Raw genomic sequence first — 116,903 nt, 5'->3', positions numbered from 1 at the left:
CAAGCACTGCATTCTTGGCAAAGTTTGTACACATTGTCTGGGTGCTGATTGTGAAAACATTGCCTAAACCAAAGTTTTGTATGTGATTTCTTTTAAAGTTTCTCTTATTTCCTGTTCTGAGTTTTATACACAATAGACCCAAATAGAGTTTGAATAATTGAAGGGTTTATGAAATCCAGAGGATATCACCAGCTGCTGCTTTGCACATACCAAGAACATGAACATTTTCCAAAGGAGAATTTCCCTAGCTTAATAAGAAAAAGTCCAAGAGCAGGTCACAGGATTAACATTCAGTGGGAGTGCAGTGAGAATTGGGTTTAACCTCTGGCATCTCTGGGATTGTGGCTTGTGGTTGATTTTTTATTTACTTTGCAAAAGTTTCTGATAGGCGGAGCATCTAGTTTCAACTTCCTTTTGCAGCAAGTTCTTTCCTGCACTAATCACAATTCTTGGAAGAGGAGAACTGGACGTTGTGAACAGAGTTAGCTGATAAATGTCCTCATAAAAGATCCAAAAAATGAGACTTCTAGCAAAGATTATTTGCCTTATGTTATGGGCTATTTGTGTAGCAGAAGGTAAGATTCAAAGAGACTCTTTTCCAAAAACTGTATTATGAAACATTTGCTAATGATACTTTTCACAGGAGTAATAAAAATTTGATTTAGAAAATGTGCTTAAGTATTCTGTAGCTTGACAATTGAGTGGCTGTTGACATTGTTGAGTTTAAAAAATATAAGTACCTTATTTGAATGGTATGTCTAAATATTCATCATAATTGTATTTAATATAAAATAGAATAAAATGTTTTAATAATCATTTCTGAAAAAATATGATCTGGAATAATCATTTCCCTTGTAATTATCATAAAATGTAATTTACTTTTTTGCTTAGAAGTATAACCAAAATGTATCATGTGAAAGCATTAAGAAGGATGTAAATATACATAGTCAATAAAAGCCATCAAATCATGATTAGATTTATTTCCAATATGATTTTAACTCTTCCTAAATAAAAATTCATTTATCATTTACAACTGATGTTGTCATGACCTTAGAATTATTGTAGACAAGTATTACTTGTATTATCAGAATAAAAATATTATATAAATTTGAAACCCAGTTGAATATACAATATTTGTAACAGTTAAGTTGTTCAATAGAGATTTTTTTCCTGTAGTTATATATAACATATATTCTTAAAGAGCAGTCTTTTGGAGTAGTGAATATGAGTGTAGGAGTTTTTTTCTGACCTCAGTAAGACAATTTCTGGATTCATAATAAAATTTAATTATATCACTGCTTCTTGATAGATTAAAAAGCTTATTCTTGGAGGAGGTTTGCTTTCCTAGTTTTTGATAGGTAACCAATTATGTGATAGATATTTGGTCAACATTTTTAAACCGAATGAATTACATATTATTCATAATTTCTAAAATCTTTTCACTTAGTAAAGAAATTTTGATTGAGTGACCATTACATAACCTCTAGGAAATGAAGAATATTAGCAAATAATACAAAATCTCTGTTTGAGTCTTCCAATCTAGAAAATAAAGGCAGATATGTTTTTATAGTTATATACTTCAGTAATTTAAAAAATATTCAAATATTTTTAATACCTTTTGAAAGGTTGAACTTTTTTCAGTTATATTTTCTAATGTTATTGCTTGTTCTTTGGCTTGTAAACTTTATATGTAGCCACTTTTTAAATGAAGAAGACAATTATTTCCTTGTACATATACATATTATAATTAGTATTTTAAAATGAAATCTTTTGTATTTACAAACAGTTCCAGAACAATGTTAATATTACCTATCGTTAACAGACATCTTTTTCTGTTTCTTTGTGTAAATATTTCTGTCTTTTCTTACTAAATTTACGGGAATGTTTCTAATGTTTCATACTTACATACTGTTTGCTCAGGCTTTACACAGATACCATTTGTCATATAAGGGAGATTTGTTTTATTTCTAATCTTTAAAATCAAGAATCAATGGCAAGTTTAATAAACAGTTTAAGTTATTAAAAAGTTGAATTCGAAATATTATTAAAATAGAGTACATCAAAGTATATGTGATAATTAAACAATAGTGATTTAAACATCTTATTTACATAATTGATTATTGCTGACTTGTTTCACTTTTATTTTATTTTTCTTCAATGTGTGTTTAAATGTGGTATCAGTTTCTACTGGTGAATTGAACGTCGGCACTATATATGTTATGGTGAAAATGATATAAATCTGATTATTTCCTAAAAGATAAAGTACAACTTTGTATTTAAAGCAATGCTTAGGCCAGCCTCATAATTTTCATAAAAGCACATGTAATGCAAAAGCCAATGGAGAAAAACTACATGAATTTTCAGTGGATATCAGACTCCTAATTTATTCCTTGTTTTCCAAATACTCTTTGAAACTAAACTAGTTCGAGATGTCAATCAGTTCTATTAATCTACCATATCTAACAAATTTTTACTTAACAAAGTAGCCTTGATCATGAAAAATACTCACATATATTTCAATATTTGCTTCTGTTTATATTTTCCACATTGAATACTGAATACCAAATTGAGAAAAGATAGTTTGAATACTATCACAATCTGCTTTACTCAACTGCATAACATTTTAGCATTACTTCTGCTCTGTTAAGAGTGAACTTTCTTCAAAAAAACACTATTCATTACTGAGAAAGAATTACAGCTAGCAGGAATAATTTGTAATTTCAGCTTTCTATTTGTTTTCTTTTTTTTAATATATTGGGTACTACATAGAACCTTTCTAATGCAATATATTGTCTACAGTAACATTTCCAATTGTGTAGGAACGTTAATTGCCTCCTTGTTTTAACAGTCTATGGCTCAGGGAGTCACTGCAGGCTACTAAGAATTGGGTCAGATTTACAGGACAAAGTTTAAAGTAACAGTTTCTCAATGGTACCACCTAATTTCACCTTTTTGAAATATAGTATGACCAAGCTTTTGAATATATTATGACCAAGCAGATTTTTTAGATTTAGGGTCTAACAATTGTGTACTATATGAAATTAGGCCACAGCCCAGAAATTCCAAGATGATTAAAGTGAATAAATTAAAACTCTACTGAAACATGTCCAAGTAAATACTAGCTGTGATGTTTGGGAGACATGTTTTTTAGTCCTGGAGATTTAGAGTGCAGAAACGTTATTTCAGGTCCCAGAAGACATTATAGATCAAAGATTGATGGATTCCATTACAATCAGAGAAAGAATAGTGGTCTAAAATCCTAAATTGTATGTTTGAATTTCAGTGTGATAAATAAGAATTCCCCTTTGCTCCCCCAAACCCCCACATTTTCAGAGATAGTAGTATGTGTAGTTACCTATATGGTGTGATTTAAATTGTGCGATGGCCCAATTGGCTTCAATATCTCATCTCCTCCTAAAATACTTTACGTGTTGATATTAATATTACTATGAACTCAACCAATCTGTCATTTACACGGAATGACAAATACACTGAATACATATTTTAGGATAGTTAAATTTAGCATTATTCATAATTTACTTTGAATTATTATCATCTGACAACTTCCCTGAAACAATTTCAGTGGGCGGGGGAGGGTAGAAATGGATGTTGATGAGGATAAGAATAGAACGAAGTGATTCTGCAAGATGGGGTTTTCCCAGGTAGGACAGATCTGCTGGTTGAAGTGCTATAGTGAGTGCTATAAGAGAAGGGGTAGAGAAAATGCCCACAGAAATGGCACGAGCCTGAGACGTCTGCCAAGGCAAGCTTTGCTTATTTTAAATTTAGGCATATCCTGGGAATGCATATGCTACTCTTTTGCCTACATATAATTTAAACTAAAAATGAAATATCTAAGTATTGCTAACTAAAATTATTCTTAGGTAGAAGTAAGTTCCCAAATATAAGTTCAAAAGCAGATTGGTAAATGTTCTTCATGTGTGGCCTTTGGTTTCTAAGATCTGAGCCAGTCTACATTGACCCACTTTTATTTGCTTAATCCTCAATTGTTTATTCTGCAGTCTTTTGCCACTTTTCATTCTTCCCAGTTATGCCGTCTCCTCCTCCCCACACACACCATCCCCCACCTGCCTAGGCCTTTGAGATTCTGCCACCCAATCTATCCCATGCTCAGTTAACTAATGTGTACTTTACCCATTTCTTCACAAAACCATAGTACATGGAAAGGGGATGATGTAATTGACAAAAAAGTATTGCATTTTAGCTTAAAATTGTAAGGAGTCATAAAAAGATAGCTCAGAGGAAATAAAGTAACTGAACATCAAAAAATGAAACAATAAAAAGGAAAGAAAAAACATTTGACAGAACACTTTTATTTCTTCTGACATTTAAACTTAGCCAAGTTTTTCATAAACCTTGTTAACTGGAAATGTAATAGATAGAAAAGTGATTACAGAAATATACTTTCAGGCCAGGCGCGGTGGCTCACACCTGTAATCCCAACACTTTGGGAGGCCAAGGTGGGTGGATCACCATGTCAGGAGTTCGAGACCAGCCTGACCAAAATGGTGAAACCCCATCTCTACTAAAAATACAAAAATTAGCCAGGCGTGGTGGCGCGTGCCTGTAATCTCAGCTACTCAGGAGGCTGAGGCAGGAGAATTGCTTGAACCCGGGAGGCGGAGGTTGCAGTGAGCTGATATCATGCCATTGCACTCCAGCTTGGGCGACAGAGGGAGATTCCATCTCAAAAAGAAAAAAAGAAAGAAAGAAAGAAAGAGAAAGAGAGAGAGAGAGAAAAAGAAAGAAAGAAAGAAAGAAAGAAAGAAAGAAAGAAAGAAAGAAAGAAAGAAAGAAAGAAAGAAAGAAAGAAAAGAAAAGAAAAAAGAAATATTCTTTCAGAAACTCCTGAACAGTAACATAAATTTAAGCTTAGGACACATAGGTCAGATGTACAATGGAATTACAAATGTTAGAGTTTCCTGGGTTCTTGCAACAGAGTTTTAAGTGCACTAAACAGTTATCACCTTTTCTTCTCTTATATTTTCTAGTCACTACTGTCTACTACACTTTTTCCACAGGCTGTCCATAATCTACAGATATAATGGAAAGGCTTCCAGATAGTTTCATTGTTACTCATCTGTTCTTTCACTCATGCATTTTTCCATCACTTTAACTTCCACAACTACTGCTTAGTAATACTTGGTATAATGTGTGTTGTGGTTTTTTTTTTTTGCTCTCTATTTTCCGGGTCCTAATTGTACTGTCTCTTTGTGGCTGAGTTCCTTTTTTGTGACTGGAACAATAACCGGCATTAGTTATTAGAAATTAGCTATTCAAATACTACACATTTCAAGAAAGTTGTGGAATTTCAACCCATGTTCTGATAGTATCTTGTTTTATCTCTAATTATGACATACTTGTTATTCTATCCAACTTCATGTGACTATCGTCTATTCTTCCATCTGCTTTTTATGATTCTGGAATTTTCTTCTTGCTCTTTTCACTGTTAAGTTGTTTGTTTGTTTGTTTGTTTTGAGACAGGATTTCGCTTTGTTGCCTGAGGCTGGAGTGCCCACACTGGAGTGCAGTGGTGCGATCATAGTTCACTGCAGCTTCCAACACCTGGGCTCAAGCAATCCTCCTGCCTCAGCCTCCCACACCTAGCTAAATTTTTTTCTTTTCTTTTTTCTTTTTCTTTCTCAAATGCCTATTAAGTGTGACATAATCTCTATTCTGCTTGTCTCTAGAGTTTGTTTCTTTAAACAATTCTTTACTCTCTTTACAAAGGTATATATGTTACTTCTGAAATGATCTTTAGTTATTCTCATGTTATTTATAAAATAATTTGAATATTTCTTATTTTGAAAAGCTAATTAGATCATATCATATATATGTATATAGAATTGACCCTTGACCAATATGTGCTTGAACTTCAGGGGTCTGCTTACTATGTGAATTTGTTTCAACTAAACCTGGGTCAAAAATACAGTATTGGTGGGTTGCAAAACTTATGCATAGGAAAAACTGACTTTTCGTACATGCGGTTTCCACAGAGCCAAATGTAGAATTTAAGTATGTGCAGATTTTGGCCTGTGTGGGAGTCCTGGAATATATATCCCCTGTGTACACCAAAGGATGATTGAATAAATAGTATTAATATCGATCAGTGAGAAGATAAGAAAGAAATTTAATGCAAAATACCTATTATTGCTATTTCTGTTTTGTTCATTTGCTTTATTTTTTTCCAAATTGATTTTGTAACTTTGCTTTATAATATATTCTGATACCTACTAAGTTTAGAAGTAGGCTATTTAAAAAATAATATCTCGTGTTTTTTTCCACAAAATAATTTTAGAAAAATAGAATAATTGAACAAAGAGACCAACTTTAGTCTACCAAAACAATCTGGAACACATTAGATTAAGGATTTCCCAAATATATAATTTTATCATGATTTATTTCATTTGAATAAAAACACTTTTCAACTAACAGTTAAAAGATATATTGACATTGAAAATAAGTAATTAGTTCTATGTTTGTATGTCAATAATAAGTAATTAGCTTGGTGTTTGTATGTCAATAATGCCCCCTTAAAATTTGAAAGTGAAAAAATTAGGTAAATTAAGATTATTAAAATATTAAGTAACATTGATTTTTAGCTTTGACCAAAATTATATAACTATTTTCCTCAAATTATAGTAAAAAGATTCCTACTCTTTACCAGTAGTTAAACATATTCACACTCCTAATTCATGGGCTAAAAAAAACTTGATTTTGTTTAGTATTATTCTTATTTTTTTGAGACAGGGAATCACTTTGTCACCCAGGCTGCAGCGTAGTGGTGCAATCATGGCTCACTGCAGCCTCGATCTCCTGGGCTCAAGCAGTCCTCCCACCTAAGCATCCCAAGTAGCAGGGATTACAGCCACCTTGCTCAGGTAATTTTTTTTTTTTTTTTTTTTTTTTGAGACGAAGTCTTGCTCTGTCGCCCAGGCTGAAGTGCAGTGGCGCGATCTCGGCTCACTGCAAGCTCCGCCTCCCGGGTTCACGCCATTCTCCTGCCTCAGCCTCCCGAGTAGCTGGGACTACAGGCACCCACGACCAAGCCCGGCTATTTTTTTGTATTTGTAGTAGAGACGGCGTTTCACCGTGTTAGCCAGGATGGTCTGGATCTCCTGACCTCGTAATCTGCCGGCCTCAGCCTCCCAAGGTGCTGGGATTACAGGCATGAGCCACCATGCCCGGCCTGCCCAGGTAATTTTTAAAATTTTAAATTTTAAAATTTTTTGTAGAGACAGGGTTTTGTAGAGACACGTTGTCCAGGCTGGTCTTGAACTCCTGGAGTCTATTGATCCTCTTGACTTGGCATGTCAAAGTTCTGGGATTATAAGCATGACCTACTGCATCCAGACTAAAACTAATTTTAAATTGTAAAATAAAGCCAAATGAATTAAAGCTTCATCAATGTAGTGTTTTGTAAACAAAATTAACTGGCAATTAAATGACTGTAAACGTAAGATGAAGTATTCGTTGTTTAAACTCAAATACTTAGATATGATGGCTTAGTCTACTCATTAATCTAGAATGAGAAAAATGAGACGGCAATTTTTTTTAAAGTTTTAAGGTAAACCACATCTCAAAAAATATTTCTGTGCCTTTGAATTTGTATGCATCCTATTTAATAAGCCCATGCCCTATTTCCTTCAAGAATTGCCAATTTAAGTCAAGCAAATGTGGCCGTTGCACATACATGCTGAGAGTTTGACTACTTGGGCCAAAATAACCATTTGTTGTCTAATTGGAAGTCTTTGAGAAGGTGGTTTAACTGAGCTTGAACATTTGATTGTTAGTCAATTCAGGCAAATAAAAGTTATGTCACAAGATATACCTAATTATTATTAGAACTCAGTGTAGTGAATCATTACCTTAAATACTTTTGCTATGGCATGAGTTGATAATGATGTAGGACAGCAAGCCCCCACATTGGGTCTTAGCCTGGGAAGGTTCTTGGTTTTCTCCAGTAAAGAATTCAAGGGTGAGCCTGTGTTGTTAAACAGCAATTTTTGTTGAAGTGGCAGTGTATAGCAGCCTCAGAGGTACCACTCCTTGCTAAGCAGGGCTACCCATAGGCAGTGTGCCCACAGTAGCAGCTCAGAGGCAGTTCTGCACTCATATTTATATGCACTTTTAATTATATGGAAATTAAGAGGTAGTTAATGCTGAAATTGCCAGGAGGAGGATGGTAACTTCCGGTTGTTGGGTCATTGCTGTGGAAAGGGCCTGTAACTTCTGGGTGTTGCCATAGTAATGGTAAACTGGCATAGCACACTGGTCTGTGTGTCTTACAGGGAGGGGTTTCCACTTAGACCTGTTTTGGATAATCCTCAATTTGGTCCAGTGTCCAAGTCCCATCTCCTATCTCAATAATACTCAATATAATAATGGTTAGAACAAAAGCAGACAGGAAAGTGTATTTGAAGTGAGAAGACCTAGACATTAATGAAAATTCTTCCACTACCTATGAAAAACATTGTTCTTCAATTGTGGGGAGCTTACATTTTGATGTGGAGAGATAGATAGAAAACCTAATGAACAAAAATAGTTATAGCATCGTGAACAATGTTGTGAAGGAGGTAAAGTAGGGCCTAAGAGAAAATAGAGATGGGGATGGTAGTATGTAGAGACATCAGGTGGGCTGGTCTTGGGGACTAGAATGAGTGGATCACTTTGAGGACAGAACATTTGAGTAGAGGCCTGAAAGATGAGACAAAGCCAGTCATCAGAAATCTGTCGTAAAATTATTCTAAGAGGAGGAAATAACCTGTGTAAAGGATCTAAGAGAAAAAATAAGTTTGAAATGCTCAACAAAATATAAACAAATAAATCAGCGTGACTTTGCACAGTAAATACATGGGAGATTTAACATGATGAGATCCGAGAAAGTGGCAAGAGCCAGATAAGGGGTTCCTAAACCAAGAGAAGGAGATAGCAATGCTGGATAAGTAAAAAGTGAAGTCATAGAAGAATTTTAATCACAGGAATGACATGACCAGATTTTCAAGAATCACTTGTCACTCTGTGAATAGACTGAAATAACAGGAGAGTAGAGGACTGGAGGCTAGTTAGCAGGCAAGTTTCATGACCAAAGTGACAGATGATGATCTGAACTAAGATTCTGAAGATGGTAGTAGGAGCAAGGGAAAATAGAACAGGGGCGGTCATATCTTTTTCTTACAAGCAGAATCAAAAGATGCCATTTAACATTGATGGAAAAAGCACCAGAATTTTAAGTACTATTTGAAGAAAAAAGGTAATCAATATGAGAATTCTTTATATAGAGCAAACATATTCACAGAGTAAATATTGTGAGAAGTTGGTAGGAAGATTTTGTGGAAGAGATGTATCATTGTTTTCTACATCTGATTGTTAAAAGCAATGAACTATATTTGGAAATCAAGAATTAGGGGCACAAAAGTATCATCTGGAAATATAATAACAACCAGAAGGGAAAGCATTTACTTCTCACTAGGAAGTGAGCGGTCTAAACTTTTTTTGTTTGGATGGATTACTTTACTTATTTATTTTTTCCAATAACCTGAACATCATCAAGTGGGTCTAAATTTTGAAAGTGAAAAACACACATATCAGCTTGTAATTAATCAGTTTTCTTTTTACGCAGAAGGGGCCGGGGATTGTGTTGTTATGATAGAGTATTAGCACCATCTAGTGGAGTAGAATATGTTTACTTAAATTATAAACATCGAAACAGTGCAATGTGGAATCACGTATTACATGAGTTCACTAATACAAATTTGCAAAAAGTTCAAGGGAAAATTAGTGCCCATAAAAACTTTCACAAGCTTTTTTTTATTTTGTAAAATAGAATTTTATATGATGTTTTCTTTCTTATGAAATATTGCAAAATGTTTTCACATGGATTTGTTCCACCATGTTAATGGGCACTTCTAAAACTTTTTTCATTGGGCTGCTACAAGAAAATATTATTAACTGCATAGCTTATAAACAACAGAAATGTATTTCTCACACTTCTGAATGCTGGAAAGTCTAAGAGCAAGATAGTACCAGCAGATTCAGTGTTTGGTGAGGGTCTGCTTTCTGGTTCATAGATAGTGCCTTTTGGCTGTGTCCTCCAATGATGAAAGGGACAAGGCAGCTCTGTGGTGCCTCTTCTATAAAGGCACACATCCCAAATCATGACAGCTCCACCTTCACGACCTAATCACTTCCCAATGTCTCCACCTCCTAATACTATCACATTGGTAATTAGGTTTAAACATGTAAATTGGGGGTTGTGGGGAGGTTGCATATATTCAGAGCATAGCATATGCCTTCTTAACTTACTAAAGTGTAATAACAATTTATCACTCAGGATTCAATGTGGGAAGCTTAAGTAGAAGTAGAAGATTACCTATCTATCAGTCAACTAATTGATTGACATACCAATCTCCTATCTAGCTACTTAAAAAGAGGTTTTTGTTTGTTTGTTTGTTTGTTTGTTTAAATAAATTGCCTCATGGAATTGTGAGCATGAGATAAGCAAGTCTGAGAGCCACAGGGCAGGTAGTCAGAAAAGGAAGATTACAGACAGGATGGAACTCACAAGAAAGGAAGCTGCTTTCCACAGCATTCCCTCTCTTTTTCAGAGGAGCCTCAGCCCTGTGTTTCAGACCTTTCAAATGATTTGATCTGGCCTATCTAGATTACCAAGAATGATCAGCTTGTTTAAAGTCAACTGATTGGGAGTATATCTGGCAACATATTTTCCCACCAACATTTAGATTAGTTTGACTCAATAACTGGGAATGCTGACTTAAGCAAGATGACATTAAAACTGTCACAGCTCATTAATATCTTTCTGTTTTTCTGGACACTGTGAAGAACTTAAAAGGCATTAATTTTATTAATCCTTCTCACAGTTTACATGCTATTGTCATGTGTTTTATGTATATGGGTGTATACATATACATGTTTGTATTTAAAACCATATAAGGTAATATTTTTAATTATTTTATAGTCACTATTCATTTATATTTACTTGAACATTTACCATCTCCTTTGTTTTTCATTTCTTCTTTCATCCTAAGACCTTATATTTAGGATCAGTTTCAGTTTTCTGAAATATATCTTTTCTCTCTCCTCAATGTGTATTTATAGTGGCAAATTCTCTCAAATTTTATTAATCAGCCCGGGCACGGTGGCTCACTCCTGCAATCCCAGCATTTTGGGAGGCCAAGGTGGGTGGATTGTTTGAGCCCAGGAGTTTGAGACCAGCCTGGGCAAAACGGCAAAACCTCGTCTCTACAAAAAATACAAAAATTAGCTGGGAGAGGTAGTTTGTGACTGTAGGCACAGCTACTTGGGGGGCTGAGGCAGGGGACCACCTGAGCCCAGGGGGTCAGGGTCGCAGAGAGCTAAGATCACACCACTGCACTCCAGCCTGGGCAATAGAGATCTTGTCAAAAAAATAAAATAAATAAATTTTATGAATCAAAACTTTATTCTTGAAAAATTATTTCTGTATTTAGAATTCTATACAGATAGTTATTTCTTCCTGAAAATGAAAGTGATTAATACCTGCTGGCGTCTGCTATTGCTATTGAGAAGTCTTTGTAAATCTAACCATTACTGCTTTTAAATTAATATTTTTCTCTAACAAGGTTAAGATATTTTCTCTTTGGTTTTCTGCATATTCCTTATGATGCATATAGGTGTATTTTTTTACTGCTTGGAATTTTTTAATTCTTGGATTTATTAATTGGTATGTTCCATTCATTTTTTAAAATTCTCTTCTAACATTGCTCTGGCTTTTCTATCCTCATGGACTCTTAGCTCATTTTGTGTATTTTCCACACATGTGTGTCTCCATGTTGCATCCTGTATTATTTCTTTTGACCTGCCCTCCTGTCCACGAATTCTTTTTACAGCTGTGTTATCTGCTAATAAGCTGTCCATTGATGATGAAAATGGGTTTTTTCATTTTTAGAAATTATATTTTGTTCTTTTTAAAATCTGCTACTACTTTGTTATAATTTCTTCCCTCAGATATCATTAGTCAAACTTTTCTCTTACATTTAAACAATACAATTAGTATTGTTGATTATAGTCCATATATATTTATTCCAATATCAAATATCTATTTTGTTCCTTATGAAGTTTATAGTAACTAGGTGCTTTTCCCCCCATAATGTCTCTGACATTTGTAATAATAATTTGGTGCTTGAGAAAAAATCTTCCTCACATTAAAGTTACAACTTATCTTTTCTGGGTGGCTAGGAGAACTTTCAGTGTGAGACTACCTTAAGCCAAATTTGTGCTTTACAATTCCTTGGTCGTCTAAGCAATTCAAAGCTGGGTTCCTGTTAAGAAGAGTGTGGTTTACTTCCAGTTCTCCTTTATCCTGTGGGTGAATTCATTTAGGTTTCCAACTTTGAATTTTGTTGCTTTAGCCTAATAAGGCTATCAAAAAGCAAGCTCGTGTCTTCCCCAAATGGTGAATGCCCTCAGTGCAGAAAAAAATCGGCTGCCTGTTTTCCTCTCTGGGTTCAGATTTTACCAAGACTTGTTATGGTAATTCTTTACTGTCTTGTCAGCTTTCTAAATGCCTCTATGAAAGTATTTATTTCAAAACATATGTTTTCCTGTTTTTTTCCCCTTTTGTGACAGGATCTCACCCTGTCTCTCAGGCTGAAGTGTGGTGACATGATCATAGCTCACTGCATCCTTAAACTCCTGGGCTCAAGAGACCCTCCTGTCCCAGCCTCTCGCATAGCTGGGACAAGTGTGTGCCACCATGCATAATTAATTTGTTTCTTTAATTTTTTGTAGAGATGGGATCTTGCTATATTGCCCAGGGTGGTCTCAAACTCCTGGGCTCAAGGGGATTCTCCCACCTCAGCCTCCCAAAATGTTGGGATTACAGGTGTGAGCCACCATGGCTGGCCACCTGGTTTTATTGTGAAGGTGTCCTAAGTGATAAGATTAATCTGAAATAATGCATCCCAAGGCACTCAAATTTTTTGTGAAATAGCCAGACAATAAATATTTTAGACTTTGTGTGCCATAATGTCTCGCTATTCAGCTCTTCTGTTGTAACACAAAAGGAGCCATTGACAATATATAACTACATGAATATAGCTGTGTTCTACTAAAATTTTATTTACAAAACAAGCAGCGATTGGATTTGGCCCACAGGTTAGTTTTCTGGCCCCTGACCTAATGTATCTCACTATAACAGAAAATATATGCTGACTTTCCTTCTTACTATTATAAATTTTATGCACATAATTAAATATTACCCAAACCACAATTTTTAATTCAGATGGGTGTAGCATAATTTGACAATTTTCATAAATATTCTAATTATATCCATTATTAAAAATGTTGGAATAAACACTCTGTACCTAAATATTTCACAAAATCTTTAATTATTATTTGTTACTTTTAAAAAATTGAAATTGTCAACTTACATATGAGTACTTTTAAGATTCTTTATTGCTAAGTTGCTTTTTAGTGAAGTAATAGTCATTTATACTTCAGTTTTATTTAATAATAATATTTCTATTACCTAATTTTCCAGCAAAATTGAATATCATCTCCTTTATATTTTTGTCTTAAAATGGGTCAAAAAATAATTTTCTTTTAATTTTTATCTCTTTCAATTATTGGTAATGGTCATGTTAATGCCTGTTCTTAAGTAAATGATCTATCCTACTCTAACATTTTTCTTTAGATAGTGTTTAGTGCTTTTGTTACTGCAAGAAGTGTTTGTGTTAAGAATAATTTTTCAGTTAAATTTTCTCTAAATTTTGTATATATGATTTTTTCACAAATAAAATTTTTAATTAAAAGTTTTAATGTGTATATGTTCTGTTTGCAAATTGCTTTATGCATTAAGCCTTACATTTTTTATATTTACTCATACTTTTTAATAAATATATTTATAAAATAAATATGATTATAGGTAGATGGCACTAAGATAATAGTAAGTTAAAAATGACATATCATCATATATAGCAGATAATTAAAAAATTATAAAAGAATGAAACATATATGTATTTATTTTAAATTTGTTTAAACCTAACTCTTTAATCTACCTGGCATTTGTGTGCATGTGTCTGTGCAAATAAAGTAAGGATTCAAATTTATTCCATTTCATTTCCAGTGGGTTTTATTTTTTATTTATTATTATTATTATTTTTTGAGACAGAGCTTCACTCTTGTTGCCCAGGCTGGATTGCAATGGCGCGATCTTGGGTTACTGCAATCTCTGCCTCTCAGGTTCAAGAGATTCTCCTGCCTCAGGCACCCACGTAGCTGGGATTACAGGCATGTGCCACAACAGCTGGCTAATTTTGTATTTTTAGTAGAGACAGGGTTTCGACATGTTTGTTGGGCTGGTCTCGAACTCCTGACCTCAGGTGATCCACCCATCTCAGCCTCCCAAAGTGCTGGAAATAGAGGCGTGAGCCACCGCACCCGGCCCCAGCGGGTTTTAATTGCAAGACTGCCATAGTGAGTTTCAATTTGAGATAGTCCAAGTTTACACAGTACAATAGACTTACCCATTGCCAAGGTTACTTGGCTTCAAGGAAAATACAGAATAAGGATAAAGGCAGTATGCACAAGAACAGCTTGATGGAGATTTCAGGCACTCAAACTCAGCTTCTGATATCTTAACCCCCCCAGGATAATTTTGCTGATGAAGGATGAAAGTTGATGCCAGTATAAGTCACATCCATGTCCGGTAACAACAGAATTGGGTATCCTTAGTTTAAATACTTTAGTTGTCACCTTGAACTTGGAGGGTGATTTATGTGATCATCACTATTATTTGCTGTTTTCTATATTCTTTCGATTTCATTTAATGTTTTACTAGTTTCTTGAATTAGAAATTTGGATAATTGATTTCCAACAGTTTTTTATTTCTAATTCATTGGAGTTATATTTTTTTCTCTCTAATCACTGCTTCAGCATCAGCCCACAAATTTTAACATATATTTCCATTATTGTTTATTTCAAATCATATTCTAATTTGTATTATATTTTTCTTTAACTCATGAGTTATTTATAAGTGTTGCTTGCCAGGTGCGGTGGCTCATGCCTGTAATCTCAGCACTTTGGGAGGCCGAGGTGGGCAGATCACTTTTGGGAGGCCGAGGTCAGGAGATCGAGACCATCCTGGCTAACATGGTGAAACCCCATCTCTACTAAAAATACAAAAAAAAAAAAAAATAGCCGGGCATGGTGGCAGGTGCCTGTAGTCCCAGCTACTCAGGAGGCTGAGGCAGGAGAATGGCGTGAACCCAGGAGTGGAGGTTGTGGTGAGCTGAGATTGGGCCACTGCATTCCAGCATGGGGGACAGAGTGAGACTCCATCTCAAAAAAAAAAAAAAAAAAAGGATTGCTTAACTTCAAAACTTTTGTGAATTTTCCACTTATTTGCTGTTAGCAATGTCTAGTGGTCAGGGAGTATACTTAGAGTGACTTTAATTTTTTGAAATTGGTAGAGATTTGTTTGGAATGAATATGCATCTTGCAATTGTTGAAGACAGTGTTTTATTATATAAAAACTTAATTTGGTTAATAATGTTGCTCATATCTTGTATATCCTTATTTTTCTATTTCTTTTCTATTGGATGTTGGAAACAGTGTGCTTAAATCTCAAACTGTGATGGTGGATTGCTTACTTCTTTCATTTCTGTTATATTTTGAAGATATATTAATAGTTTTATGCAAAGAGGCATGCTGGTAAATGTAAAACAACCAACTATTTTTTAAAAGGAAAGGGAACAACCATGATTTGTAAAATTTGCTGAGTTTCATGGTGTAAATTCTCACAATATGGTCAATTTCAAGTTACCAACATGTCATCAGTAGACATTGTATTAGCAAAAGACGTGTATAATTGGCTCCTATGAGTCAGTATGAGCCAGCTCCAGCAAACATTGTTCAGACACATTTACAATTATTACATCTTTCTGTTAAAGTAGCCTTTTTATTAATATGAAATGACTCTCTTTATCCAGTAATACTTTCTAACTTAAATTATCATTTGCTTGATATTAATACATTAATATCATTCTTACTTTGGTTGATACTTTTCTAGCATATTGGTTTTTATCATTTACTCTCAATTTATATGTACAATTTTATTTTTTTTTATTATCTTTCCATTTATTGGCGTGCTGTTGCTACTGATGTTGCAGCTGCTTTTTCTTTTTCTTTTATTATTATTATTATTATTATTATTATACTTTAGGTTTTATGGTACATGTGCGCAATGTGCAGGTAAGTTACATATGTATACGTGTGCCATGCTGGTGCGCTGCACCCACTAACTCGTCATCTAGCATTAGGTATATCTCCCAGTGCTATCCCTCCCCCCTCCCCGCTCCCCACAACAGTCCCCGAAGTGTGATGTTCCCCTTCCTGTGTCCATGTGTTCTCATTCTTCAATTCCCACCTGTGAGTGAGAATATGCGGTGTTTGGTTTTTTGTTCTTGCGATAGTTTACTGAGAATGATGATTTCCAATTTCATCCATGTCCCTACAAAGGACATGAACTCATCATTTTTTATGGCTGCATAGTATTCCATGATGTATATGTGCCACATTTTCTTAATCCAGTCTATCAGTGTTGGACATTTGGGTTGGTTCCAAGTCTTTGCTATTGTGAATAATGCCACAACAAACATACGTGTGCATGTGTGTTTATAGCAGCATGATTTATAGTCCTTTGGGTATATACCCAGTAATGGGATGGCTGGGTCAAATGGAATTTCTAGTTCTAGATCCCTGAGGAATCGCCACACTGACTTCCACAAGGGTTGAACTAGTTTACAGTCCCACCAACAGTGTAAAAGTGTTCCTATTTCTCCACATCCTCTCCAGCACCTGTTGTTTCCTGACTTTTTAATGATTGCCATTCTAACTGGTGTGAGATGGTATCTCATTGTGGTTTTGATTTGCATTTCTCTGATGGCCAGTGATGGTGAGCATTTTTTCATGTGTTTCTTGGCTGCATAAATGTCTTCTTTTGAGAAGTGTCTGTTCATGTCCTTCGCCCACTTTTTGATGGGGTTGTTTGTTTTTTCTTGTAAATTTGTTGGAGTTCATTGTAGATTCTGGATATTAGCCCTTTGTCAGATGAGTAGGTTGCGAAAATTTTCTCCCATTTTGTAGGTTGCCTGTTCACTCTGATGGTAGTTTCTTTTGCTGTGCAGAAGCTCTTGAATTTAATTAGATCCCATTTGTCAATTTTGGCTTCTGTTGCCATTGCTTTTGGTGTTTTAGACATGAAGTCCTTGCCGATGCCTATGTCCTGAATGGTAATGCCTAGGTTTTCTTCTAGGGTTTTTATGGTTTTAGGTCTAACATTTAAGTCTTTAATCAATCTTGAATTGATTTTTGTATAAGGTGTAAGGAAGGGATCCAGTTTCAGCTTTCTACATATGGCTAGCCAGTTTTCCCAGCACCATGTATTAAATAGGGAATCCTTTCCCCATTTCTTGTTTTTGTCAGGTTCGTCAAAGATCAGATAGTTGTAGATATGTGGCATTATTTCTGAGGGCTCTGTTCTGTTCCATCGATCTATATCTCTGTTTTGGTACCAGTACCATGCTGTTTTGGTTACTGTAGCCTTGTAGTATAGTTTGAAATCAGGTAGTGTGATGCCTCCAGCTTTGTTCTTTTGGCTTAGGATTGACTTGGCGATGCGGGCTCTTTTTTGGTTCCATATGAACTTTAAAGTAGTTTTTTCCAATTCTGTGAAGAAAGTCATTGGTAGCTTGATGGGGATGGCATTGAATCTGTAAATTACCTTGGGAAGGATGGCCATTTTCATGATATTGATTCTTCCTACCCATGAGCATGGAATGTTCTTCCATTTGTTTGTATCTTCTTTTATTTCCTTGAGCAGTGGTTTGTAGTTATCCTTGAAGAGGTCCTTCACGTCCCTTGTAAGGTGGATTCCTAGGTATTTTATTGTCTTTGAAGCAATTGTGAATGGGAGTTCACTCATGATTTGGCTCTCTGTTTGTCTGTTATTGATGTATAAGAATGCTTGTGATTTTTTACATTGATTTTGTATCCTGAGACTTTGCTGAAGTTGCTTATCAGCTTAAGGAGATTTTGGGCTGAGACAATGGGGTTTTCTAGATATACTATCATGTCATCTGCAAACAGGGACAATTTGACTTCCTCTTTTCCTAATTGAATACCCTTTATTTCCTTCTCCTGCCTAATTGCCCTGGCCAGAACTTCCAACACTAGGTTGAATAGAAGTGGTGAGAGAGGGCAGCCCTGTCTTGTGCCAGTTTTCAAAGGGAATGCTTCCAGTTTTTGCCCATTCAGTATGATATTGGTTGTGGGTTTGTCATAGATAGCTCTTATTATTTTGAGATATGTCCCATCAATTCCTAATTTATTGAGAGTTTTTAGCATGAAGGGTTGTTGAATTTTGTCAAAGGCCTTTTCTGCATCTATTGAGATAATCATGTGGTTTTTGTCTTTGGTTCTGTTTATATGCTGGATTACATTTATTGATTTGCGTATATTGAACCAGCCTTGCATCCCAGGGATGAAGCCCACTTGATCATGGTAGATAAGCTTTTTGATGTGCTGCTGGATTCTGTTTGCCAGTATTTCATTGAGGATTTTTGCATCAATGTTCATCAAGGATATTGGTCTAAAATTCTCTTTTTTTGTTGTGTCTCTGCCAGGCTTTGGTATCAGGATGATGCTGGCCTCATAAAATGAGTTAGGGAGGATTCCCCCTTTTTCTGTTGATTGGAATAGTTTCAGAAGGAATGGTACCAGCTCCTCCTTGTACCTCTGGTAGAATTCGGCTGTGAACCCATCTGGCCCTGGACTTTTTTGGTTGGTAAGCTATTGATTATTGCCACAATTTCAGCTCCTGTTATTGGTCTATTCAGAGATTCAACTTCTTCCTGGTTTAGTCTTGGAAGGGTGTATGTGTTGAGGAATTTATCCATTTCTTCTAGATTTTCTAGTTTATTTGCATAGAGGTGTTTGTAGTATTCTCTGATGGTAGTTTGTATTTCTGTGGGATCGGTGGTGATATCCCCTTTATCATTTTTTATTGCATCTATTTGATTCTTCTCTCTTTTTTTCTTTATTAATCTTGCTAGCGGTCTATCAATTTTGTTGATCCTTTCAAAAAACCAGCTCCTGGATTCATTAATTTTTTGAAGGGTTTTTTGTGTCTCTATTTCCTTCCGTTCTGCTCTGATTTTAGTTATTTCTTGCCTTCTGCTAGCTTTTGAATGTGTTTGCTCTTGCTTTTCTAGTTCTTTTAATTGTGATGTTAGGGTGTCAATTTTGGATGTTTCCTGCTTTCTCTTGTGGGCATTTAGTGCTATAAATTTCCCTCTACACACTGCTTTGAATGCATCCCAGAGATTCTGGTATGTTGTGTCTTTGTTCTCGTTGGTTTCAAAGAACGTCTTTATTTCTGCCTTCATTTCGTTATGTACCCAGTAGTCATTCAGGAGCAGGTTGTTCAGTTTCCATGTAGTTGAGCGGTTTTGAGTGAGATTCTTAATCCTGAGTTCTAGCTTGATTGCACTGTGATCTGAGAGAAAGTTTGTTATAATTTCTGTTCTTTTACATTTATTGAGGAGAGCTTTACTTCCAAGTATATGGTCAATTTTGGAATAGGTGTGGTGTGGTGCTGAAAAAAATGTATATTCTGTTGATTTGGGGTGGAGAGTTCTGTAGATGTCTATTAGGTCCGCTTGGTGCAGAGCTGAGTTCAATTCCTGGGTATCCTTGTTGACTTTCTGTCTCGTTGATCTGTCTAATGTTGACAGTGGGGTGTTAAAGTCTCCCATTATTAATGTGTGGGAGTCTAAGTCTCTTTGTAGGTCACTCAGGACTTGCTTTATGAATCTGGGTGTTCCTGTATTGGGTGCACATATATTTAGGATAGTTAGCTCTTCTTGTTGAATTAATCCCTTTACCATTATGTAATGGCCTTCTTTGTCTCTTTTGATCTTTGTTGGTTAAAAGTCTGTTTTATCAGAGACTAGGATTGCAACCCCTGACTTTTTTGTTTTCCATTTGCTTGGTAGATCTTCCTCCATCCTTTTATTTTGAGCCTATGTGTGTCTCTGCACGTGAGATGGGTTTCCTGAATACAGCACACTGATGGGTCTTGGCTCTTTATCCAATTTGCCAGTCTGTGTCTTTTAATTAGAGCATTTAGTCCATTTACATTTAAAGTTAATATTGTTATGTGTGAATTTGATCCTGTCATTATGATGTTAGCTGGTTATTTTGCTCGTTAGTTGATGCAGTCTCTTCCTAGTCTCGATGGTCTTTACATTTTGGCATGATTTTGCAGTGGCTGGTACCAGTTGTGCCTTTCCATGTTTAGCACTTCCTTCAGGAGCTCTTTTAGGGCAGGCCTGGTGGTGACAAAATCTCTCAGCATTTGTTTGTCTGTAAAGTATTTTATTTCTCCTTCACTTATGAAGCTTAGTTTGGCTGGATATGAAATTCTGGGTTGAAAATTCTTTTCTTTAAGAATGTTGAATATTGGCCCCCACTCTCTTCTGGCTTGTAGGGTTTCTGCCAAGAGATCCGCTGTTAGTCTGATGGGCTTCCCTTTGATGGTAACCTGACCTTTCTCTCTGGCTGTCCTTAACATTTTTTCCTTCATTTCAACTTTGGTGAATCTGACAATTATGTGTCTTGGAGTTGCTCTTCTCGAGGAGTATCTTTGTGGCGTTCTCTGTATTTCCTGAATCTGAATGTTGGCCTGCCTTGCTAGATTGGGGAAGTTCTCCTGGATAATATCCTGCAGAGTGTTTTCCAACTTGGTTCCCTTCTCCATGTCACTTTCAGGTACACCAATCGACGTAGATTTGGTCTTTTCGCATAGTCCCACATTTCTTGGAGGCTTTGCTTGTTTCTTTTTATTCTTTTTTCTCTAAACTTCCCTTCTCTCTTCATTTCATTCATTTCATCTTCCATCACTGATACCCTTTCTTCCATTTGATCGCATCGGCTCCTGAGGCTTCTCCATTCTTCATGTAGTTCTCGAGCCTTGGTTTTCAGCTCCATCAGCTCCTTTAAGCACTTCTCTGTATTGGTTATTCTAGTTATACATTCTTCTAAATGTTTTTCAAAGTTTTCAACTTCTTTGCCTTTGGTTTGAATATCCTCCCGTAGCTCGGAGTAATTTGATCATCTGAAGCCTTCTTCTCTCAGCTCGTCAAAGTCATTCTCCGTCCAGCTTTGTTCCGTTGCTGGTGAGGAACTGCGTTCCTTTGGAGGAGGAGAGGTACTCTGCTTTTTAGAGTTTCCAGTTTTTCTGCTCTGTTTTTTCCCCATCTTTGTGGTTGTATCTACTTTTGGTCTTTGATGATGGTGATGTAAGGATGGGTTTTTGGTGTGGATGTCCTTTCTGTTAGTTTTCCTTCTAACAGACCGGACCCTCAGCTGCAGGTCTGTTGGAGTACCTGGCCGGCCGTGTGAGGTGTCAGTCTGCCCCTGCTGGGGGGTGCCTCCCAGTTAGGCTGCTCAGGAGTGTGGGGTCAGGGGTCAGGGACCCACTTGAGGAGGCAGTCTTCCCGTTCTCAGATCTCCAGCTGCTTGCTGGGAGAACCACTGCTTTCCTCAAAGCTGTCAGACAGGGACATTTAAGTCTGCAGAGGTTACTGCTGTCTTTTTGTTTGTCTGTGCCCTGCCCCCAGAGGTGGAGCCTACAGAGGCAGGCAGGCCTCCTTGAGCTGTGGTGGGCTCCACCCAGTTCAAGCTTCCTGGCTGCTTTGTTTACCTAAGGGAGCCTGGGCAATGGCGGGCGCCCCTCCCCCAGCCTCGTTGCTGACTTGCTGTTTGATCTCATACTGCTGTGCTAGCAATCAGCGAGACTCCGTGGGCGTGGGTGTAGGACCCTCTGAGCCAGGTGCGGGCTATAATGTCCTGGGGCACTGTTTCCTAAGCCCATCGGAAAAGCACAGTATTCAGGTGGGAGTGGCCTGATTTTCCAGGTGCAGTCTGTCACCCCTGGAAAGGGAACTCCCTGACCCCTTGCGCTTCCTGAGTGAGGCAATGCCTCGCTCCTTCTTCGGCTGGCGCACGGTGCACTCACCCACTGACCTGCACCCACTGTCTGGCACTCCCTAGTGAGAAGAACACGGTACCTCAGATGGAAATGCAGAAATCACCTGTCTTCTGCGTCGCTCACGCTGGGAGCTGTAGACTGGAGCTCTTCCTATTCAGCCATCTTGGCTCCTCCTCCTCTATATGTACAATTTTATTAAAAGTAATCATCATATATTTGAGTTTTCTCTTATGCTTTTATCTAGTCAGACAATCTTTGTATGTTAAGTGTGGTGATGAGTCCATTTACATTTAATGTAATTACTGATACAGTTCAGTTTAAGTCTAGCATATTGCTATTTATTTTTGCCTCATTTTTTCTTTCTTCTTTTCCTGCCTTCTCTTATTTTAATCAAATAGTCTTGACTATCTCATTACATCATGTGTACTAGTTATTTTATGTATCTCAATATTATTGGTTTAGTGGCTAACTTAGCAATTACAACAAAACATGCTTAAATTATTACAATTTATCCTAAATTAATATTTTTACCACATCAAGACTATGGGGAAAACATCACAACACTTTTATTTTCTTTACCTTTTCCTGACACTTTTGCTATTATTGTTTCATATTATACTCTTGAATTTATTAAAAACACTATTAAACATGGTCTATTGATTTAAACAGTCAAGACTGTTTTTTATTTGAGTAAAATATACATAGCATAATGTTTATCATGTTTCAATAGCTTTTTCATTTACTATTCTATTTATTTTCTTCAGTTCTGCTTATTCCTTTTTGTACTTCTTTGCTTATATTTTAGATCAGTTTCCTTCAGCCCAGAGAACTTTTTAGTATTTTTCTATAGTTGAGTCTGCTCTTGTTGAATTCTTTCTGCTTTTGTTTGCTTAAAAATGTGTTTCTATTCGCTTTCATTTTTGAAGTATATTTTCACCATTTATAGAGTTCTCTACTGACTTTTAATTTTCAGCACTTTAGTAATGCTAAGACATATATATTCAGACTTCAGGATTTACTTCCACAGACTTGGCTGTTATTTTTACTATTCTCCTGGAAAAAAAGTGTTTCCTCTGTCTGTGATATGATTTGGCTCTGTGTCCCCATCCAAATCTCATCTTAAATTATAATCTCCATAATCATCACATGTCAAGGGAGGAATTCAGTGGGAGGTGACTGGATCATGGGGGTTGTTTGCCCCATGCTGTTCTCATGATAGTGAGTGAGTTCCTATGAGATTTAATGGTTTAAGCATCTGGCATTTCCCCAACTTGCACTTCTCTCTCCTGCTACCATATGAAGAAGGTCCTCTCTTCTTCTTCACCTTCCACCATGATTGTAAGCTTCCTGAAGCCTCCCCAACCATGTGAAAGTATGAATCAGTTTAAACTTCTTTTTTATGAACTACCCAGTCTCAGGTAATTCTTTATAGCAGTGCAAAATGGACTAATACAGTAAACTGGTACTGAGGTAGTAGGGCACTATTATAAAGATACCTCAAAATGTGGAAGTGACTTTGGAACTGGGTAATGGGCAGAGGTTGGAACAGTTTGGAGGTCTCAAAAGAAGACAGGAAGATGTGGGAAAGCTTGGAACTTCCTAGAGACTTGTTGAATGCTTTAGACCAAAGCATTCAGCATATGCTGAATAGTGATCTGGAATATGAAGTCCAGGCTGAGGTGGTCTCAGATGGGGACCAGGAACTTATTGGGAGCTGGAGCAAAGATCACTCTAACTGTGTTTTAGCAAAGAGACTGGCAACATTTTGCCCCTTCCCTAGAGATCTGTGGAACGTTGAACTTTAAGAAAGTTGGTTTGAAATTGGAACTTATGTTTAAAAGGGAAGCAGAGCATAAAAGTTGGGAAAATTTGCAGCCTGATGGTGCAATAGAAATGAAACCCCAATTTTCTTGGGACAAAAGCAAGACCACTGGAGAAATCTGTGTAAGGAATGAGGAGCCAAATGTTAATCACCATGACAAGGGAAAAATATCTCCAGGGAATGTTAGTGATCTTTAAAGCAGCCTCTCCCATCACAGGCCCAGTTGCCTAGGAAGGAAAAATGGTTTTGCAGGCCTGGGCCCCACTGCTGTATGCAGTCTCAGGAGTTGGTGGCTTGTATCCTGGCTGCTCCAGCTGCAGCCATGTCTAAAAGGGGCCAACATACAGCTTGGGCCATTGCTTCAGAGGATGAAAGCCATAAGCCTTGGCAGCTTCCACATGGTGTTGGTCCTGTGGGTACACAGAATACAAAACCTCCACCTAGATTCAGAAAATGTATAGAAGTGCTTAGATGTCCAGGCAGAGGTGTGCTGCAAGGAAGGAATCCTCATGGAGAACCTCTATTAGGGCAATGAGCAAGGGAAATGTAGGATTGGAGCCCCCACACAGAGGTTCCACTGGGGCACTACCTAATGGAGCTGTGAGAAGAGAGCCACAGATCCTCCAGACCCCAGAATGGTAGATTCACTGACAGGTTGCACCTTGTGCCTGGAAAAGCCACAGAGACTCAATGCCAGCAGTGAAAGTAGCCAGGGCAGGGGGCCATACCTTGCAAAACCATTGGGGCAGGTCTGCTCAAGGCTGTGGGAGCTCACCTCTTGCATCAGTGTGACCTGAATGTGAGACATGGAATCAAAGGGGACTCTTTTGGAACTTTAAGTTTTAATGACTTCCCTATTGGATTTCTGACTTTCATGGAGCCTTTGGTCCCTTTGTTTTAGCCAATTCATCCCATTTGGGATGGGAGCATTTACCCAATGCCTGTATTCCCATTGTATCTTGAAAATGACTAATTTGCTTTTGATTTTACAAGCTCATATGTGGAAGGGACTTGCCTTGTCTCAGATGATACTTTGGACATGGACTTTAGGGTTAATGCTGTAGTGAGTTAAGACTTGGGGGGACTGTTGGGAAGGCATGATTGTGTTTTGAAATGTGAGGACATGAGATTTGGGAAAGGCAAGGGGCAGAATAATATGGTTAGGCTCTGTGTCCCCACCCAAATCTCATCTTAAATTGTAATCACCATAATCCCTGTGTGTTGAGGGAGGGACCCAGTGGGATGTGGTTGGATCATGGGGCAGTTTCTCCTATGCTGTTCTCATGATAGTGAGTGAGTTCTCATGAGGTTTGATGGTTTTATAAGCATCTGGCATTTCCCCTGTTTGCACTTCTCTCTCCTGCCATCATGTGAAGAGGTCCTTGCTTCCCCTTCCACCATGATTGTAACTTTCCTGAGGCCTCCCCAACCATGTGGAATTGTGAGTCCATTATATCTCTTTTATTTATAAATTACCCAGTCTTGAGTATTTCTTCACAGCTGTGCAAAAATGGACTAATACAATCTGCTTTTAAGATTTTGCCTTTATCTTTGGTTTTCAGCAGAGTATCAGTAAAGGTTTTCTTGGTATACAGCATTTTGGGGGTTTGTTGAAATTTTGATTTTGTGAGTTGATTTCTTTCACCAATTTTGGAAACCTTTGAGCTATTGTTTCTTCAAATATTGCCTATGTTCATTTTCTTCTCTATTGTTAGAATTCCAATTAAACATGTTTTATAACTTGACTCTACACCACACATTTTTTATACTCTGTTTTGTTTGTTGTTGTTTATACACTTTTGTCTTTCTATATTTCATTTTGGATATTTTTACATTAAACTTCCTCTAAGTTTAATAAGTTTGTATTGTGCTGTGTCCATTTGATTCTTAACACCATCTGACAAATTGTTATTTCTGATTTTTTATGCAATTTTAAGATAGCACATGATTTATTATGAGTCAATTTTATTTTGAATATCTTTTTTAAATTTTAGTCTCTATATTTTCTATAGTTCCTTTAATGTTCCTAAAATAGCTGTTATAAAGACCTTAACACTAATTCTAACATCTGAATCTGAGTGTCTAGTTCTACTGAATATTTATTTTCTCTTTTTGTTCACAGTTGTTTTGCTTCTTTGTGTATCTTTTAATTTTTATTCAAAATCGTATTTTTAAACAAAAACATGTAATGACCAAAGTTTATATAACTTACTCTCATCAACAAGATTGTTTGCTCTTTCTTGAGCCACTCAAAAATTTAACTCAGAGGGACCTGGGTAACACTTTTAGTTTGAGTCAGTCTCACTTCTGGTTTCTAAAGTCTCAAAGATTAAACCCTCTTGGGTTTTTAAAGTCAAGAATCTGGTTGGTTTCTTCTATCTCAAAAGACTAATACTCACACACACACACAGAGTATACACATATACACATATACATAAATATAAATATGTGTATATATATACTATATATGTGTGTACATATATTAGACTTTTGAGATAGAAGAAGCCAACACATATATATTATGTATGTGAGCATATGATATATATATATAATAAAAGCTGTTTATATATATGTTTGCTTTTCTGCTGTTTTGACTCTGCTCTTATATATATATAATCTTAAATGCTCGTATATACATGAAACAGCAGAAAAGTGAACACACATATAAAAAGAGCTTTTATTATATATAAATAATATATATGTGTATACAGCTTTTCTGCTGTTTTGACATCTGCTCTTAAATATCACCCAGAGTGACTTTCAAATATGGCATGTTTTGATGAGAATACTAGTTGTGTATTTGAGTCAGATCCATTTTCTTATTGAGACTTTTTTTCTGTGAGACAACGGGAAAGTCAGTCTTCCCGTATGAAGCTACCTAGACTCTAGCAAAGCAACCTGATTTGGCAAAGTTTCAGAATTTTTCATGCTAGATATAGCCTCCTTATGTTTGGTTCTTTCTTACCTCATTACCATTCTTCCATTCAGACTAAATAGAGGCCTGATCTTCAATCCATATCCAGAGCTGACAAACATAACCAGGCAAAAAATGGCCCGAGACCCTATATTTACTTGAAACAGGTCCTGCCTACTTGTGTTTTGTTCATTTAATCCTCTTTGCTCCCACAACTTACCTTTGAACATACACATGCACACACAATTTGTTGTCCCAATTTGGAGTAGAAACATTGTTCTTTTCCATCCTATTCTATCTTATTTGGAGTGCCTGTATAATTCTGTATTAACTTATCATGCTTCATTTTTGTAAATATAATTTTTCTACCTGTAATGCATATTATATATCTCTTTGATTACTTATTTAATAACTGGCTTCCCTAATAGAATGGAAATGCTTAGAGAACAGATAATTTGTTTCTTCATTGTTTTTTCCTTATAACTTAGAATAGTGCTCAATAAATATTTCCCAAATTAATGGAAGAATAGTAGAATGCTCTCCAGCAATTAAGAGTAATATAACAAAATACATCTATTGCTCTGCAAAGTTTTTTAGGTGTTTTTCCACAGTGAACATTCTTATAAAATTATGTAGATACAAATTTTATAAGGTGAAATGTATAGTTACACTACATGCATGAAATGTATGTTTACTCCATAGATATGGGGTTAGGAGAGAGAGAGAGAGAAATTTAGATAGACCTGTGACTGTCTAGGCATTTTTAAAAGCAACAATTACTTATATACTGTACATTTAAATAGATACTTTATGCACTTATTTTGTTTTTATTGTTTGTAGATTGCAATGAACTTCCTCCAAGAAGAAATACAGAAATTCTGACAGGTTCCTGGTCTGACCAAACATATCCAGAAGGCACTCAGGCTATCTATAAATGCCGCCCTGGATATAGATCCCTTGGAAATATAATAATGGTATGCAGGAAGGGAGAATGGGTTGCTCTTAATCCATTAAGGAAATGTCAGAGTAAGTACTTAATACATTTGTGAAATTTATGAAAACTTTTAGGTGTAAAAATACTTAAGATTTAATATTGTAGCAACTGTGGCTGAATTATATCACTATTGCCAGTCAAATACAAGATAATACATCATCTTTTTTTTTTTTTTTTGAGATGGAGTCTGGCTCTGTCACCTAGGCTGCAGTGCAGTGGCACAATTTTCAGATGGAGTCTCCCTCTATCGCCTGGCTGGAGTGCAGTGGCGCTATCTCGGCTCACTGCAACCTCTGCCTCCCTGGTTCAAGCAATTCTCCTGCCTCACCTTCCCAAGTAGCTGGGACTATAGGCACGTGCCACCACGCCCGGCTAATTTTTGTATTTTTAGTAGAGATGGGGTTTCACCATGCTGGACAGGCTGGTCTTGAACTCCTGGCCTCGTGATCCACCCACCTCGGCCTCCCAAGGTGCTGGGATTACAGGCGTGAGCCACCGTGCCCAGCCAATTCATCATCATTTTCAAAAAGGGGTGGTCATCCTCCAAAATTAAAAAAGCAAGAATATAGTTTAAGTTCAATTATGAAATAATAGCTTTGCTATATTTAATTTTCCTTATATTCACTCTGTCTTCTTATATAATATCAAATATACTTGTTCCCCCACTCCTACATAAAATATCTTCCTTGCTATTACATACTAATTCATAACTTTTTTTTTTTTCATTTTAGAAAGGCCCTGTGGACATCCTGGAGATACTCCCTTTGGTTCTTTTAGCCTCACAGGAGGAAATGTGTTTGAATATGGTGTAAAAGCTGTGTATACATGTAATGAGGGGTATGTAGTCCATACAAAAAGAGGTTTATAATTAAGATAGTAAATAGGAACTGTACTACTTTATATATTTTTAAGGTTATCATATTTTTCTATGAGCATTTAAAAAAGTAATACACAAATATCTGAAAATTTAACTATGATGGAAATAATTAAATCTGGATACCATATTATCTCCTTAACATTGAAAAATTTAAACGAAGTATAACTTCTCTGATAGAGTATAAGTATAGGAGAATGGGAAATATGAGTATGCACATATATAAGTATTCACCCAACAAGTCTTCACGACATTCTATTTTGTGCAGAGTATCATGGGAGTTCAATGTGTCAGGAACAATAGGAATTGTAACCAATTTATATTGTATGGTAACTGTTTTGACAGGTTTTATAAAATTTAAGGAAAGCAAGACTTTCACCTTTTTGTAAGTTTTACTTACAACTAATGTTACTTAATGTCCCAGGTCTGCAAATTATTCTTACCACATGGACTAAAAATACTACTCTTTCAGAATCGTTGACTCTGTTCCTTGTACCCGACTACTGGGTTTTCATTGCCAAAATCATCACTGTATATCCTCAGTGTTATTTTATCCCCCTTATTCTCTGCTAGATCAAAAATTATTTTGAAGAAAAATTTATGTATGGGAAAACCAGGATTAGATCACTATAAGCGTATACTTCATAAATATAAATGTAAACAAATATTACAAATGGAATAACATTATTCTTTCCTCATTTTTTTTCTTAATTTGAAACAATAAAATATAATAGTTTAAAGCTTAGTCACTGGAGTAAGTCTGCCTTTCAAAACTCTACCACTTAACATTTATGGGTATTTAAAAAAATATCTCTTCGCTACCATTTCCTCTCCTACAAAACAAACACATTTTATGTGCATCATGGATTGGCAGGAAAAATAAATAAGACACACATCTGCAGCCCTTAGAAGAGACCTTGAGATGTTGTAGATACCAAATAAGTATAATTTCTTATGAATTTATTCTCTCCTTAGTCACTACCTGAGGGAGGTTTTTCAAATACATTTTTAGCCCTTCAATCATTACTGCTGATCTTATCACACATAACCAAATAGGTTATAATATCCTGGGGCTGAATTTTTTAATTTGCTACCTTCCTCACCTCTGAAATATTTCTTTTATCACAGGCTTGTGCCCTCTTTTTAAGTTCAGCACTTGACTTGGCTAAGGAGATAAAAATGTATAGATCTGAAGCCTCTAGCAATGATTGCACATTTTGCACATGTCCCAGGGAACTCATATTCAAATAGAGCATTTTTAGATTCAAAGGGCAGGCTTGATGGGTTACTAAAATTACTTAAGTTCAACATTAGATGGATTGGATAAGCAGATTTGATTCACCGAGTATTCTCAGGAAAAAATCTCTAGGATAGAGATGGAGAGACGGAGGCAAGTGCTGAAAGTAAATCACACACTAACAACTTTTGGCTGGCACTATCTTTATTATGTAGAAAGCCTAAGGTGTTCAGAAAATATCAGAATCGTGGAGGACAGAAATATGGTCTAAGACTGGAGGAGAGGGAAACATAAGGTTAATTGTTGGTTACTATGATATTTTTAGCTTTTGTTTTGGTGATAGTTCATGGAGCTTATTATATTATTGAATTTAGCTAATTAGATAATTCAATGAAAAATAAGAATACTTTGTGTGAAACAATAATAAGTTTGTCATGAACCAGGGATTATGATTATTTTCAGTCCATGCACCAAGAAGGAGAGAAAGATAAAGGGAGAGAGAGGTTAAGAGATTTTTCATCTATGAAAATTAGAGGAAGAAGATTAATGTTCTAGAGAACATTAAAAAATCCACAGAAACAGAGTGAAGGAGGAAGAGAAGGAGGAAGGAAAAACAAACAAGAAACAAGAAAATGCATATGCTGTTCTTTTTCCTTAATATGGAATTTCTGGACACTCAGAATGGCATTGAGTTTAAAACTGCATATAAACATACATTATCTCAATGTTCTGTTATTTTTGGGTTTTCAGGTATCAATTGCTAGGTGAGATTAATTACCGTGAATGTGACACAGATGGATGGACCAATGATATTCCTATATGTGAAGGTAGACATAAAATGTATTTACAAGTATATTGAAATGAATAGCTAAGATTTTTTTTAAATGTCTTACATTAAAATATCTTAAAATCTCTATTAAATATTTTTATTTAATTTTTTTGTTTCTCATACAATGTAGAGTGGGAATCTAGTCTTTTTATTACTACATTCTTGGTGTTTCAAAAGCCAAATACAAATGCAGCCTGATCTGATCTAATAATTGAAGTATTAGACATTAAGGAATCTAAAACTCATTTTTATTTCCTTTTGGATTCTAATGACTAGAAACGCATATAAGCATCATTAGCTAAATAAAGACCAGAATTTTGCCTTTATTAATGAAGAAGAACTCACCCAGTAACCACCCAAATGCAGGGATCTATGGTAACAGCTGAAGTGGAGAATGTGATTGAGACCTCCCACCAAGGGAGGTTGCCTGTGGACTTACCTTTACTGAAAAGAGGAATAAACTAAGGGCGAGCTCTGTTATTTCTTACTGGTCTGTAAAGCAAACAGTGAAAATGAGAAAATGTAGATTCTGTTTTCATGTTTTGAGCTAATAATCCAAATCTCTAGTCATTATGGAAATAAAAGAAATCAATCAGAGTAGTATTTCTTAATTCCACAGTGAGTAGCAAGTGGAGAGAGATACAGAAGAAATGTGATAATCATTCAAAAACTCTGTCAACTACAGAAAAGAATGGAAGGTTTTTTCATCTATGAAAATTAGAGGAAGAAGATTAATGGTCTAGGGAACATCTACATTGAAATCACCTGGGATGCTTGTTAAAAACTAAAATCTTTGGTTACTAAAAAATGACCTACTGAATCAGTATCTTTGGGGTGAGCATGCAGGAAGATAGCCCTAAAATTTTTATTTTAACAAGCATCCTGAGTCATTCTATAGTACAATAAAGTTTGACCACAACCTTAGAGAAATTGAAAATATTAAGTAGAATTGAAAGAAGTACTCAAATTATTTTAAACACTGAGGTCGAAGAGGATGGAAAATTAAGGATGATTTCTCTATTGAAGTTAATGTCATAAAGTTTGCTTTTACATCTTTTAGGAATGCGGTGTTATATTATTCTAGGGCATAAATGAAAATGTATTTAATTATCTCAAGCTTTATATTTCTTAATTATTTAAAAATACTTGTTTGTTACTACAAAAATACAAGCTAGCATTGAAAGTAGTAATTTTCATTGTCCACTCCCATAGAAAAGAATTAGGAATAAACATTTCATTTGCTTGTTTCTTAGAAGCATGTGTCTCTAGCAAACAGGTATATCAAATGCTTCTAAAAATAATTTAAGTAATTTCCTCCAATCTTATCCTGAGGACGATTTTATACACACACATATTTTTCACAATAAACTTTTAAAATTCCATTAGAAAACATTATATTTATTTTCTTCAGTTGTGAAGTGTTTACCAGTGACAGCACCAGAGAACGGAAAAATTGTCAGTGGTGCAATGGAACCAGATCGGGAATACCGTTTTGGACAAGTAGTACAATTTGTATGTAACTCAGGCTACAAGATTGAAGGAGATAAAGAAATGCATTGTTCAGATGATGGTTTTTGGAGTAAAGAGAAACCAAAGTGTGTGGGTAAGATACACTTACTGTTTTAGTATTTTTAGCTTTTTAAATATAAATATACATTTAAAACGTCGTTCATTCTAAGGAATATCAGCTATATTAACAATAGCTAATGTTTATTCAGCACTTCCTATCTGCCTATAATTGAGCTAAGTTCTTTGCATGCATCATTTCATTTTAACTTTCAAAAAACTCCATGATTTATTTACTCTTATCACTTTTATTTTATAATTGAAGAGACTGGTGCAAAGAAGTTAAATCACATGCCCTGGATTATCATGGCATAAAGAGTCAAGTTAGGATTTAAATGTAGGTTATCTGACACCAGAGTCCATGCTTTAATAACATAACTCCATTGTAGTTGCCTCTTAGGCTGAAAGAGAATGCTAAGTATTTCTGCTGCAAGCTGTAAGACTTCTGGAATAGACATTTGTTTTTAATTTTGAAAGCCAAAGATTCATTATGTATTTCCAGAGATATATTAGAATGACATTCGTTTTTGAATAACACTTTTAGGAAGCAGACCTGTTTTATATTTGTACTGCAAGTTTACTATAAATGTTGCTGAATTGAACAGAATCCACTAAATAAACTGTTGCCTCTTTAAAAAAGTTTTATAGTAAACTGTAAGCCAGGATTTTTTTAGTCATAATACTGCCAACCTGTGCATCATGACCAATCAAAGATTTTGGCTTCTGTGATAAACATCGTCGTTGATTTGTTTAGTAGTACCATAGTTCAAGTTCATTTTACCAATAACTGTTTGGCAGAAGTTTCTGGCATATTTATATTTTAATATTATCAAAAATCTCTAAATTATTTTTACTTTTAAAGTCTGTTCTATCTTATAGTTAGATACAGATAAAAGAATCTCTCTTCTTAAGAACTCTTTATAACAACAATAGTTCTTTACGTTAAATCTAATATTTTTATTCAGCATAGCAAATATTATGTACTTTAGAAGTACATGGATGGAATTTACAACCTTACAAGTAGATTCCTGTGGTTAGTGAAACCTTCCTGGAATGGCTGATGCCTACGATTAAGTCTTAAAGAAAAAAGTGAGATGTTGTAGATGAAAATGAGAGCAAAAGCATACCAGAGTTCAGGGAAAGGGAAGTGGAAGGGCAGTGAGGCTTTAAGGAGCATGAAGCACCACTGATTCTTGTCCGTTGTTCCTAGGCACCTTAGTCTAGGATGCAAGTAGGGAATGAGTCAGAGATAAATAGAAGGCGGGCCAATACAGAGTGCTGAGGTGCTGCATGCACCATGCTGAATAACACGTCTTTTATTCAGACTGATTTGGGAATCAATGAAGGATTTCAAGTGGAGTTACGATGTGTCTACCTGAGAGGTCATTAAGCTATACACAAGGAAAATGGATTAGAAAGTGGGAGAACAGAGTTTGGGAAACTATTTATGATTGGCACAATCCCAGGTAAAAATGCTTGAGAGAAGTGGGTATAAAAGATGATGGCCATTTTTTTTTTTTTTTTTTCTGAGGAAATCTTGGCTAAATGGTGATGACACAAAAACAGGTCAGTTACTTTTCAGAGATGTAATGACAATGAGTTAAATCAATGTCTTTGACAAAGAGTCCTGTTGATAATTGCTGTCTTATCAATAACTAGAAGATGTGTTATTTTTTGCAGGTCATTCAGTGAAAACCTCACAATAAAACTATATTTACGATCAATTTTATTTATACACTTGATGAATGTTACTGGTCACTATTCATTTCAAGAAGGCTAATTTATCCTGAAACTAAATAAAATTAGAAGCATAATTTTAATCAGAATTTAACTTTCTTCAGATAAATCATTTATTAAGCAGTCAAGTCAAAACAGAACTTTTGTTTAGTTGACTGATTTACCTGATGGAAACAGCATTTCTGTTTTCGTATAATTATGTCCTGTTCACAGTCCTTTAATTTGCAATAAACATTTTGGAATTTAATCCCTTTTATTTAGAAATTTCATGCAAATCCCCAGATATTATAAATGGATCTCCTATATCTCAGAAGATTATTTATAAAGAGAATGAACGATTTCAATATACATGTAACATGGGTTATGAATACAGTGAAAGAGGAGATGCTGTATGCACTGAATCTGGATGGCATCCATTGCCTTCATGTGAAGGTAATGTTACCTTTATTTTCTGGATCTTTATAAATTTATCACATGTTTTAATTAATTCTTTTAATAAAGCCACTTAACCAAAAGTAGAGTGCTAATTTATGTAAATAAACTATTATAAAAAACATATAGAATTTTCTGTGTTCAAGGTTCATTTTGAGTACACTTCGTACAATACACACACTCTGAAAACAGACATAAACAGGGCCAGAAAAGTTCAGTAGCTTATTAAGTCATTGGTCTATCATCAAAAACCATGTCTGGATCAGAGTGAGGACTATAATAGACTTCCTAATTCTCAGTAACATGCAATTCTCAAACAAGTAGATTGCTCCACTAATGCCCAGAATTTATTTAAATTATATGAATATTTTAAAATACTTTAAAAGTAACTTGTATTAATACCAGGTGAGGAAACTCTCAACTGACAATGGAATTAAGTTGAAGGAAATGAATATTTTTGTTAACAACAGGCCCAGTATGACTCAACAGTGATGATGGTGCTAGAATATTACCAAAAAAAAACTCTCAAGTTTCATTATGGAGGGATGTTACACAGAGCCAAAGAGTTCATCTCAACTGTGCTCTTTGCCCACCAAAAAATATATCTGGAATAGAGTGTTCTACTTAACTTACTTCATTTTAAAAGGGAAAGTTTCAAACTATCATGGCCAAGAAGAGAGAATATAGACAGTTGCGGACTTTTAAGAAATTATGCCATAAGACGTATAGTAAGAAGCTACAGCTATAGTGAGGTGATAACTGCTTTGAGATATTTCCAAACATTTATAAAATGAGTGAATTTGCTTTTGATGAGGACTGCTGCAATTAGTGAAACAAGGAACAGTGTTACCACATATGGTCCAAAGTCTAAAAGGGTGATACTGCCATACTGTGAGAGAAAGAAGAGTTGAACTCTTAAGAGCCCTCTGAACTTTAAATCCCATGATTCATAAATACATGTTTAAACTGTGCTTTAGTAATCCTCTTTTACAAAAAGAATAGTTAATTTTGGGTTAATTTTATACACTAAAAAAATGTTGGTTTGAGCCCACAAGTGTCTCCTTGGAAAACATATTTTTCTTCACAATTGCGTGATCTCTACTTTTAGGCACTGTTAAGAGAATATTTTAGAAAGAAATTAATGAACACGAGACAGTAATAACCCACATCAGATCCATGTTTGGCTAATGGTGTGTGGGGTCCAACTATTTGTCTTCATGGCATTCATAGTTCCTAAGCAAAGGAAGTGCATGCACAAGTCCTTTGGCATTAACTTCTACCTGAAGTATATTACTTCCAGAGTCCCTCTCAAATCTATAGTGAATTTATCCATCCAATAATCAAAATGTAACTTATAAACCACTTATTTTACATCAGGGCCTTGCTGTGTATTGAAGATAAACATTACAATAAACCATCATTCCAGCTTTTGATGAATTCAAAATAAGACTCTGGGAATTTAGTTTTATTTGAACATGTGACTCTGTAGCATGTTCATTGTAGTCATCTGATTTTTTCATCTCTTTTACTTCTTCACTTTGCTACCTACTTAAAACTCTTCCTTAGCACATATTTGTTTTCACAATGAGAGATCCATCTGTTTTTCCCAAATGTATTACTGCATTTCTATTCTTGCTTCTCTTGAACACTAATTGATTCACACACACACACACACACACACTCCAAAGACTCTACATTTATAAAACATTTTTCTTTTATAATTTTTTTCCATTTCTCAGTCACAAATACAAGTAAAACCTGAATAATCAAGACCATGCTTGTGGGTCCTGCTTTCTTTAGGAAAAGAGATACCAAGAGAAGGCACTGGGATTGGGTACTCCTTTTCAGAAGACAGTTCACTAATAAGCGATATAAATAAAGGAAGATTCATCTCAAATTAGTTAAGCATACACTCTCTCTTACCACATTTTATTTTATTGAAATATACTTTGCGCTTATTAGATATAGAGAAGTCTTTCTTAATAAAAGAATTCCACTCTTTGTATGCCAACTAATATAGCATAAACACGACTATTTTCTTGGTACAAAACAAGGATCTACTTGCTGATATAAGATGAATTCAAAATCTGTACACATCATTTTCTCTGAAATCAGGTAACTTCAAACTCTCTTTGTTGCTTCTAAATCTATAAGAAGTTTGGAATTAAATAATAAGATAATATTAAAGTAAAATAGTCTACTTAAATTTTAAATACTTAAATTTTCTTCAGTCTGGTCTATGGCACATACATGTCAGAGGACTGATTTGAAGGTGAATTGTCAAAACTTTGGTCTCTGTGTCCAATAGGGACAATCTGTAACAGAAAGTTATTTACAGAAACAATCAAAGGTACCAAGAACTGCTAAATGAAAGCTATCTTTGATCCAAATCTATCTCTTCCCTGTACAGATGGGATTTTCTATTGGTTGAAAGCATAGAGTGCTAACCTTGAATTAGTATTCTAACTTCAAATGACTAATGGTTGTTTCCAATAGTAGGAAAATATGGATAGTCTTAAGTATTATTTTGGATAAAGGTACAGGTTCGGGCAATGTTTTAATAACATGATTTATTTTAAAAAAGATTATGAGTGTAAGAAATTAAGGTTTATCACAGGATTTATATCTACTGCTTGAGCATAATCACCAGAAGTCCTTCTATTCTTAATTAACAAAATTGTTCCATATTATTTTATTGATTTCTTAGTTAAACTCTTGTTTTTTGCATCTCATAGCTTTTGACTTCAAAAATTGGTATTAAATTGAGCAATATCATAAGGAAAAATAATTGAAGATACATAAACTGAACTTTAATGGGTATATGACAATATGATAGAGAAGAATGAAGTGACAGAGAAAAAAAGAAAAAAGGAATACATTTAAGACTCATTTGAAGTTAGTGTCAACATCAAACACTGAAGACATATTTTTACATAAAATATTAAAATTTTAAAACTTGTATATTAAGTCACATACATATTGTTTCTCATATAATTATTGCTAATCTAAATATATTATCCTGTTAGCTATAGAGATATATTAAAGCTTATTCTGTCAGAATGAAGTATAAACTTAGGAGCTGAATGGACACAGTGGAAGTATGGTATTGAGAAGAGGAAATATATAATGAATAATTAAAACTTTATAAAATTTTATGTTTGACTAAATGTACAACTTATGAGAAAGGAATGGTGGTAGTATAGAGAAGAAGTAGAAAAATGGCAGGAGATGAGATGTGACAAGTAGGCAGGGCCTAAAAATTAAGTAAAAGAGAAGAGGAGAAGCAAAAAATATAAAGTAAAGGAAAATAATAAAACATAAAAGAAAAGCATCACTTAAACAAAGACAAGGAGAAGCAGGAGAACATAAATATATAAGGTAATGGAGAACAACAAAAAGTATGTAATCAACAGAGTCAAATATTACAGAGTTTTATCTGTTCAGTTCAATAAATAATTAAGAAGTCCATAATATGTACCAGTGACTGGAATATGTGAAATGCAAAGCATTTCTGAATTTGGACATTGGAGCTCATTGGTAGCTTTTATCAGAACAATGGCAACAAAATAGAGGTGTCAGAAACTAGGTAGTAGTGAGTTGAAGAATAAATGTGAGAAGGGAAAGTGGAGACAGCAATTATAAAATGGTATTTTAAGGATTTTGGTTTTGAAGGGGAGGAGAAATGTAGTACATTAGCTAAACTTGAACAAAGGGTTGAGAGAAGGGACTTAAAATTGGAAAAGCTTCCATATCAATTTAAGAGTGTATGATAAGGTAAGAAAGAGGGAAGGAATAAACAATGGTTTAAAATACAGGGGAAAATGAAAGAATTAAAGCTAACCTGAATTTGAAAGCAACACCTCACCATTGAAGACTAAACTAAAGACTTAAATCAGTATAGATACAGATAATGTTGAGGAGTGCTGGAAAGAAGTATAGGAAACTCACTACTGGTGGTCTCAATTGTTTTGTGTGAATGGAGACTTATTATCTGTTGATGAAGAGGCAATTGTTTCAGGTGGCTTGAGAAAAGTGAGGAGACTATGGATCATTTACTATGGGAAATCGAATAGTAAATAAATTGGGGGTATGTGAATGGATTTCAAGCAATGCTGAATGTTCACCACAGCTTTTTAGTCCAAAATAAAATATGACTCCAATATAAGTGGTCATATAGCTTTTCTACAATACTTAAAATGCATAGTATTTTATTTTAAAAGGAATATTGCAAATGGATCCAATATTGGGATATAGCAGAGTTAATGGAAAGGAATGAGAAGTTGCTGTATAGATTAGGATACACTGGGCCAAAGGATGGCAAACTGTAGGCTGCAGGTAAAATACAACTGCCCCCTTTGTGTAAACAAAGTTTTATTGCAACACAGCCATGTTCGTTTGTTTATGTGTTGTTTTTCACTACTTTTGTACTATAATGGCAGAGTTGAGTTGTTGCAGCAGAGACCTTTTATCTGGCCCTTTACGGAAAAGGTTTTCCAAACCCTCTGCTATTTTATCCTATTATAGTAAGAAAAATGTAATGTAATATCTCAATGTTTAAGATATTAAGACTAAAGTTTATTTTCATTCATGTTCACTTTCAATGAAGATCAGAAGGGACTTTACTCATTGTATTAATTGTAAGAATCAAGTGACAGAAACATCATTTTTTTCATGTCCTTCTTTAATCATGGTATCTTTGGGAAAGAGAACGTAAAAATTCATACAATGGCTTTTAAAACTTCTCTCTAAAGTGAAAGATATTACTTCCACTTTTATTATAGTCTCCTACACAATCACATGGCCACAGTTACTTCAAAGAGGAAGGGTTTTGCAGTCCTATCAATTGTCCAGAAGAAAGAAACCCTGAATATTTGTAAACAATCCTTATGAGAACCACAGAAACCAAAGAATAGAAGGAAAGTGAAGTAAGAATTGAAGTTATATGTGATAAGAACATTGCCAGTTATGGAAAATCATGAAGTATGGGATGACTTTGGAGAAGAAGGGATTAAGAGCCCAGGAGGTACAAATATGTCAAATGAGAATATAGTGAAGGGAAAAATAAGTGATATACCAGAAAGGATACTATGATATGTTCATTTTAATGCCATTTTATATTATGCTAAGGACAAATAAATAACACCTACTTTTAAATGTTTATATAAATGATGAATTTTAATGGATACTTATTTCTGCATTATCCACATATCCTTTTTTTTTCAGAAAAAACATGTAATAATCCTTATATTCCAAATGGTGACTACTTACCTTTAAGGATTAAACACAGAACTGGAGATGAAATCAGGTACCAGTGTAGAAATGGTTTTTATCCTGCAACCCGGGGAAATACAGCAAAATGCACAAGTACTGGCTGGATACCTGCTCCAAGATGTACCAGTAAGTTCCATTTATATCTTGACCCATTTCTTAATTCTGAAATTTCTTTTAAACACATAAAAATCGGGACTCAATAAAACCAAATATTTGTCTTATTGTGTATACAAAGTAAGCCTGTTGGAAGCATTCTTTAGTTTTCGAAGTTGTCAAAACTCATTTTTTTTGCTACTCAAAATTAAATGTGTATGTGTGTTTATGAATGTATGTTTCCCTAATTAATAAATTCTTCCAATATCTGAATTAAAACACTAGATAAAAATAATGTCATCTAACACATACTATATTAGTTATTTATTGCATTGTAACAAAATACCCCAAAAACATATTTACTTAAAACAACTAACCTTTATTATCTTACTGTTTCTGTCAGTCAGTAATCTCAAAATGGCTGATATAAGTAGTTGTGAATCAGACTGTCTTCTTGTGTTTCAATCAGGATCACGGCCCAGGCTACAGTGATCAGAAGGCTTGGCTGGGCAGGATGAACTGCTTCTAACATTGCTGACACACATGGCTGTTGTCAGGAGGCCTCAGGTCCTTACCACATAGGCCTTTCCATGAGTTGATAAATGGCGGCTTTCTCCAGCACTACTAATCTGAGAATAGAGGAAGCCACAATACCATGTATTAGTCCGTTCTCACACTACTAGAAAGAACTACCTGAGACTGGATAATTTATGAAGAAAAGAGGTTAAATTGACTCACAGTTCCACAGCCTGTACAGGAAGCATGGCTGGGAGGCCTTAGGAAACTTACAATCATGGTGGAAGGTGAAGGGGAGGCAAGCACATCTTACCATGGCAGAGCAGGAGAGAGAGAGAGCAAAGGGGAAAGTGCTACACACTTTTAAACAACCAGGTCTCATGAGAACTCACTCACTATCATGAAAACAGCAAGGGGGAGATCCATCTCTATGATCCAATCACCTCCCTCAATATTGGGAATTACAATTCAACATGAGATGTGTGTGGGGACACAGAGCCAAACCATATCAATTATCTACTCACACACTGTTAACTTCAGCCATATCTATTCTTTCGAAGTGAGACACTAAGTCCAGCATACATCCAAGGGGAGAGAAATTAGGCAGCACTATTTGGAGGGAGGAGTGTTGAAGGACTCCAAGTCTTAGTCATTTCCTAGTGTTGGAGGTAATTTCCTAAAATCATCACATGTAGCAAAATACCACTCAAGTCAACAGAGTATTTTATTTCTGGGATGCTCCTTTACCCCTTTTTAATATTTTTTCTCTCTCTACAATCAAATTTCTTTTCTTTCTATCTAGAAGTACATAGACAAGATGTACTACACTTAAAGTATATATTCCATGAAAGAAAAATATGATACAAATGATTGATCAATGACTTCAACTTTAATTCCTGGCATAATTCCAATCCCTAAGAGAGGAAGCTATTATCAGTATGAAACAGATTTCAATGTGCATAAGAATTATAAGGAAAATATTTAATGATTTTATGGTTGGCTTATGACAATGTAGTTTAGCCCAAATGTACCTAAACCAACTGAGACCCAACTATATTTGGATTTCAATTATTAATGTTTAACAATGAACCATCTGGAGTTCTCATGGACAAGATAGAGGAGTTGATCAGTTATATGATTTATCAGTTTTTAATTTCATTAAATAACCATATCTAATTATCAGATGCAGGACTTTATTCTCAGGCCTGCTTCATTACTCACTTGTGTCATTGAACAGTTTAATGATTTAGGGGAAGTGCAGTACAAATTCACAATTGGAATGATACAGAGGATGATAATAATGAATCTGCATTAGGGCAGTTCAGCATTCAAAGAGAATCTTATGTGCTAAGCTGAATCTAATAAGATGAAATTTAACAATGTTGACTCTAAGATCCTGGACTTGGGTCAAATAAATTACAGTATGAATATATTGGCAGCAGTTATAAAAATTAGTGAATATTTTTATCAATTTTAAGATCTGTTTGAGCCAACTTTATGATGGAAACACCATAAACGCTGTGAAACCAAAAACTACATTTGTAGAAGTGTAACAAGTAGAATGAAGCTATTTGAAGTCCTTCTATTCTCAGTCCTGATGAGACCCTCTGTGGATACTAATATTTGCCTCAAGGAATCAATTTGTAAAAGGGATAAAAACAGATGTAAATGTGACCAAATTAGAGAATAGCTAAATAGCTCGAGCCTGAGGTAATGATATATGTTTTTAATTATGCCTCCTTTTTATTCTTTTTGGAAAGAAATCTCAGTGGACAATTTTATTTTATGACATTCTGGGAAATACCACAATAAGATGGATCCTCATACTTGTTTTGAAATCAGCCACAAGCTTTCAAATCTCTACTCTACCATTTAATGTGAAATTCAATGAGATCTTTAAGACACAGCTCCTGCAAATCCAAGACTCAAGCTTTCCAAATGCAGAATTATTGTTAAATAATACATGTCTCAACAAATCATGATGAAATTTGTAAATCCAATGGTAAATAGAAAATATTCCAAATCTTTAAAAAGTGGTGGGGAAAAATGTAGAATGTTACTTAAAAGAAATAAGACTAAGTAAATGTTTTAATTTCAACACTGGGAGCTTCAGATAAATAGGGAAAAAATCTATCAATTATAAGATATATGGATGGTAGGCCAAGAAACTATACTGAAAGAAGTATCATTCACTAGTCTTTGTTAGAGAAAGACATTTAAGATATACAATTATTCAGTTTATAATCCACATAATAAATGTAGAAACTACATGAAAATTTCTCTAATCAAATACCAAAGAAAATAAATCACTGAATTTAAGAAAGATGGAGATGAAAAAGAATATTTATATGTGTGTGTGTATGTGTGTATTGAAATTCTTTTTAACTTATTGCATAAGATTTATTGAAATAGAAATATATTTCATGGAAAACATTATTACCATTTTGTTATTGAAAGTACTAGATAATCTATAAATAATCCCATGAAAAGAGCAAATTTTCTGAAAAAAATATAAACCTGTTAATATAATAAATAACACTCAAATGTATTTGTCAAAATTAATATATAATAACTTAGTAAAATGTAATTATATTGTACCTTACTTAAATATATTTTATGACATTAAAATTATTTTGCTCTCCAATTAAAATTAGAAATAAACAAAAAAAGTTAATCAAAATCTTAACTATTTGGATATGAAGAAATATTTCTAGTCTGTTTCTCTGGTTAAATACAGACTGGAGAACTTGTCTCAATGAATTGTTTGAGGCATGAATTAACTGTTATTCTTCTGTGCGGTATCATCAAAGAAAATTTTTGTGTTTCTCTATATTTTTACATTGTCTGCAATAAATAGGAAAGAGCCTAATTTATTTACTTATTTATATTTTTCGAGGTGGAGTCTCGCTCTGTAACCCATGCTGGAGTGCAATGACACAATCTCGATTCACTGCAAAGTCTGCCTCCTGGGTTCAAGCGATTCTCTTGCCTCTGCCTTCTAAGTAGCTGGAATTACAGGGGCGCACCACCAGGCCCGGCTAATTTTTTTTTGTATTTTTAGTAGAGACGGGGTTTCACCATGTTGGCCCGGCTGGTCTCGAACTCCTTACCTCAAGTGATCTGCCTGTCTCAGCCTTCCAAAGTGCTGGGATTACAGGCGTGAGCCACTGCGCCCAGCCCATGAATTCAATCTAAAACAAATAAAAACCTTAAATCCCTCAAAATACTACCTCCTTACATTGAATTGTTCTGAGAAGAAAATGCAGGGCTCTTGTTTACTGATGAGAACAGAAAAGAGCTAAGCGGTAAAATTGGCATATTTCTCAACCGAAAAGCTTATTTAATTACCCAGGGATAGGATATGTGTATTTAAGGGAAATACATTCAATAGGTCTGTACATTTTTCTTTCTGAAGAGGCTTCATACAAATTTACGCATCATGTGATCCACAAGACATCATTTCATCTTCATTAACAAGGACCTTCTTGTCACATATCTCAGTCATCTGAGTTCTATCCTTTGTTTTGACCTAGAAATCCTAATGGAATGTGTAATTATACTAAGAAGAGAATATAATTCAGTGATAAAAATTGATCTCTAATATGATTGTTTATTACAGTAAAACTTCTTTACACTTTTTTTAAAATTTTTATTGCAAGTGAAACCTTGTGATTATCCAGACATTAAACATGGAAGTCTATATTATGAGAGTATGCGTAGACCATACTTTCCAGTAGCTGTAGGAACATCTTACTCCTATTACTGTGATGACCATTTTGAGACTTCGTCAGGAAGTTACTGGGATTACATTCATTGCACACAAGATGGATGGTCGCCAGCAGTACCATGTCTCAGTAAGTAAACCTCTGAACTGCTATACATGTATAAAACTTTAAAAGATTGAAGAGAGGAGAGCACATAAGTGATTACACTTGTCTTATGTAACAGAAATAGGGCCAGTAAAAGAGTTGTTCAAGCAAAGTGACCAAAATAGATCTTTTCTATTATGAGGACTTCTTCTTGAAAATCACAGGAGAAATAAATATAGGGACTTTATGAGAATATCTATATAATTTATACATCTTTTAATTACAAAAACTAAAGATAAGTAATATTGAATATTGATATTTCTTTTTGTACAAACCTTTGTTAGTAACTAGTTCGTCTTCAGTTATACATTATTTTTGGATGTTTATGCAATCTTATTTAAATATTGTAAAAATAATTGTAATATACTATTTTGAGCAAATTTATGTTTCTCATTTACTTTATTTATTTATCCTTGTTATGGTCCTTAGGAAAATGTTATTTTCCTTATTTGGAAAACGGCTATAATCAAAATTATGGAAGAAAGTTTGTGCAGGGTAACTCTATAGAAGTTGCCTGCCATTCTGGCTACGGTCTTCCAAAAGCACAGACCACAGTTACATGTATGGAGAATGGCTGGTCTCCTACTCCCAGATGCATCCGTGTCAGTAAGTACACTACTCTGAGATCCTAGCATGTTCACGTCTTTCTAAGTAACATAGATGACATTCTAAGACTCATCTATATTAACTGTGGCAAAATGTTTATGTCACCTTGTTTTGCCAATGGACCTATTTAGTTTTTGTTTTTTCAATTGTGTATAAATGAATATACAAATTTCTTGATAAGTACATAGTAAAATAAATTCTTCTATTAATGGGCATTAGTCAAGAATACAGTAAAAGAATTTGAACACAATATTTGTTGGTTAAATGAAGTCATATTGAAGTGGCATCATTGTCTGAGTAAATACTTGAGGTTCGTTATCTCACACCAAGAAGATTAAGGACGTGGACACACACAAGGAGTGAGTTTAGGAGCACAGGTTTAATAGGCAAAAGAAAGAGAAAGGAGAACAGCTTCCTCTCTTGTGAGAGATAGCGGCACCTGAAAGCGAATCCCTGTGCCTGGTGGAGTGCACTGGATTTTATAAACAGTCTTGAGGAAGCAGTGTCTGATTTACATAGGGCCCAAAGATTGGTTAAACTAGGTGTGACATTTACATAATATGCCAGGAAGCTGGCCGCCCCACCCTAATCTTATTAATCAAATGGGATCTTTGCCTGGCTAGCGCCATGTTGCTTTCTCCTTACTGTACACCTGGCTGGCAAAGAGAAGGGAAGATGCAGCTGCCATATGAACATGCCTAGTCCCAGGTAGCCTTTTCCTACTGGCACAACTGCTGGCATTCACCTTGAAAGCTTCCAGCTTACTTGTCTATGTTTGCAGTTTGATTTTACAGGCTTCTCTTGTTAGAAAAGAAAATGATTTGGGGGCTACCTTTCATTAAAAGGAAAAACCTTATCAAGGACTGCTGTACCCTCACTATCTGCCTAAACAATTTTTTCTCAACTCCTATATCAATATTAATATGTGCATTGGAATCAATCATTCGACTCAAAATAATTATACAATTATAGTTTAAAATAGAAAGTAAATACGATGATACCGAATAATTCATATATTCAAGCAGTGATATGATATTTTTACAGTAAAGCTATTTGACTTTCTCTAGTATATGTAAGTACAAATGGGTATTCTGGGATCTTGTGCATATTCTACTCTAGAAGGTTTCCTACAGTATTTATTCCAACATACATTTATATCAACAGTTCCTTCTTTTTTTACATGTTAATGATTGGTGATGTCACATTTTAATGTTTAAAAATTGAGTGGCTATAAAATGTTACAGTATTATAGTGTAAATTTGCATTTCTTTTACCACTAACTGGGTTTAGAATATATATTCACAGTTTAGTTGGTATTTAATGCTTCTAATCTTTGGAAAGGCAGTTTGATTTTCTTTATTTACCTTTTTGAGAGTTTTGGTATTATTAGTTGGAATCATCTTAATAATTCTGAATATAAAATCTCTTTTAATTACATGTAATGCAAATGCATTCTCTTTGTGGCTAGTATTTTTCTTTCCTTTTTTCTGCATTGTGAACATAAGTTGCTCATTTTACTACATAATAGTCAATCTTTTTTCATGATGAATGTTTCTTGTTTCTATTTAAAGGAATACTTCAAAAACACAGAGCCACTATACTATTCTTTATCCTAAAAAGTTACATGTTATCTTTTCTTTTCATATTTTAAAAATATTTTGTGTTGATTTTATTCATGATAATGGCTGTATTTCATTTTTAAATGAAATATGGTAAACTCAACCATTTCCCTAACAATTTTCATAGTACCTTTCTCAAACAGTATATTTTTTATTATATATTTTGTACATTGTGTGTGTATACACACACACAATGACTACTATTCTGAGTATTCTGCACTATTAGTAAACAATTTTTTAACCAGCATTGCAGTAACCCTCTATTGAATTTTATTTATTTATTCTATTTTGTTATTTTATTTTGAGATAGAATCTCACTCTGTCACCCAGGCTGGAGTGCAATGCCGCGATCTCGCCTCGCTGCAACCTCCACTCCCTGAATTTTAATTAATATAGGTTTTTAATAAGTATGGATATGACTTTTCACCCTAATCATGACCTTTCACCCAAATCTTTTTGCTTCATCAGTCTCTTTTTTGTGTCTTCATTCAGTGTCAGATGATCCCACTGAATGAAGAGACATTCATTCGTAGATTTTTTATTTTATTTTTTCTTCATAGATTAATTGAGGCTAATAATATGCCTTGATTAGATATGCAATTTCTCCTGATATCAAACAACTCAATCAAGGTTTATTCCTCTTGGTTTGATTTTGGAGCTGATTGTAGAATCAACTACTTATTTTTTCTCTTTCTTTCCTTCCTTCCTTCCTTTTTCTTTCTTTCTTTCTTTTTTCTCTTTCTTTCTCTTCCTCTTTCTTCTTTTTCTTTCTTTCCTTCTCTTCCTTCTCTTTCTTTTTCTCTCATTCTTTTTTCTTTCTTCCTTTCTTTGTCTACCTTTCTCCTTCTTTTTCTTTTTTCTCTTTCTTTCTTTCTCTTTCTTTTTCTTCTTTTCTCTTTCTTTCCTTCCTTCTTTCTTTCTTTCTTCTTTCCCTCCCTCCTTTCTCTCCCGCCCTCTCTCCCCTCCCTCCCTCCCTCCCTTCTTTCCTTCCTTCCTTCCTTCCTTCCTTCCTTTTGTCCCAAGTTTGTCTGGCTCAAGTTATTATTAAGAATGTTACTATTTTACTCTTCATTTTAGACCCTGTACTTTAGTCAGGTTATTTAGCTACTTTACAGTGGTCATATAATTAACAAGTCTTTTTTTTTTTATTATACTTTAAGTTTTAGGGAACATGTGCACAATGCGCAGGTTAGTTACATATGTATACATGTGCCATGCTGGTGTGCTGCACCCATTAACTCGCCATTTAGCATTAGGTATATCTCCTAATGCTATCCCTCCCCACTCCCCCCACCCCACAACAGTCCCCAGAATGTGAAGTTCCCCTTCCTGTGTCCATATGTTCTCATTGTTCAATTCCCATCTATGAGTGAGAACATGTGGTGTTTGGTTTTTTGTCCTTGCAAGAGTTTACTGAGAATGATGATTTCCAGTTTCATCCATGTCTCTACAAAGGACATGAACTCATCCTTTTTTATGGCTGCATAGTATTCCATGGTGTATATGTGCCACATTTTCTTAATTCAGTCTATCATTGTTGGACATTTGGGTTGGTTCCAAGTCTTTGCTATTGTGAATAGTGCTGCAATAAACATACGTGTGCATGTGTCTTTATAGCAGCATGATTTATAGTCCTTTGGGTATATACCCAGTAATGGGATGGCTGGGTCAAATGGTATTTCTAGTTCTAGATCCCTGAGGAATCGCCACACTGATTTCCACAATGGTTGAACTAGTTTACAGTCCCACCAACAGTGTAAAAGTGTTCCTATTTCTCCACATCCTCTCCAGCACCTGTTGTTTCCTGACTTTTTAATGATCGCCATTCTAACTGGTGTGAGATGGTATCTCATTGTGATTTTGATTTGCATTTCTCTGGTAGCCAGTGATGATGAGCATTTTTTCATGTGTCTTTTGGCTGCATAAATGTCTTCTTTTGAGAAGTGTCTGTTCATATCCTTTGCCCACTTTTTGATGGGATTGTTTTTTTCTTGTAAATTTGTTGGAGTTCATTGTAGATTCTGGATATTAGCCCTTTGTCAGATGAGTAGGTTGCAAAAATTTTCTCCCATTTTGTAGGTTGCCTGTTCACTCTGATGGTAGTTTCTTCTGCTGTGCAGAAGCTCTTGAGTTTAATTAGATCCCATTTGTCAATTTTGGCTTTTGTTGCCATTGCTTTTGGTGTTTTAGACATGAAGTCCTTGCCCATGCCTTTGTCCTTAATGGTAACGCCTAGGTTTTCTTCTAGGGTTTTTATGATTTTAGGTCTAACGTTTAAGTCTTTTATCCATCTTGAATTAATTTTTGTATAAGGAGTAAGGAAAGGATCCAGTTTCAGCTTTCTACATATGGCTAGCCAGTTTTCCCAGCACCATTTATTAAATAGGGAATCCTTTCCCCATTGCTTGTTTTTCCCAGGTTTGTCAAAGATCAGATAGTTGTAGATATGTGGCGGTATTTCTGAGGGCTCTGTTCTGTTCCATCGATCTATATCTCTGTTTTGGTACCAGTACCATGCTGTTTTGGTTACTGTAGCCTTGTAGTATAGTCTGAAGTCAGGTAGCATGATGCCTCCAGCTTTGTTCTTTTGGCTTAGGATTGACTTGGCAATGCGAGCTCTTTTTTGGTTCCATATGAACTTTAAAGTAGTTTTTTCCAATTCTGTGAAGAAAGTCACTGTTAGCTTGATGGGGATGGCATAGAATCTATAAATTACCTTGGGAAGTATGGTCATTTTCACGATATTGATTCTTCCTACCCATGAGCATGGAATGTTCTTCCATTTGTTTGTATCCTCTTTTATTTCATTGAGCAGTGGTTTGTAGTTCTCCTTGAAGAGGTCCTTCACATCCCTTGTAAGTTGGATTCCTAAGTATTTTACCCTCTTTGAAGCAATTGTGAATGGGAATTCACTCATGATTTGGCTCTGTTTGTCTGTTATTGGTGTATAAGAATGCTTGTAATTTTTGTACATTGATTTTGTATCCTGAGACTTTGCTGAAGTTGCTTATCAGCTTAAGGAGATTTTGGGCTGAGACAATGGGGTTTTCTAGATATACTATCATGTCATCTGCAAACAGGGACAGTTTGACTTCCTCTTTTCCTAATTGAATACCCTTGATTTCCTTCTCCTGCCTAATTGCCCTGGCCAGAACTTCTAACACTATGTTGAATAGGAGTGGTGAGAGACGGTAGCCCTGTCTTGTGCCAGTTTTCAAAGGGAATGCTTCCAGTTTTTGCCCATTCAGTATGATATTGGCTGTGGGTTTGTCATAGATAGCTCTTATTATTTTGAGATATGTCCCATCAATACCTAATTTATTGAGAGTTTTTAGCATGAAGGGTTGTTGAATTTTGTCAAAGGCCTTTTCTGCATCTATTGAGATAATCATGTGGTTTTTGTCTTTGGTTCTGTTTATATGCTGGATTACATTTATTGATTTGCGTATATTGAACCAGCCTTGCATCCCAGGGATGAAGCCCACTTGATCATGGTGGATAAGCTTTTTGATGTGCTGCTGGATTCAGTTTGCCAGTATTTTATTGAGGATTTTTGCATCAATGTTCATCAAGGATATTGGTCTAAAATTCACTTTTTTTGTTGTGTCTCTGCCCGGCTTTGGTATCAGGATGATGCTGGCCTCATAAAATGAGTTAGGGAGGATTCCCTCTTTTTCTATTGATTGGAATAGTTTCAGAAGGAATGGTACCAGTTCCTCCTTATACCTCTGGTAGAATTCGGCTGTGAATCCATCTGGTCCTGGACTCTTTTTGGTAGGTAAGCTATTGATTATTGCCACAATTTCAGCTCCTGTTATTGGTCTATTCAGAGATTCAACTTCTTCCTGGTTTAGTCTTGGGAGAGTGTATGTGTCAAGGAATTTATCCATTTCTTCTAGATTTTCTAGTTTATTTGCATAGAGGTGTTTGTAGTATTCTCTGATGGTAGTTTGTATTTCTGTGGGATCGGTGGTGATATCCCCTTTATCATTTTTTATTGTGTCTATTTGATTCTTCTCTCTTTTTTTCTTTGTTAGTCTTGCTAGCCGTCTACCAATTTTGTTGATCCTTTCAAAAAACCCGCTCCTGGATTCATTAATTTTTTGAAGGGTTTTTTGTGTCTCTATTTCCTTCAGTTCTGCTCTGATTTTAGTTATTTCTTGCCTTCTGCTAGCTTTTGAATGTGTTTGCTCTTGCTTTTCTAGTTCTTTTAGTTGTGATGTTAGGTTGTCAATTTTGGATCTTTCCTGCTTTCTCTTGTGGGCATTTAGTGCTATAAATTTCCCTCTACACACTGCTTTGAATGTGTCCCAGATATTCTGGTACATTGCGTCTTTGTTCTCGTTGGTTTCAAAGAACATCTTTATTTCTGCCTTCATTTCGTTATGTACCCAGTAGTCATTCAGGAGCAGGTTGTTCAGTTTCCATGTAGTTGAGTGGTTTTGAGTGAGTTTCTTAATCCTGAGTTCTAGTTTGATTGCACTGTGGTCTGAGAGACAGTTTGTTATAATTTCTATTCTTTTACATTTGCTGAGGAGAGCTTTACTTCCAACTATGTGGTCAATTTTGGAATAGGTGCGGTGTGGTGCTGAAAAAAATGTATATTCTGTTGATTTGGGGTGGAGAGTTCTGTAGATGTCTATTAGGTCCTTTTGGTGCAGAGCTGAGTTCAATTCCTGGGTATCCTTGTTAACTTTCTGTCTCATTGATCTGTCTAATGTTGACAGTGGGGTGTTAAAGTCTCCCATTATTATTGTGTGGGAGTCTAAGTCTCTTTGTAGGTCACTCAGGACTTGCTTGGGGGCAGGGCACAGACAAACAAAAAGACAGCAGTAACCTCTGCAGAGTTAAATGTACCTGTCTGACAGCTTTGAGGAGAGCAGTGGTTCTCCCAGCACGCAGCTGGAGATCTGAGAATGGGCAGACTGCCTCCTCAAGTGGGTCCCTGACCCCTGACCCCCGAGCAGCCTAACTGGGAGGCACCCCCCAGTAGGGGCAGACTGACACTTCACATAGCTGGGTACTCCTCTGAGACAAAACTTCCAGAGCAACGATCAGACAGCAGCATTCACAGATCACGAAATTCCGCGGTTCTGCAGACACCGCTGCTAATACCCAGGCAAACAGGGTCTGGAGTGGACCTCTAGCAAACTCCAACAGACCTGCAGCTGAGGGTCCTGTCTGTTAGAAGGAAAACTAACAAACAGAAAGGACATCCACACCAAAAACCCATCTGTACAACACCATCATCAAAGACTAAAAGTAGATAAAACCACAAAGATGGGGAAAAAACAGAGCAGAAAAACTGGAAACTCTAAAAAGCAGAGCATCTCTCCTCCTCCAAAGGAACACAGTTCCTTACCAGCAATGGAACAAAGCTGGACAGAGAATGACTTTGACGAGTTGAGAGAAGAAGCCTTCAGATGATCAAACTACTCTGAGCTACAGGAGGAAATTCAAACCAAAGGCAAGGAAGTTGAAAACTTTGAAAAAACTTTAGATGAATGTATAACTAGAATAACCAATCCAGAGAAGTGCTTAAAGGAGCTGATGGAGCTGAAAGCCAAGGCTCGAGAACTACATGAAGAATGGAGAAGCCTCAGGAGCCGACGCGACCAACTGGAAGAAAGGGTATCAGTGATGGAAGATGAAATGAATGAAATGAAGAGAGAAGGGAAGTTTAGAGAAAAAAGAATAAAAAGAAACGAACAAAGCCTCCAAGAAATATGGGACTGTGTGAAAAGACCAAATCTACGTCTGATTGGTGTACCTGAAAGTGACGGAGAGAATGGAACCAAGTTGGAATACACTCTGCAGGATATTATCCAGGAGAACTTCCCCAATCTAGCAAGACAGGCCAACATTCAGATTCAGGAAATACAGAGAACGCCACAAAGATACTCCTCAAGAAGAGCAACTCCAAGACACATAATTGTCAGATTCACCAAAGTTGAAATGAAGGAAAAAATGTTAAGGGCCGCCAGAGAGAAAGGCCGGGTTACCCACAAAGGGAAGCCCATCAGACTAACAGCAGATCTCTCGGCAGAAACTCTACAAGCCAGAAGAGAGTGGGGGCCAATATTCAACATTCTTAAAGAAAAGAATTTTCAACCCAGAATTTCATATCCAGCCAAACTAAGCTTCATAAGTGAAGGAGAAATAAAATACTTTACAGACAAGCAAATGCTGAGAGATTTTGTCACCACCAGACCTGCCCTAAAAGAGCTCCCAAAGGAAGCACTAAACATGGAAAGGAACAACCGGTACCAGCCGCTGCAAAATCATGCCAAAATGTAAAGACCATCGAGACTACGAAGAGACTACATCAACTAACGAGCAAAATAACCAGCTAACATCATAATGACAGGATCAAATTCACACAGAGCAATATTAACTTTAAATGTAAATGGACTAAATGTTCCAATTAAAAGACACAGACTGGCAAATTGGATAAAGAGTCAAGACCCATCAGTGTGCTGTATTCAGGAAACCCATCTCACATGCAGAGACACACATAGGCTCAAAATAAAAGGATGGAGGAAGATCTACCAAGCAAATGGAAAACAAAAAAAGGCAGGGGTTGCAATCCTAGTCTCTGATAAAACAGACTTTTAACCAACAAAGATCAAAAGAGACAAAGAAGGCCATTACATAATGGTAAAGGGATCAATTCAACAAGAAGAGCTAACTATCCTAAATATATATGCACCCAATACAAGTCTTAGCTTCATCTTCAGATTGAGATATCAACGTTATATTTTTGTGTACAGTCAATTGTTAGTGAATCACATTGCTTTTCAATTTAATAAAATCTGAATTCCTCATAGCTATGTTGTGAAAATATGCAGAAAAAATTAAACATACTTGAGTGAGTACAGTAGATATATATTGGATTGTATCCTGTATGAGTGCAAACTGGCTGTAGTTTCCTTTAAAATAGTCATTTAAAGAAAAAATTTGCCAGATAAATCACAGAATATCAATTTCTCTTGACTTGTAAAACTTGAATTACTAGTGCCATCTGAATGATTCTTCTGAAGGTAGATAGAGTAGTCTGTACTTACCTGTGAGAGAAAAAAGCTGCACTAATCCCTCTTATTCATGTGGGATATGTTCCAGTCTCCCCAGTAAATGCCTGAAATGATTGATAGTATAAAACCCAAGTAGACTATGTTTTTCCACCTGATAACCTGGAATACTACTAAGTGACTAACAGGCTGGTGTATACACTGTGGATACACTAGACGAAGGGAGGGTGCTCTGGGCAGGGTGGAGCTGAATGGCATAGGATTTCATCAAAGACTACTAAGTGACTAACATGCAGGTAGTATAAACTGTGGATGCACTAGACAAGAAAGGATTCATGCTGTGGGGAGAATGGAGCTGAATGGCATAGGATTTCATCACACTACCCAGAACACCTTTTTTATTGCTAAGTATTATTCCATTGTATCATGTATCATGGTCTGTTAATCCATTTACGTGTTGAAGGGTATTTGCATTGTTTTTGGCATTTGTGAATCATGCTGTTAAGAAAAATATTCATCTACAGTTTTTATATAAACACAAATTTATTCCTCATGGATACATATCTAAGACTGGGTTTGTTGGATGAATGGTATATGTGTGTGTGTGTGTGTGTGTGTGTGTGTGTGTGTGTTCTTTATTATTATTATACTTTAAGTTCTGGGATATATGTGCAGAACGTGCAGGTTTGTTACATAGGTATACATGTGCCATGGTGGTTTGCTGCACCCATCAACCCGTCATCTAGGTTGTAAGCCTTGCATGAATTAGCTGTTTGTCCTGATGCTCTCTCTCCCCTTTCCCCGCACACCCCAGCAAGCCCTGGTGTGTGATGTTCCCCTCCCTGTGTCCATGTGTTCTCATTGATCAACTCTCACTTATGAGTGAGAATATGCGGTGTTTTGTTTTCTGTTCCTGTGTTAGTTTGCTGAGGGTGATGGTTTCCAGCTTCATCCATGTCCCTGCAAAGGACACGAACTCATTCAATTTATGGCTGCATAGTATCCCATGGTGTATATGTGCCACATTTTCTTTATCCAGTCTATCATTGATTGGCATTTGGGATGGTTCCAAGTCTTTGCTACTGCAAATGGTGCTGCGATAAACATATGTGTGCATGTGTCTTTATAGTAGAATGATTTATATTCCTTTGGGTATATACCCAGTAATGGGATTGCTGGGTCAAATGGTATTTCTGGTTCTAGATCTTTGAGGAGTTGCCACACTGTCTTCCACTATGGTTGAACTAATTTACACTCCCACCAATAGAGTAAAAACATTCCTATTTCTCCGCATCCTCACCAGCACCTGTGGTTTCCAGATGTTTTAATGATCGGCATTCTAACTGGCTTGAATTGGTTTCTCATTGTGGTTTTGATTTGCATTTCTCTAATGACCAGTGATGATGAGCTTGTTTTCATGTATTTGTTGACTGCATAAATGTCTTCCTTTGAGAAGTGTCTGTTCATATCCTTCACCTACTTTTTGATGGGGTTGTTTGTTTCTTTCTTATAAATTTGTTTAAGTTCCTTGCAGATTCTTGATATTAGACCTCTGTCAGATGGATAGATTGCAAAAATTTTCTCCCATTCTGTAGACTGCCTATTCACTCTGATGATAGTTTCTTTTGCTGTGCAGAAGCTCTTTAGTTTAATTAGATCCCATTTGTCAATTTTGGCTTTTCTTGCCATTGCTTTTGGTGTTTTAGTCATGAAGTCTTTGCCCATGCCTATGTCCTGAATAGTACTGCCTAGGTTTTTTTTTCTAGGGTTTTTATGGTTTTAGGTCTTACATTTAAGCCTTTAATACATCATGAGTTAATTTTTATATTAGGTGTAAGGGAAGGGTCCAGTTTCAGTTTTCTGCATATGGCTAGCCAATTTTCCCCGCGCCATTTATTCAATAGGGAATCTTTTCGCTATTGCTTGTTTTTGTCAGGTTTGTTGAAGTTCAAATGGTTGTAGATGTGTGGTGTTATTTCTGAGGCCTCTGTTCTGTTCCATTGGTCTATATATCTGTTTTGGTACAAGTACCATGTTGTTTTGGTTACTGTAGTCTTGTAGTATAGTTTGAAATCAGGTAGCGTGATGCCTCAGCTTTGTGCTTTTTGATTAGGATTGTCTTGGCTATATGGGACCTTTTTTTTGGTTTCATATGAAATTTAAAGTAGTTTTCTTAGTTCTGTGAAGAAAGATAATGATGGCTAGATGGGAATAGCATTGTATATATCAACTACTTTGGGCAATATGGCCATTTTCATGATATTGATTCTTCCTATCCTTCAGGATGGAATATTTTTCTATTTATTTGGGCCCTCTCTTATTTCCTTGAGCAGTGGTTTATAGTTCTCCTTGAAGAGGTCCTTTGCATCCCTTGTAAGTTGTATTTCTATGTATTTTATTTTCTTTGTGGCAATTGTGAATGGGAGTTCGCTCATGACTTGGCTTTCTGTCTATTACTGAGGTATAGGAATGCTTGTGATTTTTGCATATTGATTTTGCATCCTCAGACCTTCCTGAAGTTACTTATCAGCTTAAGGAGTTTCTGGGCTGAGACGATGGGGTTTTCTAAATATACGATCATGTCATCTGCAAACAGAGACAATTTGACTTCCCCTCTTCCTATTTGAATACCCTTTATTTCCTTCTCTTGCCTAATTGTCCAGTCCAAAACTTCCAATACTATGTCAATACCAGAGAGATCAACGAGACAGAAAATTAACAAGGATATTCCAGATTTGAACTCAACTCTGAACCAACTGGACCTAATAGACATCTACAGAACTCTCTACCACAAATCAACAGAATATACTTTCTTCTTGGCACCACATAGCACTTATTCTAAAATCCACCACATAATTGGAAGTAAAACACTCCCCAGCAAACGCAAAAGAACAAAAACCATAACAAACAGTCTCTCAGACCACAGTGCAATCAAATTAGAAATCAGGATTAAGAAACTCATTCAAAACTACACAACTACATGGAAACTGAACAACCTGCTACTGAATGACTACTGAGTAAATAATGAAAATAAGGCAGAAGTAAATAAGTTCCTTGAAACCAATGAGAAGACAGACACAATGTACCAGAATATCTGGGACACAGCTAAAGCAGTGTTTAGAGGAAAATTTATAGCACTAAATGCCCACATCAGAAAGTGGGAAAGATCTAAAATTGACACCCTAACATCTCAATTAAAAGAAATAGAGCTTGAGGGGATGGCATTGAATCTATAAGTTACCTTGGGCAGCATGCCATCCCCATCAAGCTACCAATGACTTTCTTCACAGAATTGGAAAAAACTACTTTAAATTTCATATGGAACCAAAAAAGAGCCCGCATTGCCAAGTCAATCCTAAGCCAGAAGAACAAAGCTGGAGGCATCACACTACCTGACTTCAAACTATACTACAAGCCTACAGTAACCAAAACAGCATGGTACTGGTACCAAAACAGAGATACAGACAATGGAACAGAACAGAGCCCTCAGAAATAATGCCACATATCTACAACCATCTGATCTTTGACAAACCTGACAAAAACAAGAAATGGGGAAACGATTCCCTATTTAATAAATGGTACTGGGAAAACTGGCTAGCCATATGTAGAAAACTGAAACTGGATCCGTTCCTTACTCCTTATACTAAAATTAATTCAAGATGGATTAAAGACTTAAATGTTAGACCTAAAACCATAAAAACCCTAGAAGAAAACCTAGGCAATACCATTCAGGACATAGGCATGGGCAAGGACTTCATGTCTAAAACACCAAAAGCAATGGCAACAAAAGCCAAAATTGACAAATGGGATCTAATTAAACTAAAGAGCTTCTGAACAGCAAAAGAAACTACCATCCGAGTGAACAGGCAACCTACAGAATGGGAGATAATGTTTGCAATCTACTCATCTGACAAAGGGCTAATATCCAAAATCTACAATGAACTCAAACAAATTTACAAGAAAAAAACAAACAACCCCATCAAAAAGTGGGTGGAGGATATGAACAAACACTTCTCAAAAGAAGACATTTATGCAGCCAAAAGACACATGAAAAAATGCTCATCATCGCTGGCCATCAGAGAAATGCAAATCAAAACCACAATGAGATACCATCTCACACCAGTTAGAATGGCAATCATTAAAAAGTCAGGAAACAACGGGTGCTGGAGAGGATGTGGAGAAATAGGAACACTTTTACACTGTTGGTGGGACTGTAAACTAGTTCAACCATTGTGGAAGTCAGTGTGGTGATTCCTCAGGGATCTAGAACTAGAAATACCATTTGACCCAGCAATCCCATTACTGGGTATATACCCAAAGGATTATAAATCATGCTGCTATAAAGGCACATGTACACGTATGTTTATTGCGGCACTATTCACAATAGCAAAGACTTGGAACCAATCCAAATGTCCAACAATGATAGACTGGATTAAGAAAATGTGGCACATATACACCATGGAATACTATGCAGCCATAAAAAAGGAAGAGTTCATGTCTTTGTAGGGACATGGATGAAGCTGGAAACCATCATTCTCAGCAAACTTTCGCAAGGACAAAAAATCAAACATGGCATGCTTTCACTCATAGGTAGGAATTGAACAATGAGAACACATGGACACAGGAAGGGGAACATCACACACTGGGGCCTGTTGTGGGGTGGGGGGGAGGGGGGAGAGATAGCATTAGGAGATATACCTAATGTTAAATGAAGAGTTAATGGGTGCAGCACACCAACATGGCACATGTATACATATGTAACTAACCTGCACGTAGTGCACATGTACCCTAAAACTTAAAGTATAATAATAATAAAAAAAAGAATTAGAGAAGCAAGAGCAAACAAATTCAAAAGCTAGCAGAAGACAAGAAATAACTAAGATCAGAGCAGACCTGGAGACAGAGACATGAAAACCCTTCAAAAAATCAATGCACCCAGGAGCTGGTTTTTTTGAAAAGACTAACAAAGTACACTACTAGCCATACTAATAAAGAATAAAAGAGAGAAGAATCAAATAGACACAATAAAAATTATAAAGAGGGTATCATCACTGATCCCAGAGAAATACAAACTACCATCAGAGAATACTATAAACACCTCTACACAAATAAAGTAGAAAATCTGGAAGAAATGGATAAATTCCTGGACACATACACGCTCCCAACACTAAAGCAGAAGAAAGAAGTCGAAACCCTGAATAGGCCAAACACAAGTTCTGAAATTGAGGTAGTAATTAATAGCCTGCCAACCGAAAATAGCCCAGGACCAGATGGATTTATAGCCAAATTCTACCAGAGGTACCAAGAGGAGTTTCTACCATTCCTTTGGAAACTATTTCAAACAATAGAAAAAGAAGGACTCCTCCTTAACTCATTTTATGAGGCCAACATCATCCTGATACCAAAACCTGGCAGAGACACAACAGAAAAATAAAATTTCAGTCTAATATCCCTGATGAACATCAATGCGAAAATCCTCAATAAAACACTGGCAAAGCAAATCCAGCAGCATATCTAAAAGCTTATTCACCATGAGCAAGTCGGCATTATCTCTGTGATGCAAGGCTGTTTCAACATACACAAATCAATAAATGTAATGACAAAAAACACATAATTACCTCAATAGATGCAGAAAAGGCCTTCAATAAAATTCAACACCCCTTCATGGTAAAAACACTCAATGAACTAGGTATTGATGGAACATATCTCAAAATTATAAAAGCTATTTTTTAAAAACCCATAGCAAATATCATACCAAATATGTGTGTTTATTTTTATAAGAAATAGACAAACTGTTTTCCTAAGTGATCGTATGTTGTACCTTCACATACTCAGTGTATGTGAGTTCCAGTTGTTTTGCAACCTTGCCAGCCCTTGAGATAGTGTGTTTTTTTCCCATTAAATTATCCATTCTAATATGTGTGTGATGGTATTGCATTCCCTAGTGACTAATGCTGCTTAGCATCTTCTTTGTACTTATTTACCATCTATGTACCTCCTTTGGTGAACACTGTCTAAATTTTGCCCACTTTTCATTGAGTTGTTTCTTCCATTACGGAATTTTGAGACTACATGACATATTGTGGCTATAAGCCCTTCACTGAGTAAATATTTTGCAAATATTTTTCTTGCATCTGTAGCTTTACTTTTCTTTCTAATAGTCTCTTTCCATGAGCAAAAGTATATAATTTTGATGTTATCACATTTTTCATTTATATATTACGCTCTTTGTGTCACCTAAAATTTCCTTGCCTAAACCAAGGCCATATACAGTTCTAGAAGTTAACATTTTACACTTAGTTACATGACCAATTTTGAGTTAATTTTTGTATGAGGTATGAGGAATATGTAGAGGGTTATTATTTTGCATTTGGATGCCTTACTGTTCCAGTATCACTTGTTTAAAAGACTATGTTTTCTTTATTGAATTGCCCTTGCTCCTTTTTTAAATTGAAAACATCCTCAAAAAAGTCTTGTAAAAACAGTTAAGGAGGAAAAAGTAAAATTCAACTAGGCTTGTAGGACAATCAATGGTAATCATTAGGCTAGCTTTCCATTGACCCACTTCCTTATAGCTGGTCACTGATTACTAGTCCAGGATAACATAATCTTTGTCACTAGAATCTTTGTTCTTTTTCTATTCTTTAGATAAAATTTAAGACAATATGAGATGACAAACTTTCCATTTGAGTTTCTCCTTCAGGTTCTGCATACTAACAAAACTACTGATGCCAGCCATTCTGAAAGGCTTGGCAAGAAACTCAACTTAGGGAAGAATGTAGTTTCCATATCCTGATGATTCCAGCCCCCTTACCCGAATCAATTGATGACCTCAATTTTCCAGCCACTCCCCCTTCAAAGATTCTTGCCCAGAAACCTTCAGTGAAATGGGTTTGAGTCTTGAGAATTCTTCTCATGTCCTTGTTTGGTGACCTTGCAATTGGTAAACTCTCTGTTGCAAACTCCACTGTCTCGGTGTATTCTGTTGCTGCACAGCAGGCATACAAACCTTGCAATCTTGTAAAAATTCATGGCAAGCAGCCGGACATGATGGCTCACACCTGTAATCCCAGCACTTTAGGAGGCAAAGGAGGGCAGATTACTTGAGGTCAGGAGTTTGAGACCAGGCTGGCCAACATGGTGAAACTCTGTCTCTATTAGAAATACAAAAATTGCCCAGGCATGGTGGCACATGCCTGTAATCCCAGCTACTTGGGAGGCTGAGGCTGGAGAATCACTTGAACCTGGGAGGCAGAGGTTGCAGTGAACCAAGATCGTGCCACTGCACTCCATCCTGGGAGACAGAGTGAGACTCCATCTCAAAAAAAAAAAGAAAAAAAAATTCATGGCAAGCCACTCTCCTTGCAGTCATTTACCTACAGTCCAGTGCCCCCATGCCACTGGGGCTGACCCAGAGACAAGCCCAAGAAGCTGCTTAGTTATGATGAACTAAGGGCCTTTGCTGGGGCCTTCTGTGTTGGCAGGGCAGTGCTGACTTTCAGCACATAACCTTGTCTGCAGCAGAGAAACCATTTCTGGTCTCAGAACTCGTCTCAGGTGAGTTTTCTCAGAGCAGCTGGCACCCCATTTCCTTCTGCATGTGTGTGTATATGTGTGTGCCTGTTTTCATCTTAGAGGTCTTGTGGCCTTTTTTGAGGTCTTATTGACACTCTGTAAGTCTAGGTAGGAACTTATTTGAGGAGATCTCCCTTCAGATGGAAAAAGACTAGAGGGCATTGCTTGGGAGAAATGGTCTTGGATTTTGGAATCTGAAACTTTATATGGAAAGGTCTTTTGTTTGTCTTTGTCTTGTTATATGTATTTATGTTTGCGGAGGGGATCCCTGAAGAAATTACTAGTGGAAGAAATTACTAACTCAGGGAACTCTTCTTGTTTGGTCAGTCACATTCAGTTAGTCCTGAAGGAGTTGCTAGTGGAATCTGAGCAAGCCTAACTCAGGGTAATCATCTGCTCTTCAATCTTTCCCAGGCTTTACCCACTGAACTTCTGATCGAAGGTCATCCCTCTCCAGCTTGAGTAGATCAAAGATGACAAGGGCCAATGGAACCAAGTTTGAGTCTTGCCAGGTCAATACTTGGGTCCTGAGTATGGTGACTAGTATCTGTGTTTTGTTACGTGTGTATTATTCCAGCCAGAATGGGAAATGCTAATTCAGCTCCTCCAGGCAGCCCAATGGGGCTGGTGGCTTTGAGATTATTAAACTCTTTCTCTGCTGCAAACCCCTCTGTCTCAGTGTATTGTCCTGTTGCTGTGCAGCAGGCATACAAATCTGACAATCTCGTAACTATTTGTGGCAAGCCAGGTAGAGGTTACTCTCTTTGAGGGCATTTACTCACCGCCTAGTGCCCCCTTGCCACTGGGGCAGACCCAGAGATGAGCCCTAGCAGCTTCTTAGCTCTCATGAACTAAGGACTGTCCCTTAGTTCTCCCAAAGTAACCCACAATGCAACCCTGATGGGCTGGATCTTCCAAAATTGAAAGGCCTTTGTCTATCATTCCATGAAACAAAAAAAGATTATCTTACTTTTTAACATGGCTTAACCTTAATACCCACTGGATTTTGGAGAACAGTGGCCACTGCGTGGTTCTCATGCTTACAGTATGATCCTGTAGCTAGATTTGTTTTGTAAGAAGGAAAAGGAATGATATGAAATCCCCTATGTATAATGTTTTATGTTGCTTTGGAAAAGTAGAACAATGTAGAAAAAGGTAAAATCATGATAAAGCAAGAAATTAAAAACTGTTTGGACTGATTTACAAGAAAAAGATGATGCTATGATGGTTCAGTTAAAGGAATCTATGACTCACCCTCCTCCACCTTATGGGGGAGCTGCAGCAGCACTACTGGCACCTCTCCAGAGTCCCCACCACCAAAAAGTCACAAATCCAGGGCAACAGGTATGATCTCTGCTTCTTATAACCCAACAGAGGGCTCCATTTAGGCAGGGTGTCACTTCTTATACCCAACAGGGAACTCCATTTAGCCGGGGAGTCACTCTGGTTCTGAGAGGCAGTTTCCCCATAACAACTGCTTATAGGAGGTGTTGCTGCCACAGGCCAGCCTATAGGATTTATCTTGGTTTATTCTCTGTTCTCCACTTCCAACCTACTTAATTAGAAAAATAATATGCCTATTTATTGAGAAGATCTAAAGTTTATGGAAGGAACAGGATTGAAAAAAAAAAAAAACATCCAAAGCATATGGAGAATCTATTCTCCTCTGTATTTGCCACACAGAACCCTCCCTGAGCAGGTACCCCCAATTTGCTCAATATTTTGTTGACTTCAGAGAAACAAAGAATGGTTTTAGAAAAAGCTGAGGAAAAGGCTGATCTTATTCATACTGACTCTCCCAGTAATCCAGTAAGGGCAGCTGCTCAGATTGCAGTTCCCACCTCTGTCCTGGGATGGAATATAAACACTGGAGGTAGATCTAACCTCGAACACTATCAAAACTGCATTTTGATCAACCTCTGCAAGGGAGTGCCCAAGCAAAGGAGCCTCAATAAGGTCCAGGGTGGTCAAGCAGAAGCCTAATGAGGGTTGCTTTGGAATTCTTAGAACAAGTCTTTGAAGCTTTCAGAGAATAAATGGATATTGACCCAGAAGCCCCAGAAAATTTAATGATAGCTAACATGATGTTTATCCAACAAAGTGCCCCAGATATTCAGAGATAGTTACAAAACGTAGCTGAGGCATTGGACATGTTTTTGTCTCAATTAGTGAAGATTGTTTTTAATGTATTTACTGATCACAAGTTTAAAAAGTGGAAAATAAAACACAAGGAATAATGAAAATGGCAAGCTGACTTGTTATCTGTGGCTCTGACCCTAGTAGTCCCTGGACCACAACAAGGGCCGTCATCAGACACTCCATCTATGGTAGAACCACCTGGGCCCCCAAAAGCCAATAAAAACGGACATCCCATTGCAGGTCCCAACCAGTGTGCTTACTGCAACAGGGGGGACACTGAAAGGACAATTTCTCATGCCTTACAAAGCCTGATGTTAAACAGTCAGCCTTCTGCCCACCAAATGCCTGGGATAGCTGGGGAGCTTGAGAGAGATACTGAAGAAAAAGACCAGAAATGGTAGCACCCAGGGGCTTCTCCTGACCCAGACAACATCCTCCATATTTCCCACATGGGGCTTGAGATCCTGATGATGGTGAGAAATCAGCTTCTGGACTTTCTAGTAGACATGGTGCCACCTGTTTAGTGTTAAATATCTGGTTGTCTAAACTTTCCTCAGAAATAAGGAAGTTGACTGAAATCTCAGAAAATAATGCTGATGAGATCATTCCTCCAAATTTTGGATTGTCAGCTAGAGTAAGATCATTTAAAGCAGAGTTTTTTGCTGGGCGCGGTGGCTCACTCCTGTAATGCCAGCACATTGGGAGGCTGAGATGGGCAGGTCACAAGGTCAGGAGATCGAGACCATCCTGGCTAACACAGTGAAACCCCGTCTCTACTAAAAATACAAAAAATTAGTCGGGCATGGTGGTGGGCGCCTGTAGTCCCAGCTACTCGGGAGGCTGAGGCAGGAGAACGGCGTGAATCTGGGAGGCAGAGCTTGCAAGTGAGCCAAGATCATGCCACTGCACTCCAGCCTGGGGGACAGAGCAAGACTCTGTCAAAAAAAAAAAAAGACAGAGTTTTTCTATACATCCTTGAATGTCCTATCCCTTTGTTGGGGAAAGTCTTCCTTTTTTGTTGTTGTTTTGTTTTGATTTGTTTTGTTTTGAGACAGAGTCTTGCCCTGTCGCCCAGGCTGCAGTGTGGTTGCACAATCGTGGCTCACTGCAACCTCTGGCTCACTGAAACCTCCACCTCACGAGCTAAAGCAATTTTCCTGTCTCAGCCTCCCGAGTAGCTGGGATTACAGGCATGTGCCACCACGGCCAGCTAATTTTTGTATGTTTAGTGGAGACGGGGTTTCACCATGTTTGCCTGGCTGGTCTTAAACTCCTGACATCAGGTAATCTGCCCTCCTCGGCCTCCCAAAGTGCTGGGAGCTGGGATTACAGGTGTGAGCCACTGCTCCTGGCCTGTTAGGGCAGTACTCTTAACCAAACTAAATGCTAAGATTACTTTTTATCTGAGATGATTGGACACCCAGGTGCCTTCAGACCAAGCGTGTGCTCTGCAGGTCATATTATTACAACTGGAGATCCTTGAAAGTGCCCGCACCCCTGAAGAAATACTCCAAAAGTTTAGTCCAAAAACATGGGCAGATGGGAGACCAGGGAAAACAAAAACTGCATCTCCAGTACAAGTCAAGTTTTGTGCAGGAGTGACGCTGCCAAATCTAAAGCAGTATCCTTTGAAAGAAAAGGCACAGCAATGCATTTAGCCTCTGCTAATGGCTTTCCTGCAATACAGGAAGAATTCCTCATTTCCCATGTAACATACCTGTCTTGCCAGGACAAAAACATGGAAATGAGGAATATTGGTTTGTACAGGATTTGAGGGCTACTAGGCAGATTTTCAAAGCCATTTATCTGGTGATACCTGATGCTTATACATTATTCATGACTTTAACCAGTGAGTTGTACTAGTGTTCAGTCTTGAATCTGAAGGATGCCTTCATCTGTATTCCCCTGAGTCCACAGTCCCACGAAGTGTTTGCCTTTGAATAGGAAGACTCTGACACTAAAGCTAAATGATAGTATTGCTGGATGATGCTTCCTCAAGGCTTCAAAAACTCACTAACCATCTGGGGGAAATACATGCTAAGGAGTTTTGGGACCTCCAATTGAAAAATGAGACTTTGCTTATATATGTTGGTGGCATATTAGTAGCCAGCACAACTATGGCAAATTGACCAGAATATTATACTGGCTTTACATTTGTTTTTGTCTGGATGGGGATCCAAAGTATCCAAGAAAAAAATCACAAATATTGAAACACTCAATTATATATTTTAGGTTTGAATTCTCTCAGGAGCAGAGTAATCTGCTTTGGACTGGAGAGAAGCTCTTGTCAGGGTGGCCAGACTCAGGACATGGCAGCAGCTGTGAGGGGTTTTTATGTATGGCTGAATGTTGCCATATTTCATTTTCTTATTTTGGGCTTATAGCAAAATGTCTCTATGAAGCCCTAGGACCAGACCCTTGCCTTCTAGAATGGACAAGGAATGTCAAAAGGCCTTTCTAACCATTAAGTAAAAATTACTAATGGATCTGGCTACTGAGACCCCCTGAACTAAGAAAGCCATTTGATTTGTTCACACATGAGAGAGAAGGGGTGGGTTTAGGAGTAGTAACCCAAGACTTGGGGAATATCATGAGACCTGTAGCCTACTTTTCAAAACAGCTGGACATTGTTATGATGGGTTGGACTTCTTGTCTCTGAGCCACTGGCACCTCTTGTGATCTTCTCCAGGAGGCAGAAGAGTTCACTTTGGGTTAACCTAGCACAGTACACACCTCACACTGTGTATGCTGTTTGTTGGAACAGAAGTGGAGCTACTGACTTACCTCTAGAAGACTGAATAGGTATCAAGTCATCCTCCTGGATAATCCTAGTGTTGCTTTGAGAGCTGTTTCTACTCTAAATCCTGCTAAATAAACCTATACATGACTGCATATAAATTATTGAGCAAGTGTGTTCTATTCAACCAGACATGACCAAAATTCCCTTTAAAAACCTGGACTTAGAAATATTCACTAAGGAAAGCAGCTTTATGGACCACGGACAACAGAAGGCTGAGTATGCTATTGTAACCCTGTGACAGATCCTAGATGCAGAGACACTCCCTCTGGGTTCATCGGTACAGAAGGCAGAACTTAGAGTCCTAATCAGGGCATCCCAACTAGGTAAAGACTCCTGAGTCACCGATTACTCTGATTCCAGGTGTGTTTTTATTGTTGTCCATGCTCATGGGGCTGTTTGGAAAGAAAGCGGGCTCTTAACCTTTGATGATTAAAAAAGAAAAACAATTAAGCATGCTAAAGAAATCTTAGCCTGACTAAAGGCAGTCTTGGCACCCAAGAAAGTAGCTATAATACACTACCACGGACATCAGTGGATGGACAATTTGGTAGCAAGAAAAAAAATCACTAGGCAGAGCAGGCCACTAAAGGGGTGAACAGAGAAAAAAATGCCCAAAGCCTTCCTAATGCCATTAACCCCTGAAATAAACTTCAGCCTAAAATCCCTACCTAATGGAAGAAGATGTAAAGAGAGAACTCGATTGAGGCTTTGACTCCAATCAAAGAACTCAAAATGAGTGGATATGTAACACGGAAGCAAAGGTTCTGGTGCCCAAGTATCTTGTGACAGATATCATCAAACACATACATGATACCACACAGTATGGCAGGCATGTCACCCTTCAATTGATCCAGGACTACGTCTTTGGGACACACTTAAAGAAGACTATCCAAAAAATAATTTTAAAATACCTACTTTGTGCCCAGAACAATCTTAAGACTGGTCCTCCATCCCCAGTACCAAGGATTCAAGCAAGAGGTGCAGAGCTATTAGAGGACTGGCAAATTGATTTTACCATGATGCCAAGAGTAGCAGGAAATTTTAAATACTTGCTTGTATTTTTAGATACATTTTCAAGATAAACAAAAGCATTCCCCTGCAAGACCAAGAGAATGTCTGAGGTTATGAGAGCCTTGGTAGAGAAGATTACCCTCAGGTTTAGGTGGCCTGTCTCCATCCAGTGTGACCATAATGCAACTCCTGTAGCCTAGGACACCATATATTCCAGGCCCTCAGCATAATCTGGAATCTTCATACAGCCTGGAGACTGAAGTCTACTGAAAAAACTCAAAAGATAAATCATAGTATATAAAACAAAACAAACTTTAGCTAAGATTTGCCAAGAAACTAACAACCTGGAATAACATTCTGTCCATTGCCCTGCTCAGAGTAAGGGTGGTCCCTAAAAGTGGGCTTAAATTAAGCCCTTTAAAAATTTTACATGGGAGATCATTCTTCTGTTATCTTCTCAGACTAAGGAATGCCAATAGCATACACATAAATAAATTAGATATTATCAAATATACACAATCTTTAGGTTGTACTTTAACTACTATTTACGAGTTTGTGGTTCCAGCAGATTGTGGTATCCAACTGACATTCTCTTTCATCCCATCCAACCCAGAGACTGGGTTCTGCTCAAGACCAGGAAAAGTCAACATCCTGGGGACCACTTAAAAACACAGTGAAAGAGGCCATGCAAAGTATGACTGGTGACTCATTCTTCTGTTCAGCTTGAAGGACTTAGACCCTGGATTCACCACAGCCATATAAAACCCACCCTGCCAGATTCTTGTCCTTTCAAGAAATGTAGAGAGGCCACTTCGACTTCAGAGACTGTCTCAACCCTATCTGAATGGATAAGTAAATCTTTGATGGGCCTCAAATATCTTTTGAGGAAAAATATCAGATAAGTAACTTTAATGAAATTAGACAAAACATATATCTTCTTGACTACTACAATGGTTACTTTGAGCATAATAGGAATTTTTGTTATTATAATTATTTTATATAAAAAGGTGAGATACCTTCCTGTCTATTCCCTGCCTTACTGAATGCTTAAGCCATATATTTACTTGGTCATTATAATTGCCTAGATCATTACAGTTGCTACCCTTATAGACATTACTTCATAATTCCCTTGGTCATTACAATTGTTAGACTTATAGATTTTCTAGACATTCTATGCCATGCTAACATAGTCTCCTGCCACTCATTATGTGGACATTCTAAAATTTAGAAATGGTCACTCTTGTTTTAAAACTTCTAATTATACCTCTGCTGTTACTACAGTGCCTAGACAGGCATAGCAACACTGTAGTTCAACTGTTTCAAGGTATTGCCACTGGAAGAAACTTACCAGAATGTTGGATCTATCAGTAACTCCCCCAAACTATTCAAAATAAGCATTTTCTGTTAGTCATACTTGTCACTGACTTTCTGGGTGTCCCAAATACGACTACCTATCTGCACCAGCTTCTTTCCATGGCTACTTTCTAGGTCCAAGTAATAGTACACCAAGAAATAACCACCCCATGTGTCAATCTCTTTCTGCCTATCATAATGGAAAGTCATTCCATTACATAGGCCCTCCATGGCCTATGGCATACTGGGCAGGCAAATGCAGCTAGGAGAAGGGAAATAAAACTAAAAGTTTCTCCTTACTATGCCAAAAATATTTACAGTGGGGAATATCACACAAATTCTGGGGAGCCTGTAAAAAAAGATCCCTAGTTCAATTCCATTTGTCTATAGTCCCCATGAAAAAAATCCATCAATAAATGTACCCTTGAGGGCTTTACCTATGTGCCCCCTTGGTACATGTTTATTTGTGGCATAGGATCAGACCCTCCTCTGTTACGACAAGCCCACTGGTGTCTCAATAACCTGTATATTAAGGGCTCTCACTTACTGAGATACTTCTCAGTCCATCCTAATGACAAAAGATTCTGCCCATTTTCCCACAGACTCCAAAAGGGACTGCCAGGCATATATCAATATATCTGGTGGCAGAGCCTTCTAGGCATCACGAGTCCTAGCTATGGAGTATACACTCACTGGGACATGATCAGAAACTTATTGGCAACCTTAGAAATAATTGCAAAAGAGGCTGCTAAGAACATTAAGGCTGAGAAAACTCTTCAAATTTACTTGCCCAGATAGTTCTTGACAACAGAACTACACTTGATTTTCTCTTGGCTTTACAGAGAGGAGTCTGTACAGTGATCAATACCACCTGTTGTACTTATATCAATGCTTCTGGTAAAATAAAAACCAAGCTAAAGAAAATCTTTCAGCAGTCTCGCTGGAGACCGTATGTCTCTACCACAGACCCTATGTCTGACTAGTTTTTTTGAGCTTTTCCCCTCAATACTCCATGTTTTCCAGTCCATTTTTCAAGGGATCTTAAAGTTCAAGCTCACAATTCTGTTTATGGGGCTTATAATTTACATCATAGGCTGCTATTCAATTAAATATTACAATAAAACCACAGACTGAAGTACTAACATGTTCATGCAGCACCCTAAGCTGGGTATAACAACTTGCAGGTTGTTACAAGACGGTTTCATTCCTCTAATCCTGACTCACTCTCTGTGCCCTGTGTCAGCAAAAAGAAGCTAGAATGGCCATTGCCCGATTCGTACCATATTAGCTGTTACACCTCAGGATTGAGAAGGGATCAAGCCCAGGAGGAACTGAAACTGTCCCTAGGAAAGTTATATAAAATTGATTAAGGGGGAAAAATTCAACTATGCTTTCAGGAAAATCAGCAGTAATGACTAAGTCAGCTTTCCATTTGTCCTACTTCTTGGTAGCTGGTCAGTGATTACTACCCTAGGATAAAGAAGCCCTTGTCACAAGACCTTTTGGTCATTTTCCTTTCTATAGATAAAATCTAAGACATTGTGAGACGATAATCTTTCTGCATGAGTTTCTCCTTTAGGTTCTGCATACGAAAAAAAAAAAACCTACCAAAATACTGGTCAACAAGGCAAAACCTTATTTTCACAAAAAATGAAAAAGTTAGCCGGGCATTATGGCAAAGGTCTGTAGTACCAGCTGCTCAGGAGATCTGAGGTGGGAGGACTTGAGCCTGGGAGGCAGAAGTTGCAGTGAGCTGAGATCACGTTACTGAAATCCAGTTGGGCAACAGAGCAAGACCATGTCTCAAAAACAAAAAACAAACACACACACACACAAACACACACACACACAGAGACACAAACCTCAACTGGTCTAAAGAGCCCAGCAAAAAGCTGACTCAGGAAATAATGCAGGTTCCACATCCTGGTGACTTCATCCCCTTTACCCTGACCAATTGACAACCCAAATTTTCTAGCCCCTCACCCTCCATGATCCCCTTAAGGTCTCTTGCACATAGCCCCTTCTCAGAACAGATCTGGGGCTTGAAAATCCTCCCAATTCCTTGTTTGGTGCCCTTGTGTTGATTAAAGCCTTTCTTTGCTGCAAACTGTACTGTCTCAGCGTATTGGTCTATTGCTAAACAGTGGGCATGTGAACCTGATAGTGTTATAACAAAATAGAATAGAAGCTATTTATAGGATCGATCCATGCATGTGAGTCTATTTCTGGACACCGTTTTCTCTTCTATTCTTCTGCGTGTTTATCCTTTAACCAGTATCACGAGATCCTTTACTCACTGTAGCTTTTTTTAAGTCTCAAAATTTGGTAATGTGAGTTTTTCAACTTCTCTTATCTTTTGAAGAATTGTTTAGCTATTTTAGCCCCTTTACCTTTCCATATGACTTTAGAATCAGCATGTTCATATGTGCAAAACATTGTGCTTGGTTATTCGCTAGAACTGGGACACATTCATAGATGAATCTGGGGAGAACTAATATGTAATAGTATTAAATTTTTCAGTCCATGAACATTATATATCCTTTGATTTAGTAAGATCATACAGTCTTACCTTAGTTTTTTGTGATTTTCAGCATACACATCCTGTATTTTACTAGATTTATAACTAAATATTTTGTATTTCATCCTTCAACTAAAAATTCAATTTGTTTAATTGACAGAATTTATTAATGCTACCTAATCCTTCTTGAGAGAGCTATGATAGTTTGTGGCTTCAGTAATTTTTTAATTCATTCAAGTTCTTGAATTTATTGACATGGCATTATTCAGAATATTTTTTATTTTTCTTTTAATATATGTAAAAACCATAATGATGTCATTTCTGTCATTGCTGTTATAAACAATTTGTGTCATTTTTTTCCTGATTTAGTCTGTCTAAAGGTTTCTCAATTATAGAGATTTAAAATAACAAGCTTTTGGTTTATATACATATTTTTGGTTTATATACATATTTACTTCTTTATTATTTCATCTCTGATCTTTATTGTAGTATTTCTTCTGCTTACTTTGAGATTAATATTTTCCTACTTTTTCTAATATCTAATGGTAGAGGCTAAGGTTATTGAAGTGGAACACCGTCATTTTCTATCCCAGGTATTTAGTGACACCAATTTATTTCATACTGCTCTAGTGCCATTCCACAACTTTTGATATCAATCAGTGTTTGGCTGGAGTAGGGTGAGTATTCCATAAAATATTTACTGTGATTTTTGGAGGGAGGTGTGAAGAGGGTATTATTGCCAAAATGTGGGGTTTTTTTTTTTTAACTCCACTCTGTATTTTGGCTAAGAGAAGCAGCTTTAGAACTTCTCAAGTCTGTACATCTGTGAGACCCCAAGGATTACTTGTTTTAATTTTTTTTTTTAAGTCTAAGTTTGTTATGGGTCAACTTAGTTCTTTCAAGGCTTATTTTTAAGCTTTTAAAAAGCTGGTTTAGGGAGGCTAGAACTGTGTTCCATTTAGCCTCTGGGTAAACCCCAGAGATAGTTTGTTCAGAATATTAAGCTGCTTCTGATGTCTCTACTAAATGACCTAGATGTTCAAATGAGTCTTTCTACTCTGATTGATTCCATTTAAATGTCTCCCTGTGTTGTGTGTGCTCTGGGAATCCTTTACCTTTTTGTTCTCTGGTAGTGTTCTTCATCTGATAGCTATCCTTGGTCCATTCTTGGGGAGTTTTATTCTACTCTCCAGAGTGTCAATATTCAGCCAAATAATCTAGGGAGTTGCTGTGGAAATTTGTAGAGCCCTTTCACTCCAGAGTTTCTTCTTTCCTCATTCTGTTTCCTGCAGATTCTAATGACCTCATCTTCTTTGGGAGCACTGAGCTTTGTTTCTTCTACTCAGCAAGTGTGTCATTTTCTGCTTGAATTCTCCTTCTCCGTGCTGGTGTTTGGAAAATTTCTTCCAGCATAAAGTCACTTTGATGATGGAACTCATCTCATTGTCACTTTTTCTCTGGAATTAGGTGCTTCCTGCTTTCCAATGTCTGAAAATGTTATTTTCATCTATTTGGTTCCATTTCCTTATTTGTGGCTAGAACTCTGTTTTACTTGATTATTCTTGCCTGGCCTTTTACCTTTTTAAATTGTCTCTACTGTTTGTTTTCTATTTGATTTCTGCTCATATTTGGATGTGTTTCAAAATTTATACTCATGCTGGATTTTGTCTGCTTTCTTTATTATAATTTATTATAAATAATAATGTATTTTCAGTTTTTATTCTTTTCTTTTATAGCTATATAATGATAAATTTCCTTCTGAGGACTATTTGAGTGTCATCTCACCAAGTTTTATTTAATATGTTTTTATTATCATTCAATTCAAAATATTTAATGTTTCCTCTTCTGATTTTCTCCTTATCCATGAGTTATTTATAAATGAAGCTGAGTTCTGGGAAGCAACCTAGTAACCGACAGTAATTTCTATCATCAGTTTACAGAAACAGTAACTTCCACTCTTTCAAGTTCAGTTCTATATAATTTAAGGAATCATCATTTTGGCCTTTCAACATAAATAAATCTGTTACTGTTCCTCATCTTCTTTGAACTCCACATGTCCATTTACTTTGAAGCACACAATAAGAATGACATTTCAAATTCTTGGAGCCAAAGGCTATGACAATTATTTTGGCAGATTTTCTAAGATCATCACGGGATCTCAGACACTCCAATTGGCTAAATGAGATTTGGAATTGTCAGAAGATCTAAAATAAGCAAGATTAAAAAGTCCTAAGAAATAATCCGCATTGTCTATTGAGTTCCGACATGCTGTAGAATTCCAATTCCATTAGACAAACAGATTTCCAATAATTTCTTAGAAATAATTGTGTCTTAAATAGAGCCTTGTTTTAAAAAGTGATGAAGAGTCTTGATGTAATATCTTCAGCAACTCTGAACTTATTTTCCTTGACTTTAGTATTTGAATGCTTATGATTATCCAGATTTTCTATTACAAATGACTCATTATTTTTTATATTTACATATTATTTAAATTCTTATAAAATGTTATTGAACATACGCTTGTCTTTTTCTTATTCTCTTCCCTTTTAGAAACATGTTCCAAATCAAGTATAGATATTGAGAATGGGTTTATTTCTGAATCTCAGTATACATATGCCTTAAATAAAAAAGCAAAATATCAATGCAAACTAGGATATGTAACAGCAGACGGTGAAACATCAGGATCAATTACATGTGGGAAAAATGGATGGTCACCTCAACCCACATGCATTAGTAAGTAATTTATTATGTTTGTATTGATTATCCAGATGATACACAAAAGTTTACTAACTTTAGTCTTTTTGTGGGGGCTGATATAATTTCATTTGAAAAGATAAGAAAAAAAAACCTACAGGAACAAAGCAGACATCAATTTTTTTTTCCTTTCACATTAATTACTCAAATATTAGTCTGTCTTTCCATTCAGGCTTTTCCTACTCTAAAGGATTCTGTGTTACAGAAACAAGTTAGGGAGTTTTATGTGTATTCTGGTTTAAACTGATTTTGCTTTAGCTGAGACCTTTATGACTGTTATATATATATCTGTTTTATATGATTAGACTTTTACATCAAAGTCTTTACTCCTAGATATAAAAGTAATGTTTTTATTGAAGATACAGATGCATAGTGCATAATATCAAAATAATTTAAATTCTATAATTTGTAGATTTGACACTGTAGGATATGTCTAATACTGAATATCTTCCCTCTTAGAAATTTTTCATAAATATTTAGGTAGTGGAGAGACAAAATATTCCTAGATGGTACCAATTTCTTCTCTATTGCATGATTTACCTACCACACTATCTAGATATTTATGAAGATTTCCCTACCACACTATCTAGATATTTATGAAAATTTTCTAGGAACAATTGGCACAATTTGTCTTATTTTTTGCAAAACCACTCAGTAATATATATATGTGTGTGTGTGTGTGTATATATATATATACATGTATATATATATATACATATATGTGTATCTATGTATACATATATGTATATATATACGTGTATATATACACACATATATATGTATATATATATACGTGTGTGTGTGTGTATATATATATATATAGAGAGAGAGAGAGAGAGAGACAGAGAGAGAGAGAGAGAGAGATGAAGTCTTCCTCTGTCATCGTCCCGGCTGGAGTGCAGTGGCATGATCTTGGCTCACTGCAAACTCCATTTTCCGTGTTCCAGTGATTCTCCCACCTCAGCCTCCTGAATAGCTGGGATTACAGGCACCTGCCATCATGCCCGCCTAATTTTTGTATTTTTAGTAGAGACAGGGTTTTGCCATGTTAGCCAGGCTGGTCTCGAACTCCTAATCTCAAATGATCCTCCTGCCTCTCAGTAATATATTTGAAGTAATATTTAATATACTCATGTTAAGTGAAGTGAATATTTAAGACATTCATGTATACTGTTTTCATTTTTTTAATGTCTGTGCTTAATATGAGGTCTAGTTTACAAAAAATGTTAGTCCTCATAAAAAGCTCATTTTATACTAAATTTTTATTAATTATTCTTTTAAGATTTTCTTATTATTAAGAAGAAAATGTCTTGTATAAGATAGGAATTCATCTTTTCAATCATTTTTTTCGTTTTTACATATGTCTCAACTACAAATTAGTCTGGACTCTTAATTTACAAAATTCTGCTATGATTTTCTTTAAAAAATAATGCACACCTGTAGTGGCCTGTTTTATTACTAGCATTGTCATAAATGCTTTAGTATAAGTGAATTAAGAAAAATGTTTTTAAAATATATTTTGGGGCTTAAGCAATGAAAAAAATGTTGTGTAGAAACATACACTTTCACTTTTGGCAACTATTTTATGACAATAAATTCTCACCAGTAATAGATTATTTTTGTACAGTACTTACTTATTAGCATATCTAATCAATAAAGCTTTTTCTTTTTAGAATGGGAAATACTCAGTTAGATTATTAGATGACATTAGAAAGACATACTAAATTTTTTATGCACTAGAATCTTGTGATATGCCAGTATTTATGAATGCCAGAGCTAAAAATGACATCACATGGTTTAAGCTGGATGACATATTGGACTATGAATGCCATGATGGTTATGAAAGCAATACTGGAAGCACTACTGGTTCCATAGTGTGTGGTTACGATGGTTGGTCTGAATTACCCATATGTTATGGTAAGTACTGGTTTTTCAGGAATTCATTTTCAAAATGAAAATAAATCTGTGTTCCAATTTTAAAAATTTGAATTATATAGAGGAATTGTTAAGGAATGTTGATTAAAATCAAGGTATCTCCTGATTTGTCATAAACTGGGAAAAGAAGGGAGTTTTGAAAATATCTCTAAAATAGTGCATTAAATTAATATTTCCTATGGGCCACCTACCTTCCAGATTTGTGATTATAGTGTAATTGCTTTTGTTACCCTAAATAAAAGCTTTCAAATTATTTAGAACCTAGCACTCATTACCAAAATTATAGTTGGTTACAACTTCCTCAGCTAATTTGTTTTTTTTTATTTCTACTTTACATCTTCTATCTTGTGTGTTAATTTCTGTACTTTCTGAGTGTAGTTCTTTATTTTCTAAATTTGACAAGTTCTGAAGACCATTACGTGAATCTCATTTATGTTTCCCAATCAGCCATCTATTTTTCAGGGTTAGAAGAAGGATTGACTCTGGGAAAACAAGTATATGCAGAGTGTTCCAAGGCAAAGAAAAATATATGCAAAGCTGTAAAAACAGAACAATATATTTCAAGGCGGTAAAGCAGAGTCTAGCCTGCTAAGGCTAGATGGGAGGCAAGGAAACAATTATCCAGATCAGCTCAGGGCATCATATCATTTGGATTCATTTTATGACTAATGAAAACCCATAAAAGAGTTTTAAGAAAAGGAATGGTATAATTTGATTTCTAGTTTTGTTGGATTGTTTTCCTGGATGCTGCACTTTTTGTAGGCAAGAGGCGACACAATGAGTCCAGGTAGGGTGAGAAAGTGTGGGGACTGAGAGAGAGTGATGATAGGGGAGGTGCAGAGCAGAAGGCTGATTTGGAAAACATTTTGGTGATGAAAAGTACAGGTGATGTTACTAAATGTTGGGTGTAAAAAAAAAGTGAGATCAAGGGACTCACATGTTTGTTTTTAATTGTTTTCTCACAAGTATGTAGGTAAATGGCAATACCATTTTGTAAAATGGTACTGAATGGATAGAAAGCATTTTGAGAGGGCTGTTGCAAATTTTGACTTGGACACATTATAATTGAGTCGCCAATGGAAAATCAAAAGTGGATATGTGAACTGTGTAGTTGGATATGCACCTAGAGAGGAGATATGCATTTCGGAGTATCATCATATAAATGATGACACTAAATTGGATAAGAATACAGAATGAAAAGAGCGAAGAGCTCAAGATGAAGCCCTGAAACATTACCACATTTATATATAAGACAGAAGAGCAATAGATAGTAAAGAAAATGGGGAAAAAAGGAGGACCCAGAGAAACAGGAGAAAAAATCTAGAATGTTGCCATAGACATAAAAATAAGGAAATTATTAATGAAAAGGGAGTGAGTGTAACAGATTGCTTAATAAGTCACCCTGTCTGAATTCTAATTCCACTACTTGCTAGGCATGTATCTTTGGCCAACACAGCAAGTCTATTTGAAGCTTTGTTGACTCTTTCTTTTTGGTAAAATGTCACAATATTTACAAACAGTTCTAATATTTCAAAGGATTGTGTTGGTTAGCAGACTAAAATATTTATAAATATTTATTGCTATAGTGCCTTATATAATAAAGTCAAAGAAGTTATAATTTAATTACCTTATTATCATTATCAAAGTGATAAATATTTCTAACTTAGTTATTATGTTCTGTTCAGAAATTGTGATGGATTAGGTAAGGTACAGGCCAATGACAAGTATAACAAAAATGGCTTTCAATAGAGTAGAAGAGACAGACCCTACATAGAATCTGCCAATAAAAATAATGAGCAATGAATCTGTAAATTACCTTGGGAAGGATGGCCATTTTCATGATATTGATTCTTCCTACCCATGAGCATGGAATGTTCTTCCATTTGTTTGTATCCTCTTTTATTTCCTTGAGCAGTGGTTTGTAGTTCTCCTTGAAGAGGTCTTTCACATCCCTTGTAAGTTGGATTCCTAGGTATTTTATTCTCTTTGAAGCAATTGTGAATGGGAGTTCACTCATGATTTGGCTCTCTGTTTGTCTGTTATTGATGTATAAGAATGCTTGTGATTTTTGCACATTGATTTTGTATCCTGAGACTTTGCTGAAGTTGCTTATCAGCTTAAGGAGATTTTGGGCTGAGACAATGGGGTTTTCTAGATATACTATCATGTCATCTGCAAACAAGGACAATTTGACTTCCTCTTTTCCTAATTGAATACCCTTGATTTCCTTCTCCTGCCTAATTGCCCTGGCCAGAACTTCCAACACTATGTTGAATAGAAGTGGCGAGAGAGGGCATCCCTGTCTTGTGCCAGTTTTCAAAGGGAATGCTTCCAGTTTTTGCCCATTCAGTACGATATTGGCTGTGGGTTTGTCATAAATAGCTCTTATTATTTTGAGATACGTCCCATCAATTCCTAATTTATTGAGAGTTTTTAGCATGAAGGGTTGTTGAATTTTGTCAAAGGCCTTTTCTGCATCTATTGAGATAATCATGTGGTTTTTGTCTTTGGTTCTGTTTATATGCTGGATTACATTTATTGATTTGCGTATATTGAACCAGCCTTGCATCCCAGGGATGAAGCCCACTTGATCATGGTGGATAAGCTTTTTGATGTGCTGCTGGATTCTGTTTGCCAGTATCTTATTGAGGATTTTTGCATCAATGTTCATCAAGGATATTGGTCTAAAATTCTCTTTTTTTGTTGTGTCTCTGCCAGGCTTTGGTATCAGGATGATGCTGGCCTCATAAAATGAGTTAGGGAGGATTCCCTCTTTTTCTATTGATTGGAATAGTTTCAGAAGGAATGGTACCAGCTCCTCCTTGTACCTCTGGTAGAATTCGGCTGTGAACCTATCTGGTCCTGGACTTTTTTTGGTTGGTAAGCTATTGATTATTGTCACAATTTCAGCTCCTGTTATTGGTCTATTCAGAGATTCAACTTCTTCCTGGTTTAGTCTTGGGAGGGTGTATGTGTTGAGGAATTTATCCATTTCTTCTAGATTTTCTAGTTTATTTGCATAGAGGTGTTTGTAATATTCTCTGATGGTAGTTTGTATTTCTGTGGGATCGGTGGTGATATCCCCTTTATCATTTTTTATTGCATCTATTTGATTCTTCTCTCTTTTTTTCTTTATTAATCTTGCTAGCGGTCTATCAATTTTGTTGATCCTTTCAAAAAACCAGCTCCTGGATTCATTTATTTTTTGAAGGGTTTTTTGTGTCTCTATTTCCTTCAGTTCTGCTCTGATTTTAGTTATTTCTTGCCTTCTGCTAGCTTTTGAATGTGTTTGCTCTTGCTTTTCTAGTTCTTTTAATTGTGATGTTAGGGTGTCAATTTTGGATCTTTCCTGCTTTCTCTTGTGGGCATTTAGTGCTATAAATTTCCCTCTACACACTGCTTTGAATGCATCCCAGAGATTCTGGTATGTTGTGTCTTTGTTCTCGTTGGTTTCAAAGAACATCTTTATTTCTGCCTTCATTTCGTTATGTACCCAGTAGTCATTCAGGAGCAGGTTGTTCAGTTTCCACGTAGTTGAGCGGTTTTGAGTGAGATTCTTAATCCTGAGTTCTAGCTTGATTGCACTGTGATCTGAGAGACAGTTTGTTATAATTTCTGTTCTTTTACATTTATTGAGGAGAGCTTTACTTCCAAGTATATGGTCAATTTTGGAATAGGTGTGGTGTGGTGCTGAAAAAAATGTATATTCTGTTGATTTGGGGTGGAGAGTTCTGTAGATGTCTATTAGGTCTGCTTGGTGCAGAGCTGAGTTCAATTCCTGGGTATCCTTGTTGACTTTCTGTCTCGTTGATCTGTCTAATGTTGACAGTGGGGTGTTAAAGTCTCCCATTATTAATGTGTGGGAGTCTAAGTCTCTTTGTAGGTCACTCAGGACTTGCTTTATGAATCTGGGTGCTCCTGTATTGGGTGCATATATATTTAGGATAGTTAGCTCTTCTTGTTGAATTAATCCCTTTACCATTATGTAATGGCCTTCTTTGTCTCTTTTGATCTTTGTTGGTTTAAAGTCTGTTTTATCAGAGACTAGGATTGCAACCCCTGCCTTTTTTTGTTTTCCATTTGCTTGGTAGATCTTCCTCCATCCTTTTATTTTGAGCCTATGTGTGTCTCTGCACATGAGATGGGTTTCCTGAATACAGCACACTGATGGGTCTTGAGTCTTTATCCAATTTGCCAGTCTGTGTCTTTTAATTGGAGCATTTAGTCCATTTACATTTAAAGTTAATATTGTTATGTGTGAATCTGATCCTGTCATTATGATGTTAGCTGGATATTTTTCTCGTTAGTTGATGCAGTCTCTTCAAGCTACCAATGACTTTCTTCACAGAATTGGAAAAAACTACTTTAAAGTTCATATGGAACCAAAAAAGAGCCTGCATCGCCAAGTCAATCCTAAGCCAAAAGAACAAAGCTGGAGGCATCACACTACCTGACTTCAAACTATACTACAAGGCTACAGTAACCAAAACAGCATGGTACTGGTACCAAAACAGAGATATAGATCAATGGAACAGAACAGAGCCGTCAGAAATAATGCCACATATCTACAAGTATCTGATCTTTGACAAACCTGACAAAAACAAGAAATGGGGAAAGGATTCCCTATTTAATAAATGGTGCTGGGAAAACTGGCTAGCCATATGTAGAAAGCTGAAACTGGATCCCTTCCTTACACCTTATACAAAAATCAATTCAAGATGGATTAAAGACTTAAATGTTAGACCTAAAACCATAAAAACCCTAGAAGAAAACCTAGGCATTACCATTCAGGACATAGGCATGGGCAAGGACTTCATGTCTAAAACACCAAAAGCAATGGCAACAAAAGCCAAAATTGACAAATGGGATCTAATTAAACTAAAGAGCTTCTGCACAGCAAAGGAAACTACCATCAGAGTGAACAGGCAACCTACAAAATGGGAGAAAATTTTCGCAACCTACTCATCTGACAAAGGGCTAATATCCAGAATCTACAATGAACTCCAACAAATTTACAAGAAAAAAACAAACAACCCCGTCAAAAAGTGGGCGAAGGACATGAACAGACACTTCTCAAAAGAAGACATTTATGCAGCCAAAAAACACATGAAAAAATGCTCACCATCACTGGCCATCAGAGAAATGCAAATCAAAACCACAATGAGATACCATCTCACACCAGTTAGAATGGCGATCATTAAAAAGTCAGGAAACAACAGGTGCTGGAGAGGATGTGGAGAAATAGGAACACTTTTACACTGTTGGTGGGACTGTAAACTAGTTCAACCCTTGTGGAAGTCAGTGTGGCGATTCCTCAGGGATCTAGAACTAGAAATTCCATTCGACCCAGCCATCCCATTACTGGGTATATACCCAAAGGACTATAAATCATGCTGCTATAAAGACACATGCACACGTATGTTTATTGCCGCATTATTCACAATAGCAAAGTCTTGGAACCAACCCAAATGTCCAACAATGATAGACTGGATTAAGAAAATGTGGCACATATACACCATGGAATACTATGCAGCCATAAAAAATGATGAGTTCACGTCCTTTGTAGGGACATGGATGAAACTGGAAATCATCATTCTCAGTAAACTATCGCAAGAACAAAAAACCAAACACCGCATATTCTCACTCATAGGTGGGAATTGAACAATGAGAACACATGGACACAGGAAGGGGAACATCACACTTTGGGGACTGTTGTGGGGTGGGGGGAGGGGGGAGGGATAGCATTGGGAGATATACCTAATGCTAGATGACAAGTTGGTGGGTGCAGCGCACCAGCATGGCACATGTATACATATGTAACTTACCTGCACATTGCACACATGTACCATAAAACCTAAAGTATAATAATGATAATAATAATAATAATAATAAATAAATAAATAATTTAAAAAAATAATAATAAAAAAATAATAATAATAATGAGCAAGACATTCAATACAGACTGTGGACATAACTCTTTCAAGATTCTGGCTTTGAATCAAATAGGAAGATCAGAATATTGCTTGAGGAAAGTTGTGCACTGAAGGGAGAATTAAAAAAAAAAAAAGATGGAAGACACCAGAGCAGATACAGCAAAAGGGGAGCTGCAAAGGCTGAACACATGACTTACATAGTTGCCCTGAGAAAATGCGACGGGAAGGGATTCACAGCTACTGTGGAGGTATTGTGCTTTGGTGGCAACAGGACTGCTTACAACCTTGTGACAGGTGGCAACACGACTGCTTACAACTTTGTGACAGGAGATGGGAAGGAAAATGAGCAGTAACGTTGGAAAATGGTAGAAGCTGATGGATTCTGTTTTGAAGTATGAGACATGGTCATCTGAGATTGAATAGTGTGTGGGCGAAGGAGGAGGAAGAGTACTAGGTAGAATAGAAAAGTTTTGAAATAGTCACAGCTGAGAAAGAGAATGAGTACATTGTAGATGAAAGGCAGTGTCAAAGCTCCAGTTAAATTTGACTCATTCCAGCTGTTGTAAACACCTATCATAGGACAGGAGAAAATGGTGAAAACACAAGCACAGGTCTACCTATCCAGAGATTTTATTCTAATATAAGAGAGTGGAAAACAAAAAAGAAATAAGCCAAATATCCAAGTAATAAAAATATTTAAAATATATTTTATGGTTAACTGTGTTCAGAGAAATAGAAAATCCAATAATTGAGATAGAAAATAGGAGGGAAGGAACTGGAGATCTGTTTTACATAGGAAGTCATCCATGTAAAGAATGGTTGAAAGCCATTCATTATAGTGAGAAGGGTATGTGCAACAGCTGAGGCAGCGAAGAACTTGACCTTTTTAATAAAGTTCAAAGATCATAAAATCTGAATCCTGGATTTAGTGGAGGAGAGAGACATTTGATAACATTGGAAGAGTAGGCATGGATCATAAAGAGTTTGAGTTTTGTTCTAATTGAGAGGCGGAGGCTTAATTTAAGAGAATCATAAATTTATTTTCTGTGATGATAGGTAAATTTAGGTTTTATGAAGCCAGAAGCTTTTACAATTTTGAGGGGTCTTCTTCAAAAAAGAACACAAAATTGTGAATATATTGCTTCAATAGTCTTTCCAATCACCAGACATGAAATGAAAACCTAAAGGAGAGAAAGTTGGAGAGGCGGACATAGCAGTAGAAGCTGATGTAGAAAATGTCTTTCTATTGCAAATTGTAGAAAGACTTAGGATCATTTGAACACATAACTAGGAATTGCTAGTATAGTACAGGCCTCCAAACATTAAACGAAGAAATACCAGCTTAGTATTCTTTTCAAATATTCTTCTCTCAGCCATGTAACAGAAAACTGCATGTGGATTGACAGACATCTGAGTATATTTCAAGTGTCCTAGGAGGTCTCTTCTTTGTGGAAAGGTTTCCACAGAATTGTTATTACAGAGCACTTAAGCTAAATAAGGAGTATGTATGTCAAAGTTAAAAATTCACATTAACATTTCACATATGTAGTACTAGGACTTAGGGTTTTGAGTTTTAGATGAAGAAAAATATTTCTAATTCATGGAGTGTCCATTCACATTCTTCTCTAAATCACGTTTTGTAAGTTATTACCTCTATAGAAATACAGCATTTGAATAATACCCAATAATCAAGATCTTAACTTTTCTTTGTAGGATAATGCTTTTCACAGTATTACTACAGAGAGAATTTATATAAAATTAGCACAAAATATGTAAACAAGCACACATACAAAAAAAAAGAATTGCTATGTAGAAGATTGGTATAGACTTTTAGGAGAGAAATCCCAGTGATTCTCATTCAAGTGTGATTTTCTCAAATAATCTGCAAAACTCATTAAAACAAACACAAAAGCAAATTTCTGTAGTTATTATTTTGTGACATTACTTTTAAGAATAGTTTTAAATCTAATTTTGTAATTGTGTTTTAATAATTGAGGTTATGATGTAATTAATTTTCTTTTTAGTATGATTCTAATTTATAAATTCTAGCTTGTACTTTTCTAAGTTAGCAAGAAAGGAGGATTCCGAATAAGAAAAATAATATTTTGGATAATATTTAGTAATGTTGCTGATTTTTAAAAATTATCAACATGTAACAGATAATTTTACACATTTCTTATTTGAATCGGAATAATTATCAAATTTATTAAACATTCATATAAATAGTACATATAACAAAAACTGTTATATGTTAACATAAATATTCAGGATACCTAGAATTTGCCTTTCCATGTGACCTTGAAAATATGTCTTGGTTTGTTTTCTTTATTTGTAATATATTAATTATGTGTTTTTTATATTTTTTCTAACTTAAAATATATTAGAAATGCTATTTTGGGTTCTTTTTCCTTGATTACATTAAACAAAAATACCAATTTTAATTAATTTCTTAGTGCATACATCTTCACTAATAAATCTTTGATGAGAATTTACCTTTTTGTGATGTATATGTGAGTCATCAAGAATTATAAACATGATGAGACCAGAAATCATTTGAGGTTGTTTAGTTTCAGTTAAATAAAGTTATCCTTGACTCTGCAATGACAGATATTATATCATCATTATTCTCGGGATCCTCCCCAGTTCTATTATAAATTTAACTTCTTAAGATACTTCCATGGTGTTTTATGATGTGTTCTTTTATTTTTTAAAATTTTAATTTCTATGTTTTATACATTTAGATGGTCCAAATGCAGTTTTGTTGCATGGATATATTGCATAGCGGTGAAGTCTTTACTTTTAGTGTATTCATCACCCAAATATTGAACATTGCACCCATTAGGTAATTTCTTATTCCTCACCCTCCTGCTATCCTGTCACATTTCTGAGTCTCCAATATCTATTACTCAGCACTCTCCGTCCATATGTACACATTATTTAGCTCTCACTTATAAGTGACAATACACGGGATTTTCCTTTCTGAATCTGAATTATTTCACCTAAAATAATGGCCTGTAGTTTTATACATGTTGCTTCTGAAGGCATGATTTTATTCTTTTTTTTCTTTTTCTTTTTTTTTTTTTGGCTGAGTAGTATTCTATGGCATATATCTATACCACATATTCTTTATCCAATCATCTGTTGGTGGACAATTAGTTTGATTCCATATTATTGCTACTGTGAGTAGTGAGGCTATAAACATATGAGTCTGGGTATCATTTTGATATAATAATTGATTTCCTTTGGGCAGATACACAGTAGTGGGATTGCTGGATGAAATGGTAGTTCTGTTTTTAGTTCTTTGGGAAATGTCCATTCTGTTTTCCATAGAGGTTGTACTAATTTACATTCCCACCAACAGCATATAAGCATTCTTCTTTCTCCTCACTGCCACCAACATTTATTATTTTTTGACTATTTGACAGTGGCCACTGTGTCTAATGTAAGATGATAACTCATTTTTTTAATTCACATTTCTCTGATGATTAGTGATATTGAGTTTTTTTTTCATATTTCTTGGTCATTTTCATGTCTTCGTTTGCAAAATATCTCTTCATATCCTTTGTCCACTTTTTCATGGGATTATTATTATTATTATTTTCTTGTTGAGTTATTTCAGTTCTTTGTAGATTCTGGATATTAGTCCTTTTTCAGATTCATAGTTTGCAAATATTTTCTTCCATTCTGAGGTTGTCTGTTTACTCTGTTTTTTATTTCCTTTGCTGTGCAGAAGATTTTTAGCTTAATTCAAAATTACCCAGAAGTAGGTCATTTAATTTTCATGTATATGGATAGTTTTGAAAATTCTTTATGATATTGATTTATAGTTATATTTCACCATGTTCTGATAAGATACTTGATATTATTTCTAAGCTTTAAAATTTTTGGGACTTGCTTTGTAGCTGTAGCCTAGCATATGGTCTATTTTGGAGAATGTTCCATGCACAGGTGAGAAAAACATATATTCTGAGGTTGTTGGGTGGAATGTCGTAAAAATGTCTGTTAGGTCCATTTGTTCTAGAGTCCAATTTAAGTATAAGGTTTCTTTGTTTTTTTTTTCTGTCCCGGCAATCTGTCTAGTACAGTCATTGGGGGTGTGGAGGTTGCTTGCCCTCATTATATTGCTGTTTATCTTTCTACCTAGCTCTAGTAGTATTTCATTTATGAATCTGAGTGCTGAGGTTTTGAGTGCATATATATTTAGAATTGTTATATCTTCTTGCTTTCTTTATTATTATATAATGAACTTCTTTGTCTTTTTTTCTCTTGTTTATTTAGTCTTTTTTATATATAAATATAACTATACCAAATGCTTTTTGTTTCTGTTGTTCAAAATATCTTTCTCCATACCTTTACCATGAGTTTGTATAGGTTTCTCTAAGTTAGGTGGGTTTCTTGTGAGCAGCATGTGGTTGGTTTCTGTTTTCCAAATTTGGTCCACAAATCTATATCTTTTAAGTGGAACATTTAATCTATTTATGTTAAAAGTTAATATTGTCATGTGAGGTTTTGTTCTTGTCATTGTTAGTTGTTACATAGCTGGTTTGTAGTCTCAACTGTGTAGTTTTTTAATAAGACCTGTGAGTTTTGTACTTTTACATGTCTTTATCATGTTCAGGACTCCCTGGATCATTTCTTGTGGGGTGAATTCCTGAAGTGGATTTCTAGTGGTGATGAACTCCCTTAGTATTAGCTTGTTTTGGAAAGACTTTATATATTCTTCATTTATGAAGTTTAGTTTAGCAAAATACAAAATATATCTCTAATATATGTTTTTTCAATAAATATGAAATAATCTTTCTTTAAGAACTCTGAAAATAGGACACCAATATCTTCTGGCTTGTAAGTTTCTGCTGAGAAGTCCACTGTTAGTCTTATGAGATTTCCTTTATAGTTGATTAGATGCTTTTCTCTTGCTGATTTTATAATTTTTCCCATTCACATTGACTTTAGATAGCCTGATGACTATATGTTTGTAGAAGTTCATCTTGCGATGCATCTTCCTGGTGTTATCTGAGCCTCTTGTATAAGGATGTCTATATCTCTAGCAAGAGGGCAAGAGGAGATAAATTTTCCTCAAAAAGGTTTTCTTAGCTTTTTCTTCTCCCTCAAGAATATCTATAACTCTTGGGTTTTCTCATTTTTTAGAACGTCATTTTTCTAAAAACCTTTGCTCTTTATTTTTGTCTGACAGGGTTATTTGCTCTTTATTTTTGTCTGACAGGGTTAATTGGAAAGACCTGTCTTCAAGCTCTGAGATCAAGTTTTTCTGCTTGATATAATCTGTAATTAAATCTTTCAACTACATTTTGTAATTCTTCAATGAATTTTTCATTTCCATAAGTTCTATTTGTTTTTTAAAATATATTTTTAGTACATTTTTCATTCATATCCTGAGTTTTTTTTCTAATTTCTTTGTGTTGCTTTTCAACTTTCTCTTGGACTCCATTTAGCTACTTTAAAATAAATATTTTAAATTCTTTGGTATTTCAAAGATTTTATTTTGGTTAGGACTTATTGCTGAAGAGTTAGTGTGATCCTCTGCGAGTGTTGTAGTACGCTGTTTTAAATCATACTTCCAGAAATGTTTCAGTGGTTTCTTCTCATCCAGATGAACTATCTCTTCTTATTTTTGAGTCCAGTTTCCAACAGACAGGATTTTTTTTCCTTTGAGAATATGACTATGATGTATGTTGTATAGGGCTATTTGGTTTAGGTTCTGGGTTCTTTCAGTGGTAAAGACTCTGTTTGAGTACATTGGTTAGAGATAACTTTTGTATGATGGCTTTATTAATTGCTGGTTGTAGTAGTTATATACTGAGTGTATGACGAGGCTTACTGCCTCCTGAAGGGCTGGTATGGAGGACTTCGCAGAAAACTAACCTTGTTCTGCATCATGCCCTAGTGTCAGCATTTTGCACTGGGCTGTGCAGTTCAACATTCAGGACAGTAGGTGACGCGGACAGGTAAGAGCCAGCTGCAGCAGAAGCAGATGAGCATATGCTTGTCATTGTTTATGGGAGAAACTCTCTGTTGCCCCAGGGAATGGACTGATCTGTGAAAGGTACAGTGGTCTGAGGAGCTGGGGATAATGCAGGGTAGATCTGTACCACTAAGCTCACCCTTGGATGCTCCAAGGATGAGCACAAGCACCAGCCCTGACAGGGGTGTCGGGAAGACCCTGGGGAGATACCCGTAGCTTGTCTTTCTTGCAAGCTTCATTGGGCACATCAATAGTGGAGATGTAGCCACCCCTAATACCCCTAAAATGTCTGTCCTCTGGTGTGTCTACACCAGTCTCCTTTGCGAGTGACCACAGCTATGAACACAGAATTGGGCCCACGGGACATGTTCCCATCTCTACATCCGTGCCCAAGCGCTGCGACCATTGGGCTCCTGGGATGGATCTAGACTCCTCCCTTGCAGAGCCAAACACCGCGTCTGTGTGTCTGCTGGAAGTGGTGTAGTCATTTTCAGCCCACAAGCAGGTTGCTCTTGCACACAGGAAAGTGAATTCTACAGTCTTCTTTGCCACAAGGGGTGTCCCTTTGTTGCACTTTCCATTAGGAATAGCCTCCCTGGTGGTTAAACTATTGGGAATGCTGTAACTCCTTTGGGTCCAGCCAGCTATGGGTGACTGCCACATCCAAGCAGGTGCCAGGGAATATTTGTGCAGCTCTGGTGTTATGGGGACAGAGGGCTGAGGTTCCTGGGTAGGAAACAGTCCCCACGTGAGTGCACTGCAGGCATGAAACCTACCACCGCAGCTGAGGCCCAAGGGGAAGGCAGATGACCCTATTCAACTAGTAGTTTGGTGTAATGCCCTCAAGAAGTTCCCAAATCTCCACTCACACGAGTGTGTGTGTTCACGAAGGCAGAAGAGCTCTCTGACGGCTTGGATCCACACGGTGAGCTGCAGGGAGCCCAAAAGACTCCTACCTACACTTTCTATGAGGTCCCACAGGTTCCTAGTCAATCTTTGCCAGGCTCTTGCTTCTACCTTTTTCCGTGCTTTGGCTTCTCTCCATGGTTTCTCTATGATGCTCCTGCACCCTCTCTTAAGTATTTTTCAAGTTACAATCATTTACCTGTAACTTTGGTTCTTTCTGAGGAGAACTGGTGTCCAAACTCCTTAGTCAGTCATCTTGTTTTTAAAAAGCCCCAATTCTGGTCTATATGCACTTTTAAAATTGTAAATTAGTCTTTTTTAATATGAGAGAGTAATTTCATGTTTTGAGTAAAAAAAAGTAATATTAAATTTCATAAATGACAGTGATTAAAACTAGATTAATTGTAAATAAGTTGAATTTACAAATTAATTTTTAGAACAGATATATTTCAATACCATAACATTTATAATAAAGTTCCATTTCAGTTTAGATGGCATATAAAACATAATATGTAGCATTCTTTACAGGGAAAAGGATTTATCTGATGCCCCTCTGTATAACCCAATATCAACCTCGCTTTATTGTAGCACATGTAAAATTAACTTTGGCAATGATTAATTATATATTCTCATGAAATTATTTTACCTTTTTTAAGAAAGAGAATGCAAACTTCCTAAAATAGATGTACATTTAGTTCCTGATCCAAAGAAAGACCAGTATAAAGTTGGAGAGGTGTTGAAATTCTCCTGCAAACCAGGATTTACAATAGTTGGACCTAATTCCGTTCAGTGCTACCACTTTGGATTGTCTCCTGACCTCCCAATATGTAAAGGTGAATGCTTATCTTACAATTGCTGAAATAAGAATTAGAACTTTGAATACCAACTTTTTTTTTCTTAATTTTGTTTGGGCTCCCATTGCCTGTAATCTAATGAATTAAGTCAAATATTTGCCTGTGAAGGATATGTATTGGGTACCGAATACCTGAGATTCAGTTACTTAAGTTAATCTCCATTGTTTCTTGAATGATGTGCTGGAAGTGTTCCTAGACACACAGGTGTTATCAGTCTTAGTCTACTTTAGGTTTATGTTTCTATAAAGGAATAACTGAGTCTGGATGATTTATAAAAATGTTTTATTTGGCTCACTATACTCATGACTATAAAATTCATGATCGGGCATCTGCATTCATTGAGAGCCACAGAATACTGGTAGAAAGGGAAGAGGAGCCAGTGTGACCAGAGAACACATGATGAGAGAGGAAGCAAGAGAGAGAGCAGGGCAGTGACAGGCTCTTTTTAAGAACCAGCTCTTGCAGGAGCTAATAGAGTGAGAACTCTCCCTGAGTGGGGGCATTCATCTATTCATGAGAGATCCATACCCATGATCCAAACATCTCCCATTAGGCCCCACCTGAAACACTGGGGATGAAGTTTCAACGTGGGGTTGGAGGTGACAAACATTTAAACCATAGTAGTGGCTGACAATGGAGGGATTTCTTTGTTAATTTTCATTTTGCTTGAAATGTCAACATCCATTCTGGACATTTTATATAGTGTGGGCTGTAGCTTAAGTTCCACCGAGTGTGACTAAACAATATTTAAGCAGCTTATATTCAATTCAGTTGCTTGTATTGATCAGTCAAAGTTAAAGTATGTTGATCAAATGCTTGCCTCAGTTATGATATTTTTCCAAAATGTTATGATAAAATGTTTCCATGAAATATAAAAATTAACATGATTTTCATAACCACATTTGCTAATTGGTTTTCTTGCATCTTTAAGATATCTAGAAGTCTGAGCATATTTTAACATTTTAATATACCTTCAATATGACAATTTAGTATAAGTAATACAATATGAACACCATTCTTGATTGTTTAGGATGCTATAATAAGTTACATAATGAGGAATACATGAATAAAAGAAGAAAATCTTTCCATTTGACTGAACTTTTATATTGTAAAACAGACAATTTAACCATTATTTACATAGTATTTCTACTATAGCTCAAGTACAATCATGTGGTCCACCTCCTGAACTCCTCAATGGGGATGTTAAGGAAAAAACGAAAGAAGAATATGGACACAGTGAAGTGGTGGAATATTATTGCAATCCTAGATTTCTAATGAAGGGACCAAATAAAATTCAATGTGTTGATGGAGAGTGGACAACTTTGCCAGTGTGTATTGGTAATGTATAAAATATTAATATTTAAACTTGTCAAAACTTTTGTATTTTGTATCTAAAACACATAAATCATGTTTTCACAATAAACTTTTTTTGTAAAATTTACATAGTGGAGGAGAGTACCTGTGGAGATATACCTGAACTTGAACATGGCTGGGCCCACCTTTCTTCCCCTCCTTATTACTATGGAGATTCAGTGGAGTTCAATTGCTCAGAATCATTTACAATGATTGGGCACAGATCAATTATGTGTATTCATGGAGTATGGACCCAACTTCCTCAGTGTGTGGGTGAGAATACCCTTCTTAAATCAACATTTAACAAAGTTTAATATTTTTATTGTAAAAACAATAATTGCAACTATATTTTTGAAATTTACAGATATGCCTCAAAATGTCCAGTGTTCAATATAATGAGACCAATCTTTTGCATATTGTTTATAATTCAATATGTGTCTAGAAAGAAAAAATAAAGCTAGCAATGTAATTTTATGAATCTTTCTGCATCTGATATCAGTATTGTTTATATTTAAAAGTGTGAAGCAACATTTTACTTATAAAATTGTCATGTGAGGCCAGGGTGGTTGCTCACACCTATAACCTCAACACTTCAGGAGGCCAAAGCAAGAAGATTGCTTGAGGCCAGGAGCTAGACACTAGTGTGGGCAATATAGAAAAAGCCCATCTCTATAAAAAAAATTTTGTAATTAGTTAAGGTGTGGTGGTGCATGCCTGTAATCCAGCTACTTGGGAGGCTGAGGAGGGATGATTGCTTAAGGCCAGGAATTCGAGATTGCAGTGAGCTCTATTGTGCATTCCAGCCTGGGCAACAGAGTAAGACTCTTTCTTTAAAAAATAAAAATATTAAAAAATTGTCATCTGATTAAATATGAGTACTAATTACTGAGAAATTATAACTGTTTTATATAAAATATAAATATTATTGTTATTATATGGTACTCCTTTTTAGGCACTGAGAAGCAAAGAAACAAAGTTGACAAAATACCTACTTACTACTCTCCCATAGGATTCTTTTCTCTCTTAAAGCTTCCAAAAGTGATAATTTTTCAGTTTGTTCCATATCAGCCAAAATAAGTTAATGTGCTGCAGGGTTGGTGGGCCACAGGCCCTCTACGTCAGTGGTATAGCTGAGTGACATAAGGCAGTCAGGGACTGAGTCAGGATGTAAATCTCATTGATGGACTTCACACTGTAAGTCTCATGTTGATCAGCAAGAAGGCAAGGTGATTCACTTACAGTGTGACTTGAGATTTACAGTCTTTAAAATCATTTTGCCTCTTTGATGACTAACCGGGAGGATCTTGGGGTCCCTCATTCACTTTTCTCTAAAACTGAGTTATTTCCTAAAGTTTTCCTGGGTCCTGAATTTTAAGAGTCCTAATGTCCAATCATACTTATTCATCCAATGAAATATCCAATGATATTTTGTATTTCCCAAAGAACAAAATGTCTTATGATAGGTATCTCTAACATTTCAGCGACAGAATACAGGGCTTATATTTTGACATAATAGCATTTTGATGCAATGCGATCAGGAATAACTTGGTTGGTGAAATTTATAATGATAAGTCATAATTTTACCATGCTAATACTATTTACTTTATAACTATTTTTATGTAATAGTTGGTTTGATTCTTATCATTTGAATTTTCATAAAATATATTTATTTTATAGCAATAGATAAACTTAAGAAGTGCAAATCACCAAAATTAATTACAATTGAGGGAAATTTAACAAACAAGAAGGAATTCGATCATAATTCTAACATAAGGTACAGATGTAGAGGAAAAGAAGAACAAATACGCTCAGTCTGCATAAATGGAATATGGGATCCGGAAGTGACCTGCTCAAGTAAGCTCTTAATTTTGTTTTCAGAAATGTATTCTACTTCTCATTTGGAAAAGTAATAGGTATGTGTGTCTTTTAAAAACTTTAGCTATTTATTATTACAAATGCTCCTGAATAAGGCAGGTGAATTAGAAACTAATGAAAACACTGTTCCTAATATTAACTGTGCCATGTGAATTAGTTACCTTTAGTATAAACACACACACACACACACACACACACACACATAAACCAGGCACTACATGTCACCATTACTGTTGGAGGACCAGTGCTTCTCATTCCTTTTCTTGTCAACAAATGTTCCTGTGCCTATACCTCTGTCTATGCCAATAACTACTATGTATCTGTTTGTATATGTCTGTATGCATGTATGTATGTATCTATATCTATTTCTGTTGATTCATTTATTTAATCTATCTCTCTGTCTATTCATCTATCTGTTCATCTACCTAATCACCTATTTATCTATTAATTTATTGTTTATCTATCTTGAAAAGTTAGTCATATTGACACATACAGTTTCACTTGAACAGTGTAGGGTTTATTCCAGTCTTCTCACATTTTATATCTGTATTTTGCTATCCAATTGTGGGTTTCCTTGCCTCACTAGCTTCAATATTTTTACCAATGTCTGCCAGTCTAGGATATACAGAAAGCATTGAAAACCAATACAAAAAACTAATCTGCTACCAACATTTCAATATGTTTAGAGTCCTTAAAGAAGCAAATAATATATATATGCAGTGAAGTGTACATGTTCTACAGTTTTTTCTTGAAGTTTTATAATTTTAGCCATTCTATATAGATTTATTAAAATGATCATGTAGTTATTGTCCTTTCTGTTAATGTGATGCATCACCTTTACTAATTTGCCTATGTTAAACGACCTTTACATTTCTTGGATTAAACCCATTTGATCATAGTGAATGATCTTTTTAATGTGCTGTAGGATTTGTTTTCCTAGTATAATGTTGAAGGGTTTTGTACCTATGTTCATCAGGAGATTTTGCCTGTAGTTTTCTTTTTGCGTTGTGTCCTCATCTGGTTTTGGTTCCAGAGTAATATTGGGCCACTAGAATGAGTTAGAAAAATGATCTCCTCTTCAAATTTTTGGAGTCGTTTTAGAAGAATTGGCATTAGTTCTTTCTAAATTGTTGTTATAATTCAGCAATGAAGCCATCAGGTCTTGGATTTTCTTTGATGGGAAACATTTTATTACTGACTTAATCTCTTGCCTCATGATTACTTTGTTCAGATTTTCTATTTCCTCTGAATTAATCTTAGTAGGCTGTGTGTCTAGAAATTTATCCATTTCTTCTAGGTTATCCAATTTGTTGGCATATAATTGCTAATAATGGTCTCTACCCCTGTTCTCTTTTAGTTTTTATTTTTATAGGTTTTTTTTCATGCCTTCACTGCAATCTGTGAATGTACCTTACAGTGAAGTAAGTCGATTGTAAGCAGTTTATAATTGGGCATTAATTTTTAATTTTAGTCATTCTATGCCTTTTGATTGTAGAATATATTCCATTTCCATTTAAAGTAATTTTAGATAGGTAAGGATTTATAGTGGTAATTTGTTAATTGTGTTCTGGTTGTTTTTTAAATTCTTTGTTTCTTTCTCTCTTGCTTGCTTTATTCATGGTTTGATGACTTTCTGTAGCCATATGCTTAGGACTTTTTCTTTTAATCTTTTGTGTATCTATTAGAAGTTTTGCTTTTGGCTATCCTTAGGCTTGCATAGCATACCTTATAAAAGGCTATTTTAAGTTGTAGTTATCCTTAGGCTTGCATAACATATCTTATAACAGACTATTTTAAGTTGATAGGAACTGAATTTTGATTACATATAAAATCTCTAAATTTTACTCTGCTCCTCCCATGTTTTCTCTTTGATCACATACTTTGCATCTTTCAATAATTCGTATCTCTTAACAAAGTTTTTAGCTTTAGTTGTTCTTAGCACTTTTGCCTTTTAACCTTTATGCTAGCTATATTTACCCATCACTATTACGGTATTAAAGTGTTTGAATTTCATATTGTACTTACTTTTACTAGTAAGTTTTATACTTTAACATCTTCATGTTACTAATTAGCATCCTCTTCTTTCACCTTAAAGAACTCCCTTTAAACATTTCTTGTAAGGCAGAAAAGTGTCCTTATGCTCTCTCAGCTTTTTTCAATCGCAGAAAGCCTTTATCACTCCTTTGTTTTTAAGACAGAATAGTGGAATCTAGAATTATTACTTGGCAGTTATTTTCTTTCAGAATTTTGAGTATATCATTCCACTTCCTTATGGCCTGCAAGGTTTCTGTTGAGTAATCCACTGATAGTCTTGTGGAAATTCCATTTTATGTAACCATTCACTTTTCATTGGCTTTTTTCAATACTTTGTCTATAACTTTTGATAATTTGATTGTGTTATGTCTTAAAGTGACTATCTTTTATTAAACTCATTTGATTTCCTTTGAGATTTCTGGATGTGGGTTTCTATTTCTTTCCCAGTTGTTGAAAGTTTTCTATCATTTTTTTTAATATATTTTCTGTATCATTGTGTTTCTTTCTATTTTTAACATGGTGGTAATGCATACGTTATTCCACATGGTAGTATTCCATCTGGATCTTAAGCTATCTTCACTTTTATTTATTTATGTATTTATTGTGGTTCTCAGATTTGGTGATCTTCAGTAATTTGACTTCAAGTTCACTAATTCCTTCTTCTCCTTCTTCTAGTCTGCTGATGAATACCTCTTTAAAACTTTTCCGTTCAGTTATAGTATTCTCAAATTTGTGATTTTTGTTTGGTATTTTTAAAATACTTTCTACCTTTTTGTTGAAGTAGTTAATTTGTTTTTGCATTGCTCTCTTGGTCTCAGTGAGTATCTTTATGACCATTATTTTGAATTCCTTCTTGAGTAAAACACCTATATCCACTTCCCTCAGGTCAATTTCTGGAGACTCATCTTGTTCTTTTGTTTGGAGTATGTTATCTTGTTTCTTTATTTTTTTAACTCACAGTGTTTCTATGCAATAGATAAGACAATGGCCTTTCTCAGTCTTATCAGACTGGCTTCATATAGGAGAAAGATCTCACTAATTTTTCCAGCCAGAGATTTTCATATGCCTCTCAAGTCTTTGTGCAGACTGCTGTCTCTTATTTTTGGTGGCCCCCTGGAGGTTAGAATGTGCCACATCTTTTCAGGACCTGGGACCAATAAGTTAGGAATCAGGCTGTCTAGATGTAGCTGAAAATATTGAAGACTTGGCTGTGTATTTACTTACTTATCTATTTTCATAGTGAAAGTGAATGTGCGTGTTTATCTCCCACTCTCTCTCTGTATTACACCAAGTAAAGAATCTGTGGCTAATACTTGTACTAATATTCAGGCTGCATGCTCTGATCCTGAAGAGGTGTCTGCTTGAAATGAGTCCATTGTATTACCAGCTTTTTGTATTCTGTGATGTAGGGCCTTTCAGGAATGCAAATCTCTATCATCTCCCAGTGTGAGTTTGTTAAGGAGACAATCTCTTGAGTTGGAGCTATAGAAGTAATGACATTTGAATGCATGGCTAAACTTGGTCCAGGAAGAATGGATAAATCTGAATTTATCATTGGGGCGAGACTCATGAAGTGCCAAACTTTGGCTTTGGCTGAGGGAATATTATTGTTTGTTTGCGTCATTAGATGCCCTGTGCAAGCTTGATAGAGGCCAGTTCATTAAGTGGCCAGTGGAAGTATGTGCCCTAAGCCCTTTTGACAGAGAAATGGAAATTGAACTTTCTCTTCCCTTTTCTGCACTGCTCCAATTTGGCATAGCGCCTGGAGTTTTTACATAGCATTTTAAGACCACCTATTTTCTTTATGATCTATGGAGACTGGTATTTTTCTAATATCTGCTGTGACAGTTAAGAGTTTTAAGAGGAGTCCTTTTGGAGGTAACTGTAAAGGTTGTAGCACTTGATGGATGACACAAACCTTTTTGAGGATAAACAGGGAGCTGCATTTTAAAAACCTTTTCGCTGCACTGCTCTTGGGCAATGAAGCTCCTGGAAGTGCTTACACACCCATATAAAACGCCATTTCTTTTTTCAGTGGTCTAGATAGACTCTGGATATATTTTGTGCCCTCTACTCCCAGAACTAAGAGCTTTAGGATACAGTCCCTGAATGAAAGTTGTAAAAGTTAGGGCACTCAAGTTTGTGTGGACAAACTTGTTCTAAGAGTGATTAATGTACCTGGATATATCACTGGGGTCAGCCACGGGAACCGGCTAGAGAAGTGCCTGATGCAAGTTCGTTAGAATCCAGACTGCAAGTTTTTTAGAATTCAGACCTCCAAGTAGCCACAGGAAGAATATATCATAAAACTCCTTCTCGGGAGAAACAGGGGACTGTTTTTTCAGCCCCTTCTCTGAACTGCTATTAAGGAATGAAGTTTATGGAAGCTCTTCAGCACTTGTATCATACCACCATTTTTCCTGTGATCTAGAGAGACTCTCATGTGTTTAATCTCCTCTGCTTCCAAAATTAGTGAATTAAAGGCCAAAACACAGGAAACTTAAACTTTGGATGCTTTATGTGAGATCCAAAAACTCTTCTCCACAAGGAGAAATTGGGTTTTTGAGATTCCTTTTCTAATTGTGTGGTGCAGTGAACAAGGCGGGGTCCATGCTCCATTGTGTTGCAACTTTTCTTACTTGTTCAATGTGAATGTTTTCTTTGTTGCCTGGTAAGTAGGAGTCCCCTTATTGGTCTTTGATTTTCTTTCAGAAGGAGTTCATTCATGAATAGATGTTTGTTTAGGACATTCTTGGGTGGAAGAAGAGTCAGGAGCTTCCACTTCTGCCATGTTGCTGACATCACCCCCTATCTAGCTCTTTATTTTACTCCCAGGAAACTAGAGTATTGCAGGTATCATTACGTGCTCCTACACAAGTAAGAGAGAAACCAGTACTTTAGGATGCTCCCCAAAACGCTAGGATGATAAATACTTAGTTCACTCTTATATTTCCTCTCTGAGGGAGAAGCAGCCAAAATATATTGGTCTCTGTTTACTTTAGGGGCTTGCAGGAGGCTCTGAACTGGTTTCTTGACTTCTCATAAAGGGAATTGTTTCCAGTATCGTCATTGAATCAGTGTGCCTGTGGGGGGAAGGGAGAGTGGTGGCTTCCTATACTGGCATCTTGCTGATGTCACTGCCCTCTTTCATCCTCAATATTGATCATTTTTTAAATCTTGATCATTGTTTTTACTTTGTCCTCAATTTTATTAATATTTTCAAAAACCAATTGCAATGCCTTTAAATTTTCTCCATTTGCTCTGTATTTTTTAGTTTTCTTATATTTTACTGATTTTAGCTTTGCTAATTTTCTCCCTTTTCTGTGTTTCTTTGTCCGTTTTCTCTTCTTCACTGATTTTACTGTTTTCTTCCTTCTGATGACTTCAGTTTTAATTTCACTTTTCTCAATCTTAGGATGAAAAATGAAAACATGGTCATAAACTATCATACTTTGAAAATATAAAACTTTAAAGCTCTATTCTTTTAAGCACTGCGTTATCTGTGTCCCAAAATGTTACACACGTGTGTGTGTGTGTGTGTATGTTCTGTGTGTCGGGAGATAGAGAGAGAGAGTTCACTTTTATTTGATTTGAAATATTTTCTCATTTGTCTTGTGGTTTGTCTGTTGATGATCAATTACATGGAAGTTTATTGTTTAATTTCAAAATATTTGTTTTTTTCTAGAGAAGTGATTTTTGCTGGTTTCTAATTTAATTCTGTTGTGAAAGAATACTGGGAAAATTTCAATATTTTGAAACACTCAGTTTTTTAATTGCACAGCACATAGTCTACCTTGCTGATGGTTCTATTTACAAATAAAAATATGCATACACACTAAATGTAGAATTAGGCTATACTGGGTCACAATGTTCTTTAAATTTATTTGCCATGTCACAAAATGTTAAATAATCTCTTTCTCAATTGTTTACTATCAGAAAATACTTTAAATTAAATAATAATGATTGTGGTACACATTAAAATCAATGGGATACAGCTGAAACAGAGATGTATTTAGCACTATAACGTGCATCAGAAAAAACAAATAAAAAAAATAAAAGCAACAGGTACTACAATCTAGAAGGTAGACAGGAACATACACCCAACAAAAACAGAAGGAAAGAATCATTCAAGCATAAATAGCTGATCATTAATCTTAAGAAAAATAAATTGATGAGAATATTAAAAACATGTTAAAATATTGAAAAACAGAAATAAGCAAAATACTTTTGATAAATATGAAATACTTTATCATAAGCGAAAAAAGAAAACTTGACATTATCAATAGCCTTTAATGAAGTTTTATTCACCCAAACGTCTCCCTGAATTGATAACAAAATGTCAGACACTTGAAATCATTGCCATGATTTCCTAGAGTATGATTACATAAAGCTTTAGGTGAAGTAGAGCATACACTATGATAGGAGAAAGCAAAATCAAGGGATTATAGAATGCTGAATGCTCCCAGATGCTTCCAAACTCCCCCGTCAGTCAAACAGAACATGTTTCATTTTCATATTATGAAAAAATAAGATATTGCTGATGTATTGCAGTTTAACAGGAGCTTAGCTGTGAGTTTACAAAGGTGTCTTTATATGTGATTATATAACTAAAGCCAGGCTGTGCGATGCATTAAACTGGGTGCATAACATCCATTTAAATATCCCTAAACAGTACAGGTAAGCTAGTAAATAAAAGCTCTAGGGGAGTTTCAAGTTTTAAATAGCACACTATAAATCACTAGTGACTATATTTAATGCTTATATTGGTGAAGTGTCAGTACCAAATTGATTATTAACTAAATACAATTCTACTTCTGGCTAATCAGATTCCATTGGCAGAAAATTCGTGAGTGTTTTAATCCAATCCTAATACATTTGATTATAGATATCCATTTTTATTTAATGCATGTAATTAAGAGTGTGTAATTCCATTAAAACATTCTAAAGGCTCAAAATAATTAAAATCAATATTACATAAATTATGCAAAATTTATTAAACAAAGAATGTGTGAAAAAACTACAAGAAAGTCTATGAGAATACAAGCCAAAAGTTCTATTGTTTAATGTGACTGTTACACAGCTGAAAAGTATAATATTTGCATACAAAAACATCATAATTAATATGTGATAATTTATGAAACATAGTTATTGAGCTTTCTATTTATTCTATTTTAATCATACAAATTACTTTTAATCAAAAAGCCTAATTTTAATATTTTTATTTTTAATTTTTTATTATAAAATTAATTATATTTTTAATATTTTTTAGTGGCACAAATACAATTATGCCCACCTCCACCTCAGATTCCCAATTCTCACAATATGACAACCACATTGAATTATCGGGATGGAGAAAAAGTATCTGTTCTTTGCCAAGAAAATTATCTAATTCAGGAAGGAGAAGAAATTACATGCAAAGATGGAAGATGGCAGTCAATACCACTCTGTGTTGGTCAGTAGTGTATAATTTGTTTTACATAATTCTTTCAAATGAGGTTAATATTCTCTTGTGCTTCGTGTAAACAAGAGAGAAGTTCTAAAAAACCAAACACCGCATATTCTCACTCATAGGTGGGAATTGAACAATGAGAACACATGGACACAGGAAGGGGAACATCACACTTCGGGGACTGTTGTGGGGTGGGGGGAGGGGGGAGGGATAGCATTGGGAGATATATCTAATGCTAGATGACGAGTTGGTGGGTGCAGCGCACCAGCATGGCACATGTATACATATGTAACTTACCTGCATGTTGTGCACATGTACCATAGAGCCTAAAGTATAACAATAATAATAATAATAATAATAATAATAATAAAAAGAAAAAAAAAAGAGAGAAGTTCTTTCTCTATGTCTATTACTTTATCCTGACAAAATAAATTAGGACCTAGGCACATTAATCAATCAACACTCTTTCAGTTTTTTGAACAAAATACAGCCAAAATCTTTGGAATATTATGTAAATGTCAGATAACATTTCCATTCATGCATATTTTAATCCTCATGATGAACAAGACATGAATGAAGAGGATTACTGAACAAGAAGATGGTAACATAGATATGGTGGAGGAATATATCTTTGCGAGTTTCTGTTTTTGTTTTTAAATAATTTTATTTGTTCAAATTATACTCACTTTAAAATCCAAAATAGTATTTACTTTTATATTTCAATTTAAGTATTTTATTTGTTTTTGACCCTTTGGTTTTCATTCTTCATTTAGAAAAAATTCCATGTTCACAACCACCTCAGATAGAACATGGAACCATTAATTCATCCAGGTCTTCACAAGAAAGTTATGCACATGGGACTAAATTGAGTTATACTTGTGAAGGTGGCTTCAGGCTATCTGAAGAAAATGAAACAACATGCTACATGGGAAAATGGAGTTCTCCACCTCAGTGTGAAGGTTAGGCCAATATGAATACTCAATTTCTGTTTATAGTAGAATTCATAAAAATAATCTTTGTTATCAATGTGAGGGGAAAGAATAATTGAGATTACTGCATATATAAAATTATTTTTATATTATACCATTAAAATACTTTTTGCATGATTGAATCTATTCTATTTATGTTAATTTTATTTGTTCATGATAGAGTCACTTCGTATTCCGGCATTAAAAAATAATATCTAGTGAAATTAAACCTATCTGTACTATTCTCATGCTGCCATAAAGAACTGCCCAATACTGGATAATTTATACATACAAAAAAAAGTTTAATTGGCTCACTGTTCTGCATGGCTGAGGAGGTCTTAGGAAACTTACAATCATGGTGGAGGGAGAAGCAAACGCATGATGGCAGGAAGGAGAAGTTCTGACCAAAGAGGGAAAAGTCCCTTATAAAACCATTAGATCTCATGAAAACACACTCACTATCCTGAGAACAGAAGCATGGGGATAACTGCCCCCATTATCCAATTACTTCCTACTGAGTCCCTCCCACAAAGCGTGGAGATTATGGGAACTACAATTCAAATTGTTATTTGGTTGGAGATGCAGTCAAATCCTATCATTCCACCATGGCCTATCCCAAGTCTTATGTCCTCACAATTCAGAACACAATCATGCCTTCCTAACAGTCCTCCAAATCTTAACTTATTCCAGCATTAACTCAAAAGTTCATATCCAAAGTCTCATCTGAGACAAGGCAAGTCCTCTCTGCTTATGAGCCTGTAAAATCAAAAGCAAGTTGGTTATTTCCTAGATACAATGGGGGTACAGGCATTGGATAAATGCTTCCATTCCAAAAGGGAGGAAATGGCTGAAACTAATTGGCTTATGCCTGATGGAAGTCCGAAATTTAATAGGGCAGTCATTAAACCTTAAATTTCCAAGATCATCTCCTTTGACTCCATGTCTCACATTCAGGTCATACTGATGCAAGAGGTGGGCTCCCACAGCCTTGTGCAGATGTGGCTTTGTCCCCCTCCTGGCTGCTTTCATGGGCTGGCATTGAGTGTCTGTGGCTTTTCCAAGAACATAGTGCAAGCTATTGATGGATCTACCATTCTGGGGCTTCAATGATTGTGGTCCTGTTCTCACAGCTCCACAAGGCAGTACCCCAGTGGGGACTCTGTGTGAGGGCTCTGACCCCACATTTCCTTTCCTCAATGGCCTAGCAGAGGTTCTCCATGTGGGCTCCACCCTGTGGCAAACTTCTGCCTGGACATCCAGATATTTTCATATATCCTCTGCAACCTAGTCGTAGGTTCCCAAACCTCAATTCTTGACTTGTGTGCACCCACAGGCCCAAGACTACGTGTAATCCACCAAGGCTTGGGGTTTTCACCCTTTGAGGCAATGGACCAAGCTGTATGTTGGCCCGTTTTAGCCACAGCTGGAGCTGAAGCAGCTGGGATACAGGACACCATGTCCTGAGGCTGCATAGAGCAGCAGGGACCTGATCCAGGTCCATCAAACCATTTTTCCCTCCTGGGCTTCTGGGCCTGTGATGGGCGGGAGTGTCAGGAAGGCCTCTGACATGCCTCAGAGATATTTTCCCCATTGTCTTGGTGATTAACTTTGGCTCCTTATTATTTTTGCAAATTTCTACAGCAGGCTTGAATTTCTCCCCAGAAAAACGAAGTTTTATTTTCTATTGCATTTACAGGCTGCACATTTTCCAAACTTTTATGCTCTGCTTCCTCTTGAGCTCTTTGCCACTTAGAAGTTTATTCTGCCAGATACTCTAAATCATCTCTCTCAAGTTCAAAGTTCCACAGATCTCTAGGGCAGGGCAATATGCCACCAGTCTCTTTGCATAGCAGGAGTGACCTTTACTCCAGTTTCCAACAAGTTCCTCACCTCATCTTCATCTGAGACCACCCCATCCTGGACTTCATTGTCCATATCACTGTGAGCATTTTGGTCAAAGCCATTCAGCAAGCCTCTAGGAAGTGCCAAACTTTCCCACATCTTGTCTTCTGAGCCCTCCAACTCCCTAGGAAGTTTCAAACATTTTAACATTCTCCTGTCTTCTTCTTAGAACCTCCAAATGGTTCTAACCCCTGCCTGTTACCCAGTTCCAAAGGTGCTTCCAGATTTTTGGTTATCTTTACAGCAGCATCCTACTCTCTGCAGTACCTATTTACTGTATTAGTCTGTTATCATGCTGCTATAAAGAACTACCCAAGACTGCATAATTTATAAAGGAAAGAGGTGTAATTGACTCACAATTCCACATGGCTGGGAGGCCTCAGGAAACCCTTCCATGGTGGAAGGGTAAGCAAACATGTCCTTCTTCACATGGTGACAGGAAGGAGAAGTGCAAAGCAAAGACAGAAAAGCTCCTTATAAAACCATCAGATCTCAGGAGAACTCATGCATTATCATGAGAGCAGCAGCAGAGGAATAATCGCCCTCATGATTCAATTTTCTCCCACCAGGTCCCATTCACAACACATGAGGATTATGGCAATTGCAATTCACGATGAGATTTGGGTGGGGACACAGCCAAACCTGTTCTGCAAGTTGTCATGTTTGCTTTGCCACTATGTTTTAAAACTTCTTTTACATGCTTCCCACAATGCCCCTTCTGATTTCCTACAATATATTATGTTTTACCTGGAATCGTTAACCCTCGATGTGTATCTTATTATCACTAGTAAGTTTACAGAGGCATTGCTTACCAGGCATAGATGATCTCTTTCTGAAATGTATTGCTATTTTTAGTTTCAAGTCCTTCTTCAGTTGGTGACAGTCGGATAGAGAGACAGACACCAGAAGGCTCATTTTAGAAAACATTTGTGTACTTCTCTGTGACGTCATAGTAGCTCCTGTATTGTTTATTTTCAAATAAAACTACTTAATATAAAAACAGGCACATAAAATTAAATTTCTGAATTAGTGAAACCTGAATTCATTCTTTTTTTTTTTTAGGCCTTCCATGTAAATCTCCACCTGAGATTTCTCATGGTGTTGTAGCTCACATGTCAGACAGTTATCAGTATGGAGAAGAAGTTACGTACAAATGTTTTGATGGTTTTGGAATTGATGGGCCTGCAATTGCAAAATGCTTAGGAGAAAAATGGTCTTACCCTCCATTGTGCATAAGTATGGTGCATTGAATTTTATTATATGTATGATAAATATTCTTCATTCAAAGTATAAATGGTGCCAATAAGAAAGTAAACAGTGACTCTAGAAATTCATAAGGTTTTCTTGAATATTCTGGACTGTTGTGGGAAATTATAGCTGTAGTAATTAAAACATTTGACATTATAAGACAAATTGGTTCATTTTCACATCATCTTGTGTGAACTTTAAGCATCCTCTGATGTATATTCTCAGACTTCTTATCTCTGTTCTTAGGGCACAGCTACCTCTACTCATCAATCTCCACATTATTCAATCTTCTGTCAGTTTATCAACAATCTCCCTATAAGTACATTTTCTGAAATATTTTTAAAAATTATTATAAGTATTTCACATTTGATACAAGCAAAAAATTTGGAAATACACACACAACATAGGTGGTGTATTATTCCGTTTTCACACTGCTGTAAAGACCTTCCTGAGACTGGGTAATTTATAAAAGAAAAAATTTTAATTGATCACAGTTCCTCATGGCTGAGGAGGTGTCATGAAACTTACCATTACTGCTGAAGGGGAAGCAGGCACCTTCTTCACAAGGTGGCAGGAGAGAGAGGAGTGAGCGAAGGAGGAACTTCTAAACACTTATTAAATCATCATATCTTGTGAGAACTCACTCCCTATCATGAGAACAGCATGTGGGAAACTGCCACCATGATCCAATCACTTCCCACCAGGTCTCTCTCTCAACACCTGGGGATTATTATTCAAGATGAGATTTGGGTGAAGACACAAAGTCTAACCATATCAGGTGGCAAGTATGGACAAAAAATAATGTGAACAAAAAAATGTGTAATCTCAATTGCTACGGCTACCAATATCTCTTCAGGCTTCTAATATCATTCCTATCTTGTATTTTTAATAGATTTAGAAGAATTTAATGTAATTAAGACAAAATGGCTAATATATTTTCTCAAGTTATAAGAAAAATGTTGTACAGTATTCATGATTCTATATATCGCTATTTTAGAATCCATTACATGCGTTGTATGTAACCTATTTTTAAAGATTTGCTGAACAAATACATATTTTTCCTCTTTCAGAAACAGATTGTCTCAGTTTACCTAGCTTTGAAAATGCCATACCCATGGGAGAGAAGAAGGAGTTGTATAAGTCGGGTGAGCAAGTGACTTACACTTGTGCAACATATTACAAAATGGATGGACCCAGTAATGTAACATGCATTAATAGCAGATGGACAGGAAGGCCAACATGCAGAGGTACTTTGATGAATTTAAAAAATTTATTTATATAATGCATGGGCCTGGCCCAGTGGCTCACGCCTGTAATCCCAGCACTTTGGGAAGCCGAGGTGGGTGGATCACTTGAGGTCACGAGTTCGAGACCAGCCTTGCCAACATGGTGAAAACCCGTCTCTACTAAAAATACAAAAAAATTAGTGGGGCATGATGACATGCACCTGAAGTCCCAGCTACTCGGGAGACTGAGGCAGGAGAATCTCTTGAACCAGGGAGATGAAGATTGAAGTGGACCAAGATCGTGCCACTGCACTCCACCCAGGGTGACAGAGTGAGATTCCATCTCAAAAAAATAAATAAACATAAAATAAATAAATATATAAGTACAATTTATTTATATAGACTGTCTTAGGCAATAAAATATAGAATTGTCTCTAACATCATTAAAATGGACATAAATTAAGTTTTTAGGGCAGGACAAAGTAGTCATATGCCTAAAAATAAAAAGATGAAACTGAGTATTTGATGATTAATCTTAGCTCAATAGTTCTCAAAGTGTGGTCGCTAAGCCGGTAGCATCATCATCTTCTTGGAGATTGTTTGAAATGAAAATAAAATTCCATAAGCTCATTCTAGACATACGGAATCAAAAGTCTCAAAATAGAACCCTGAAACTGTTTTACCAACCCCTCCAGGGAATTCTATTTACACTTCTGAGTGAGAAGCATTGCTATAGTCTATTCACTACACATGGATTTGAAACTCTCTGATGAATTTTGCATTGTTCAGCATAATATCCTTAATCATTGGCAATTAAATTATCTGAGGTTATTTTTATTATTATAGACTTATTTTATTTTATTTTTCCACATCTCCAATTTGGATCCTTTGATTAACCATTCTTCCTCTCTTTTAACTTGGGTAATTTTCAAAATGTGTTTTTAATTCTTTGCTTATTCGCTAAGAAAATGCCTATTTGTGTTTATTTTTAAGAGGCTAAAATGTATAAGGAGGATGATTGCAAACAAAAATCTGATATCACATATCTATGCTGACTTTTTGTATTTTATAAATTAATGTTAAATAAATAGACCTAGTAATATTTGTTTTACTCAAACTCAAAGAGAGATATCCAGGAAAACTTTCGTTTACACTGGCTTCCAGAAGGGGAAAAAAAAGGTCTATCAGTGTTCTAGCGAAGGATGAAGAAGAAATTTAAAACACCAAAGCTTGTACCTTACAAAAAATAGTTTCATGTCTTTTCCTCAATATTACATTTAAATTTATTAAAATCAACAAAATATTTGATGAGATTGTCTACTTATTTTAAATTCGTCTTGAAATATGTTTGTAACTGTATTAGTTGATTTGCTACTCAAAATGAACACTAGGTAGAACCACTTCTTTTTTTTCTATTCAGACACTTCCTGTGTGAATCCGCCTACAGTACAAAATGCTCATAGAGTGTCGAGACAGATGAGTAAATATCCATCTGGTGAGAGAGTACGTTACGAATGTAGGAGCCCTTATGAAATGTTTGGGGATGAAGAAGTGATGTGTTTAAATGGAAACTGGACAGAACCACCTCAATGCAAAGGTAGAGTATTATATTTCTTTTAACATTTTGGGGGAGTATAGCAGGGTTAAAATATGTTGATTTAAATAAAATGAAGTAATTTTTATTAATAGATTTTTCAAATGCAAATAAAATGATTGATGGTGCTTAAAATTCAATTCTTCCTGTGGACAGAACACAAGTAATAGGGTATATTATTTTTGAGAAAGATTTGACCAAATTAAAAGAGTTGGAACCTGAAAAAAAATACTTTTTAAGCATTACAACACTTAGTTCCTTCTCAGGAATACGTGTAATAAAAGATACATTATGTGCATTTGACAGCCATAAGTGAGGTGCATTCTAAGATATGGAATAGGCAGTTGAAGAGAGATCATAGATTGTGATATAAATGTGGGCATCTTCAGTATATGGATTATATTTAAAGGTGTGTGACTGACTGTATTTATAAAAAGAAGTCCGAGCACATAGTCTTGGGTCATTCTAATATATAGAGATGAAGTAAGGGAAACCAAAAAAGGAAATTGTATCTTACTCACCTTTTTGTTTTAAAATTAATGTTTTTCTGTGTTTTTTTTTTCACTATTTTACTTAGATACTACCTATGTTTATTATTGAAGTGAGTTTTTGTAGACAGCATATAGTTGGGTCTTGTTTACATATCAATTCATCCTTTCATGGCCTGTTAACTGGTGTACTTGGACCATTTACACTTAAAATAATTATTGATATATAGGACTTAAACCTCTGTCATTTATTTGTTTCTGTCTGTTTCCTCTGGGTTTCAGTCCTATTTCCCTATTCCTCCATTCCCTGTAGGGAAAATTACTGAGGAGATTAATTTTGATTCATAGGTGTTGTTTTCCATTGTATCTCTTTGTATAGCTTTTCTCCTCCTTTTAAAAAGTTGTTGCTCTAGCTAATACTATACATATGTAATAATATATTACTGTCTACTGGCACTGACATTTAAATCTACAACTGGAATATGGAAACCTTACTTTCATGTAGATCCATTTATACTCTCCACGTTGTAAGTATAAATGCCACTAGTATTTTCTCTGCATACGTCGAGCACCATATTAAACTCACTTGCTTCAAATATCAAACATAATTGAAAAAACTTATGAGGAAAAAGATATCCTGTTATATTGACTCCTCTGTTTATCCATTATATTGTTCTATTTTTTCAGGATCCTAAAGTCTCAAGCTCTTTCTTTTATCTTTTTTATTTTAATTTGTAGAATTCCTTTAGTTAATCTTCAGGCATAGGTCTACTGGAGACAAATTCTCTTGGTTTCCCTTTCTCTGAGAATGTCTGTATTTACCCCTTTACTTGTAAAAGATAGTGTCACTGGATATATTTGGAGTTGACAGTTCTTTGAACACTTGAAAACTGTGCCATATGGTTATAGATGAAAAACTCACCATCATTGGAATTGTTGATCCCCTCGAGGAAAAGCGTAGTTTTTGTCTAGTTGCTTTCAAGGTATTTTTTTCTTTTTTTTTTTAAGTAGTTTTATTTTAATGTATATTGGTATAAATTCCAATGTGTTTATCCTCTTTGGAGTTCACTCAGCTTCTTAAATATAAGTTTATGCCTTATGGTCAAAATGGGAAGTTTTCAGGCATCATTTTATTTTTCCAGCCCAATATCCTTTCTCTTCTTTTTCTGCATCTGCATCATTTGTTGTTGTATTTTTCTGAATGTCTCAGTTCAGTTTTTTGTTTTCAGTCTATACTCATGGTGGGTAATTTATATTGCTATATGTTCAAGTTCATGGATATATTTGTCTGTCAGCTCCCAATGTATTATTAAAGATATTCAGTGTTTTAAAAAATTTTTTGTCATACTTTTCCATTTTATAATTCCTATGGGATTTTTCGAATATGAAATAAGAAACTTTCTTGGTCATAGTTTTCTATGTTTAGCATGTATTCATTCGGAAAGACATTTCTTAATCCTGGTCTACTATAAGCAGCAATCTTTGTTAATGTTTTATGTGTTCTTTCGGTAAGGAGAAAAGAACTTAAATACATTACTTTCAGTTTAAAGGGTTAAAATTTCTTCTAGGACTCATTTCTTTTACCAGAAATCACAAAACTGTTATATAATATATATATAATATATATATTATATAAAGTGCTGTGTTTGCATTTGCCTTATTTGAACTTGTATTTTGATTTGCTCTCACAATAAATCAAGTGATGAAATGATGTTTTTTAGATTCTACAGGAAAATGTGGGCCCCCTCCACCTATTGACAATGGGGACATTACTTCATTCCCGTTGTCAGTATATGCTCCAGCTTCATCAGTTGAGTACCAATGCCAGAACTTGTATCAACTTGAGGGTAACAAGCGAATAACATGTAGAAATGGACAATGGTCAGAACCACCAAAATGCTTACGTAAGTACTTTAATATTCACGTGGCTGGGAAAATCAGTGTGATGAGTCTGATATTTTGCTGTTTGTAACAAAATAATCACAGATTATTGAACAACCATTCTGCTCAATGCTTGCCTACCAAATATTTCTGTTAGAAAGTAAAGTTTAGAAATTTTTCTCTTTAGGGCTGGGTGCGGTGGCTCACACCTGTAATCCCAGCACTTTGGGAGGCCGAGGCGGGCAGATCACGAGGTCAGGAGATGGAGACCATCCTGGCTAATACGGTGAAACCCCGTCTCTACTAAAAATACAAAATAATAATAATAACCGGCATGGTGACGGGCACCTGTAGGCCCAGCTAGTCGGGAGTCTGAGGCAGGAAAATGGCGGGAACCCGGGAGGCGGCGCTTGCAGTGAGCCGAGATCGCGCCACTGCACTCCAGCCTGGGTGACAGAGTGAGACTCCGTCTCAGTAAAAACAACAACAAAAAGTAATTTTTCTCTTTATATTTATATTTTATTTTAAATCATTTAGTTGACAAATAAAAATATATTTTCATGTTTGACAATATGCTGTTTTGAAATATTCATGCTACAATGATTACCACAAATTAATTAGCACATTCTTCATCACCTATGCTTACCATTGGGTGTAGGTGGGTGTGTGAGTATGTGTGTGTGTGTTTGTGGTGAGGACACTTAAAATCTGCTTTCTTACCAATTTTCAAATAAACAATACAATATTATTAGCTCTAAATATCACTAGATCTCTATGTTTGATTCCAAGTTCTTATTCATATTATAGCTGAAAGTTTGTACTCTTTGACAAATATCTTAATCAAACAAAAGCAGCAATGATAAGTTCTAAAATGCAGGGATCCTAAAATGACAACTGATGTAATGAATCATTGATAATACACCCCTAATTCTCATACATTAAACATAGAACCTCATTTTCACATCAATTACCATTTTAAGTTTATTTAAATCAATATGATGTTTTTACATAGTCGGTTTGGATAGTGTTTTGAGAAATAATTCCTGAACCATCATATAACATTCTACTTGAAAACCTGAAAGTCTATGAAGATTTGCATACTACTTAATGTTTTATGTTTACTGTTTTTTATTTTCAGATGCATGTGTAATATCCCGAGAAATTATGGAAAAGTATAACATAACATTAAGGTGGACAGCCAAACAGAAACTTTATTCGAGAACAGGTGAATCAGTTGAATTTGTGTGTAAATACGGACATCGTCTTTCACCAAGTTCTCACCCACTGCGAACAACATGTTGGGATGGGAAACTGGAGTATCCAACTTGTGTAAAAAGATAGAATCAGTCATAAAATGCACACCTTTATTCAGAACTTTAGTATTAAATCAGTTCTCAATTTCATTTTTTAAGTATTGTTTTACTCCTTTTTATTCATAGGTAAAATTTTGGATTAATTTGTGAAAATGTAATTATAATCTGAGACTGGTGGCTCTCTTCTTAAAAGCACCATATTAAAACTTGGAAAACTAACTCTTGTGTCCAGTTCATAAAATGTTTGTGGCAAGAAATTAGATGCAATTTTTCAGACTTTATTTCTGTTCATCACTCTTAAATCTCTCAAAGCTTTCTCCATAGCTTCTGAGGCTCATTGTTTTACAGTAAATGGAAAATATATCATTGTCTCTGATTTCAAAATTATATCACTTTACAAAGATGTAAAAACCAAGTCAAGTCTTAACTCATGTTGGTAATGAGATATAAGTAATTACTATTTATCAATACATAAATGCACCGAAAGTGATATCAATACATACATGCACCAAAACTGATGAAATGTAGATACTTCTACAAGATGTCAATCTAGCACACATGATAATGCAAACTAATCATAAGGAGGAATTAAAACGTAATTGGGTATATAAATGTTACAACATAAACATACAAAAAATAAAAATACAGTATCAGTTATAACATACTCACTTGCATGCACTCACTTGCAAACACAGAAACACGATACTTTTGCCCTGAATTAATGTTTATAGAAAAAATATTGCCAGAAAATTCAAAACAATAGATAAATGTGTGTGTGTGTGTGTGTATATATATATGTATATGTATGTGTGTGTGTGTGTGTGTGTGTGTGTTTAGAGATAGTAGGGGTAAAAGTTATGGTTTAATTATTTTGTATATATCAGTATTCTCTGATTTTTCTACCTTTAACATATATCACTTTGGAAACAAAAGCACAATTTATTTTAAAATAATGATGTCTAACAAGCAAGGCAGTGCATTTTGAGAATGATAAAGATTTCATCAGTAATGATCTTAACATCAAATAGCCTCTTAACTATTTTTGGAGTAGAAGAGTTTTGGAAATTTCAATAGTAAGATTCTGAAATGTAATTTTTATATTCATTCTTTTTAATCAGCACTAGTTAGGTAAAATCATTTTTGATTAGGAACATTTTAAACTCATAAAGGAGGTGAAGCCATTGTGTGAAAAATAAAGATATCAATCATACAACACAAATATTATTTAATGATACCTTATTACTTCTTATTGTATAAAATCAGGTGGCTTACATACTCAGGCTGTCCCCTTGTTAGTGATCCTGATTTAGATAAACTGCTTGAGTTGAGGAAAGCCAGATTTCAAAAATCTAAAGGACATTTGTTATAATTAGCAAGTTATGTTGATAGTAATGTTAACACTTAGGAATATACGTTTATTCCTAAATTGTTTTAGTACATTTGGGCCACTATAAGAAAGTACCATAAACTGGCTAGTTTATAAAAAATAGAAATTTATTTCATACAGTTTTAGAGGCTGAGATTTTCCAGCTTAAGATACCAACTGATTTGATGTCTTGTAAGGGCTTGCTCCCTGTTTTGGTGCCTTCCCACTATGGTGCCTTCTTACTATGTCCTTACAATGTGGAAGGGGCAAGGGAGTTCCGTGACTCTTCTTTGTAAAAAGACTAATCCAATGTATTAGGGTGGAATCCTCATGATCTAATCATCTAAAAAGTCCTTACTTTCTGATACTATCACCATAGTGATAAGGATGTAACATACAAATTTTGAAGGGGTACTACTATGCAGACCATAGCACAGCATAGGGATAAACAAATATGTTCCATGTAAATGGAAACCAAAAGAAAGCGGGGGGGGGGGGGCGCTATACTAACATTAACTAAAATTGAATTTTAAGTCAAATCCGTAAAAAGAAACAAGGAAAGTCATTATACAGTAATAAAGGAGTCAATTCACAAATAGATTATAACTATTGCAAATATATATGCACTCAACATGGGAGCAATGAAACTTATAAAGCAAGCATTAATACATCTAAAGGAAGAAACAGACAACAATGCAGTAATAGTAGGGGACTTCAATACCCCACATTCAACAATGGATAGACAGTCTATACAGAAATCAATAAAAACATTTGACTTGAACTATATGTTAGACCAAATGGACCTATCAGACCTATATAGAATATTCCATTTGACAACAGTAGAATAAACATTCTTCTCAAGCACACAAGGTATAATCTCCAATATAGATCATATGTTGGGCCACAAAACAAGTCTTAAAAAGTGTTTAAAAGGTTGAAATTACATACAATTTTTTTAACATTGTCATATGAAACTAGAAAACAATAGCAGAAGAAATGTTAGGAAATTCACAAATACATGGAAATGAAACAACATGATCCTGAACAACCAATGGGGCAATGAAGAAATTCAAAGGGAAATTTAAAAATATCTTGAGAAAAACAAAAATGGAAAAGCAACATACTAAAAAACATATGGTATGCAACAAAAGCAGTATAAAGGGATGTTTAGAGATATGAATGACTCCATGAAGATCCTAATAAAGCAAGTAACTTTGTATCTCTGGAAACTAGAAAATGAAGAAAAAAATTCACCCAAAGCTAGTGGAAAGAAAAAAATAGTAAGGTACAGAACAGAAATAAATAAAACAGACGGGAAAAATAACAGAGGATCCACAAAACTAGAAGTTGGCTTTTGAAAATATAAACAAGATTGACAAACCTTTAGCTGAACTAAAAAAGAGAAGGAACAAATAAATAAAATTAGAAATGAAACAGGAAACATTGTAATTGATAGCACAGAAATACAAAAAACCAGAAGAGACCGCTATTAACAGTTACATGCCAACATATAACTGTTGGATAACCTAATGGAAACAGATACATTCATAGACATCTACAACCTACCAAGATTACTGAAACATAATGAAATACAAAATTAATACAGAACAGTAATGAGTAAGAAAAATGAACAAGTAATAAAAAGTCTCTCATCAAAAAAAAAAAAAAACAAAAAACTAGTGGCTTCATGACGGATGGAATCCTAGCAAAAATTTAAAGAATCAACACTAATCCTTCTCAAATTCTGTCAAAAATTTAAGAGTGAACTCTCAGTTTTATTATATGAGGTCAAAAATCACACTGACACCAAAGCCACACATGGACACTACAAAAAACAATTATAGGTCAATATTCTTAATGAATATAGAGGCAAAAATGCTTGACAAAATACTTGCAGAGTGAACACAACACATTAAAAGAATCATTCGCCATAATGAAAGGGGATGTTTATCTGGGATGTAATATACATACACCAATCAATTACTGTTCCACACCGAATTAATAGAATGAAAAACAAAAATTGTATATTCATCTCAATAGATACAGAAAAAGCATTTAACAAAATCAACATCCTTTCATGATAAAAAGTCTCAACGAATTAGCCATAAAAGAAATTACCCCAAGACAATAAAGGCTACATATCACAAGCTCACATTTAACATTATACTCAAGAGTGAAAAGTTAAAACATTTTTATCTATGATCAGAAAAAAAAAACAAGGAGGCTCACTCTCACCACTTCTGTTCAACATAGTGCTGGAAATCCTGGCTAGAGCTATTAGGCATGGAAATCGGAAAAGAAGACAGTTGTCTCTGTTTGCAGATGACATGATCTCATTATATACATGGAAAACCCAAGGACTTCACCAAACCTTGCTAAAAGTAATAACCAATTCAGTAAAGTTGCAGGGTACAAGATCTACAGACAGAGCCAGTTACATTTCTATACATTAACAGCAAGCTATTGAAATAAGAAATTGAAAACAAACATCCAATTTACAATAGCATCAAAAATAATAAAATACTTGAGACTAAATCAAAGCAAGGAGATGAGAGTTCCATACTCTGAAAACTATAAAATATTGATGAAAGAAATTGAAGAAAACACAAATAAATGAAAAGATGTCCTGTCTTCAAGGATCAAAAGAATCAATATTATAAAATTTTATTCAGTACCTAAAACTCCAGATTCCATGCAGTATTGTCAATATTCTAAACACATCTTTCGCAGAAATGGAAAAAAAATTCTAAAATTAGTATAGAACAAGAGACACCAAATAGCTAAAGCAGTCTTACAAGACAAGAAAGGAAGAGACAGCACACTATCATGTTCTCTGGTTTCAAATTGCACTACAAATCTATAATAATCAGAACAGTTTAGTCCTGACACAAAAAAGATACATAGACAGAATTAAAAGCTCCTAAATAAAATCATGCATATATAAAGGCACTTCCGAATATTCATGGAAAATGGAATTAAAATAAGAAAAATTTTAAAATACACTTTATTTCTTAACATAAGCTCCATCAAGTTCAACACACTTTTGAAAACAGTGATACAAGCCATTTAGTCCATCCCTAAAGACTCGATGGTTCTGGGACTATAGCCATGTTAATCAGTCTTTTTCACGTAATTAACTGAAACAATGGGTACCCTTTGTAAGATTTTTTAAAATTAGGCAAAAGAAAGAAGTCAGGAGAAGGCAAATGAGGACTGTAATGTAGGAATGCTCAAAGATTTCCCATAAAAATTCTCACAAAATTGTTTTTGTCTGTTGAGAGGAATGGGCAGGAGCATTGTTCTGGTGGAGGACTCTGTGATGAAGTTTTCCTGGGCATTTTTTTGCTAAAGCTTTGAAAACTTTCTCAAAACATTCTCTTAAGAAGCAAATGTTACTCTTTGGCCTTCCAGAACTCAACTAGTAAAATGGCTTGGCCATCTCACAAACTGTTGCCATGATGTTTACTCCTGACTGGCCTGCTTTTGCTTTCATTGGACCACTTCCACCTTTGGTATGCCATTGCTTTGATTATGTTTTGTATTCAGGATCATACTGATAAACTCATGTTTCAGCTCTTGTTACAAATCTTTGAAAAAATGTTTCAAGTTCTTGTTTCCACTTGTTTAATACACTTTCCGTTAAAAACTATTCTCTTGTTGGCCGGGCGCCATGGCTCACGCCTGTAATCCCAGCACTTTGGGAGGCCAAAACGTGCGGATCACGAGTCAGGAGATCGAGACTATCCTGGCTAACACGGTGAAAGCCTGCCTCTACTAAAAATAAAAAATTCTGCGGGCGAGGTGGTGGGCGCCTGTAGTCCCAGCTACTGGGGAGGCTGAGGCAGGAGAATGGCCTGAACCCAGTAGGCGGAGCTTCCAGTGAACTGAGATTGCCCCACAGCACTCTAGCCTGGGCAACAGAGCCAGACTCCATCTCAAAAAAAAAACCACTCTTCTCTTGTCTACTACACCTCATCTGGATGTAATGGTCTTGGCTCTCATTGAATGGAAATTTTGCTTTAACACTGATTTTTCCATCAGAATTTGTAAGGTGAACTAATTATGGTGTTGACTATTGATTCTGCTGTTAATCATCAGTCCTCTTTAATCCAGGTATGAGCAAAATTATTTTTTTCTCACAAATTAGTGTTGCTAGTCTGCCGCTGTAGGCTTCATCCTTAACATTGTCTTGTCTCTGCCTAAAATGAGTTATCTGTTTGTAAATTTCTGTTTTCTTTTGGGGTGTTGTCCCCATAAATTTTTCAATAATTTCATGAAGCTCCATGACAAGTGTTGGTTAGGATGTGGAAAAAAGGAAACACTTGTACATTATGGGTGGGAATGTAGATTGTTACAGCCATTGTAGAAAACTGTATGGAGGTTCCTCAAAATATTAAACATAGAACTATCGTATGATTCAGCAATTCCACTTCTGGGTGTATAAACAAAGAAAACGAAATCAGTGTGTCTAAGAAATATCTGCACTCTCATGTTTTTTGCAGGATTGTTCACAATAGCTATGATATGGAAACAACTTATGTTTCTGTCAAAGATGATTGAATAAAGAAAATTTGGTGCATATATACAGTGGAACACATTAAATTCTGCCTTTAAAAAGAAGGCAAATCTGCCTTTTTTAACAGCATTGACAAACATGGCAGATATTAAGTAAGTGAAGTAAACCAGACACAGAAACACAAATGCTGCATGATGTCATTTATATTTGGAATCTAACACCTGAGCTCATAGATACAGAGAGTAGAAGTATAGTTACCAGAGGTTGCACAGTGGGAGAAATGGAGAGATGTCAGGCAGAGGATGCAAGTTATAAGATGAATAATTTCTGGAGACCTAGGGTAAAGTATGGTGACTATAGTTATTAATAATATATTATATACTTGAAATTACAAAGACAATAGTTCTTAAGTGTTCTGACGTCATTCATACACACAAAAGGTAACAAGGT

General features: G+C 35.8%; 1 protein-coding gene across 5 annotated transcripts; it reads left to right on the top strand.

Annotated features, from left to right (window-relative positions):
• The first annotated feature begins 409 nt into the window (after positions 1–409).
• On the top strand, positions 410–110,790 carry CFH (complement factor H). Of its 5 annotated transcripts, XM_002809669.4 has the most exons (22): positions 411–575; positions 27,649–27,834; positions 28,534–28,639; positions 30,664–30,740; positions 32,154–32,345; positions 34,307–34,477; positions 39,701–39,874; positions 44,017–44,211; positions 44,656–44,832; positions 73,426–73,608; positions 75,370–75,546; positions 89,043–89,219; positions 90,396–90,578; positions 90,687–90,866; positions 92,271–92,447; positions 99,772–99,954; positions 100,725–100,910; positions 103,884–104,057; positions 105,140–105,316; positions 106,716–106,892; positions 109,099–109,281; positions 110,397–110,790. In XM_002809669.4, exons 1-22 carry the CDS (start codon positions 518–520, stop codon positions 110,597–110,599), a joined length of 3,696 nt encoding a protein of 1,231 aa, XP_002809715.2. In that variant the 5' UTR covers positions 411–517; the 3' UTR covers positions 110,600–110,790. The 5 variants fall into 5 exon arrangements, with proteins under 5 accessions (XP_009238011.2, XP_063582155.1, XP_002809715.2 ...); XM_009239736.3 differs by lacking the exon at positions 103,884–104,057 and having other exon boundaries at positions 410–575; XM_009239745.3 differs by lacking the exon at positions 89,043–89,219.
• The last annotated feature ends 6,113 nt before the right edge of the window (positions 110,791–116,903 follow it).

This window comes from Pongo abelii, chromosome 1, assembly GCF_028885655.2.
Source record: "Pongo abelii isolate AG06213 chromosome 1, NHGRI_mPonAbe1-v2.0_pri, whole genome shotgun sequence".
Classification (NCBI taxonomy): Eukaryota; Metazoa; Chordata; class Mammalia; order Primates; family Hominidae; genus Pongo; species Pongo abelii.
Note: the sequence above shows the minus strand (reverse complement) of the source record. Positions and strands in the feature narration are given on the sequence as shown.

What these genes read in the sequence shown, in the direction of transcription:
- CFH (XM_002809669.4), top strand. Translation starts at nt 518, where the DNA reads ATGAGACTTCTAGCAAAGATTATTTGCCTTATGTTATGGGCTATTTGT. An exon ending in TGAATTACCCATATGTTATG is followed by an intron (nt 75,547 to 89,042) that starts GTAAGTACTGGT and finishes ACCTTTTTTAAG; the next exon opens with AAAGAGAATGCAAACTTCCT. An exon ending in TGACCTCCCAATATGTAAAG is followed by an intron (nt 89,220 to 90,395) that starts GTGAATGCTTAT and finishes TTTCTACTATAG; the next exon opens with CTCAAGTACAATCATGTGGT.